At 40.3% G+C, this 128,557-nt stretch overlaps 2 protein-coding genes across 2 annotated transcripts; one reads left to right on the forward strand and one right to left on the reverse strand.

Moving 5' to 3' along the window:
• Positions 1–658: 658 nt before the first annotated feature.
• LOC306978364 (proteasome activator complex subunit 4B-like) lies at positions 659–102,967 on the forward strand (the record flags this gene model as incomplete). Its single annotated transcript, XM_079576887.1, has 47 exons — positions 659–846; positions 2,861–3,001; positions 12,574–12,690; positions 14,697–14,741; positions 14,889–15,038; positions 17,922–17,985; positions 18,721–18,795; positions 18,875–18,997; positions 19,824–19,916; positions 21,492–21,670; positions 23,963–24,049; positions 24,208–24,394; positions 25,826–25,915; positions 28,144–28,208; positions 29,958–30,108; positions 33,155–33,253; positions 35,062–35,131; positions 38,144–38,211; positions 41,105–41,308; positions 44,398–44,555; positions 46,934–47,029; positions 47,150–47,205; positions 48,760–48,816; positions 50,057–50,112; positions 51,434–51,532; positions 51,614–51,676; positions 53,992–54,087; positions 54,440–54,571; positions 56,884–57,093; positions 58,099–58,235; positions 58,621–58,674; positions 60,815–60,944; positions 61,028–61,109; positions 61,927–62,080; positions 64,443–64,509; positions 66,129–66,254; positions 66,479–66,631; positions 69,016–69,120; positions 72,903–72,994; positions 76,670–76,801; positions 80,300–80,505; positions 87,530–87,615; positions 87,794–87,922; positions 94,011–94,166; positions 98,881–99,019; positions 99,975–100,108; positions 102,772–102,967. The coding sequence occupies 47 exons, from the start codon at positions 659–661 to the stop codon at positions 102,904–102,906; spliced, it is 5,436 nt and encodes a 1,811-aa protein (XP_079433013.1). The 3' UTR covers positions 102,907–102,967.
• A 3,660-nt stretch (positions 102,968–106,627) lies between these two features.
• Positions 106,628–113,420, reverse strand: chac2 (ChaC, cation transport regulator homolog 2 (E. coli)). The gene is made up of 3 exons (XM_079577501.1): positions 113,062–113,420; positions 111,951–111,986; positions 106,628–107,207 (listed from the first exon to the last, which is right to left on the reverse strand). Exons 1-3 carry the CDS (start codon positions 113,194–113,196, stop codon positions 106,818–106,820), a joined length of 561 nt encoding a protein of 186 aa, XP_079433627.1. The 5' UTR covers positions 113,197–113,420; the 3' UTR covers positions 106,628–106,817.
• Between the last annotated feature and the right edge of the window lie 15,137 nt (positions 113,421–128,557).

Here is a 128,557-nt window from a genome sequence, read left to right on the forward strand (position 1 = left end):
CCCTCTCTCCCTTTGTCTTTTCTGTCAGCGTAGTATTTACTCTCACGAACAATTAATAAGTAAAAAAAAACGCAACATGCTACGATACCTGCAGTGGTGCTCTAGGTTTAATGCTTGAATGCCTGTTAAGCTGTCAAAGATGGGTTTGTGCCTCTCTTGGGACAGTCTGACAATAAAGATCGTATATCTATAGCCTATATCAAAAGACATATCAAGATTACAAAATGCAACAGAAGGAAAAGTATGCAATTGGATGCTGGCTATGGTGAGAACACTTAAAAAAGGACTAAACAAATACAGTGCAAGCCCTGGCACTGGCAGCTCAGTGACTTAACCTGCCTGCCGAGCCAAGCATACTGTGCCAGCTCAAGCGCTAGCAATTGGACTTCCATAAAAAGATCTCTGAAGAAGATGGTCATTGGTCAAACCTGGGCGCGAAAGGTGCAGTGACGCAGCACAGGTGACAGGTCGGAGCGGAACCGGTGAGCGCGCGCAAGGCTTAGGGTCAATTAGCTTGACATACTTTGCTTCAGTGATCGCCTGCCTTCCGCCCTGCGCACATGGGATTATGCCTGGCAACTTCCAAGAACAACCGCAGACTCGTTTGAAGGCATTCATCACTCTTAGATGCGCGCGTTCTGCCGGAAAGTGAGTCGAGATGACGGTGGATGCGGAGGGTTTTGTCGCGCAAAAGGAGATCGTCTACAATGCCCTGTTGCCTTACGCGGACCGTCTGGACGCCGAGGCCGATGTGCTCCTGGCGGAGATCAAAGCCAACCTGTCCCGGGCCGTGCTGGTCCGAGAGCTGTGGCCCGGGGCCGCCTTCTGGTGCAGGAAGCTCTTCTCGTAAGTGTTCAAGGGAAACATGCAGAAGATTTATTCAGTTTATTCATGAGCCATGGTGACCTTCACTGTAACACCATTTAATGATTTAATTAATTAACTAATTATGCGGTCCTGTTTGGCACAGTATGTTTGTGCATCGTGCTGACTGTGTGGTTGTCTACTTGCTTTGGGTTTATCTCACTCGTCCAGCTCTATATTCATTGTAAATTAGAAGTTTCATTAAATCACCATGGTACAGGTGGTAAAGCAATAACTGAGACGGTTGGTGGTTTAAACTCAGCTCCTGGTGCAGATCTCTTTCTGGAAAGACCTGGGGTGGCCAATGGCGCAGATTGGCAGCCTTGCTTCCATCAATCTACCCCCACCCCTGGGCAGCTGTGGCTTCAAAAGTACCTTACCACCACAAAGTATGGAGTGAATCACTATACCCTTAGAGACATTTGCAAACAGAAGCTCATTCAGCGCAATACAAGTGTAGGCCATTATTATCATGTTGGGAAATACTGGTCACTGACCCCATATTACAAAACTTTTAATTGGTTGATAGGTTGCTGATGTTCTAACAACCTTAGATTGAGGTTATGGGGTTCTTAAATTTGACCCCTGAAATACTGTACCGCCTTGGGAAGGCCCGATTCCACCGGAAGCAGGGGAGGACCTAGTTAGTACCTGGATGGGAGACCGCACAGGCTTCCTGTGCGAGTGGTTGCGGTGAGTTACAGTCTATGGCACAGATGTGTGTGCGCTTCTGTCAGTCCATCCCTGGGGAAACTGTGGTTATATACGTAGCTTATCACCACTGGCAATTGAGTCATTAAAAAATTGTGTAAGTAAGTAAGTAAGTAAGTAAGTAAGTAAGTAAGTAAGTAAGTAAGTAAGTAAAGTTTATTTCTAAAGCACTTCAAAATCACCAAGTGCGGTTCAAGAGAATAGGTAAAAACAAACAATAAAAATATATACGTATGTCAAATTAAAGTGACACTAGTGAAAACCCATCAACCAAAAGCTTTCTTAAATAAACATATCTTCAGATCCTTTTTAAAAGAGTCAACAGAGTCGGCCAGACGCAGAGACGGGCAGGGTGTTCAACAGTCTTGGGCAACAGACTGAAAAGACAGGTGTGAGGTGCTTTGGGTGACTTGTATCAAAAGCACTATACAAATAAGAGACCTTTCCCTTTCCCCTTCCCATCTTTCGATGCTGCTGGACCGACCCGTAAGGAGCGGTGGATGACCACAATGTAGCGCCTGGGGACCCATCTCCAGATGGTGAGCCAGGCTAATGGGCTGATTCACCTGGCAGGATGATTAACCTTTTGTGCATACTTTGGGTTGATGGAGGAAGCCAGAGCACCGAGAGGAAACCCATCCAGGCACGGGGAGGACATGCACGCTCCGAACAAACGGTCCAGGAACTTACACTGCCAACTTAGTTGTTGTCTTTGCGGGGGAGGACAGCTAAGGTTTCATGTTGAGACTAGGGGCATTCACTTGAGTTTGTGTGACTCAGAATCTCCACTGGTTCAGGAGCAGTGATTTCTGTTGCGGCCTTGCCTTTCTCAGATCAAAAACAATCAGTGAAATGTTGAAACGAGCACCATAACTGCAAAACAAGCTTCTGGTTTTGTGCACATAATCTACAAAAGAAATGTGTTGCTCTTAAGAGAAGGCTAAGAACTGTGGTCTATAATACGTATAATGAGAATGCCATAGATGCTAAAGATGCACTAACTTGAAAGCTTGTATTCATATTTTTTAAGAAAGAATTCTTGCACATATTAGAAAACGTTTAAAACAACAAGGTTGCCATATCTCAAATTGAAACAGTATTTATTTCTCATCCCTAATATGCCCAGATTAAAAGCTTTTAAAACACTAATCTTTACATAGATGTGTTATAAAGACAAAATTATGTAACTAACAGCTCTTATATTATCAATTACACTTCTTTATTTCTTAAGCTGCTTTGCAAAGAACATTTAACCCTTCCTCTTTTGACCATGTGTTTTTTTTAGGTATCTAAAGCTGTACGGCCGGCGCTTCAGCAAAGATGACCACATCCTATTTATCAAGTTACTCTACGAGTTGGTGACACTCCCGAATTTGGAGCCCTTCATGATGCAAAGCTACGCTCGCCTTCTCATCCAGCTCCTAAAGTAAGTTCATGTCAAAGCTCCCATGTTCCTAAGCTATCATCTGTACGTGGTAGTTTAAGCCTCCAATACAAAGCATTTCAGATTGAAATTGCCTTCACTAAAACACACCTCATGCTATTCACACCCTGCTTCAATGCTAAAAGTTACTGTTGAAAGCCTCCATCACACTTTGCACGGCTGCCAGCAGAGAGAGCCTTTTTTTTGTATGCTGTTATTGTGACATATTTTCCATTCATACATTTAAAGTTATTTAAAGTTTTCAAAATTGAAACACCATTGCAAAGAATAAAGCATATAAATAATAATGTATTATGGGATGTCCTTATCTTCTAAAGACATCGAACCTGTGCTTAAAGCTGCCTGAGGTGATGTTTTTTTTTATCATTCATATGCCCCAAAAGGAAGACCTAGGATTTGCCAGAGGGACTTTAAAGTTAGTTCACTGTCAACTTTCAGTGTTTGGGAAGCCCCAGGACAAAACAGCAGGAAACAGGCTTTGAATGTCATGCCTCACCTCTGCCGTCCAGCAGTGCGTGCACTAAAATTCAGGAAAATCTGCCCCCAAATATGATATGAATTGGCAACAAAAATCAGCTTTTACATGTTAAAGTACTTATTTAGTAGGGCTGGGACCATCACCTTTGTTGCGATACAATATACATCATGATACTGAGGGCCTGGTACAATATGTATGGAAATACAATATAATCTAATGCAGTTCTTGAAGCCTCTCTGCATATGCTGTAGTCAGGCTACAACCCCCCCAGTCCAAAACCGTTGGAGTTGCCCATTTCACATTGCACCAGCCCCTATGGCTCCTCCTGCAGGTAGTGGGTCCACAGAAGGACGGCCTCATGATTCTAACAGGGCCTGTTGGTCTCTCATAAGGGGCTTCTGAACCGCTCTGTGTCGGACCCGTCACCTAGGACCCGTTTGCCATGGGAGACCCTACAAGGGGCACAAAGCAACCGACAACAGAGCCCCCACGATCATTTGGGCGCTCAAACCCCTCCACCACGTTAAGGTGGCGGTTCCAGGAGGGGCCCGACAAATGTATCAATACATAAACATTATTGCTAAGGCTAATAAACTTTCATTTCAAACAAATAGAATAGAATAGAATTTTATTGTCTACCGAGGTAGAACTTCATCTTTGGCTCACCGACACATAAAAGCACAAGACTAGGGACAATGCAAACATTCCCAGTAGAAAAAATACATAAGAAAAAGAGACGTAGAAAAATAAAACAGAAACTACAATACACTGAAATGTAAGTGTTTTATGCACTTCTTTTATATTTGATGATTTTCAATGATTTTATTTGCTCAAATAAACTTATAACCTGGCCCTCTGACCAGACGAAGCTCTGGGTTAGGAACCACTGTAAAAATAAATATCATTTGTTATGATCATGGACAGCAATATTGTACCCTGAATTAATGGAATAAGAAAGCACTCGTGGAGTTACCAAAAGTTATAAACTAGTTATAAATTAGTCCAACCTTGAGTAAAATCTTCCTAAGTGCAAATGGCAGAGGCATTGTAAAAGTGCTGTTCTTTTGTTTAAACCAAGCAGTCCCAAAACTGGTATAAACAATACCAACTTAAAGTAAAAAAAACACAACAAAGACATATTGTGATGTCCCAGGCCTATTATTTAGAGAGAAGTGACAAACAAAAGACGTTTTATATGCGTGCTTCAATTTCACTTTTCGGGAGATCTCAAATATGGTGTTTTTTGCTATTGTCAAAGAAATTCATCCTTACGAGACGTTTTGGAGTGAAAATCAGAAAAGGAAACCAAACCAGGCGGCTTGAAGAAGATTTATAGATGTTGTGAAAGACGACATAAAGTGAGTCTCAGGACAGATGAGGTGTAGCAAAGAAAATGTAATGTCACAAAGATATTAAAAATTGCATGTGATTATCGGGAGCATATAGGTGTTGAAGGTGTGACTTGGTAAATCACACATTTGCGGAGAAAGTATTTAGCAAACAGTCACGGTGTGTTCTCATTACATGGTGAAACCTGCCTTTCCCTTGATTAGATTGTTCACTCTTTTTATGGTCTGGAAACCTGCCATTTCTACCGAGACTTGCTGAACAAGAAGGTTCTGTACTTGTTGGTGTTGTACTTGTAAGCGTTATCAGTCAAGTCAAACTACACAAAAATACTACGCAGCGGGGGGTGCAGGACAAAAGTCTCGTCCCTTTGTGCGAACCATCTTGGTGGGCCCAAATACACGTCTTTATTATCTGCATGATTTTAGGCAACACGCTATTGACTGCAGGCTTTTGGCAGATCCTGGCTGAAACAGTATCCTTTTGACCCCCCTCCCCCCCCCCCAGTCCATCGCCTCTGGCAAACACAGCGAAAGTCAATTATTGTTTTCACTCAATTGCAAATGTTTCTACCAAGTTATCATGCAGCATTGATGGAAAATGACTTTGCGCTATTCGGATTGGTACCAAATGCTGGATTTCATGCTAGATTTACTTTAACACAGACTGGAAATCAAATCCGGGACCCCTCTTGCTGTGCCTGAAAGTACAACTACTTTTCCACCTTGCCACCATCTACTACTATGTTTTTTTTTTTATAACATTTGCATACAGCCCCATTGGTTTTCCTAGACCACTTTCCTTTCCACAGAATACAGTTAGTAAATAACCCATAAAACGGCGCGCTGTCACTGTGGAATACACCGAAACACAACAGCCTAACACCGCGCCGCGTTTATTGCCTTTTAAGCTTGCCGGCCTATTTCGCGAGTCCCCTGTGCTTATGCTTTTTGATCCAATCTGCCACTTCTCAAAGCGACTGGAGGATACTCTGCCAGACGCGAAGCCATTTGTCTTCACTTGTTACCGCGATTTCCCACATCCATCAGAGAACAACATCGTAATGCGCTAGTCGTTTGTCGTGGCGCTTCGTTTTAAATTAAAGTGGAAAGATCTAGGGCTGAAGCTTATATTAAGTGCCAGGTCCCCAAAGCTGAGGGGATGAATTTGATACTTCGACAACATGAAGCCTGGAAGGAGCAGGAGGGGGGGGGGGGGGGGGTCTGCAGACCGGAGAGCACTGCGTATTCAAGACAGCAGATTCAGGCCCTTTGTTTTTTGAGATATTGGCGTGTGTCTATATTATGTCCTATGACGAGGCAGTAACAGAGCCCTCAAACCCCTAAACAGTTGCTTTTAACCAAATCAGCACCAAAAACATGGATATAAATGACTCTCCTAGAAATGTTTTAACTTGTCTTGTTCCAGCATCTGTATATAGAAAAAACAAATAGGCCAACAATAGAAGCAAACAATACAATCTGTAAAATAATGAACTTATAAGCTTCATAGATTTTCATTAAAGAGGGGCTATTATTCTTTTTTCAATCACATAGCAACAGTCTATAGCACACTACAATGATGAGGAAACCTTCTGTTGGTCTGTAAATGCAATAAATTAGAATAACTGCCTTGTATAAAATTGCTCTCTCAAAATGGCTGTAGTGAATGTCTTGAAATAGGCCCCTGTCTCTTTAAGAACCTCTGACCCTTTCCGACACGCCCCCTCCACACGCTGTCTGTGGCATCAGTGGGGAGGGGGTTCTGCTGAGGAGCAGTGATTGGTTACTCGGCTGGTGACGAAAGCTCGGAGGCGTCTCCAGGAGGTGGGGGCGTTCCTAGGAGGACTCAGGCAAGCCTATCCCTAAAATGGCTGCCATCAGAGTTTTTACAGATTACTCAAAAATACGTGACTGTGCCAAGGCGACACTTCAGGCATGTTTTTAATGAGGGAATGACATAATAACATGATGTAAAGCTTGAAAAAGTCGATTTTGCATAATACCCCCCCTTTAAAGGAGAATAAAAGAATCATGCAAAATCGACTTTTTACCACCACCTTAATGGAGTGCATTTTCTCCAGTTCGGCACTACCCAAATTTAAAAGCTTCTTGACTGGAGAGCTTACAACCTACTTGCCAATGTTAGAAAGCGCTTTTGTTGCTTTTTTGTTCCTTTTTTGTTGCTTTTATATCGCTTTTTAGTTGCTTGTTGTGTTTTCATTGCTTTTTTGTCACGTTTTTGTTGTGCTTTTGTCGACAGCCTTTAGGCCATTGCAATTCCTCATTTGAAAGCGAAGACCTTATAGTTTCTGAAAAAAAATATGTGTGAGATTTGTGTTTGCACAACTTACAGGTGGTGGATGTCTGGTAACTGGTTGACCATGTTTTAAAGTTGCTCCCTCATCAACAGCACTCCGCACCATGTTAGCATGCAGTTAGATACAAATGAAAACCTGTGTTTTTCGTTTAATACACACAATTGTCAGGGTGAGATGCAACCGACATGGCACTTGGTAGTGAAGAGACTTTTTCGTACACCAAAATGATTTTATAAGCACTGAGACAGTTCTGATCAAGGTGGCAAATGATAACACCAACGCAGGCAAAGTCTCAGTTTTAGTTCTGCTGGACCTGAGCGCTGCCTTTGACACAGTGGATCTTACTTCACAGATCAGAAAACTGGGTGGGAATCTCTGCTCTAAACTGGTTCAAGTCCTATCTCGAGGACAGGATGTACTTTGTTGAAATTGGTAACTGTGTCTCAGACAAAATTGCCATGACCTGTGGAGTCCCCCAAGGGTCAATCTTGGGACCCCTCTTATTCAACTTGTCCATGTTTCCATTGGGTCAGCTAATAAACAGCAATAATGTGTCTTACTGCTGCCTTACTTGCACTGTTGCCATCAACACAAAACTAATGACCAGCTAGACAAAGATAATAATGTTTTTGCAACGGGAAATCAAAACATGGATTTGGTTTAAAGCTTATATTTGGCTGCCTTTAGACCACATCTCCATGGAGACAAGCTGGAGACAAGCTGGAGACATCACCGATCCCAGTAAAGTTTTCTATGATAAAAATGCCTGTCACAAAATAAATGCCTGTATTATATTCTAATTATTAAGTGTAAAACAAAGGTGCCCAAAAGGAGATTTAAAGCAAAATTATGCAAGATATGTCCAATTATAAATGCTAGTAACATCTTTTATTGAGAAAACAGCTCATGTGAGACTTGCCATGCCATCCACGCTTGTATTCCGTTACATGATCTTCCAAACAGCAGATGGCACTGTCTTAAAAAAAAGAAGAGTCTTAATGTGGAGTCGTAAATCTACAGTCATAAATCTGCAGCCCTGCATGTGCTGTGCTCCAGTCTGCAGAGTCATAATTTTTGCCTGAACGTCCCAACAGTCCTGTTTTTTTTTTTATGCTTTCTCCGTCATTTGCCTGATTGTCTCGCCTTGTCTTCATTTTTCAAACGTCCCAGATGAGGGAGCCGAGGGTTGCTCGCCTTCAGATGGATGTGAGGGGAGCAGACAGGAGGAATGCAAAACTGGGGGAAATTGTGCCGTCATAGTTTCTACGAGGTATTCCAATATTTAAGGCATAAAAAATATGTGCAGAGTTCAAACTAAACAAGGTGAACGGAGGACAGGAGCCTGATGCGTGAGTCATCGTTTTTAAAGGTCAATTTGACTTTTTGTCCTAATGCTACCCATAACATCAGCAAAAAGCTACCTGCCTTGTTTTCATTTTGTTGCTATTATTGCATTAGCCAGAAAGCAAGTATTTTTGTTCAGTGTTGCGCTACCACACTATTCCACTCTTGCTGTATCTCTTAACTCATGAAAGAAATGTAAAAACTTTTCTGACTATAAGAGATTAAATTTATGTTCAATTCATCTGCAGATTATTTTTATGATTAACTGATAAATTGCGTGGCAGTAAAGGCGTATTTTTCCATGTAAAGCTAAAGTGGTGCCGCTTGAGGACGTGTTGATGGAGTAAACTTGGAGTGAATGTTTCTGGGAAGCTCTTGGTTTGCTCGAAGCTGCACATGAACACAAGCACTTCTTCATTTGAAAGCCAAGAACCTCCAGAGTTCAGAACTGGAAGCAGCACTGGCACTGAATGGGACTTTATCGGTGACAGGAGCTGGGATTGAGGAAGTTTATTTCCAAAGATATAGGGCCTGGCAACAGTAAGAGTGGAGCCCATTCTTCTTTCTGATTGGATAATTGTCCGGAGACACAGACAGACAATATTTTTGAAATTTACAATGTACAAAACACACACAAATTTAAAACCAAAGTAGTTTTCATCTGCATGTCATTTTTGCTCTTTTTTAGTCTTTGAGTGTGAAACCATTAATTGACTCTTGACTAAAATAGTCAACTCCTGTATTTCACTAATCGATTAGTTGACGATTACTCGGTTAGTTGTTTCAGCACAATTTTATCAGTACTTCTGAAAAACGTGTGAAACGTAAGTTAATTTGCATTTTGCCACCAAAGCAGTGGTTCTCTGATGGGTCGGGATCCAAAAGCCCAATGAGAGAGGACCCGATTATATATGTTTTTTAGTGGTAGTGCCTGTACTTTTTAAAGCAGAACAAAGTAACTCATGCCCCTAGAGGCTATAAGTGCCACTGCAGGCGCCGTAACATGTTATGGTTTTTTGCTCATTAATTGTCCGTGAGAGTAAATTAAATGCTGATCGAAAAGACAAAGGGTGAGAGGGATATTGTACATCCAATTAAACAATGGAGATATTTTTTTTTCACTCAAACTTGGCTGTAAATACTGTTTAAGTGGAGCTAGCCCACAGTTAGCTTTGCCCGTTAGCCTGTTAGCTTCTTCTTCGTGATTCCATTAGTGTGTATTGGGGCCTCCAACATGGTGCAGAAAAGCTACAAGTGTGGTTTTCTGGCCAAAGACACCAGGGAGAGATGAAAGACCCCCCAATCATCCCATCAACACTTGTATTACCCCCAGAGGGACTACGGAAAGGATTTATTAAGGTAAACAAGTTACTTTACTGCTTTAAAACAAAATTGAAACTTATCTGCTGCCCCACGTCCCAGCATGACGGATGAATATATTAACTTAATTAAGCAAGCGTTGCATTTTGTTAATCATGGTCTATTAGATTGCAATGTGATTTTGATTTATGCTCCAGCCCTAAATCTCTCACTTTCAAGTGAATCTAAAATTAAACTGTAGCAAACCTAACTGTGAGAAAATCCAAATTTACCCACTCTCACTCTATTATTCATAACCCCAAAACAGGCCACACCTGCAAATGAATCATGTCTTTGCTGTCAGTCCAGATCCACTTCAGTGCTCTCATATGAAATGCTGCTCTGTTCGCGGACAGCTCTGTGAGCCGCCTGTCATCGTCCTGCAGCCACGCTGAGAATTACTAACTCAATTTTCCATTACCATGTACACCACACTTACATTTCAAATTACAGCAACATGACATTAATATTTGCAAGCCTGATAAAATGTCTGATTAATAGTAAGGGTGAGTGGAATGGCAAAAAATTTGTATCATGATTTTAAGAGGCCGGAGGAAGAGGCCACTATCCCGCTTTAAGCAGCCACATGTGGCTTTTTAAAGCCTCTGGTGCGGTTCTTTTGAGCTTTCAACAAAGAGTAGGTGTAAATTTATGAGTGAATGGTACTATAGTGTTAGGCTACATGTGAAGCTCTCATTCATCCAGGGAGTATCCATCGTAGAAAAGCATAAATCATTGACTGGACTGTCCACACCAGACTTTTCTACGATGTTAGGCTACACATGTTCCAGAATGAAGGCAGTGACAAATGATTTGTTCAAATTTTGTATGCTTTGTATGCTTTGTTTCCGGATAAAAAATACTATTGTATCTCTTTTAAAATGAGCAAAATAAGCTCTTTTAAAGCAGTACCAAGCGGCCATTCGCGACACTGCAGGTGCTGTAGCATGTTGCGATTTTTTACTCATTAATTGTCTGTGAGAGTAAATACTACACTGACAGAAAAGACCAAGGGAGAGAGGGATGTTGCACATCCAATTACACAATGAACATATTTTTTTTCACTCAAACCTTGCTGTAAATACTTTTTAAGTGGCCCGAATCTGCAGTTAGTTTTGCCCGTTAGCCTGTTAGCTTCTTCCTCGTGATTCCGGAGGTGCAATACACATCAATCTCAACAATCATCCCATTAACACTTGTATTACCCCCAGAGAGACTTGTTTTTTTTTTTAATTAAGGTAAACAAGTTACTTAGTACTGCTTTAATATTAAATGTTGCAAACCCCTGACTTAGGCCCTAGATTGTGATTTCTTACAATTCATCTTACATTGCGTTTTATTATAGCAAACTTAAAGTTCTATACAGTAGCTTTTTGTAATGGCTCACACTTCACTCATGATTGAAAGCCTGTCCGCTTGTCTCCAGCACGAGCAGGCAAGAAAGTTTGGGAACCACTGAACTAGAAAAGTATTTTAAAAAAAACTCACAATATGACAATCTCTTCAAATTGGCCAATCGAACTTTCTGCTGAAAAGCGGGAGCGTCTGGGACACGGCTCACAGCAAATCATTTAAGCTCGTTACCGATCCAATCACAGACTCACTCAAATCCCGCATCTTTCAGAAGAAAAAGTGTTGCAGTTTCTCTTACTTGTAATTAAAAACATTAACTTGATTTGATGTGTTGATTTAGCAGAAGATGGCACTGTTTACTCTTCTGTGCGATTTTCATTTTCTTCTACTCGACATGCTTGTTTTAGTTTCGGTGAACCATGCGTTTGTCTGATTGGTTAATCATTTCCATCGGATCTGGCAGAGAAAAAACCTGGACTCAGACTACGCGTCTAGAAGCAGTGAATAAAAACACCATTTATGCTGATTTAAAGAGAGGGTGTTATGCTTTTGGCAGGTATTTGGCGATCATCTCTCATCATTCATCACTATATTGCACTTTGTTGCTTAGAAAATGCAATATTGATCTAAAACAGCTCTTACTGATAATAATAACTCAGCTGACAAACCTCCTCCCACCTCCCCGTCCTCTTGCTCCCCTTCACTTTGCAGCTGTTTCAAAGAAGAGAAATAAAATCTGTGCGCCGGGAGTGGCTGCAGTGAAGCTATGGCGAGTGCTTTTACCCTGCGATGAAAGGATTGAGCTTAGCAAGAGATCGAGCTTTTTGAGAAAAGGAGGAGCTTTCTCTTAGCTGCCACCGTGCTGCTACGTATACGCACTGGGATAGATTCAAAGATTACTCAAAGATGCGCTAACGTGGTAAAAAGTCATTCTCCATATAACCCCCCCCCCTTTTTAATTTACATCCAGTTCATTATCCACTTCTTAATTATTGCCCTGATGTTTAAATGTCCAGATGATTTAAAATGCCCACATACTGTATATTCACCCATTTGTTCAGTATATACAGTTGCGTTTTAATATTATAGGCAATAACTTTCAAACTTAAACCACACTAATGACATTTTTACAACACTCTCTGCTCATATTTAGAGCCTGGATATTAGTGGAGGGCACTGACTGTAGCAGCATTAAAATTTCACTTTGATTTTTAATTAGGAGGTTTTAAACATTGTCAGGTTCCCCCCGCAGCCATGGCAACGCTCGTTAAGTAGATGGACATTGGTTAATTAACGCTCTCGCTCTTCCTTTTTTTTTTTTTTTTCTCCCCCACCCCTTCTTTTCTTAAATAGGAAGAAGGAGCTGCTGTCCCGGGATGACCTGCAGTTGCCATGGAGACCGCTGTACGACCTTTACGAGAGGGTGGTCTACTCCAAAACGGAGCACCTAGGACTGATCTGGTTTCCCAAGTAAGACATGGCTTTTTAACGTGAAGATTAAATAAAGGTTTTTAGTGTTTGTAATAGTTTCTCAATGAGTTTTGATCCATAACAATAGCCGTGTTTTGTATAAACATGAAGCGGCCCAGTTTTCTAACCCATAATCCATCACCGGATCAGTTCTTACCAGTGCTGCGCTCAAAGTGTGTTCATCACGACGCCATAAACTTAACCTCTTAACCCCCACCTGAACCGAGCACATTTTCTCCAGTTTGGCTTTACCCAAATCTGAAAGATAGTTGGAAAAATAGCGACAAAAACGAGACTAAAAAGCCACAAGAGGACCAAAAAAATCAATAAAAAAGTGACGGAAAAGCAACAAAAGAGTGACAAAAAACAAGATGAAAATGCAACAAAAGAGTGACAAAAAGTGAGACAAATACGAGGCTAAAAACACAACAAAAGAGTGACAAAAACAAGATGAAAATGAGGATGAAAACACAACAAAAGAGTGACATAAACAAGATGAAAATGCAACATAAGAGTGACAAAATAAGACAAAAACAAGATGAAAATGCAACAAAACAGTGACAAAAACAAGATGAAAATGCAACAAAAGAGTGACAAAAAGTGAGACAAACACGAGGCTAAAAACACAACAAAAGAGTGACAAAAACAAGATGAAAACGAGGATGAAAACACAACAAAAGAGTGACAAAAACAAGATGAAAACGAGGATGAAAACACAACAAAAGAGTGACATAAACAAGATGAAAATGCAACAAAAGAGTGACAAAAAGTGAGACAAACACGAGGCTAAAAACACAACAAAAGAGTGACATAAACAAGATGAAAAACGTAGCAAAAGTGTGACAAAAAGTGAGACAAACACAAGGCTAAAAATACAACAAAAGATTGACAAAAACAAGACGAAATTGAGAATGAAAACTCAAAAAAAAAACTCAAAAATGAGACAAAACGAGGATGAAAATGCAACAAAAGTGACAAAAACGCGAGTGAAAAGTGGCAAAAATGCAATGGAAAAAAATCTCAATAAAAAAGTGACGACAACACAGCAACAAAGCAAGCATAAATATCCGTTTAGATCCGTTTTGTAGGTCTTAGCTTTCAAATGAGATGCTACACTGGGGCTGTAAGCTCCAGTTGAGAAGCCTTTACATTTATATAACGCTGAACTGGAGTAAATGCCCTCGGTTAAGGCCTGGTTTAAGAGGTTCAAACTTGTTCTACTGAATGCCATTCCCTCTGCTTCCTGTAGAAGGCGCTCCAGGACAATTTGAAATCCTGACCAGCCCAGTTTTTAACTCCTGAAATGTAAAATATCAAAAGAATGTTTTCTTATCCTCTGTTATGCATGATATAAGCTAGCTTGATTCGTTTTATGAGGCTCTCATCAAAGTTTTGCTCAATTAAAGAAGTTTGGCGAGGTTGAGTCAGCAACAAGCGCACACAAAGAGATTCGTTTGTTTGTTCAACCTCGCTAAGCAAATAAAGCCATAATTCCATGAAAAAAAAAAGTTCTATATTCTGCTATAAATCATCAAACAAATACATACTTTTCTAACTTTGTTCCATTCTTCAAAAATCATAACGGAAGTAAAGTTGGCTAATTGTATTTTCTATTACTCAACAAATAAACCCTTTTCCTAGATTTCCTCATAATTCACTGTGTTTACTCTGCGATTCATCATAAGCATAATTAGCTTTTAGTTCACTTTTCATGCTTGATTAAGACAATTACATCACTGCTGAAGCTGAACATAATCCCGTTTACTTTTGTATGTATTTATTTCTTTAGGAAGAGTTGCAGAACGTCGCATCCTTGTTTCTTTTTATTGCATTCTTCTGTTTGTTTCACATTTAGTAGTACAGCAATTAGCCTTTTTGTGCCTGTAATTAGAGAGTTCAGTCCACTATCATCGGCCATTTGTTCATCATTAAAAAAAAAATACCCAGTAAATCCCATGTAATCTCATATTTAGTAAACAGTCTCTCTTGCTCTCCTTGTTTCGCAGTTCAGTGGACCACATTCTGAAGGCTTTGGTTAAAAGCTGCCGACTGTAAGTCCCTGTGATCGTGTAATTTGTACCACGGATAATCCCCGCACTTTGATGTTTACTGAAGTTGTGTACAGCATTTTAATCAGTGGTGCATGTTTCCCCCTCGTCTGCCTGCCTGCCTGCCTGCCTGCCTCTCCCCCTCTCTAGGTATTTCCCAGCTTCTTCCACTCAAGAGATGCTGGACGAGTGGCGCCCCCTACTGTGCGTGTTCGACGTGGCCATGCAGAAGGCAATAAGCAACATGGAGCTCTTCTTGCCGACAATCACGCCCGTGGAGGAGCACTCTCAGGGCTTCCAGTAAGTCGGGCCAAGTTTAAAATACACTTCAGTGATGTGCGCCAAAGTGCTGGAGCCGCCAATGCCAAAACAAACACAAATGACTCATGAAATTTAAGTATAAAGAAAGGCTTTTGTTTATTGACATGCCGTGAAAAGGTAAAGCACTTTTGGGAACTAAAGCTTGTTCTCTTCAGCTGTAATCAATTTCTATTTTCATAAGGTGATTGACTTGGCATTTGGAACCTGGCTGTGTCTCGTCAAAATGGCAACGGCTGTTAAGAGTGTGCGGTAATCTTAAAGCGAGTGAGAGCTGTGGCACCTGAGATTTGAAATTGAGCTGCTTTTTTTAGCTTTGTCATTGCTGTCTAGACCCCTTCGAGACCTGGTGCGCAGAATGATTGGATCATATTCCACCGTTTTATATTAACCCTGTCATGCATTCAGGGATAAAACGTTTAGCCAGAGCCTTTAGTAATGACTTTGTAGGCCTTATTGTTGAGCTAGAATCTTGATCAGGAGAACTCAGCTGGAGGGATAAGTCTAATGCATATTTAGAGATGATGAGAGAAGCCGGAGCACCTAGAGGAAACACACCCAGACAAGGAGAGAACATCAAACTCTACTGTATATTTTTCAGCTTATTTATATTACACTGTTAATATGCTTCTTATTTCTTAAATTTTATTCATGGGCATATACAAATAAAGAAGCTGTGTTGGTATGTGCTAGTCTGTAGTGTAGATCAGTGGTTCTGGTTAATACTGAAAAAGCATAGAAATGGTGCTACCTGAGTCTGTTGACAGTATTTTGATTGTTTACTATCATATGCATCTTTCTTTTGGCTCATTCAATGCTTATTCAACAATTATTGGTATTTTACATTAGATATTACTCATTTGAAATTGTGCACCATAGCATATTTGTAATTATTCATATTTAATACAGTGTTTAAAAATGTTAAAATTATGTATTTTCCTCCTCCTGTATGTATGTACCAGCAATGTCCAGCAATGTGTGGAATGAGCCCAGACCTGTTCACCACAACTGCCTCTAAAATCCCGCACCGTCACTCAAAAAGTTGTTTCTTCGAGTCCGAAGTGCCGTCATGCGCGAGCTTAATATAGAAAGTGTAATTACATGTATGACCTGAGGTGGCAGTAGTGAGTATAAAATGGCCAACTTGCGTCTAGCCCCTTTCAGATGATTTGGTCACTGATTGCTTTCTTAAAAGGTGCATTATGACACTTTTTGATAAAGTTGATATTTGTGCGTAGTTGACCTTGTAGTGACCCAGTGGCTGTATGAGTGGTCAGCATGGGGCCTTTACTTGCGATCACAGTGGTCTCTACAACACTACAGGGTCAATTGTTTTGTAGGGTTTTCTGGGGGAGGGACGAACAGAAGTGAAAACCTTCCAAACGATTGATCCTGGAGCGTTTTAGAGTAAGTAAAGGCGCCATGCTGACCCCTCATACAGCCACTACAAGGTCAAATACACACAAATAAACATAAAAAGTTGCATAATGCACCTTTAAATCTCTTTTTAACCACTTCACCCCCACCGAAAATAGCGACAAAAACGAGAAGAAAAGGCAACAAAAAAAGCGTGAAAATGAACCGATGAAAGTCTGACAAAAAAGGTGACAACAAGAAAGGGACGGTAGCACAGTGGTTAGCTCTCGGACTTCACAGCTAGAAGGTCCCAGGTTCGATTCCCATCTGTGTGGAGTTTGCATGTTGTCCCCGTGTCTGCGTAGGATTCCTCCGAGTACTCCGGTTTCCCCTACAACAGAAAACATGTATAATAGGTGAATCCTCTAGCCAGGTGATTCTGGGCCCTGCCGTCGCCCAGTGCTCCTTACGGGTCGCCCCAGTGGCATCGAAGAATGGGTCAAATGCAGCAAAAAGTGACAAAAACGCAATTAGAAAGTGGCAAAAATGTGACGGCAATAAAAGATTTAGACCCTATAGGCTGTAAGCTCCATTTCAGAGAAAATGTGCTTGGTTAAGGCGGGTGGTAAGAGGTTAACCAGGAAAGCTCACTCTGAGATTCAAAATCTTTTTTACAGGGGAGTCCTCCTGGCCCCATGTTTCTAGTTTTCAGGAATCCCAGAGCGCTCGTAAGAAACCCACGCAGACACTAACTGAACCGGCTCTCCACACAGAAAGACCCAGGATATTTCAAAGATAACGGCTAAAAGTAGTTTAGTATTTAACCTATATTTCCGATTGCGTTAGACCTACTATTAATAACGTCAGACTTTTAGAATTTCTAACCTAACCAAAGTGTCCAAAGGGATGACAGACGATAAAATGTGAACTCTGCAGGGGGCCTTTACTTTGTGAAATCATTTTTCTTCCTAGAAGTGTCTAGGAAAGTCTGCTCCCCCTTCGTGGTTTGGTTCCCGGTGTCTTCCCGGTGCTGACTACATTCTTCACTATATTTGCTCTTTGAAAACCTATTTGTCTGGGTCTGTTGGACGCTGTTGGACTCATCAGCGATTTCTGTGCAGTTTCCACAATGCATCATCTTTAATGCCCCATTTTTCCATCTCTCTTTTCTGAGAGCCGGCAGGAGAGAGAAGAAGAGGCTGTTTATTCTGTGGGAATTGGAGATTTGAAGTGGGGGAATTTACTCACTGCAGACACTTGTATCAATACATGTTTGGATCAGGCATAACATTATGACCACTTCCATTTTAGAGGGCAGTCATGTGGTTGTTCAGTATATAACCTTTTAGTATGTTACATCTGTGTATTTATCATCATCCACTTAAAAACGTGACCTCAGATGGCCCACTTAATCATTTTTGTTTTGTTTTTGGGACTCTATTGACGAAGACTGACCACCAGAAGCAAAAGAATGATTGGATCTAATATCATTGGTTCTTCTTCTTTCAGATTGTGGTTTGATGAATTAATGACCCTGTGGGTGTCAGTGCAAAATCAGCCAAGTTGGGAAGGGGTAAGTGTTTGAAACTCAATGTTAAAAACATATCCTTGTGCACCCATTAATGCCAAGAGTAACAATAACAGCAGTGTAGCTTATGTGGGTATGTGTCTTTCTGTAATTGATGTAATTGAGCATAGAAGTGCAATAATAACATTTGTATGGGCTGTAATTGTTATTGTTGGGCACCAAATTGCCTTGTCTATTGGAAATGAAATGGAGACAAAATGCCACTGTTGCGAACTATAAGCATAATAACATGCAACAAAACACACAGGCAGCTTGTATGCTTTTTAACACTTAATTTTAAAGGTGTAGAAAAAAATAGTTTGGGAATTGTAACAGCAAATGTACAGTGATACTATGGAGACAAAGCGTCATGTGTTATTCAAATGAAAACCATATTCTCGACACTGTAGTGGAGATGTTTTTACGGTGTTATTGGCCGTGTCTGTCTGCCTCTGTGTTCAGATAAGGGTTAGTGATTGAGTGAGTCCTTTGCTCAACACTCTGCACTTTATCCCAGAGGAGCGAGAACACCTTACTTTAATACCTTTTCGTAGCTATATGCACCTGTAGAGGGGATCGACTTGCATCCTTTTCAGAACCCACAGGTTTTCATACCGAGTGTCGAAACCAACAATAACACATTTCTCCTGTTGCATGCTTAAAATAACCCGTTATATCTTTTTTATGTGAATTCACTCTGAATGTTTTTCTTATGAATCGCTTGTGTACTTTTTCCTGCAGCACCTTGTGAACCTGTTTGCTCGCCTGTCCAATGATAACATCGGCTATGTGGACTGGACCCCTTATATCCCCACAGTGAGTCATTACTGGGGATATCTGCGTCTGTGAATGTATTTAGACCTGCATGTCATCATCTTCCCTCTGTTTTATTTAGATTTTCACCAGGATTCTGCGCAGTCTTAATCTCCCAGTTGGTGTCAGTCACATGGTCACTCCTCGATATCTGACCAACACATATGACACCGGGCATTTAGTGCTGTGGATCACGGCTCTGCTGGTATGTTTGAGGCTTTTCTTTACATTGACAAATAAATAAATAAATAAATAACTGTTCATGTATAGCACATTTATAACAACGGTAGGTGCCCAAAGTGCTTCACATACAAGCAAAAGACACAATACCGACAAGAAAGAGGAAACCCAAGTCATTTTGTTTTGTTTAAAGGGCTAGATGCAAGTTGGCTATTTTATACTCACTACTGCCACCTCAGGTCATACATGTAACTGCAGCTGACAGTGCAGGATTTTAGAGGCAGTTGTGGTGAACAGGTCTGAGCTCATTCTACACATTAGGACATTACTGGAACATGTAGGGGGAGGAAAATACCTAATTTTAACATGTTTAAGCTCTGTATAGTCCCTTTAAATGTCTAGGGCCCAAGTGGCATCGAAGCATAAGGACCTCTCAGTCATATATTACATAAAAGTAACTCTTTGGATAAAAACTGTTGGAGACCGTTGCTATACACTGTTTAGTGCCAGATAGAGTTCACTACTTGACATGCTCCTTCTCATCAAAGCCTGAGCTGAAAGTTACTATACAAATATTGTCAATCATCAGAGAAGTGCCCAATCTTCTCTTAATGTAAATGTAGCACATACTGCACGATATAAAACTGATGCTCATATTTATCAAAACACTGAAATGTATGTGTTCACTTCAAGTCAAGTTGAATTCAAATTTAAATCTTGAGTGGCGTGGCCCTATTGTCGGCCTAAGTGCTCCCAGTGGAGAAAAAAAAAGTCTATAGAATAAGATGCTGATGAGTAAACAGACGTTTGTGTGTAGATTGCTCTTTTTAAAGTCACTGTGAACCTTTCAGGGTGGTCCGGGAAACCCCGGACAGAAAGAGTTGACCTGCCTCTTCAACAGCATCGCATCCTTCTACCATCCGTCCAATCACGGGCGCTGGCAGGTAATGCTCTTTTCCTCTCCCCCTCCTCTCTCACCCCACACCTTCATAAAGCCTGTGTGGAGTGTATTTCCAGCTGCTTGTTGTCCCATCGCTTTGATTTATAACCTGTCATTCAGCCCTTGGCCGGCCGTCTGTGCTCGAGCAGCTCAATAATGAAATGCAACTCCTCGAGAAGCCAATGATTTCACACTTTAGTTCAAGTGTGCCACGGCTTCACAATATAAATACAGTCACATTGTTTTATATTGTGTTGTAACAGCATTAAAAGTAATTACATTAATTATGACACAATTAAGGCCTTAAAAGTCATTATAAAGCATTACATTAGATTCAAGCTGGCATTAAATCTAAATTTCTAAGAAAATAAAAATGTCCCTTAGAAGCTTGTGACCCACTGATTATTGTACTGCGACCGACTTTTAGCTGAAGTTCTGACTGAAATTTTACAAAATCGTTTGCTCCTCCGTTTGATTGATTATACAGTCAGGTCCATAAATATTGGAACATCGACTCAATTCTTATGTTTTTGGCTCTATCAACCACCACAATGGATTTCAAATGAAACACCAACGATGTGCTTAAACTGCTTTTCTGACTTTCAGCTTAAATTTGAGGCTATTTACATCTAAATCGGATGAACGGTATAGGAATTACAACCGTTTTTATGTGCGCCTCCCACTTATATAGAGCCAAAAACATAGAATTGAGTCGATGTCCCAATATTTATGAGCGTGACTGTATGTTTACAAATCTTACTAAATGAAATATGCTAAGATTTTTGCATTTGTGGCATTAAAAATGTAGAGTTTAGGCATCAAATAAGCATTGAAAAGCATTCAATTTGACTTCCTGCCACCAGTAGAAACCTGCCATACTGAACTCATAACTTAGTCCTTCCATGAATGACTGAGCCTGCACAAACACTACTTTGCATAGGCAAAAGTAGAATATCCATAATTGTTGTTCAGCCATATTTCACCAGTGAGAATTAAAGAAGAACTAAGTAATTTGTTTAGCTTAATAAATCCTTTCCTTTTAATCTCTCTGAGGGTAATTCAAGCGTTAATTGGATGATCGGGGGGTCTTTCTTCTCCCCCTGGTGTCTCCTGGTGTCTGGTGGCCAGAAAACCACAATTGCAACTTTCCTGCCTCCGGGTCGGAGCGACCAATACACACTAATGGAATCATGAAGAAGAAGCTAACATGCTAACTGAGCTAAGCTAACTGCCTGTTAGCTTTGCTTGTGTTTACAGCAAAGTTTGAGTGAAAAAAATCATCTCCATTGGATGTACAATATCCCTCTCTCCCTTTGTCTTTTCTGTCAGTGAGTGTAGTATTTATTCTCACGGACAATTAATGAGTAAAAAAACGCAACATGCTACGACACCTACGACACCTGCAGTGTAGTTACTTTGTTTTGTTTTAAGTGCTTAATCTCACTAATGTTCATGAGCGAACATGTGTTTACCTTTTTTTTCTTAAAATGGCCATTTCACAGGTGCAAAACTCTGCAGGTTTCAAAACATCTTCACCTTCATCGCTGTTTTCACTATATTTTTCTGCGTCTGCTTGTAGTCTCGTCTGATGCGTCTTCTTCAGCGGTTGCCGGCGTGTGTGGTCCGGCGCGTGCACCGTGAGCGCCACGCCACCCCCTGCTGGATCACGCTGGTCCCCGAGTGTCAGAGACTTACTGACGAAGACCTGAGGCAGTTTACACAGAGTCTATCTGGAGCCGCCCTCCTGGCCATGTACAGGTAATACAGTTTAGAGAGGTTCATGCTGGCTGTCTATTCGTCTAAGTGCCTGTGAACATTTGGATTTAAATGTGCACAAAAGAAAGTTATTTTACGCGCTTTTCTATTGTGTTTGTTTTTTCAACTGGGAGGAAAAATCCACTGTTTGCTTTCCTTAAATTTTAAATCTTCAAATTATTTTTGACCCATCGAGTACATTTACATCTGAAAGACCAACCGCAAAAGCTAAAACCACTATTCGCTTGGGGGGAAAAAAGCCATTTGGAGAGGAAGTTGTTGCCAATTTTTTTAAAATACACCCCTGGCTGATCTCATGAAAAGTATTAGCACCAAACTGTTCATATTCTGGCACAAATAAAGCGCGCAGGTGCAGCAGTGGGAGGACTGTGAGAGCTTTGTTTCGCAGCAGGGCTTTAGGAGTAGGCTTATTATTACGAGGATAATGCCGAACATTTATCTGCATCATTCAGTAGCCGCCACATGGATGATTTTAACACCAGATCCCGACTGCGTATTTGGCACCTTTTTTTTCTCAGGGAGTTTTCAGCCTTATTAAACAATGTGTAATTTAGCCACTCTTTTCCACACAGTTACCCAAGATTGTAACCATTCATTTTACTGTGATTCAGAACATTGGTTGTGCACAAATGTGGTTAACTTGATTGAAAGTCATTTTATCATTCGATGTTTATCAAGAGCATTTACAATTACTTTATCATCTCATTTCAATGGTTTGTGGCTGGATTTGACGCATTTTAAAGGCAGCTGTTGTGGAGTAGTGCGGGGGTCTCGAACTCAATTGGAGCAAGAAACAAACAAACAAAACACGTTTTTGGCCACAGTCTGAAATGGAGTTTTCTTCGGCTATATGACTGTATAGAGTCTAGTTTATACATCAAAAAGTAGTGCTGTTAATAGACATTTTTAATTAATCACACTTTTGAGATTTGATTAATCTTCATTTCAATGTAGCGGTTTTCATTATTAAAACAAAGCCTGTATAAAACACTCCAATGTCATTAACAAACTAATTATTTCACAAAGCTATGTGAACTGCTATTTTAATGCATGTAATTTAATTAGTTAATCATCTCTGAATTAATGTGAGTAGAAGCGTCAACTTTGACAAGCCCGACTATAAAGACGAATATACAATTTGCATGTGGATCTTTTGAGCGGTAGCAAGAGTGTAAATAGAGATTAAAGGGATATTTCAGGATGTTTGACATAAGGCCTCATTTTCTAGTCATCCAGAGTGTTGTTGATTTCTGGAGGTATACAGTATATATATATTTTTTTTTTTTTATTCATGCAGTCCCTTATATTTTAAGAGTTTAGTGGTAGCACATGTCTATGGTAACTAGTAGCCTGCATTAAAAACAGTCTGGCCCAAGCACAGTGCACCTGAGGCAACACCAGATTACTGATATAAATGTCTGTATTGACTTTAATATATCACCATTTTGCATTTAAAATAACATATAAGCTATCTGAGCAGCATCAGCTTCCTGGTTGTAAGCTACGCAGCGGCGGAGTGATCTGCTAGGTTACCGAATCTAGTTTATTTACATGCGGCCGGCATTACTTCACGTGGAATTCACAAAGGAGCTTTCTACAAATCAGATATGGCAACGTTTGGAGGACGACCCCATGATTTTGAAGAGGTTTTTAATGCAGGCTACTAGTTACCATAGACATGCACTAGCCTAACACTAGCCTAGCACCACTAAACTTTTCAAATATAAGGAAAAATATATATCTCCAGAAAAATATATATCTCCAGAAACAACACTCTGGATAACTAGGAAATGTGGCCCTATGTCAAAAATCCCGAAATATCCCTTTAAATAGTTTGCTACAATATAGATATCAACAAGTACCAACAAGGTGTTGCTTGTTGCTACATTTGGTAAGTTGTCCCCATGGTGTTGTGGGTTGCTTGTTTCAGGAGGTGTAGCTGATTCAGTGACTCTCAAAGAAGCACATACTTCACCCACTTCAGTTTCAGGAATGTGGCTGTATCAGGAAGAACAATAAATAGGCTATATAAGCGATCAATGTGTCACAACTGAATTATCATTAATGAGATTTGTTGCTGGTTAAGCACCGCTCTCCATCCCTTCACTCTGACGTTTAACTGGAATGAAAAGCCCTGCCAAAACGTCATGGCCTAGAATTACTCCAGTTCCGTACAAGTTGCCAAAACGGCTTAATCCGATCAAATGGAGGTCATTGGTGTTGATCCATCTGTTTGTTCTGTCTGTTTGTGCGCCTCCTGCTGGTGACATGTAGCAAAACGGGCAGCACGGACGCAGCCTACGCCCTCCAAAACCTGGCCCTCCTCACACCGGAGCTCATCTTACCACCGGTCCTGGAGAAGTAAGTCATTTTGGAGACAGCTTAACAAATATATCAGTGCACAAATTTAGATTTTGAACACGTAGTAATCTGGAGTGGATTGTTTTGAATTGTTCAATCCAACCTTTCATCTTCACACCCATAACTCGACTTTGCTTTTGTATAATGTTGTGAACCAGGACATACGCAGCCATGGAGACACTGACAGAGCCCCACACGCTCACGGCCACGCTCAGCTGCATGATCGGCATGGCCCGGAGCCTCGTATCCGCCAACAACAGTTACCCAGAGGGCCGCGCTCACGTGGTCCCTCTCCTCATGGGCTCGCTGCCGGGTGTGGACCCCAACGACTTCAGCAAGTGCATGGTGCGTGAAGACGGCTTTTGGTATCAATAAATCAATAAAGGTTTATCTTATCTTATCTTATCGCTTATTTATTAGTTGTTAAACGTCTTATTCAGTAGAAGCTTGGGGGACTTCTTCTTCTTCTTGTTTTCCAGGCACAATATGTTGTATATTAAAGGGACTATACAGAGTTTAAAAATGTTAAAATTATGCATTTTCCTCCCCCTACATGTTCCAGCCATGTCGTAATGTGTAGAATGAGCTCAGACCTGTTCACCACAACTGCCTCTAAAATCCTGCACTGTCACTCAAAAAGGTGTTAATTCGGGTCCGATGTGCCGTCATGCACGAGATTAAAGGGATATTTCAGGATTTTTGACATAGGGCCTCATTTCCTTGTTATCCAGAGTGTTGCTGGTACCTGGAGATATTTTTTTTGTAATTCATGCAGTTCTTATGTTTGAAGAGTTTCGTGGCGCTAGGCTAATACAAGGTTAGCGCATTTCTATGGTATCAGCTAGCCTGCATTAAAAACAGTCTGACCCGCTCCACAGTGCACCTGAGGCAAATCACATATAACGCCAGACTAACCATATAAATGTCTGTGTCGATAGAATAATTTGAACCATTTTGCATTTAAAATACCTTATATTTGAGCAACATCTGCTCGTGTTTGTATAAGCTACGCAGCGGCGGAGTGATCTGCTAGAAAATAGTCCCTGAAAATGTGATCATTCATGTGATGCAAGGTCAGTTATATTCCAAAAAATATTTTATCGACACAGACATTTATATGGTTAGTCTGCTGTTATAAGTGATTTGAGACTGTATTTAATGCAGGCAAGCTGACATCGTAGAAATGCGCTAGCCTAGCACTAGCCTAGCGCCACGAAACTCTTCAAACATATGAACTGCATGAATTACAAAAAAAATATCTCCAGGTACCAGCAACACTCTGGATAACTAGGAATGCCCTATGTCAAAAATCCTGAAATATCCCTTTAATGTAGAAGCTGCAGTTACGCATAAGGCCTGAGGTGGCAGTAGTGAGTATAAAATCGCAAACTTGCGTCCAGCCCCTTTAAGCTGTAAAACATAGTAGTTTACACAGCCTGGGTCTTCTATCTTAGTCAACGAAGCCTATGCACTTTTAATACATTCTAATTTTCATTACAAATTGTCTGAATTATGTGCTACAGGATTGCATTGCCTACTTGTTAAATTAGTCCTTGTTAGTCCTATCAGTAAATGCGGGAATGGGAACTCTCAACACATTGGTACTGGTATTGGTTTTCCACAGAAGAAGGTTTAAATAGTGTAAGAGACAACTTGGCCATGGCACATTGATTAGTGCGTGACAGAAGGCTCCTGTTAGACTTTGTTATGCCAAGAAAAACAGTGTTTGGGGCTAGAAAATGATCTAACACAGTGAGTGTTTCTGGATGTTTGCAGATAACTTTCCAGTTCATCACCACCTTCACGACTCTGGTGCCTTTAGTCGACTGCTCCTCTGGTCCTTCCACGCACTCTGACCTCACCGAAGTAAGTCAAACTCTCACGCAACTACCCTAAAGGACTTTATGCAGCTACGCATGACACAGGTGCACCAAAAAATCCTGTTTTTATGTGTATGTATTGTAGAGAGAGTTTAGAGGATCCTACTGCTTTCTCCTCTGTTTAAATATCGTCATTGCCTGTTTTAAAACTTCTTAACACCACTTTGCCCAGAAACCACAGATGGAAATTACCACGGGGCTACAATCTAATCCAAAACATCTTCCCGCTTGATGTTATAAATGTTTCACCTTGTCACGAAATAAACAAAGCTATAACGCAGTGGCTTGTAGTCATTAATGAAGGTTAAGGTATGCTTCATTGTGCCCATAGGGGAATTTAAGACGCTGTTTCTATCCTCAATGGGAAAGCTACACCATTCAAAGTTTTACCCCAATGAAGGTATCAGTGAAATGAATTAGCGGTGAGTCACGTAGCATCGGCCTGGCCTTAAATTTATCGGCTGGAGGTCAATTGAGATTATCTGTAGAATGAAGCCATTGCTATGCCACACGACTGCCCTGTTTTATATACAGGCGCTGAAAACAATCACCACACATACTGGAGCGCAAGAAAGACTTGTCGCTTTCCCCTAATAATCCAGTTTGTTTAACACACAGGAATATATGACTTTGTAGACTTTTATTGAGTGAATGATCATACATGCGTTCCTGTAATCCAGTTATGCTTCCTCTGATGTGGCGGTGGCGATGGTGTGTTGGTTTCCCGGTGGGCCGCAGGGCTTTTGGGCCACCAAAAAAAAAAATATATATATTATAACAGACTCCCACAGAGCCTGGTCTGCTCTTTTGTCATGTAAATCTATCAAATAATGAATGATGTCAAAATAACCTTTTCGTCACACTTTTTATTCGTTGTGGCAGGGAGATACCATTTCACGTTGAACTAAGTCAGAGGGATGTTCTCTTTTTTTGGATTGGGCACCCACTGCAAAAAACATAAATCGGCGCCTATGTTAAGAAGGAAACAGAAAAGGGCCGGTGCGGAAAAAAAACGTTATCCAGGCATTACCGAAATCTAAAAGCGTCAAAATAGCACTGAAAATGAGATCTAAACGAAGATGAAGAAGCAACGAACACACAACAAAAAAGTTATGAAAAAGCAACAAGAAATGTGACAAATATCGAACAAAGATGCAATAAAATAGAGTCAAAAATGTCAAAAAGTTACACTGACCTTTGGCTGTAGGAAGCTTTTAGGTTTGGGTAAAGTCGAACTGGAGAAAATTTGCTCCGTTAAAGGGGGTTGTTAAAAAGCTAACAATGTAGAAAAAGTAGATAAATAATATATTTTTAATCTACATGATTAAAGGGACTATACGGAGTTTCAAAATGTTAAAATGAAGTATTTTCCTCCCCCTACATGTTCCAGCCATGTCCTAATGTGTAGAATGAGCCCAGACCTGTTCACCACAACTGCCTCTAAAATCCTGCACTGTCAAAAAGGTGTTGATCATGTCATGTCAAGTCATGCACGAGCTAAATATAGAAGCTGCAGTTACGCGCAAGACCTGAGGTGGCAGTAGTGAGTATAAAATGACCACTTGCATCTTGTCCCTTTAAGTGCTGACCGTGGAGATGTATCAGGCTCAGACTATGTGTGAAAAGAGAAAGTGTCATGAGCAGGAACTGATCCTACGACCTTTGACTCATAAAACTACCGCACTATGAGTTGAGCTAAAACTCCGTGGCCGTGTGGGCCGGACTAAATCATTAAACTCCCGAGCCAAAATGAGGTCCCAGCACGAAAAGGTCGGTTCAGGTGGGGGGTAAGGGGTTTTAACCTGCCTCAGCTCCTCTGCACACACTAGTTTAAGAATGAGTTTGTGAAAGCGGTTACTTCTTGTAAGATATCCAGCCCAATGAAAGACTTTGAGTGAATGTCATCCTTTTAGACAATCCATACCAGACAAACAGTCTCTTTATCTGCATGTCTTCACTAAAGCGTGTTTTTGTCAAACAATGCACTTATCTCCTGCCTATCAAGACAATGTATCACTTGAAGCAATGGGTGACACATTCCTGAATATCTGAATAACAATTTCTTATATAACTATGTCCAATTATGTCGATACCTGAGTCTATGGGAGAAGTGTTGTTATTTCATATGCCTTGTTTTTTGGAAAAGTATGGGGCATAATGAGACCATGCTACTTTGAAAATCCTCATTCCTTGTTTTAAATTCCCTCTCTGCAGATTGAGAAAGATCTTTGCTTCGCCTCGGTTGAATTTGAAGACTTCGTTCTGCAGTTTCTCGACAGGTAAAGCGCAAATAAACAAGTCGAACTGTCATTTAGTGAAACACCATGTTGTCAACGCCTTCATACGAGTCGTGTCTCTATCTGTTTGAATGTACTGGTCTGCATCGCTGCCTCTCACTGCAGACGCCTCCAGCTCCTGTTCATGATTGAAGATCTGTGTGTGCGTTTGACATTTTAGCAGCTGACAGGTGAAAATAAGCTCTGTGTACATACAGAAGCGGCAGCATAAATATGTGTTTAACACCTAGTTTAGGCATGATTTACTCCCGGGTTTAGAACTGGTCCCTAATTGAAGATCTGTGTGTCTGACATTTCCGCGGCTGACAGGTGCAACAAAGCTCTGTGTGTATACAGAAGGAACATCATATTTGTGGTTAGCACAAGCTGTAATTAAGCTCTGGTTTTGACTTGATTATTTAGATGTCCAGTGCTTGTTTAAATTGTATTGATGCCCGGTTTACAACTTTTTAACTGGCTCAGTCCTGGTTTTAAGGTTAAGGTGCTTTATTTGTCATCATACAACAACTGTCAACTATCGGCCAATCTAGTGCAGATAAAAGCCGATATTTCCAGGACTGAAAGTGATGGAGACTTCTCTTCTCTTCTTTGCATTAGAAAGAGCAAAGTCAGGGCTAAAATGGGTTCTCCGACTTCCTAGGCCTCAGGGGAACAGAGAAACATCGCAATGAAAGTTGGTTAGCTACAAGTTTGACCAAAGTTAGTTAGTTCCACTAGTTTGCATGCTGCATGTCATTTTGAAGCACAGTACCTGGAGAATTAAATCGCTGATTTTTGGCTAGCAACAGTATGCTAATGCTCATGGCAACTAATCAAAGCTGGGACAGAAACTACGATGGAATCACCTAAAGTAATAAAATAAAATTGGCCTCTGCTGGAGTGGCCAAGCAGTTGTATTTTTACAGGATAATAGACCAGACATTTGTAAATATTGGTCAAAAAGTTTGGCTGAGCTTATCGGCATCAGCCAGAAAAAATCCCCCAAAATCGGCATCAGCCTTAGAAAAAGCCATATTGACCGCCGATCGTCTCGGGTTAAGTATCTTTCCACCAACTAGAGTCAGCGATTCAAGTCTCACCTACTCTCCATGTGATGGCGGAAAAGGCATCTATCTTAAAAAGAGAGAGAAATAACTTTCTGTTTTTTTTCACAATGATAACTGGTTTGCTGTGGCAATAAATAACCCAACTAAGAACAGAAGAAACTAAAAAACTTGTTTGAAGCCAATTAATCCTAGTTAAAGGGGATGCGTGCAAAATCCACTTCTTTTGAGCTTGTAATAATATATATTATATAATTGTATAATATGGTGCTTTTTTTGCTGCATCCCTTTTGCGTTGGTCATGTCTTCTTCTACTGCTAAAGCGCCCCGATCTGTATTTCTTAGATTATGTTGCCTCACATCTGAATCTGTATCCTCTGCATTTTTTAGGCCATAAATTATCACCAGATACAGACTTCTTTCCATACACAGAAATCATTTCAAGTAGTAATTTGTAAAATATCAATACCGAAGTGCCCAAAAGCTTATAATCCACAATTATGCATGATGTGTCCACCTAAACACCTGAATAGGATTTGTTTTGCTTTAGTCCTGGACATTCAGAGCTCTCTTTACCTGGATGCAGATTGGTTTGTGCGGTTGACATTTTGCCGCTGTCAGCCATACAAAGCCGTGCGTATTTGCATGCTTTTGTGTGTAATGAGATTGCGTTGTGTGCTCGCTGCAGGTGTTTTGCGCTGATAGACAGTTCGACGCTGGAGCAGACTCGAGATGAGACCGAGACGGACACACAGACGCAGCTGGAGAGCCTGGTGGAGCTGGGCCTGTCCTCTACTGTCAGCACCATCCTCACTCAGTGCTCCATGGAAATATACAAGGTAATGCAACTAATATCGTGATTAGTAACAGAAGGACAAGTAGTGCTGCTGCAAAGGAACATTGTGTACTATAGCTGCTTACAACTATAGTTACAGGAGTACCACTGTCTTGTATTGGGCTACAGTTGTTGTATAATGACAAATGAAGCACCTTGATGTTAAAGATGCATTATGCAACTTTTTACGTGGAAAAAAAGGTTGATATTTGTGTGTATTTGACCTTGTAGTGACCCAGCAGCTGTATGAGTGGTCAGTATGGCGCATTTACTTTTGATCACAGTGGTTCCTAGGACGCTCCAGGATCAGTTGTTTGGAAGGTTTTCACGGCTTCTCTCACTAGAAACCCTACAAAAAAATGGATTTTGGACCATTGTAGAGACCACTGTGATGGAAAATAAAGGCGCCTGCTGACCACTCATACAGCCAGTGGGTCACTACAAGGTCAAACACACACAAACATAAACTTTTTTTTTTTTTGCATAAAAAGTTGCATATTGCACCTTTAACCTTATGGTTTTGTTTACAGCTAGTGACTTAGATTTTAGAAAATTACGCTACATTATTTGTCTTATTAAAGATAATGTTTCCTAATATCAAGCAAAAAATGTACTGCCTGGCCTCCCTAAAAAGGCACCGCCTGATTTGTATATTTCTTGACACAATCTGATGAAATAATTCCTGACAATTTACATAAAGGAATGTACATTGTTAAAATGGTTTAGGAAAATGAATGTAAATTAATGTCGCTTTTTTGTCACTGTGCAGCCATACTAGGATTACACATAACCAAGTGCTTGCATTATAAGCTTTAGTAGCAAGAAAAAAGAGATGATAGATGATGATAATATCAGTTAATCCTATTTTAGACAACAACGACTAACAAGTAAAGCTAATTCCTCTGTGTATCACCCATATTATGGACGTTTATATTTATCGGCTTTCTTTCTAGTTTATACAATGTCGCTAAAAAAGTACCACTCCACCGCGAACATCAGGGGAGCCTTTTCCCTCCTCCAAAACAAAAGAGCTCTCAAGTTAATTAATTCTCTGATCCTGGGGCTAGCTTTAACTCCCACCACATTTTCACTATAGTTAGTGGCATCGCTTAAAAAGTCCATTTAATTGGATGAGTGTCCTTGTCCCAGTATATGTGCGCGTAAAGAGAATGGACTATGAGAGGTTTAGGAGTTTACGCTTGAGCATATCAGCCAAAAAACACGCACATACTATGAATTATAAGCAGCGCTGATCATTCATATCCATATTTATACATTGTACAAATCATATCTTGCCCTTGTAATGAATTATTGATATGATGAACCTTGTTTTTTAGCTTAGAACAGATGTTATTTTTGTTTGTGCTATTTATTATTTAGTTGATATTCACCTTAATACTATTCTGTAGAGTGTTTTCTGAAGAAGTGGGTTGTACTTGGCAAACAACATCATCTCCTGCTTCAAGTCTGCAGTTTAGACCTGAACATGTCCTGAAATGTACATGTTTTTTGTTTTAGTTCAGCAATTTATATTTCATTGTCCGTTCAAATGTTAAAGGAGACATATCTGGCTGCTTCTTTCCTCTCTGAACATGACATTACACCCACAACAACAACAACACTTATTTGTCCAACACTGCACTCACTTCGCTGAACTCATAGACTCCCTAAAGCCAAAAATAGATTACCCAATTTGACTACATTGGATTTTCTATAAAGATTCACATACATCAGCTTCTCTTAAATGTGTGCGGTGCCTAATGGTGCATGAGCAATCCTCCGCTATATAGATGCAATACCCCAGGGTGCACTGACGCTTACAATGTCCTACTATGACCTGCTCTATCTTATGAAATATAGATATGGTTCGTTATTCGTACAGCATCAGGGGAGAAACGGTATGAATGCCTGTAAATTAAGTCAATGTCAAAATCCACAACAGTTGACAGTTGTCAAAGTTGTATTACTGGGTTGCATGCACAGTGGGTCCCAGGTTCAATTCCCAGGCTTGCTGAGGCTTTCCTATGTGAGATGTGAAGCTCTCCCTGGGTCTGCATTTTCCTCTGGGTGCCGCGGTTTCCCCGATCGGCGAACTGTCATGTCACACCTGGCTTCAGCTGTGATTAATATTGGCACACCACCCTTACCAGATGCTAATAACCCATTATTCTGGTCAAAATTTGGAAGCACAAGAGTCAAAGTAAACGAAAGGCAAAGTCATACACGGAAACATTATTATTTGCTGAAATCATATCAAATTAGGGTTACAATTAGGGTTATCAATTACTCCAGTCAGTTAGACTATTGAAACGGCCGGCTCACTGGCCTTTCTAAACGAGGTGTCAGACAACTGCAGTTTATCCAAAATGCTGCTGCTCGAGTCCTGACCAGAACCAGGAAATACGATCATATCAGTCCAGAATTTAAAATAGCTCTGCTCGTGTATAAGTCCCTTCATGGTCGGACACCAAAGTACATCTCTGATGTGTTAAAGCCATACAGTATGAACCACCTCGGGCTCTGAGATCCTCAGGGAGGGGGTCTCCTGGTGGTTCCCAGAGTCACCACCAAACACGGCGAGGCTGAAACACAACTTTACATCACATTTGTCGTTCCTAACCTCTGATCATAGCCCTAGCGCCTGATCCTAAACTTAACTGGTTAACAGATTAGGTCGCCTTCTGTGGCCAGGAAAATACATTCTGAATGTCATCAGGACTTTACTACATTTTACAAATGCTAGAAAAAATGAAATTGATTAATCTGACATGAAGTACATCACTTTTATTTGAAGACAGATATAGTGACGTACACGTTTGTCAATTAAAGAGGAGTAAGTTATTCGCTGACATATTTATAGTGGACTTGAGCCCCTGGGACACTTCAGCAAATCACAGTCCACAACGGAGTCATGTCAATAGTGCTTTGAAACGGCTTCTTCATTTGTGAGAACTATTGATCGCTGTATTGGTTTCTCAGCTAATGAACACTCCATAGCTCTTCTAATTATTTCCCTCTTTCTTTTTTTATATTTGTCTGTCGTCCGTTAGGTGGCGCTGCAGAAGATGTTTAATTTTGCCACCGCAAACATCTTCGAGACGTGCGTTTCCGGGCGGATGGTGGCCGACATGTGCCGAGCAGCTGCCAAGGTACAGCGTGTATTTGACAGCATAGAACTGATGTAACTTTTGTCACCACTTTAGAGAAATTTGTCACAGGCTTAGTGCCATTTATAGCCTAGATATCTTATTTATAATCCCAATAAGTTATACTGAAACACCACCAAAACAGGCAGGCTGTAAAAAGGTCCTGATTTTACTTGGTGCTGGTAAGCCAAGCACCAGCATCAGTAATGGCACCACTGCTTTCTAAACATGTGTTCTCCTTTAATCTCTTAACCCCCACCTGAGCCCAGCACATTTTCTCCAGTTTGGCATAATCCAGCTTAATAAAAGCTTCTTGAACAAAGCATCAAAACAGTGACATGAAAATACAACAAAAAAGAGTGAAAAATAAACAATAAACAAGTGACAAAAACGCAGTTGAAAAGACAACAAAGAAGCACCAAGAGAAAGAGAACCAAAAACATGTCGGCGGCTAAAATATGATGAAAAAATGATGAAAATGTGACAAAAACATGACAAAAATGTAGAATGAATAGACCGCTTCTGCTCACTCCTCCCCGGGAAATCATGGCGGATTTACAGACTCCTGCCCTGCTCTGATGGCGCATGTTCCTAAAAAGGGCAAAAGGGCGGGATCTTCACCACTCGGCCCTCGTAGGGCACGCAGTTCTATCGTAGCCACGCTATTAGCTCTAATGCTAATCAAAGTCCAGCCATCACTAGTATACGAGATTTCTAAAATGTTCCTTATGAAAACCAGCCTGGTTTCTTTAATCATAACTAACCCAGCGATATCACAGGAGCAATATCGAGCTGTAGAAAGTTAAAAAATTAGAAATCAGGCTTTACAGTTGCTTAGAACCAGTGTTAATTTCGTCGACTAAAATATTTAGTCTTCATTTTAGTCAAAGTGATGTTTTTGATGACTAAAATTGGACTGAAACAAAATGAAAAGGTTTTCATGAGACTAAAACTATGAAATAAAATGTCCAGATGTTTTAGTCGATTAAAATAAGACTAAATAAAAATGAAAAGGAGAGACTAAAATCATCCAAACTTCTATTGACCGTCTGAAAGAGCCTCATATCATGTAAATTCACTGCCAAAGGAACAGCTCTGAGTTTTGTTCATGTGGAGCAGCTCCATGAACCAGAGGAACAAGATTAAATATGATTATAATGAATATTATAAATGCAAAGTCGACTAAATTTGTCTTAAATTTAGTCGACTAAATTTACTTGCAATTTTAGTCGACTAAATCTCGACTAAAATGTAAATACATTTTCGTCAAAAGACTAAGACTAAAACTAAATTAAAATGTCAAAATGAACACTGCTTAGAACTTGTGTAAAGTGCAATGCTTTCTAATGGAAAACTAGCTTGTTTTGCCGCCCATATATGGAGGCACTACAGCAATGACAGCGCAACAAAAAAGTTACCATCAGTTTTCCATGTCTTAGTTTGAAATGAGGCTGGCCTATAGGCTGTAAGCGCCAGTCGAGAAGCTTTTAGATTTGAGTAAAGCCGAACTGGAGAAAATCCGCTCAGTTGAGGTGGGGGTTAAGAGGTTAATCACCCATTTGGCCAATTTCCATTCAACATTTCTAGCTTCTGCACCATTATGTCTTTTCCTCACGCACGCCTTAAACTTTGCTTACTCATTTGTTACATTAAACACAGTACGACAAAGTGCAAAAATCCACTTCCTCTCCCGCGCGTTCCTCATTATGTTCCATTATTGCAGCCGCTCGTATCATTTCAACGCGCCTTCTCTTTCATTATTTGTGCTCGCCGTCTCATCTCCTCCGTGTGTGTTTGCCTGTTGTTTGCAGTGTCATCCCGCCGAGTCGCTCCGTCTGTTCGTGCCTCACTGCTGCAGCAAAATCTTCCACATCACCGACAGTCAGTACCTCTGCTCCCGTCCTCTGTGCTTTCATGTCTGTGTGATCATAATGGCGCTAATGCAGAATAAACAGAAGCCGGGAAGTCGCGCTTGCACTGCTCAACACGACTTCACACACAAAAAACATTGTAATGAAATGTCTCATGATTGTGATGTGGTGTGGGGTGGGGCGGGGTGGGGGTGTTCTAAAAAAAAAAAAGGCGATGCAAGTTTATTTCTGGAGGATTTCATACACAAAGTAAGCCAAGTGCGTCATAGGAGAAGCAGGAAGTGTGAAAAGTTCATACAACTGCCATTAAAACAAACTAAAAAAGAATAACATGATTAAAAGTGGGATTTTTAGAGCTTTTTACCATGTTACAATGTTAAACAAACATCAGTGTTCCGATCTCTTGCTAAGCTTAATCCTCTCATTGCAAATTAAAATCACGAGTCGCTATAGCTTCTGTATTGAAACAGCTGTGCAGCAAAGGAGAGCAAGAGGAGGGGCTTATGGGAGATTGCGTGAAAACCAGGAAGTAAAGAAGAAGTTGTTTCAGCTGTTTTATATCAAAAATTGCACTTTTTAACCTCTTAGCCCCCGCCTTGACCAGGTCTGTTTTCTCCAGTTCAGATTTAGGGCTGGTGTAGCGCCTCATTTGAAAGCTAAGACCTACAAAACTCATCTGAACGGATCTTTTTCCTTGTGTTGTTGTCACTTTTGAAAAAAATGTTGTGTGTTTTGTCTCTTTTTGTGTTTTGTCGGGTTTTCAGACGCTTTTTTGACACTTTTGTTGTTTTTTGACACTTTTTTGTCACTCTTGTCGTGTTTTCTTATAGGTTTTTTTTGTTTTTTGTTGTGTTTTTGATGTTTTTTTATTGCTTTTTATATTTTTTTCATTGCTTTATTTGTGCTTTGTCACTTGTGGCTATTTGATCACTTTTTTGTCATGTTTTTTGTCTATTTTTTCTGTGTTTTGATGTTTTTATATTGTTTTTTTTGTGCTTTTTTGTCACTTTTTTTGTTGTTTATTTTTATTCTTTTATTTTAACACTTTTTTTTGGTTCTCGGTTCAGGTGGGGGTTAAGAGATTAAAGCTACATTATGCGACTTTATTATGCAGAAAAAAACCTTGATATTTGCGTGTATTTGACCTTTTAGTGACCCAGGGGTGTATGGGTGGTTTGCTTTACTTTCCATCACGGCAGCCTCTACAACACTTCAGGATCAATTGTTTTGTAGGTTGTCTGATCAGCAGTAAAAACCTACCAGAAACCCTACAAACAATTGATCCTGGAGCATCATAGAGGCCATTGTGGAAAGTAAAGGCGCATTGCAAACCACCCATACAGCCACTGGGTCACTAGAAGTTCAAATCCGCACTATTCTCTTCTAGATTGCGTGGTACATTTGTGATATACTTCTACTGAGAATGTCTTCAGTTTCCCCACATTTGCCGTTCATAGTTTTGTGTAGAATTAACGGCACCGCGGAGTCACGCTGAGCAATATTTAACAAGAATTAGGCAGACTTCAAACAACAAATTACAAAGTCAAATGAGAGCGGGATCTGGAGGTGCCGTGTTTACTATCAGAGACGTTTTTGAGCGATGGAGTCTTAATAATCTCAGTTTGAAGCCGCTTTGTAGTCCACATGAAGCAGCCATTTGCCAAATGTTTGTCCAACTGTTTGTTAATCACTCATAATCAAATCCAACACGCCCCGTTTTCAGAGGCACTTGTTGTTTTGAGGAGGAGGGACGCGCAAATGTTGAGGTTTAATTACCAAATGACCCAGCTGGTAATGGCTGTACAATTACATTTGAAAGCCTGTGATTTATGCTCCTTTTTGCCATTTGAAGAGAAGAAAAATGAATATTATCGTGGGCTATGAACAATTTGTCATTTCCTAAGTGTATTTCACCTTATACATAAAGGGAGACGCATTATGGATACCTGTTAAATTCAGAAGTACCACACAGGGCAGAAGATGTGATCCTGTAAGTTGTTCTTAACCTCTTAACCTCCGCCTTAACTGAGCGCATTATCTCCAGTGCGGCTTTACCCCAATCGAAAAGGTTCTCGACTGGAGCTTACAGCCTATAGGGCAGTGTAAAGCCTTATTTGAAAGCTAAGACCTTCAAAACTGATCATGACTTTTTTTGTCAGGTTGTCACCGGATCTGTCATGTTTTTTGCGCTTTTTTGTTGTGTTTTTGTTGTGTTTTTACCGCTGTTTTTGTCTCTTTTTTGTTGTGTTTTGTCACTGTTTTGTTGTGTTTGTGTTGTGTTTTTGTTACTGTTTTGTTGTGTTTTTGTCGAGTTTTTGTCTCTTTTTTGTCACTTTTTGTCTCTTTTTTTGTCGCGTTTTTGTCTCTTTTTTGTCGTGTTTTCATAACAATGTTTTTTACGTTTTTTATTGTGTGTATTGTTGCTTTTTTGATGTTTTTTGTTGTGTTTTTGTCGCATCACTTTAGTCTAGAAGCTTTTAGATTTGGGTAAAGCCAAACTGGAGTAAATACACTTGTTTCTGGTGGAGGTTTAGAGGTTAAACTTGTTTATTTGTTTACGTTGAGTCACACATGTCGCTCGTACTTCTTGTCATCGTGCCTTTGATTTGAATCGATGCAGTGACACTTTTGGACTCACGCTGACCCTGAGCTGACCTCTGACCTCTAGGGTTCAGCCCAGTGTGACGAGAACGTTTCTGCTGACTAATCCTTTTCAATAGTTGTTAGACATTTATCGGTAATCATTATCCTAGCCTTATTACATGACCAGAGTGACAAGTGAAAGTAAAACAGTTACCATCAAAATTAGAAATCACCAGCATTGGACTAGTTTGTCTGGTGTTAATTAAGTTAAGGGCAGATCGATACTTCAATATTGATTTCTTACTCATCGCAGTAGTATTGATCTTCATGTCTAAATAATAATGATTTCATCTTGAATTAATCTCTAATTCTTAAGTGTTTTAGTCTGTTTACTGTCTTTTTTATCTTCATTTTCACACCTCATGCCTTCTGTTTGCAGGTGAGGAGCTGCAGAGTGAAGAGGAGCTGGACAAAGAGCTGCTGTGGAACCTGCAGCTTCTGTCGGAGGTGAGATGTGGATGAAACCAGGCACTGCGAAACACAAATACTGAGACAGTAGCTCAAACTTCTGCATCGAAGTTTATCAGTTCAATTCAAATCTTGCTTAAAGCCTTAATAACCTCTTAACCCCCGCATTAACCAAGCACATTTTCTCCAGATTTCTCCAGCGTTACCCAAATCTAAAAGCTTCTTGGGGAAAAAAAGGCAATGCAGGTTTATTTCTGGAGAATTTCATACACAAAGTCAAGCAAGTGCATCTTAGAAAAAGCAGGAAATGCGAAAGTTCATACAATGCCGTTGAAACGAACCTATGGCCTGATTTTAATTTATAAATCAGCCTTTTCATTATTTCTGTTGTAAGAAAGAAATTAAGAAAAAGAAAAAAAGAAAGTGCCTGACGCGTCCACGCTGCCCCCACAGAGAAAACAAATGGACCCCCTGAGCGTCTGAACAGATGTCAGGTCTGCACTGAAAGTGGTGAAGAAGGAGCTCTTTCTAACCTACTCTGGACACATGTTCTTTTTTCTTACCTAACGATAATGTCATGGAGAAATGCGCGTTTGGCTACGAGAGGTGCCGGACTTTTTTCAACCTTCCTAAAGAAGAGGCCACTCGCCAGAAGTTGGAATTTCTTTCCGGGATTCGGCGACTCTCAGCCAAAATAGTGTTTTTCTATGAATGTCGCTTGACCAACCTTCGCCAGAATCAAAGTAGATTAACTTTTATAACCAACGCGAGTCCCATAATGTAAACACGAAGAAGAGGAAGAGGAAGGAAATGCAAACCGTTTCAGAGGAGCCAGGTTACCCAAATCTAAAAGCTTCTTGAAAACAAGTGTCAAAATGGCAATGAAAATGAGGATGACAACGCAACAAAGAAGTGACATAAAAGTGACAAAAACGCAACAAAGAAGTGACAAAAACACGACAAAAAACAACAAAAATATGACAAACAAGATAACAAAAGAGTGACAAAAATGTGCCGGAAAAGCAACAAAAAAAGTGACACAAGAAGTGACAAAAAAGAGACGAAAACGCAACAAAATGACTTCACTTTTCACTTCATCATTTTTGTAGGTCTTAGCTTTCAAATGAGGTCGCTGTTGCTCTCCAGTTGAGATGTTTTTAAATTTGGGTAAAACCAAACTGGAGAGAATGCGCTCCCTTCAGGTGTGGTTTAAGAGGTTAAAGAGGCAACCCAGTGAGAAAATCCAGATTATTATTATGTTACATATTAAAAAAGAGCCATTGCAGCACAAAACCCCCCCAAAGTGGACGTTATTTCTCCACTTATTTTACTAACGCCATTTAAATCCCCTCTTAACACAGAGCAGGAATGATGACCGTGTGTGACTTTTCCCTGCCCCGCGCCTCTTCCCGCCCATAAATATCAGAGCGCTTTGTCGTTAAGAAGAGCGTATTGATACCCTCTGTGTTTTGTTTTATTACTCCTGGGAGTGTAATGTGTGCTCGCCGCGGCCCCAGATGCCCTGATTTATGGAAGTGGCTCAATATTTAAGACGCCACTCTTCTCCTCACTGCCTCCCGCCTGTGTGTGTGTGTGTGTGTGTGTGTGTGTGTGTGTGGCTCTCGAAAGCCTCGCACACTTTACAGCCAAATGATCACAATAAGATAAGATAAGACGTCGGATCATCAGACTCCGCTAAGATATCAGATGGAAGTTGTTGTATTTGTGCAGTGTATTTTAAAACTGTTAAAGAATGTGTTGTGACTAGTCCCGTTTCTGTGAGGATTTTAACGGGTGAATAGTTAACTGCAATTGCAATAGAAATGGTTGAAATCATCCCAAAGACTGCAATTACAATATATAAGCAGCATAATATCCTTAGTGATCAAGACAACACTCCAAAAATCTATATCTAGACTAGTCTAAATGTCTCAAATTGAGCATAGTATTTTAAATTGAGCTGTTTTGACTAGTTAGAGCAGTGCTAAGTATCCTTTTCGTAGTCCTTCTGGGGGTAATGCAAGTGTTAATGGGATGATTGGGCCAGAAAGCCACTATTGCAACTGCACTGCCTACGGGTCAGAGTCACCAATACACTAATAGAATCACGAAGAAGAAGCTAACAGGCTAACGGGCAAAGCTAACTGCGGGCTAGCTCCACTTAAACAGTATTTACAGCCAAGTTTGAGTGAAAAAAAATTATCTCCATTGTGTAATTGAATGTACAATATCCCTCTGTCCCTTTGTCTTTTCTGTCAGCGTAGTATTTACTCTCACGGACAATTAATGAGTAAAAAAACGTAACATGCTACGACACCTGCATCTATCTATCTATCTATCTATCTATCTATCTATCTATCTATCTATCTATCTATCTATCTATCTATCTATCTATCTATCTATCTATCTATCTATCTATCTATCTATCTATCTATCTATCTATCTATCTATCTATCTATCTATCTATCTATCTATCTATCTCTAACTAACCCATGCTTGATATTTAGTTGTTGTAGTTAATATGATCTCAAGTCATATAATAAGACTGGGAAACCCTCTAGTTGGATGTCTACTTAAACTCTGGCTCCTCCCGAGAGTTTGAATAGGCTTCCAGCTTGTGTGTTTTCATCTTATCATTTGACTTATGAGAGAGAAGAAGTAATGGTAAAATCCTTTGGATGACTACCCCAGTCTAAACGACAGGGGCACCTCTCCAAACATGTTCCGAAATCTGCTTCTTCTATTAGTTTAGCAGCGCATGTTTCTGTATTTTTCATCGATATAAACAAAGTAATGAATACGCAGATAAACACTTCTTGATTTCATTCACCGACTACTTTTGAGCATACCCGTTCTCTTCATCACGGACCAGGCTCAAGATCTCAAAGTAGAGTATATATACGATAACACAGTATTTCTTTTCGTCTTTCAGGTCACCCGCGTGGACGGACAGCAGCTGCTGAGATTCGGCGCCGAGCTGGAGAAGGTGCTGAAGCTGTGTCTCCGCGTTCACTGCAAACGAGCGTACACTTTGACCTGCAGTTTGCTGGAACACACCCTCCGCTCGCTCTCCCTCATCTACCCCACCGAGTACCGCAGCACCTCCTGGGGCTTTGACACCGACCTCCCAATCCGGGTAAATTGCGCGGCAAAACGCAGACGCAGCATCGACCATTACACTTTTAACGGCGCTAATGACTCAACAACATTGCACAATTATCACTGACTAGCTGTTAAACGCCCTGTCTCACTTGCCTTTTTCTTTGCAGCCCTGGGAGCCATTACATACATTCCTCTGTGATCCATTTAAAAGAGGGATGCTTTGACCTCCTATTGTATTTTTGTTTACGGAATTCGAGTAAAAATGCACTTTAGATGATGACATTATGACATAAACATGCTAAACCTATAACGGCCACATTTTTCTATGCACTGATATTGCAATCGAAACGGAATAGGACACAAAATAGCAATAGAGCATCAACAGCGCGCTTTACGGCACAAACCGAATTGACTTTACAGCTTCAGCGTGCAATAATCACTACAATTTAGCCTCTAAATGCTTCCTCTCACTTTACACAGCTGCTGCATCTCCGCTGTTTGTTTACTTCCCTTTGAAAATACTCCCTTATCGCCGCTATTAGCCGACGTCCTCTTTAGGAATATCTTCGGGAGAAGAAACAACGCGGCCCCCACCCGATAAAAAACACCTTGTAAACTGCTCATTCTCCTTTGCCGTGAGTAAAAATAGGGAGGTTAAATTGTAGATATGTTCCAGTGTTTTCCCATTTTCAGGACAATTTGGAAGTTGCCGGAGTAAACACTTTTATACAGGGAGTTAAAGTTTCAAGTGGTGCTAATTATGTTGAAAGTTAAAGGGCCCGTGTAATGCAACATTTACTTTTTGGAGGTTTTTAAGGCGAGACGCGGCAGGTGGAAGCATCGACTTTTTCCACGCGGTGATCAATGTTGAGAATTTTATAGTTTTCTTAACATGTTTTATTTATTTGCTAGAAGTTTGTGTGCAGTTTGCATATTCTCCCCGTGTCTGCGTAGATTTCCTCCGGGTTCTCTGGATTCCCTACGGGGATGAATAAAGTATACCTTAACCTCCGCTTGAACTGAGCTGATTTTCTCTAGTTCAAATCTAAAAGCTTCTTGTACAAAGCGTCAAAGTGGGTTCGAAAACGAGGATGAAAACGCAGCAACAAAGTGACAAAAAAGTGACAAAAGAGCGGCAAAAAAACCCAGACAAAAGCAACAATAACACAATAAAAAAAAGTGGCAAATACACAGCTAAAAAGTGATGAAAAAGCAACACAAAAAGTGACAAAAGATCGACAAAATAATGACATGAAAGCAACAAAAGAGCAAAACACGCTAGAAAAAACACAACAAAAAATTAAAACATGTCAGGAAAGCACCAAAAATTTGACAAAAACGCAAGTTACCAATTACGACTTCAGTGCGTTCCAGGTGATTGAAGTCGTATGTAAACAAAACTGCTAATGCTACAACAGTTAGCTCACACGATGCTAACGTTATATAGACGTTTCTCCAAACCAGACATAATTAAAAACATGTGACATAACGTTATGTTGAAAGTAATGTTCACATCACTGATGACGTGGTTTTGTTAGAGTTTTATCATTAGCGGCGCTGCTCCACTGGGGGGCGCCATTACTGTCTTCATCTCATATACAAACTCGTAGCAGTCTTGAGGTTTCCAAGTTTACCAGTTAACCTTAACCTTAACCACTTAACTGCTACCTCAGCGTTAAAAAGAATTTACATCCAAATCTCAAAGTGTATTGACTGTAGAGCTTACAGCCTATATGCCAGTGGTGACACTTAATTTGAAAGCCAAGACCTTCTAGTTTCTAAAAAAATATGTGTGAGATCTGTGTGAGTGAAACACAACTTGCGTCACATTTGCCGTTCTTAATCCTAATTACTGTATATCCGGATTAGGGTTAACTAACCCTAACACTAACCCCAGCAGGTAACAGGTTAAACTTAATCTTTTAATGTCAAAGTAAAGAAGAAAGACTCACACTACGATTCCTATTTTAGGATTTTTTTCTAGACTTGCTCTGCTAAAAACCTGTTTTCTGTTCACTCTGTTCAACAACATCTCTGTTTTAGTTGCTCCTACTTTCCGCCAAACTTTCCAGATTTGAACTTGAGAATAGGAGTGAGAAATAGAAAAGAGAGAATTTTCAATATCTCATTCCTAGCCTGATTTATTGAGATTTGAACCACAAAAAAACAACATGAAATTTGACTTTACTGATATATTTTTAGATTATTCAAAAACTAAACACCATATCTTAAACCCCCTCTGAAAAGATCTTCATAACTAATATATCAACAAAATGCAACCTGGATGCAACCAAAATTTAAACCTGGCTCTATCCATTATTTACATTTAATAAAGGGCCTTATCTTTCATATATTTAATAATCTAATATCTCTAAATGATCCTTTGTTTCATCCCTGCATAATCACTCCATCCGCAAAACGCCGCTCCACTCTCTGACAGAAAGCTTGTTAATATTTTCAACTCAGAGAATATCTATTGACCGACTGCTTGTGCCGTCAAAACTCTTTCAACTCTTAAAAATGTGTTTGTGCAGTACATCTTTCTTAACTGTTTCAAACTTTGTGAATTGAAAGCGTTATTTCAGAGACAAAATATTTCTCCCGGGACCTGAGCTGGCCTGTACTTGACACCGAATATGAAAAATTATGGCCACATTATTGCCTATTTTGTAATATGTCTTGTCATGAAAGAAAACCTTTTCTGTTGGGCATTTTTCCCGGTCCCTGCAGCATTTTCCTATTGATATCGATTGGGGGAGTGAAAGCAGACTTGGTTTTTTGAATATTTGTGGTTTGGAGATAGACCGGCGGTAATATTTTTCTCTCGGGTCTCTACTAAATCTGCAGTCATTTAAGAGATGTAATGTTTTCTGCAGAGAACTATATTTTCTTTTGTCTCTAAGGGGTCGTATTGTGTTTAAAACCTGCAAACCCAAACATGTTTTAGTTTTGCCGTTCCTATCTCAGCCAATCCTCAAATGTTAATGCTTTTGGACAGGTCTAAAAGGCACCGTGAACTTAATTTATAATCAATATGTCAATTTATCTCAAAAAAATCATTCAACAGACATATTCTCATCCCCACTTCTAAATTTTGGAGTTTTTCTTGCCTGTGTTTTTTAGGATTGGGGCAGGGATGGAGACGTGTCCGCGCTGGGAGTTTGTTGGCACGTGCCCAGTGCAGAGGAGGAGAGGTTTGTCTTCCAGCTGCTGCAGAGCCTTTTGAAACCGGAGCTGCAGCGGATACAGGAGCACGTCTCGGGGGAGCAGCCCATGAGCAGGTGGGTCCTCCGGCTTCTCTCACCTGTCAGTTTGCGCACGCATCAACACGTGCACCCCAGCCTCCTTCTGCGGGACGGCTCTGCGGACGGAGGCGCGTGTATTCGATAGTCAGTGCGTCCCCTGTGGTGAATAGGCATGGAGGGTACAGGTAGTTAAAGGCATTTGTTTTCATCATAATGTGGTTTATTTCAATGGTTGTCAACTGGATTGCATTCTTCAGATCAGTGTTTCTCTAACTGTGGTGCCTGGACTCATGGTCCTGTATTGCTTTTTTTTCTCTAGAAATGCTTAATATGCCTCAAAATTAGCTATATGACTTCATATCCATATCGCAGGAAGCCATTATTATATTTAACTTCAATGTTCAGTTTCAGTCATAATTTTCCTAAATTGGTTAATTTTTGCCTTGTTTGGGCCTTGATTTTATTTTTTGACACTGTTGTTGGAAAAACAATGGAAAATGGACTCCACTTATACGGCCTCTTCTACCTTTATCAGGCCCAAAGCACTTTACAGTAAGGAACCAGTCACTCACCCACTCTCTCATTCATACATCAATGTACGCAGACACTGGAGGCAAGTAGGGTGAAGTGTCTTGCCCAAGGACACAAGGACAGTGTGCATTTGCGGGAGCTGGGATTCGAACCCACGGCCTTCCGATCACGAAACGACCCGCCACCATCGCCCAAATTGGTTATGATTTTTGTTGTTAAATATTGCAACATGTTTAGGCTGGGACAAAATATCGGATCGCAATAATTGTGCTGCAATACCAAGTATCGATACTTTATCAAGTATCGCAATACTTTCAATAATTGTGTTTGAAGGCGTTATTGTCACGCACTCCTTTGTTTTCCAGTAACAGCACTTTGTTTCATCGCGCTTTTCATTCTTAACACTTGAGTAAATGTCAAATGGCATTTGGTTAATAATCGTTGGACACGTGACACATTTTAAGGTAAACATATTACTAATCATAATCACTCCCTGTATCGCAATACGTATCGGATCGGCCCCTGAATATTGTGATACGTATCGGATTGTGACAAAAGTGAATCTTCCCAGCCCTATTAACCACTTAACTGCCACCTTTCGGTTAGGGTTAACAATTATTTACATCCAAACCTCAAAGTGTATTGACTGGAGAGCTTACAGCCTATATGCCAGTGGTGATACTTCATTTGAAAGCCAAGACCTTCTAGTTTCTAAAGATATGTGTGAGATCTGTGTGAGTCTGTGAGTGAAACACAACTTGAGTTACATCTTAACCCTAGTTATATCCTGATTAGGGCTAACTAACCCTAACCCCAGCCCCCCGATCGGGGGGGACAGCAGGTAACAGGTTAACTATTGTTAAGTATTGTTCAGCCCTATTCTTCATCAAGAACCATTTATATCATGGGTTGGTCCTTTTGCAGACCTTCTTTTAGACTTATTTTAGTCTAGCCTGGCCAACCGAGATACACAATTTCCCTATTTTATACTAAACATAAACTTGTCTTATCTTCGCGATCCAATGGGTGTGAAGAGAGTTTGTGTAGTCTGGTTTACATTTCCTTCGTGATTAGCTTTATTCCCTCCAGTCACAGAGCATCAGTCTTGAATATATGAAATAAAACAAATGAACAAAAGTCTGCAGCAGTGTGCAAGTCCTAAGCTTGAACATTTGGAGTGGGTTGAGTCGGGAGGTTAAAACAAAACTAATCAATGTGACCCATAATTTGCTGTGGCAACCTCGGCAAGGGAAATCCCTCCATCTGGGAACCACCACTAGTCTTTAACAACGTCATCACCAGGTAATGTAAATATGTATATCAACCTAAACAGACAGCCCCATTAACTCAATAAAATGGGTTTTATCTCAAGGCATTGTGTGAGATGCTCAGATCCCATGGTTCAGCAGCTGTCTCAAAGTCGTTTCGTGCAGTGTTTACTTGTTCCGTTGCAGAGCAGACCAATTAGGAGATGTCATGCTAACCAGGGCTGTTTACTCTGCCTTCTGCTGTCGGAGCACGGCATTTATTAAGTTAATAGTGGACAGCAACCCGTACGAGGCGAACGGGTTTAAATAATTAGCCGAGAGTTTGAAATAAATAAGCCTGACGCAAATCTAGAATGTACCGAGAAATAGCAGCGGGCTGGGGATTTTGTAATTTATGTTTCCTTAGAGAGGAGCAAGTGCATCAGCTCTCATTTTGCTTAGACTCAAAGAAGAGGAATACAAAGTCGGTTCTGTTACAAGACGACACACAGTTGTATTACTTTGGATCCTATGATTTCCCTCATCAACATGAAAAAAAACACAAAAAAAGGCACGAGTGTTCATCATTTCTGTTAGGATGGTTCAAACCTTTTCCTATGTGTTTCCTGGCCACAGGGAGGAGCTGTTGCAGAGCCTGGCCATAGTGCAGCACAGTTTGTTGGGAGCTGGGAGCCTTTTGAGGCCTTTGGATGGACCGCACGTCCCTGACCTGTGAGTCCGACGCACAAAAGCCTTAAAAACACACACTCTCACACATACAGATACATATACACTCACGCAGTGCTCCTACAATCTCCTCACGTCTCGCCTCGTTCCTCTCTTTGTCTACAGTGTGCCCTCAATGGTGAAGCTCGGGGAGATCAAACTGCACATAGGTGTTGACTACGGTAAGAAAAAGGGTCCGGTTATTAGAGCATACTTATCGGCAGAGGTGGGAAGTTGCCTAGGATTGTACTCAGGTCACCAAAATAATATTCTTCAAGATTTGATAAGCAGGCATTGAAGTAATTGTCAGGATATATAGTAAATATTTGGTCAAAAGGTTTCGCTGTTCAGAATAATTTGTGAAAGGAAGAGTAGCCTATTTTTGAGATGCACCGATCCAGCTTTTTTGTTACCGATACTGATTCTGGGGTTTGAGTTTCTGCCGATATCCGATATTTACATATTTTATAGTCATGTTACAGATCAATTATCCATTATAGCTATAGATAGATGACTCTTCTACACTAAATATCCTTGCATAAGCTTTAAACAAGCTTTAAGCTACATTAATATAAACAACTTAAATTAAGTGCTCTGATTATTACAAAATCAGTTCCTTCTTGAATTAAAATACAAACACTTGCCTTCAGCAGTGGTTATTGTATTGTATTAGGCTTCTTTAGGTATTTATCCATCATAGTTTCTGACCCAGCCTTGATTAGTTTTCAATAGCATTAACATGTACCTGCTAGATTTAGCATGCTATTGCTAGTTCAGCATTTTGTGTGGCAATCAAGGGTTCTTAGCTTTAAAATGATATACAGCATGCCCATATTCACTGAGATGTAGATGGTAAAAGTTGTGTTTTTGAACCAAAACTGGCATCGGTTCAGTATCGGATATTTGTAGCCGATACCCGATATCGTATTTGTTCCAGTATCGGATCCGATACCAGTAAGGACCGGTGCATGACCACTGAAGAGCCTTTCTCACTGGCCTGGAGACTAGTTGGAGTTTCCGCTGGGAAATGTCTCCAAAACGTCCCCTGGAGATAAGGCGAGTCTCCAGGTAGTCTCAGTGAAAATAAACAGGTTTGATTTCTGCGGAGACTGCATGGAGACTTTTCCAAGTATCCGACCGGCCTCAGAGGCAGGGACGCCACAGAAACGTCTCACAGGTTGAGGACAACAAATAGTGTTCGCAGTGTTGCCACAGCTGCTTGAGACCGTGCAGACTTATTTAGATGCAGACAATTTGATGACTGGGATGGGGGGGAAAAATATTGAAATTTATCAAACAAACAATTTCGAATGCACAGGCCAATTTGAGTTGTTGTGATCAAGTTTGTGTTGTCTATCTGTATTCTCTGTGTACCTGTATTGTAGCTGCCATTGTTGTCTCCGCCCCATTGAGATAGCATTGTTGGTGTCTTGCTGATTGAGCTGAGACTAGCCACATAGTAATGTATAACCTTGAAGGCTTCGCTGTGTAGCTTTAAAAAGGTAATGACAATGCATTGTATAGCCCTTTTAAAGCAGCTTTTACACCATAACTAAGCACAGATATCAAGAAAGTGTCATGTATTCATAGTCAAAGGTAATTATTGGGTTTTAACTTGGGTTAACTACTAAAGATACCTCATTAAATCCCCACCTCTGCCTACCGTAGCTTGTATTTTGAGCTTGTTTGCAGCTGCTCAGTATGCGCTCTGTGTCCCGGTGTCTCCTCCCATCCAGATGATTCACCGGAGAACTACAGAGAGTCCATCTGCCAAACGATGCAACTGCTGCTACGTGAGTCAAGATTTTAAACTCAAATCCTCGTCCCGGCGCTTCGCTCCCCTCCTCGAACGTGCTTCAAAAATGCACAATAGCCCTGTTCAGACCTGCCACTCAAAATCCGCACCCCCAGAATTGATTACAAGTGGTCTCCTCTAAGCTATTTTGTTGATATCCACGAGAGATTCAAGCTTGTTTTCACAGGCTTGTTTGTTCGGTATTAGCGAAAGCATTTTAATCCCACTCTTTTCATAATACAGTACCATTATGCAACGCAGTTTACAGATACAAATAAGAAATGCAAAGAAAGATTGGGAGGGAATACACTATATTGGTAGTTCTAAGGATTTTTAACTTTGTTCAGCTTTTAGCCATGTTATGACATTTTCCCCTTGTCAAAAACATACTTCATTTGCTTAGGTTTGAGTAATCCTGTTTACTTCAGTCATTTCTTCTTCTACTGCTGAAGTGCTCCCAGCTGTATAATCTGGGTTTTGTTCCATGATATATTTTCAAACTGCCTTTATCACAACGCCATTGATTTGTCAGTATGCCGTTGGCCAAAAATGGTGGCTTCTATCTTGTTTTATTACGTGTAATTCCCGTTTTGGCAGCAGAGGGCGCTTCAAGCAACATATGAGACCTCTCCGTACACTCACCAAGAGACAGTAATTCAAATGTTGCCCAAAAGCTGGGTTATAAGCCATAAATACACATGATCTGTGTCCACTAACACTGGAAGTGGTTCCTGAAAAGTTGAATATTTTAATGAAAGATACAAAAATATATACGTATAATAAAATTGCTCAGGAGTTTTCTTTGCCGCGGGGTGCCTCACACATCCTGTTTTTGATGAATACGAAGCAGTGTTGTTGTTTTTTTCCTTTGATGATCTAAAGGCACAAACTAATTGCATTTTAAAACTTGGAAATGTCAAATTTGCATATAATCCCTTTAGTTAGCGCGCCACCAGTATGAGTTAAAAATGCATTACAGATGGAGAAATGAGAAACTACTCAGCGACTCGGCCGATATCCATCCCGGAAACATGACATATTTTTTTTCCCGTTTCCAAACCCAAAAAGGGGGACTAGTTAAGCTTGAATAGTTAGTTGTGGTCCAAACGTTCAGCTGCAACCACAAGACAAATAAAAACGCTTAAAAAAAATAAATACATTCAGCCTGTTTGCAGTCCCTGTGTTCTACATACTGTTCATTTTACGGACAACATTAACATTTTCTCTCTTGTTTTTAGATCACATTTTGGAGCACTCCGAAGATGACACCAAGTCGCTCTTTGTCATTATTAAGGTGCTTAACCTCTACCTGCTATACATTGTTTCTCTATTATCCATATTGCTTTAGTTCGCAGTCTATTTACTGGACTTCGTTTAGACCTAGCTCTTGGTTTAGTTTGACGTCGTCGATAAGTCCTACTTTTCAACACGGGACGCAAAATCAATGGAACTGAATTGAAACTGCAATTTGAAGGGAAGCAATGGACAAATCACAAAGGCTGCTTCAATTTAGAATGATCTGTGGGAAAGACAGTATTTTGCATTGTATAGGCCTATAACAGATTCCAACTAATAGTGTTCGTTGATGTTGCAGTAATGCAGTAAAGTCATAAGTGTCTTTTCTGTTTTAGACACAGGTTATACTCAGTTTGAACGTGATTTAGTGAAGCTGAACCGAGCACATTTTCTCCTATTTCGCATTAGTCAAATCTAAAAGCTTCTTGACTGGTGAGCAACAGTGGAAAATTGAGAGTAAGATTATTTTTTTTGTCGCGTTGTTGGCACAGTTTTGTCACTTTTTCGCCAAATTTTTTTTTTTTTACTTTTTTGTCAAAATGTTGTCATTTTTGTCACTTTTTTGTCACTTTTCACCACATTTTTGTCATTTTTTTGACACTTTTTCTACACATTTTTGTCATTTTTCGCCCCATTGTTGTCATTTTTTAGTACACTTTTAGCAATTTTTTCACCACATTTTTGTCACTTTTTGTCATATTTTTGTCATTTTTTGGCACTTTTTCGCCATATTTTTGTCACTTATTTGGCACATTTTTGCCACGTTTTTCTGATTTTTTTTGTCATTTTATTGTCATTTTTCCATCACTTTTCGTCACATTTTTGTCACATTTTTGCAATTTTGACGCTTTTTTCAAGATCTGATAAAGTCAAACTGGAGAAAATGTGGTCAGTTCAGGTGGTGTCTAATAAGTTTTAGAACCACCGAACTTAAGCATGTTATAGATTGAACTTAATGCTTCTTTGAGTCGCGGTTGGTCATCAGAACCACTGTTCTAGATGTTTACAATAGCATCAGATTGAGCTTTTAGTTTAGCTGCTCATATGGCTCAACGGTTAATGCTCTTGGATCCTTTAACAAATGAAATACTTGGAAATGATGCACTGATAGAGATTTCTCCCAAACTGTTTAGCACCTACTCCCAACTTAGTTCCTGTAATATGTTCTTTTTCATTTCTATGCTGACAGCCAAACCTGGGCCTGCAACATAGTCTTTCTGTATTATTCATAAGCGACATGTCCTTATTATACTCCACCGACATCTCTGCTCCAGCCCCTGACACCTCTTTACCCATCGCCTGTCCATCTCTGTCTGCAGATCATCAGCGACCTCATGTTTTTTCGAGGCTCTCACAAAAAAGAGTTTGATTCGCGCTGGAAGAGCTTCACTCTGGTCAAAAAGTCCATGGAAAACAGGGTGAGGGGCCCCGAGACGCTGATTGGCCGTTTCAATCAGTCCGCTGTAATTTCAATACTTGTTTTTTTCCCCCCTCGGCAGCTCCTTGGCAAAAAGCGGCACATTCGGGCTCTGCTCATCGACCGGGTACTGCTGCAGCATGAGGTCAGTTTGACTTACAGGGATGATTAGCAGAAAGTGGACGTAGCAGCAGCAATAGTTGGCGATAGTGGCTCAGATGGAACGGCATACTGTCTTGTAAGTGGAAGGTTTCCATCCCAGCACAATAAGGGGGTCATTTATCAAGACAGGTGCTAAATAGCGAGTGCAAACTGGAAAATAGCATATAGATATTCGTGGGTAAGTGTTAATTTTGACCACACGTTGGAATATAGTTCAAGTCTTGGTCGTTTGATGACAATTTAATTTTAGTCAAGATTTAGTCAATTCTCTTCAATTTCAGTCTAGTTTTAGTCGACAAAAAGTGCATGTAAATTTAGTCGACTTAACTTTCCATTTATAATATTTATTATCATATTTAAATCAGTACTAAGTAACTTGTTTACCTTAATTAACCCTTTACTTGGTCCCTCTGGGGGTAATACAAGTGTTAATGGGATGATTGAGGGGTCTTTCATCTCCCCCTGGTGTCTCTGGCCAGAAAACCACACTTGCAGCTTTCCCTGCTCCAACCCGGAGCACCAATACACACTAATGGAATCACGAAGAAGAAGCTAACAGGCTAACGGGCAAAGCTAACTGCGGGCTAGCGCCACTTAAACAGTATTCACAGCCAAGTTTGAGTGAAAAAAATGATCTCTATTGTGTAATTGGATGAGCAATATCCTTCTCTCCCTTTGTCTTTTTTGTCAGTGTAGTATTTACTCTCACAGACAATTCATAAGTAAAAAACGCAACATGCTACGACACCTGCAGTGGCGCTTATGACCTCTAGGGGCACGAGTTACTGAGTACTGCTTTGATAAAGTAATTTGCTTCATGTTTGTTTCCAAAAGATTTGAGATATGGTATGATATTTTTTTCATCTAGTTGAAGAAAATAGTCTCTAAGGCTTTAAATGTCTTTTTTTTTTTTTAACTCAATTGAATTCCAACAGTGAATCGAAATTCCTTGTTAAATTATATTGCTCAACATTTTTACTGCAAAATTCTGCCCAAACAAATGTTGGGTAACATTGCACGCAATCTTTAGCTTAAAAGTTTCCAAATGTCTCCTTTCTCTTCTATGTTTGCAAAAATATATATATATAAAAGCAATAATTAAACAGCTACAGATTTGTTTACATTTGTAGGGGTAGTTGTGTTAGTAGTGTTGCAGTTGTAGCAAGAAGTTGTGTTTAAAAACATAAAGTGAAATCGATGCAATACCACAATCAGTAATATTGTTGGTTGGAACATGTATTTTGTAACACCAATAACAGCAGTAGTATTAGTTGTTGTAAAAGTAGCTGAACCAGCCATATAAACTTTGCTGAGTAGGTTCTTTTCTGGCTAGTAATGCTATTCTGCAGTAACAATCTAGCTTTCAATTAGCACACTTTATATTCACCAACTTATGAACCTCTCGCACAGTGACTCATATATTGCTTTTGGCTTGAAAATACTCACGTCATCGAGAGTGAAAGTGCAGACGTCAAAGATTCTCCTACTGACATCAAAGCACTGGAGATGTTAAAGGAATATTCAGTGATTGTCTGAGCTCTGTGCAGCTGTGGCCTTGAGAGGGCTATGTTTGCCTCCAGTGAGAAGAAGATGTACCGAAGAGTCGCTTTCTGTTACTATGTTTGTTTTTTGTTAACCTCTTAACCCCCACCTGCACTGAGCATGTTTGCTCCAGTTTGGTTATAGCCAAATCTAAAAGCTTCTGGAAAAAAGTGTCAAAATAATGACGAAAATGAAGCTAAAAAAGCATCAAAAAAGCCTCAAAATGAACTGACGGAAGTGGGGGGGAAAAGTGACAAAAAAAGCTGCAAAGGATCAGCAAAATGTGACAAAAACGTCAACAAAAATGTGACAAAAAATTACTAAAAATGTGACAAAAGTTCAACAAAAAAATTACAAAAACTCAACAAAAAGAACAGCATGAATGTGACAAAAATGTGACAAAAACTCAACAAAAAAAGCAGCAAAAATGTGACAACAAACGAGATGAAAGTGCAACAAAAATGTGGCAAAAATTAGATGGAAAAAAAGTGAAAAAACAACAACACGAGGAAAAACATCAGTTTTGTTGGTCTTAGCTTTCAAATGAGCCATTACACCATTACTCTCAAGTCCGGAAGGTTTTAGATTTGGGTAAAGCCAAACCAGGGAACATGCACTCAGTCAAGGCGGGGCTTAAGAGGTTAAATAATGGGTGTAGAACATCTGTAAATCAAGCCAATTTTCTATGTTAAACTACTTTTTCATTAGAGATGTCACAGTCAACAAAATGAACACTGTTTTTTGTCTTGTTTTTAGATGAGGAAGCTGGTGGTAGACGGTTGCGAGTACAAAGTGGTCCATCAAGACTTGCTCTGTGATCTGCTGCTCCTGTCCACAAGCACATACAGCCAGGTAAATGTTCATGTTCCCCCAAATAATGAGGATTTCCTGAGTTCCTCTCACCTCAAGAGGCTTCGTTTTCAGCCGGCTGGACATGAACAGATCTAGAAAGCATGAAAATAAAAGATAACCATGGACCAATGTTCAGTAGATTCACAAAAATGGCTTCTGTCTAACTTAGGGCTGGGCGATATGGACCAAAAGTCATATTCCGATATATTTGGTTAAAAATATCAAATTCCATGTCTCATTTAAAAATATATCGCTATATCTTAAATATCGATATATCGTCCAGCCCTAGTCACACCTCTCTAACCATCTCTTCTTTAAAATATATTTGTGTTATGTTTTTTTGCCCTCAAAGGTTCGCAGCCGAGCTCAGAGTGTTCTCATGACGGCTTTAGGGACCTACAGTTTCTCGTACAGGGACATTATTCCCCGAATCCTACAACTGCTGGTTCCTGAACACACCACGGCTTCGGAGCAACAGTTCAAGGTAGGGCTGCCTGATTATTGAAAAAAAAAAATAATCACGATTATTTTAGTCATAATTGAAATCACGATTATTCAAACGATTTGTTGCCTTTAAAAAAAAGTATTTATTTTATTTATCTATTTATTAATAAAAAAAAACTATGCTGAATATTTTCTGTTTTCTGAGCAGTCATAAAAGTACAAATAATTTCAAGTTTGCCTCGATTAAGGAGAGGTCTCTGTTTCACACCTGCCCCCTGCTGGCCAGCCCTCACACCTGCGCAAGTAAACTGAGCAGCGCGGCCTGATGACATCATCACACAGCGCTGTTTGTTTTTGTCAGGCCAAAGCATGAGCCATGGCACGTGAAATGCAAAGGGAAAATAATCCCAGCACCATGAAATAATGCAAGTCTGCTTTGCAAAAAAAATTATAAAATAAAGAATAAATAAATAAAAAAATTGTAATCGAATTTCAATTCATTGCACAGCCCTAGTTCAAGGTACTGAAGAGGCTTATGAAACTAGGTTAAGAAGCATTTCTTAATATATATTTGTTCTATGACATAAACAACTTGAAATAAAAAATCTCAGCCCAAAATGGTAATACACTATGCCACAATATTACTGCATAATGTTTACTATAACTATAATTACTACTTTTTCACACATAATTACTGCTAACAAACTCTTCTTCCAATATCGTAATTTGAGCTAACCAAAATATAGTACCGATTTGCTTAAACCAAACAGTAAATTCTCTTTAACTTCAAGACTATATCTGGTAATAAACGAGACATTCATTTATACCATAAATTTATACTTGAACAACGGTTGGAAAAATAGCCATTGGGGGGAAATGTAAAAGGAAAACTACAATTGGAAGAATCCTTTGCGAGGACAGGCAGACCTTGCTGCAGGTGCTTTTAGGACAGAAATAAAACATAAACACAAAATAAAGTAAGTTATTCTCAGAATCGCTGCATTGTTGCATGTGGTTGTCCTTGGTTAAAGGACATCGATATAACGGTTATATTGTGAGCAGAAATGGACTATTCAATAGGTTTATTCAACAAAAGCCCTAAGTAGCTATTTGGATTGGTATTTTTCTACAATAAAATGACCAGTTGAATACACATGGCATTGAAGGATGAAGTTTTGAATGTACCTCATTCCCCCAGTGTTAAAGCTCTTAGGTTAAATTGTGTGGTTAGGCCTGTTCTTATCTGGCCAGAGACTTGTATCCAATCCGAAAATGATAATGATAGAAATACTCGTCAGAGCCATGAGCTATATAAACATAAGGGACACATAGCCTCTCCCTACACTCTCACACTAGGGTCGTTTTTTCCTGGACAGTGAGTCACGTTAAAGTGAACATGTCATGCATATGGAGCTTAAAAATAGACTTCACCTCTTAACCCCAGCCATAACTGTGTGCATTTTCTCCAGTTGAGCATTAATGCCTCATTTGAAAGCTAAGACCTACAAAAGTAAGCTTCTTCCTCGTTGTGATTGTTTTGGTTTGTGTTTTCATCACGTCGGTTCATCACGACGTGGTCACATTTTTGTGGTTTGATCACAGTTACATTACACACACAGAGGGAATTAAATGCTGGTAAAACGCTACAAAAAAGCAGTGAAAACATGACCAAAAAAGTGAAAAAAGAAAAAGAAAAAAAAGGCTATTAAAACGTGACAAATGTGGGGGGAAAATGCTCAGTTAAGGGGGTTAAAGACATATTTTGGGTGCCTCAGCTTTGATATTTCAAGTGTTATCATTTGAAAATATGTCTCAATAAGAAGTAAATGCTAACAATGTAATGCAGGCGAATGAACTAGTGAAAATCTTGACTGGGGCTCCTCTTGCTGGCAGCAAAAGTATTAATTTTCTAAAAAAAAAAGAACTTTCATGTTCATGTTTCATGACGTACGCCGTGAGCAGCTCCAGCATTGCGTGATAAACACAATGTGAGAACAGAACGGCTCAAAATCAACAGTTTTTGGGTTTGAACAATGAAGCAATTGTAATCAGGAAGTACAGAACGAGGAGCTGACACCGTAGAAGAAGAAACATCTAATACAGCTTTGTCCGAGCATTACCCAAAACTGTGTGAATGTTGGGAAATACTTCTCCGCTGATATTCTCCAGTGAAGTCTTTGCATCCTTTCTTTCTGCATTCCTTTAATTGTCCATCAATAACTCGCTAATTCCTCACATGAAATTAGCGAGGGAGGAAGATTGTTGCCTGTAGGAAAGCCCAGGGCACACGTCGTGTCATATTCGGCCCTTCTTTGGTGCTAAATCTCGCTGGTTTTCTCTTTCTCTCCACAGGGCGCCCTCTACTGTCTGCTGGGTGTACAGAGCGGTCCATGCCTGGCCAGCGTTCGGGACTGGGACGGGATCGGAGAGGTTTGGCCCGCTTTGGTGCGCTGTGGTCTCTCTCCGTCCATGAACCTGGAAAAACAATCCATCGGACGACTACTGGACGATATTATCGACCGCATCCACAGACAGCATGACACCACTGGGATCTTCTTTGTTGTGAGTCCATGTGTTTATGGCTTTTAACTTCTTAGCTCCCACCTGAACCGATCACATTTACTCCAGTTCGGCTTTGTCCAAATCTTAAAGGGGCTAGATGCAAGTTTGCCATTTTATACTCACTGCTGTCATCTAAGGTCATTTGTGTTACTTCACCTTCTATATTAAGCTTGTGCATGACGGCACTTCGGACCCGAATTAAAACCTTTTTGAGTGACAGTTAATGATTTTAGAGGCAGTTGTGGTGAACAGGTCTGGGCTCATTCTACGCATTAGGACATGGCTGGAACATGTAGGGGGAGGAAAATACATTATTTTAACATTTTTAAACTCTGTATAGTCCCTTTAAATAAAGCGGCAAAAAAGCGGCAAAAACGAGGATGAAAAGTGTGACAAAAAAGTGACAAGATTGTGCCGGAAAAGCAACAGCGACACAATAAAAAAAAGTGACAAAATCGTGACAGAAATGTGATTAAAAACTGAGTTAAACACAACAAAAAAGCGTCATAAAAGCAATGAAATAAAAGATGAAAAAGCATCAAAAACGGCAAAAAAGAGTTAAAAAAGCAGCGACAACGCGACTGGTCTTGCCCTGTGTCTGCTTAGGTTTCCTCCAGGTACTTCCCCTACCACTAAAAACATGCACAATAGGCTAGGATGAATGATGATGATGAAGCTACCACCACCGAGTATGGAGTGAATGTAAATTGTCACGTACAGCGCTTTGTGACCGTGTCTGTGAAAGGCGCTATATAAATAAAGCTCTTCCTCTTCTTCAATTTTCATTAGACTGAGATGAATCTGGCAGCCCTACCACAGTATACTGCATGCAGATATTGTTCATTCCTTTTTGTATCTTACTATGCTTTATTCATTTTGCACTGAGAGGAACTCATGACTCAATCTGTCTGCACAATTGCCAGGCTTCATAAGAAAAAATCCAAATCACAAATTTCGCCGGATGGTTTTTCATATCCTGTTGTGTGTTCTTGGCCTTGTATGCAGGTCTCAGAGGAGTGTGTTGAAATTGCCAATCAAATCGCCCAGTCCAGAAAGCCTGCTCCTTCTTTTGACTCCCCCACCGTCGAGGAGCTGAAAGAGGGGCTTCAGCGGCAGCGGATCAGGAACGTCGTAAACTCCAGGTACGCCAAAGACAGGATGGTTAATTAGCAAGAAATACAAATGAATCATGCGTGTAGTTTGTTTGCACATTGCTGTCTATGTTTAAGTGGCCTCAAAAGTGTTCACATATATAAGAACGAGTAGATTATTGCAGATTTTGTCGCTCTTCTTGCTGAAAGCGCGAACACTTGCACCACTGCCAAACGTAATAGCTGTGTGATGTTGCCTCAAATCATCTGTTTCTGAATGGGCAGCAAATGCAGCATTCAGGAATTTATATTGAGGCCACTTTTTGTTCAGTGTTGTATACAGCAGCCAGTAAGGTCGCCAATACTAAAGTTTAAAAAAGAGTTGTTTTGCAGTGTTGGATCAAAGTTTAATTAAGTTGCATTTTGTGTCAAACAGGAAGTATGAAAAGCTCGTCAATGACCTATTGGACTGCCTTGAAGACGGAGACCTGTGAGTATTAGCATCTACATAACGCTCAGCCATCAGTGTGAGGTGACTAAAGCCTTTTAAGGTGAGGCCTGGACATAAACGCAGCTATTCAGCCTGACTATGCTATTATATGCCTCATTTACAACATCGGGAGTACGGGCATTAACTTTCCTGGCAAAAGTCGCTAACCTTGAAGCATTTTTTAAGGAAGTTGGGCTCGGTAAAGTAAAAGAAATGTCAGTACTTTGGTGGTGTACAGTGATGAACTTGAAGCATAAAACTGATAAACAGGCTTCACAGGCTGCTTTGTCGGATTCACATGGATGGTCTGGTTGGAAGTGCCGGAATGGAGGCTGAGTTCAGGGTTTTTGGTGGTTGGCTTATGAAATTATCACAATCTGAGCCAGAGGAAAATAGTTTGGTGAAGCTGAATCCTTCTAAACCACAAACAGCACTTCTTTGTTTTACTGTCTGCTCTGTCTCTCACTAAAACGCTAAGTTTAGGCCAGGGGTAAGCAACGTCAGGCCTGCGGGCCAAATCTGGGCCTCCAGCACAAAACCTCTAGCCCTCAAGATGATTTTGAGAAACATTATTATGCAAATAAGAGATCAAATTCCTTTTACAGTACTCTAAAAATGGAAGAAATAGTGTCAGTATTTTTAAAAATGCCGTGGCAGAATATCCCACTTGGTCCTACAGTATGTAACATAAAACACTGATTCTCAACTGGTGGGTCAGGACCCAAAAGTGGGTAGCAGAACCTTTTTCAGTGGGTCGCAAATCTATAAGAAACTTTTTTTCAATATTTTCCCTCTCAAACTGCATGGAATTTCAGATTTAAAGGCATATCTACTGCTTGTTCAAAAAAAAACTTGTGTGGGAAAACACAATATTTTGTACGATAAATGACAAATAAAGGTTTTATTTGGGTTATTTGGGCCTGTCATCCAAGGGTGACGTTGGGTCTCGACTTGGGAACCACTGATGTAAAACATTGACATTTGCAGAAAAAAGTTCTTTACTTTAAGCTACAATGTTGCTGCTTGGTGTTTTGGCGATGATGAAAATCGCCTCAATGCAAACTTGCCTACCCCGGTTTAGGCTATAATTTTGGATGGCAATTAGTAACGTGCATTAAAAAGTACCATCTCTGTTCGGAGATGTGTCCCAAATCAATAAGAAGCCTGACGGCCAACAGAAAGCCGATAGTATGAGCCTTTTGCAGTTCTTAGTACTCTTCAAGTACCTGCGCCCCTTTTGATAGCTTTCTGACGGGGAAAACTGAGGCACTTGGATGCTTTTGAAGGAACTGCTACAGCTCCTGCTCTGGGGGTAGTAGGTCTACTTTCTAGTCACACCAGGAACTCTGGGGTCATGTGGTTGCATAGAAAGAGAAGTACGTAACACAAGTATTTGTTTTGGAATCTACTAATTTTTGCCTTTCAAACAAGCTCCCTCTGAAGTACCTACTAAACATGACTATTCAGCGCCCCCTGCTGTCACAGTTCAACACATTTAGAAGCATCATGCACAGGATTATAAACAGTTCTAAAATTTGGCCGTAAGTATCAGTGGTGCATACCGCCATCGGCCAATCAAAATACCCGATAATCGTTTAGCTTATTGAAAGGACAGTGTGCAGTTAGATTAAAAAGATGGCTGCCAGATTTAGCACTAAGCTAATTTCCATCTGTAATCCCCACATCAGTCGACAGATATTTCTATATATTTCTATGACCTTTACTGTTATGATAAATGCTTAACTTTAGCCTATTTGAGAGATTTAATAAACAACATCATCAAATTAAATGACTTAAAATAAAATAAATTAAAATCCATATCGGTCGGGCCCTAGTGCGAACACGAGCAAAGGGGACTGAAGAGGGCCTGGAGTGTTTCAGGGACTGTACCCATGAACTGTTAGGTGCCAAAACTCCAATACATGTTTTTTTAGTCATCAACCTAATAATGGTTAGTGGCAACGCAATATTCATATGGTATGACAGAGCTTTATTGGAAAATGTGTGCTACAGTTCTACATTCTAAATTTAATCCTAATTCAAGTGATTGATGTCAACGATATCACCCTCTTTTCTCACATTGTGCAGCCTTACAGTAAAACACAATGTCTCTGACAAAAATAAACTGTTTTGTGTTTAGTCCTTGGAAGTTTGAGCACATGTGCGCAGACCTGCTGTGCCTCCTCCTGCGGGACGACCACCCACTGCCCCCCGACGCCGTCCTCTACTTCACCCAGGGCCTGGTGCATGACTCCATCAGCATCAGAAAGGTTCTATATCTGTCTGTATTTGTGCATTTTTGCGCTCGAGTGGGTTTTCTATTTACTTTCATCTTATCTCTTTGCCGTGATAGGTTGCCATATCCTCTGTGGCCGGGATTCTTAAACAGCTGAAGAGGCCCAGGCTGAAAATAACAGTGAAGCCTTCAGATATAAGTGAGTACACTCCATTTGTGACATTTTGTGTATTCTTTTATATTCATTTACTTTCATACTTACAGAATACCGGCTAGAATAGGTTTAAAAAGCTTCTACCTTGATACCAAATGTCAGCCCCTTTTCTGTTCATGGACCACACGATTATCTGGGATTCTGTTTAAAAATTGTTTTCACATCAGCCCTGTAATTCAATGGTTTATTTGCCGTACCTTTTGAATCTTATTTATACTCTGCCTTGAGGGTACTCCCAATTAATTAGAAAATAGTCCGCTTTTTTTTCCTTGCCGTGTTCAAAATAAACCTAAATGTTCTCCTTTTACTGCACAAAATAGTGTGAATACAAAAAATACACTGTACTGGTTTAGCTCATCAAAAATGCTAAGATTTTTGGGAATAGTACATGAGATTTTAAACCAATGAAAGTAAATGTAAAATACTGGCGTGGACTGAAAAACATGCAGATCGCGCCTATAATATATATATATTTGTTAAACTCTATTCCAGTCTGTATTGAAATATTGTGTATATTTTCAATGGATGACTCAGTATCTCTTCTCGGAAACGACAAAGAAGAACTATGTGTGACTAAGCGTATGCCTACGAAAGGAGGCTGTGACCTTATCCACAGTGAAAAACATTCCTCTTTTGCTATTACCTGAAACCTCTACATTTAACATTGCTGCAATTTATGGACTTTCTGGAGTTATGGTCTTATTCTATGTTCTCAGAAATCTTTGTAATTTCACTGACTTGACTGGGATGTTTGTGTGCATTATTTCTTGTGCAGTTGATATTCCTCCCCCTGTCTCTGCAGGTGGGATAGAGGAGCCGGCGGCCGTGTGCGTGGGGGACAGAGAGGCGAACCGCTGGCTGCAGTACGACAGCAGCAAGCTCCCCGTGACTGAGCAGCAGTGGGACACTCAGCCCTACGTGGAGAAGACCCATCTGGGATACTACTCCTGGCCAAGGTAACACTCCCAGTGAGGTCTGGGCCAGTGGAGCCTTTTTGTCATAATTAGCTGAGTTCACCAAAGCGTTGGATTGTTCACCCTCTAATGAGGAATACGTGCTGCTATTAGACTGGTTAGTTTTACTCTACTGCTAATGTGTTGAAATAGTAACACTGTTCAGGTTTTCCCTTCATCCTAAAACATGCACAGTTCACTAACGCACTAACTGTAGTCTTTACAATGAATCAATGTCCATGGTCCACTTCTCCTGACAAATCTCCCCAATGGCACTGACGGATGGATCAACTCCCGAAGAACAATTTCTTGAATTGATTAATTAATCATCTTTATCGATTAACTGTTAACCACTGGCTTAGTGTCGTTGTGCAGGACATTTTTTCCCCCAGTAATAATCATAAAACATCATTAAAAAGGCCTGGAATGTCATTAAAAACATTACATTGAATTCAAACTGGCATTAAATCTATATTTGTTGGAAAAATTATGACATCCCTCAACAATTTTCATTGTGTTCATTGAATATACCACAATGATGGTCTTAAAGGGACTATATGGTGTTTAAAAATGTTAAAATAATGTATTTTCCTCCCCCTTCATGTTCCAGCCATCTCCTAATGTGTAGAATGAGCTCAGACCTGTTCACCACAACTGCCTCTAAAATCCGGCACTGTCACTCAAAAAGTTGTTACTGCACGAGCTTAATATAGAGATTGCAGTTACACGTAAGACCTGAGGTGGCAGTAGTGAGTATACAATTATCAACTTGCATCTAGTCTTTTTAAACATGTTCAACTGCAGTTTTGGTTGATATTGACCACAAGTTTTGCTCAGAAGTTTCCTGTTTTGTCCAATTCTCTCTCATACTTTTTAATCGATTAAAGGAATAGGCCACCGTTTTTACATACTAAGATATGTTCTTACCTCACTTTAGACGTGTTAATATATCCCCGTCTGGTCTTTGTCCGTGCGCTCTGCCAGGCAAACGGAGCACATACGCAGCCTCTCCCACATGTGACATAGCTCCGAAAAAGCTCACGATAGAAGCTACCAAGCTCTTCCACGTGTTCCCTATTTAAATAAAGTTACGTGAAGTGTTTTCATGCGAAGTATATTTACACAGAAATGTAACGTGTCGATTTTATAAGCAGATAAAAAGGGGGACTATATTGTGAGGCGTAATGATACGAGGAGCAAAACGTCCGCACAGTAACTCCTAAAGACTTCCCCCGCTCACTTCCGTCAATAACCTTTAGGAGTTACTGCGCGGACGTTTTGCTCCTCGTATCATTACGCCTCACAATATAGTCCCCCTCTTTATTTGCTTATAAAATCGACACGTTACATTTCTGTGTAAATATACTTCGCATGAAAACACTTCACGTAACTTTATTTAAATAGGGAACACGTGGAAGAGCTTGGTAGCTTCTATTGTGAGCTTTTTCGGAGCTATGTGAACTGTGGGAGAGGCTGCGTATGTGCTCCGTTTGCCTGGCAGAGCGCACGGACAAAGACCAGACGGGGATATATTAACTCGACTATAGTGAGGTAAGAACATATTTTAGTATGTAAAAACGGTGGCCTATTCCTTTAAGTCCATGATGACGCTTAACTCAGTATTTCCCAACCAGGGGGTAGGGGCATTATTTAAAAAAAAATGAGTTTAGTTCGACCTATTTGTAAAAGCAATTGGCAAGATCCTGGAGGTATGGGGTACTCGGAGAAGACAAAAAAGGTTGGGAACCACAGGATTAACTGATTAATCATGAGCATCAATCCCTACCCTAAATGTATAGTCATTTGTTACAATGTTAAGACAGACATTGATAAATGTTTACTTAAGTTTAATCAGCTTTATTAGCTTTTATTTCGACCAAATGTAAAGCACATACAGAAAAACAACAACCTCTTATTACTCTTAAACCCTTGGTGCAAAAAGGCATTGATGCACTATATATGTACACAAGAGGGAGGGAATACACCACACTCCAGGATACACCGTATGGCACCGACATCATGTCGGTGCCATATTGGAAGCTTGTGTTAACACAGTATGCTCTGTATTGGCTGTGTGACTGATCCCGTTTGCTGTGTAAGTGGCGGGATGTGGCTTCCTCCTACAGCGGGGCCTGGCCTAGATAAGGTTGACTGAACGACTTCCTGTCTGCCCTAAATAAAAGAATTGATGTATGGGCGCGGGGCGGACTGGATCTTGGCACTGTCTTGACGGGGACCTGCTGACTAACTGACTTTTTAATCATGCATTTATCCTTGCTACTTATTTGAAGGCAGCGTATGTGTGCGTATTCTGTTATCTATAAATCACGGCGCTCTCTCCTCTTTTGTCTCCCGCTCCATACAGAGAAATGATGATCTATGCAGGTTGTGAAAAGGCGAAAGACGACCTGCCGTACGACGAGATGAGTGAGGTGCGGCCCGGTTACTGCTCAAGTACATTCAGACAAGAGCAGTTTATTTTTGCGTTGTACTTTTACTGAATATTACATGAGTGTACGTGTCATAGCTGTAATAAGTAGTGGTAGCGCGAGTTGTATTAGCAGTAGCTTTAACAGAAGTAAAAGTCATACAACAATATAGAGTTTGGGAATGTGATGTCATGTCGCTAAGCATTATGGGAGTTGCAGCAATTGTAAGCGATTTTTAAAATATTATTGTTGTTATTGTTCACATTAAAACACTGGGACACCACAGTGTGTTAGATGTATTTACCAGCAGTAACTCAGCAGCCAATGGAGTTCATACTGTTTTTAGCTAATGTTAGTCAATGGAAATGTATGCTAACAGCTGCAAAGATGGCGGATCTCCATGGTAGCTGTGGAATTTCCCGATCTCTATAATGGTTGCAGCTGTAGGGCACATATACATCGTGCAAAATCAAAAAATCTTGAGAGATTTTAACCATTCAGATTATAGTCTAGATGTGAGTGATCGGGCTTACGTTTGCTGAAAATTCTTCTACCCCAGATAGAGCTTAGAATCCACATGTGTCCGCCTAATTTTCAAACCCCACAAACCATCCCTGCACTCAAACTGCGTTCATCACGGCGCCATTGTGGGCAGAGAATGGCGGCTTGCATTTTGTGCCTGCTATGATTAATATGATTGTTGCCAGTGGAGGGCGCTCCAAACAAAACAAGATAATATAGTGTATAGACACATTAAAGGAATATTTCAGGATTTTTGACATTGGGCCTCATTTCCTAGTTATCCAGAGTGTTGCTGGTACCTGGATATTTTTTTTTTTGTAATTCATGCAGTTCTTATGTTTGAAGAGTTTCGTGGCGCTAGGCTAATGCAAGGCTAGCGCATTTCTATGGTATCAGCTAGCCTGCATTAAAAACAGTGTGACCCGCTCCACAGTGCATCTGAGGCAAATCACATATAACGCCAGACTAACCATATACATGTCTGTGTCGATAGAATAATTTTAACCATTTTGCGTTTAAAATACCTTATATTTGAGCAGCATCTGCTTTGTGGTTGTATAAGCTACGCAGCGGCGGAGTGATCTGCTAGAAAATAGTCCCTCAAAATGCGGTCATTCATGTGATGCAAGGTCAGTTATATTCCAAAAATTATTCTATCGACGCAGACATTTATATGGTTAGTCTGGCGTTATAAGTGATTTGCCTCAGGTGCTCTGTGGAGCGGGTCAGACTGTTTTTAAGACAGGCTAGCTGACATCGTAGAAATGCGCTAGCCTAGCATTAGCCTAGCGCCACGAAATTCTTCAAACATAAGAACTGCATGAATTACAAAAAAATCTCTCCAGGTACCAGCAACACTCTGGATAACTAGGAAATGAGGTCCTATGTCAAAAATCCTGGAATATCCCTTTAATTCAAATGATGAAAAAAAGCATGTTTGCGAGCCACTGTTATGCATGATACTGTATGTCCACTTTAGTACCTTTATATTTACCTTTACAATCCACCCATCCCTGTTGCGTTACATCCAAATAGAATCCACAATATCAAACTCTGGCATTTTTCTGCATGCTTTGTGCTTCATTTTTTTTATTCCTCAGGGGGAGAAGATCATCTACGAGTACTTCACAGACACGGAGTTCATTGACCAGCTCATCGAGTATCTCTCCCTGGAGGAGCGTAAAGGCAAAGACAGCTTCAACCCGCGACGCTTCCTTCTCTTCAAGGTAAACTTTAAATCTTAACATGGCTGTGAGACAGGCAGACCGTGGCTTTGTAACGTCTGATTACTCCTCCTGATTTTTATGGTACCTTGATTATTTTGTTGTACCCTGAGAATGGCCAAACCCTGTCTACAAACACCAAACCGGCCCATGTTACTATACAACATAACATCTCCATATGACCACAGTGTTTCTATTTTTTTCCTCTCTTTCTCTCTTGCGGACAGGGCCTTTTCCGTAACTATGGCGACGCCTTCCTCCCGTTGCTATGGCCACACCTGGAGAGTCTGGCGGCCGACCCCCACGAGAGCTCGCAGCGCTGTGTGTGTGAGATCACCGCGGGGCTGATCAGGGGCAGTAAACTATGGAGCTTCAGCAAGGTACTTCTCTAAAGCTACAGTGCGATCAGTCGGCGTAAAGCTTTGGATTGGACGATAGGGGGGATGCAAATTACATCGCAGCACGGCATCGGCAACAGGGGCCAAATGAGCTTTAGCAACAAGTTATGTTTATAATTGCCTCAGAGAAAGTCATTTTTGCAGGGATGTGTAAGTGTTAGATTAGTCAACACACACTAGCTCTTCATGTCGGAGTGATCTGAACTAAAATACAGCTTTGTCCGGTAAAATAGAAACCATCCACCTATCTTATTCTCATTATATACTGCACCAGGCCTATATGGTTACTCCTGCTGGTGTTGGGGAGTGAGGAGGAAGGCCCTTCAACACTCCTCCAGCTCATCACCGGGTGCTGCCAATGGTAAATGGCATAGAAATCAGAGAAATGCCTTTAGCTAAATGAGCCTGTTCCTGCAAATGGGCACATTTTGCTCACTGTTGAATCCTGGACCCAATTAATTGAGCGTTCCAACCCCATACGAATGAATAGGAAAGACAGGCGCAATACTAAAGTATGGCGAGGTATGTTTTGTCCTTTTCAAGGCAATTATATAATTTCTGTGGTTTCTTTATCATTAAAGGGACAATGTATTATTGTATTTTCCATCCCCTACATATTCCAGCCATGTCCTAATATGTAGAATGAGCCTAGACCTATTCACCACAACTGCCTCTAAAATCCTGCACTGTCACTCAAAAAGTTGTTAATTCGGGTCCGAAGTGCCGTCATGCACAAGCTTAAAGAGGGGGTATTATGCTTTTTTCAATCACATAGCACCAGTCTATAGCACACTACAATGATGACAAAACCTTCTGTTGGTCTGTAAATACAGTAAATTAGACTAACTGCCTTGTATAAAATTGCTCTCTCAAAATGGCTGTAGCGAATGTCTTGAAATAGGCCTCTGTCTCTTTAAGAACCTCTGACCCTTTCCGACACGCCCCTCCACACGCTGTCTGTGGCATCAGTGGGGAGGGGGTTCTGCTGAGGAGCAGTGGTTGGTTACTCGGCTGGTGACGAAAGCTCGGAGGCGTCTCCAGGAGGTGGGGGCGTTCCTAGGACGACTCAGGCAAACCTATCCCTAAAATGGCCGCATGTTTTTAATGAGGGAATGACATAACATGATGTAAAGCTTGAAAAAGTCGATTTTGCATAATACCCCCCCTTTAAAATAGAAGCTGCAGTTATGCGTAAGACCTGAGGTGGCAGTAGTGAGTATAAAATGACCATCTTGCATACAGTCCCTTTAACACCTTATAAGATGATGTTTAGTGGCCACTGAATGTCTATCTGACTCCCCTTTATAAGCTAATTTGTATTTCAAGTAAAATCTCAAAAGGTCTGAAAATGTATGAATGATTTCTAACAAGGGTTTGACCTCACCTCAGTGTGGTTGACAACAGCTGAAAACATCTGGATCGTTCATGATTTGTGATGTCGTGTGGCTAATGTTAACAGGTATAGGAAAAATACATTGAACAAGCTAACAGGCTCTGAAAAGTCTCTTGGACTAGCCTATACTTGCTAACTGGCCGCATACATTAATATCAAACGCAATTCTCCTTTTTATTTCAGTGATAAATGGTCTCAACTTATATAGCACCTTTCCACATACTGTACATTAGGAACTCAAAACACTCTACAGCAAAGAACCAGTCACCCAATCACAGTCATCAGTCATACACCAATGTACGCAGACACTGAATGCAAGGTGGGGTGAAATGTCTTGGCCAAGGACATTGTGCACTTGTGGGGGACGGGATTCGAGCCCCCGGCCTTACAATCATGGGATGATCCGCTCCCATCTGTCACCTCTCCTCATAACCAGTCACCTAGAACCTGTTTACGATGGGAGACCCTACCAAGCATGGGGTAAAATAGACAAAACCAATGCACTTTTCCTACATCAAAATTATCTAGGCTTATTTTCCAAAACTGAATTTGAAATCTTTAAAAAATTCTTTCCTTGAAGGTTGTTTAAAAAAACTTTCAGAAGTCTTTCAAGTCACGCAGCTTAACACTTACTTTTGAGGTTTAATTAGTTTCTTACTATTCACTCAAATCTCATGAAAATACTGTCTTGAAACGTGTCTGTCATTCTCCATTTGCCATTTAAAGTTTTGGCAGAAAGAACAATAGTTTACTTTGCAAAACAGGAGAAATATCCCCAGCAGGTCACAAAGTGAGATGTTCAGTTCACCATAATGCACCGCTATATCACAAAACCTGAGAAATGGGTCGTTTTGCAGTTATTTATTTCTCGCCGTGAACCGTTCGAGGCAATTCTCACAGTGTGGATCTTTCTGATAAGAAAAGTCAATATTAATAAAAACTTTCATTATTGCGTGTGTTCGTCTGTGCGCAGGTGGACAGGCTCTGGCAGCTTCTGTGCCCTCTGATCCGAACGGCTCTTTCCAACATCACAGTGGAGACCTACACGGACTGGGGAACATGCATCGCTACTGTGTGTGTAAGTCGAAGCAACGCTATAGGGATGGCTGATGTCGGTACAGTCTTGGAAAAATGTGTCATTACCATAGTCCTGACAACTAATTAAGATTTTTAATGTGATTGTGATGAACAGATTTGCAACATACATTTTAAAAGGTGTGCATTGCCTGGTGAATAAACGACCAAACTAAAGCTACAGATGCTTAATATTTCAGAACATTTTTGAAGAGGTCTAAACTACAGGGTTTGCAGATTTTCTCATGTATAATGATTTAACTTTATTTAACCAGTCCCGGTGGCAGAGGGGACTCTATTGTGCATATTTTTGTAAGAGTCTGAAGATTGGAAAGGATACTGTATTGCAGGGGTAGGCAACGTCAGGGCCGGGGGCCAAATTCGGCCCTCTAGCATAAAACCTTTGGCCCCCAAGAGAATTTTGAAGAAACATTTAGTCATAAATAAGAGACCAAATACGTGAAAAGGACTCTAAAATGTGGAAAATACTGTCAATATTTTCACATTTCCCAGCAAAACACCTGATTAGGTCATATATCATGTGCAAAACTTATATTTGGAGAAAAAATGTGCTTTACTTTGGGCTACAATAGTGAGTTTCGGCCCTTGGTGTTTTGGCATTGAAGAAAATCGGCCCTCCATGACACAAACTTGCCTACCCCTGCTGTATTGTATTGCCTGACCCAAAAAAATACTAACTGTTCTCATCTGGGGTTCAAGAAGAGAGAGATCAGCTGATGATCTGAACATCCTGAATTACCAGGTTATTCCATTAATGGATTTCTTCTTCCCTGATGCATATTCCAAGATGGCAATGCCAGGACTCACTTTGTGAAAGAGTGGTTCAAGGAGCCTGAGACATCATTTTCACACCACAGAGTCCAGATCTTAACCCCACTGAGAAGCTTTGGGATGTGCTGGAGAAGGCTTTGCACAGCGGTCACATGAACACTGGGATCTGGAGACTTATTGGGATTTTACTTTGGGCCACGATTGGGAGGTTCAGCCCCTGGACTTTGGATTAGCCCGCCACAATGCTAACTTGAGCTAACTTGCCTACCCCTGCATTAGAGCGTGTGATTTGATCATTACGGCCATTCAAATAGGAATTTAGACTTGATTGTGATTAATCATGTTGCCCAGAATGTTTTTATTAGTAGTTTAGTATTGGCAGTAGCAGAAGTACAAAAAGAAAACCTGTAGGTATTATATCACAGTAAGTTGAGTGAACTGTTATGAGTGAGTAAGATGTTCGATCATCTTTGCTGGGTTTTTTTGTGTTTTGTCTCTTATTTCTAGAAGTAGGAACCAATTTGCCTTGTTATTGGTTGACTGAGATGACTTTTCACTGCCAGGAATAGATTGAACCATGTTGTTACTGAGCTTTTCATGTGTGCCATTCTGCAGCACAAGAGGCGGTGTTTTTTTTGTTTTTTTTACCAGCGCTCGTGATAAGACAACTAATCAAATGAGCGCCGGAGCCCGTGTATCACATCCTGGCGCCTAAGCCGACATCAGAATAACCAAAAACAAAAAACCTGTGCGTCACGCTGGCCTCTCCTTCTCCCTGCAAACCCCAGCTGCGCTCTCTCACCATTAGCGCCTCAGCCATTACTCAATCATCTTAATCCGTCGGTAAAATGTCAGGAAAAAGTCCAAGGTGACATCTAAAAGAATTGCAAATGTTCTCTCAAATCCCCTCAGAGGAACGCTGCAGCGCCGGGGCAAATAAATTAGTGTTTGCTTGATAAATCGCTTCAAAACCCATTCACTTCTGTAGCGGGAACCGGTGATTGATTTGTTGTGCATTGTTTTAATTAGACTTTTCAAAGCCCTCAGATTTAATTTGCTTAGAAACGTGTTTGTGGAAAACATATAGAGATAAAAATCGGAATTCTTTTCTCGTCATAACCCTTAGTAATAGTTATGGTATTTCCACTTCTTATACAAATTGGTCAATTCGCTTTATCATGAGGGAGAATTATGTAACTCAATTACAATTAACTGCAATCACATCGAAAGGCTGCAGTTGTTCAGGAAAAATAATGCGATAAAGTCTGTCTCCGCTACAGGATTTATCATTTATGAAACCTGCAAACTCTGTAGTTCTGCTCTGCAAATATGTCCTGAAATTCATGTGATTCTTGTATTAAATCTATTCCTCAGACTTCCCTCTCATGCTCCTGGACTTTGATCCTGTGCTTGTCAGAGAAATTGCAATGTTTTATTTTTATTTTTTTGTCCAAAAATCATTAATAAAGTTCAGCAAAGAGGATTTTGCTGTAACAAAGTGAAACATAATTGGACGTTTGAGCTTCAGCTTGGTGCACTTCAGTAGCGGCTATAGCAGTAATGTGGGATTTAGAAAAGTGGTTCTCAACTGGCGGGTCGTGGATCCATTTCCAGCTTTTGCCAATTGCCAGCGAATATTTCTAACAATATCTCTACTGAGTTGTTTTGATCAGCTTTATAGGCTTAATTCACAAGCAAAGACCACGCCACAACAGAAGTGAGCTGGGGTTTAATTGTAAAAAGATGTGAAAAGAATTTAAGAAAGATGTGGAAAGAATTTATTCACAATGGACACGGGTGTGAGAGGAAAACTGGACCGAGGCTGTGGGTGGAGGCTCCATCTCAGGTGTGCACCCAGCTCTTCAGGACCCATCACTGAAGCAGAAGAATCAGCACTGAAAACTGAAACGAGGGTGGGGTCGATAGTTTCAAACAGACCGGCTTGGTTGGTATAAATAGGAAACTGGGTGACTGGAGGGGTGTTTAGGAATAGGCAGGAGGGCTTTGTCGAGGCGTGGTCCCACTCCTGAACTTAGTCAGTAAATATGAACTCGATTTAATGCCTTAAAGAGGGGGTATTATGCTTTTTCAATCACATAGCACCAGTCTATAGCACACTACAATGATGATGAAACCTTCTGTTGGTCTGTAAATGCAGTAAATTAGAATAACTGCATTGTATAAAATTGCTCTCTCAAAATGGCTGTAGCGAATGTCTTATGTCTTGAAATAGGCCTCTGTCTCTTTAAGAACCTCTGTCCCTTTCCGACACGCCCCCTCCACACTCTGTCTGTGGCATCAGTGGGGAGGGGGTTCTGCTGAGGAGCAGTGGTTGGTTACTTGGCTGGTGACAAAAGCTCAAATGGCCGCCATCAGAGTTTTCACAGATTACTCAAAAATACGTGACTGTGCCAAGGCAACACTTCAGGCATGTTTTTAATGAGGGAGTGACATAATAACATGATGTAAAAAGTCGATTTTGCATAATACCCCCCCTTTAATCAAAAAGGGAAGGTGTTAACACATTTAATTCTTATCATTGTCCCCATGCCATATGTACCAATTGAGAACCACCGAGGCCTGGGGGCAAAATCTGACTATACCAGCATGGAACCACTGGCCCCCGTGATCATTTTGGAGAAATATTATGGCTGAAAATATTGTTAATTAGTTCTAAATTTCCTAGAGGACGCCTCCGATTCCTATATCCTTCATAAGGAAGAAAATCGGCCCTAAGCTAACATGCCTGTAATTGAAGATGAAGGTTATGGTTGTGGTTTTAGCTCGTGTTTGTAATTGTGTAATGTTTTTACTTTAACTTGATCCCGTGCCCTCCACACTTCACTCTCGCACAATTTCCGCCTCATAAATTGCTCCCACGCTTGTCCTATATCCCAGGGTTTTGTCTGAGATCACAAAGGTCCTCTCTGGAATCCTTGTACCCCGTGTCTGCGCGTGACCCAGGTTTATTTTTATCCCCTCTCGGTCCCACAGGAGGGCCGCGACCCCAGGAAGCTGCACTGGCTGTTGGAGCTGCTGATGGAGAGCCCTCTGAGCGGCGAGGGCGGCTCCTTCAGGGACGCCAGGTAATTATGTCCCTCACAGGCCACCGTACCGTCGTGCTATTACACTGCAGTGGAGCGGGGGAGGGCGAAAGATGGGGTTTGATGTCGTCCTGGGTTTGGGAATGGGATCTGATCTAGCGCTTTTTAGTCTTTCCTTTTACTTCTTTCCATTCTTGTTGGAACATAATGTTTGGTTGCATGCTGAAATAATTGTGTATTCTGAAAGTCCGAGTAAGGTCTTTTGTTGCTTCTTAATAGCCTCAAAACTGCATTATTTTACCTCTTGTTGGATTGGGAGTACACCAACTCGTTTGTAGCTCTCTAAATACCCCACACATTCTGATTTAGTCTTACAGCGAATAGGGCATTCAGCCTCTTACTTCCATACGAGTGATTGATCAAAATGAATTCCGACAATTAAATAAGGTTAAAAATATGAATTGAAATGAATCACACTTTACTTTAGCGGCACAGACACTTTTTCAGTTTCCTTTTTCCTGCAAGACGTTGCTTAGGGACGAGCACCGTGTGAAGCCAAAAAGAAATGTACTGTCAAACTTGTTTATTCACAAGGTTAAGCCGACATGAACTTATTTTAAAAGATCATTCTCCAAAATAAATCAAACTGCTGTTGTCATTGAAGTGTTTGAAATGATCACATAAGCCTCACAGCTCCACTTAAAATGAGATAAAATGTAGGAAAATGCAAAGGAACATCTAAAATATACCTCAAAAAACAAATACAACCCCGAAATAAATTATGCTTAAATGCGATCGATTAATTACAAAGAACATAATTAACCCGATTACAATCTTTAATCGAGTCCCGCCACTAACAAGAATGCAATGTTTTCAATGTAAAAACAACAATGACGTAACAACTAGTACGGTTCATTATGTTTAGATTTCAACTGTTGTGGGGTTTTCGTGGAGAGAATGAAAACTATATATATATTTTTGGAAACCTTATGGTTCAAGCAATGAGAAAAACTATATTTCCATTTGCCCTTGTCATTGCTTAAAAGTGTGCAATTATACAATTTTTCCATTAGAGTAAATGGGGAGTTCTGGCCATCGCTACGGTAACGCCATGAAACATATGACAAGGGTCTCATTGACTTGAACGTCCAAATATAATGTTCTGCCAAATATTATCGCTAACGCTTTTTTACATATCAGAGCAAGTTGGCCATTTTATACTCACCACTGCCACCTCTGGTCATACGTGTAACTGCACCTTCTATATTTAGCTGGTGCATGACGACAATTCGGCAATAGTAACACCTTTTTGAGTGACAGTGCAGGATTTTAGAGGCAGTTGTGGTGAACAGGTCTGGGCTCATTCTACACATTAGGACATGGCTGGAACATGTAGGGGGAGGAAAATACATATTTTTTTCTGTATATTCCCTTTAACATTGTTTCTTCTAATTGCTTATTTAATAAAGTTTAAAAAAATGTATAGTTTCGATACCCTCCACAAAAATCCGGCGAAATTACATAGTGAATGAATAACTAATAAATCGGCCTGCCAGTTTAGAATGATGAATACCTCTTGATACCTTGGTCATATTTACAGAAGGTTTTTCATCCAGACAGAATAGAAGTGCCTGAAAGCGTAGTAACATGGTTATTATGGTCATTACTCATGGAAACAGCACACACGCCTGTATTCTACTTATTTTCATGGTAATATGATAATCCTGACCCTCACCATTTCCTGGTAAAAAGAAAGAAAAACAAGCCATATAACGCATTAGCCCCTTGTTATGCCGAGTTACCTCTCAATCTCCCTCCTATTACCATGTTTGTTCTGTAAAGGAAAGCACAACCCAATTTCCTGCGCCAGATTTACGTTATTTCTTCCCTGACTTGCAGCCGTCACATGCCCAGAAATGCGTCAACACCCGTGACATTGCCGCTTTAACCAGTTTGTCACGCAACCTGTAATGCTTTGCACATTTGAATAATGAGCCCGCCTCCCCCCCTCACAAGCATAATACAATCACAGTGTTGATCTGGAGTATTTGTGAGGGCTCCTGTTTCATCGCGGCTGCAGTCGTAACCCGAGCTGACATGTGCTGAGCGAGCATCCTTCTACAACATCCTCTCGTCCCACCTTCCCTCACACATCTCCCTCTCCTCTCGAGTGCTGAACACCGGCAGCTAGGTTGTCAGGGTTAAACGCTGTTGTAATGAATGGTGACTACAGATGTCACAATATAATTACAAGATGTAAAAAAAATATTTGTACTTGATTCTAGAAGCAACACGGTTTAAATGTCATCTGTACATGATAATAAACCATATTTGGGGAGAAAAACTACCCAGTACATAGAATGAAATACAAGCTTTATTTCTTTTTTATTGGTAGAAATACTTTTTTTTTTTAACCTCTTAAAGGAACAGGCCACCGTTTTTACATACTGAGATATGTTCTTACCTGAGCTTAGATGAGTTGATATGTACTCTTCTGGTCTTTGTGCGTGCCCGTGGAAGAGCGTGATAGCTTCCAATTTCACCCCGTTTGGAGCCATAGGAATATACTGGGAGAGGCCAAATGCTAACAACATCTTTGGTCGTTTTGCGTGACTGAGGGCACACAGTTCTTCCATACTGTGATATGTTCTTACCTGAGCTTAGACGTACCTGATAAGTACCTGTCTGGTCTGTGCGTGCCCGTGGAAGAGCGTGATAGCTTCCAATTTCACCCCGTTTGGAGCCATAGGAATACATTGGGAGAGGCTAAATGCTAACAACATCTTTGGTCGTTTTGCGTGACTGAGTGCACGCACAAAAACGCAACAGGTATGCATCAACTCGTCTAAGCTCAGGCAAGCACATATCTTAGTATGGAAAAACAGTGGCCTGTTCCTTTAAGAGGTTATTTTCTCCAGTTTGGCTTTGCCCAAATCTGAATCCTTTTTGAAAAAAGTTTCAAAACAGCGACAAAAACTATATGAAAAAGTGACAAAAATGTGTGACGAAAATGCAACAAAAAAGCCAAAAAAGAGCAACAGAAAAGATTTTTTTTTTTCAAGTGTTTTGGAGATTTGGGTAAAATGCACTTGGTGAAGGTGAGGGCTTAAGAGGTTAAACATGGTAGTCATGGTAGTCCCAGACGGGCCACTTGAAAGATGGGTTACTCTTGAGAACAATAAAGCCTACACATAGTTTAGAATCTGAATGTTTATGGCGCCAATATTTATGTTAAACTACATTGTTCCTTCTCACACTAATTGTCACACTAAAATGTATTTCACTCACAAAGACCACAATCTCAAATTAGAGAAGCAAGAAGACAATGAAGGCGTACGATGTAACGTGTACTGTTTTGGGGGTTTCGAAGGAGACAACGAGCTTCCGGGGCTTTCACTCTGCCCTAACCTTAAAGGGACTATACGGAGTTTAAAAATGTTAAAGCTAAGTATTTTCCTCCCCCTACATGTTCCAGCCATGTCCTAATGTGTAGAATGAGCTCAGACCTACTGCCTCTAAAATCTCTAAAAATAGAAGCTGCAGTTATGCGTAAGACCTGAGGTGGCAGTAGTGAGTATAAAATGGCCAACTTGCATCTAGTCTCTTTAATGATAGACAGAATGACAGATGTATTCATAGGTGTGGCCCTGCTCCCGAACTTAAGATAACACACTTCATCTCATTTATCATGTTGATTGTGATTTCTCTTTCCCGCAGCCTGCTGTACGTGCTGCAGGGGGGACTGGCCCAGCAGCAGTGGAGAGTGTCCGAGTTACTGCACCGGCTCCTGGCTTATCTCGAACCCAAACTCACCCAGGTTTACAAGGACGTGAGGGAGCGCATTGGCAGGTACAGACATCCACAGCAGTTGTAGTAGTAGTAGCCTTTATGGTGCCAAGTTTGGTCTTTGAAATACTGTTTTTGTAATCGGGGTTTCTGCTGGCTTTGTTTCAAAAATGAAGGCCTTAAATCTCATTAAAAAGCATTCAATTTGAAAAGTAAAGTTTGGGCTGAAATTGCACACAATTATTTACTCAAAAGTTTTCTGTAGTTTCCGCTCTGCTTTTGAACTTTGAAATGTCCCCACATTCACTCAGTCAGGCAGATTTCAAGTTTCTGATTAACCGACTCTATATCTGATGAAAATTGGCCTCGTATTCACAGGAAAAGATAAAAATTAGGAAATAGAAACAAGCCGAGCTCTAATGAAGCATATGATGCGAAGCGCGACATCGTAACACGGAAATATGCTAAGTAATTGACTTTTCTTTCACATATGACTGTAACTTTAACAAATGCAACATAAAACAGAATCTCAGACGTCCTCCAGAGGCTCCTGACTAAAGTTTAGGAACTTTGTGCAGCCTAGAGTGCGTTCTCTGCACAGTCCTGTCAGGACCAAGCTGCAGGCACTGAGCGCATAGGCCAGGGGCGAATCAGAAGAGGGGGCTCAGTGGGCAGGGCCCCCCATACAAACATGCTCCAGCATTAAAAATAAACAAAATCTAATTCTGTCCCAGTCAGAGCAGAACAGCACAAAATGTCAGTTTATTTAATATACATTTATTTCAATCTTGGTGAGGAGTAAAATAATTAAATCTATTACAATTATTGAAAAAGGCCAGGCAAAGACAGAAAGCTTTGCTTCTACAAAACGGCCCATTCTGATACAAGCGCTGATGTCCAACAGTAGCTACATCCACGTTGCCAGATAATAGTAAAAAACAACAACAAGGTTCACTATCCCACTATATTTATTCAAACCACAGATATTAATATTAATAATAATGTTTTTTTCTGGCCCCCAACTGATGTTTTGTCATCTGAAACTCAATGTATGTCCACAAATGAACAAAGGTAAATAATATCAGCACTAATAGTAGTATAAGAAGAAAGTAGCAGCCGCAGTAGCAGCATTGAGAGTGAAATTATCAGCGGTTGAAGTAGCTCACACTCGCTCAGGTGCAGAAACAAGGACGTGAGGGAGCGCATTGGCAGGTACCGCACTCAACACTGTCTCATCCACTTTGGTCTAATCGCGTCCAAATGGGTTAATCTCATCAGGCCAATTTCTCTGTTTACCATCTCCGAAAGAGGAGAGAGATGCGATCCTTCCGCTCACAACACCAGCCTCTCAAACCTCCAATACAACAACACAATCTGGCCTGGATTTCGGAAACTAGAGCGGCTGGCTTAAACAAGTGCGGATTTGAGTCTTTTTTTCTAACGCGTAAGTTCAGTGTGACATACGGTAGGCTTATAGTATAAACTATATTGTCAACAGCTGTATAGGGTTAGAGTTTAGTAGATGTACATATAAAGTTCTGTTTTTTGAGTTTGGAAAAATGAGATTGGCCAAAGCATATAAGCAGCCAGTGAAAGCTAGTTACTGTATATCTAACATATATTCAGCAAATAAAAGATATATCTTAAGTAGGGCTGGGTACTGTTGAACGATACCAGTCTGATATCAGAAAAAAAGTTCAGGTACTACTGGTATCGAAATCAGGTACCAAAAAAAAAAGATCCAAGACTTTATGCTGTTGGTTCAGGTACAGCACCAAATGAATGACTTGGATGTTTCAGCTCAAATAAATACATTTTTTCCCTCCCAATTTATTCCCCATTTTTGCCAATTTTTTATTTAGCTTTTCCCTATTTTTTCCAAATCTTAAAAAAATTGCCCAAAGTTTGCCCAATTTTTATATATATTTTTTTATCTATGCATCAATTGTTCCCCGTTTTCCTAATTAGTTTATTTTTTATTTCTAATATTTTCCGTACTTTTGCCACCATTTTTTTCATTAATTTCGTCACAATTTCTCCCAATTTTCTCAATTTTTCACACATTTCCTGACATTGGACATGAACCCGATATTGTAAATCTTCCACACATTGTTGTTTACTGTTTTCTGGTTCTAGGCGACAAATATTTTAGTATTGCTCAGGTATTGTTATCGAAAACCGAGTATTGTTTAAGTACTGGTATTGAAAAAAATGCAACAGTATCCAAACCTAATCTTAAGAAATGAAATATCAAACATCTTTTTATACAGATAGTGTTTTCTTAACGACGTTTCTCTACGGCTTTGGTTCCAGAGTCACGTTTCATTGTGATTGTGTGGGATTTGGTATTTGGCATCGTCGCTTCTGGTGGTTTGCCCCAGGGCATCTGTGCCGAGAGTTGTTTACCACGAGCAAGCGTCACAGCAAAGCAACTGTTGAGTGTGTAAAGAAGCACTTTCAACATCCATTAAAAGTCCCCTCGCTCACCAGGCAATTTTACTGCTCCCAATTTTCAAGATGGACATTATTTTTTGTTTATTCTCCAAAACTCCGAAATCTCCTGTCTCCATGGGGTTGCATTGTGTACAAAACTTTGCTGATCCTGATTATAAGTAACCTCTTAATCCCCGCCTTAACCAAGCACATTTTCTAATGTTCAGCTTTATGCAAATCTAAAAGCTTCTTGACTGGAGCGTTTACAGCTTATAGGCCAGGGCCAAGCCTTATTTGAAAGCTAAGGCCCAAGCTTTTTCCTTGCTTTTGTTGTCAGGTTTGCGTAATGTTTGTGGGGGTTTTGTCACGTTTTTGTTGGATTTTTGTCACATTTTTGTTGAATTGTTGTCTCGTTCTGTTAGATTTTTTTGTCACATTTTTGTTAGATTTTTGTCACATTTTTGTGGGAATTATTGTCTCATTTTGTTGGATTTTTGTTACTTTTTGTTGGTTTTTTGTCACTTTTTTTTTTTGATTTTTGTCACATTTTTGTTGGATTTTTGTCACATTTTTGGGGGGAATTATTGTCTCGTTTTGTTGGATTTTTGTCACATTTTTGTTGGATTTTTGTCACATTTTTATTGGATTTTTGTCACATTTTTGTTGGATTTTTGTCACATTTTTATTGGATTTTTGTCACATTTTTGTTGCTTCATCAGTTACATTACACATAAACACTAAATACGGTCAAACGCTGCAAAAAAGTAATTAGATTAACAAAAATGACTAAAACTTGACAACAAAAACAAGCAAGAAGCTTAGAAGAGTCTTGTTGGCCTTAGCTTTCAAATGAAGCATTACCCTGGCCTGTAGACTGTACGGTCTTTAAGATGCTTTAAGATTTGGGTAATGCTGAACTGGTTACGGTGGGGGTTAAGAGGTCAAAATGGACACTGGATTGAAGTTCTGAAATCAATCGGGATTCTTGTGTCTGTTTCAGTCTTGAAGCGTTAATGCTCCTGGACTCAATCTTGAATTTAAATCACAAAAAGCAAAACTTGTCACCCTTAAGTCATTTTTTCCAACAGCACTAATCTCCCCCTTGTACCCCCTCTGCCCCCTCTCCAGCGTGCTGACATACGTCTTCATGATAGACGTGTCTCTGCCCCACACGGCGCCCACCTCCTCGCCCCACGTGGCTCCCTTCGTGGCGCGGGTCCTGGACAGGCTCAAGCCCCTGACGTCCGAGGCAGAAATCCACAACCACGTTCAAGAGGAGAGCACCCCGGGGAGCAGCGACGAGCGCACCCAGGCTGTCAAGCTGCTCAAGACGGGTGGGTCTGCACACGCAAGCACTTCACTGCGAGCCGAGTGGAGAGACGGGGGGGAAAGGAAGGGGACCGGGAAGGGCAGTCGAGGACAATTGGTTATGCATTATTAAAGAAGGACAGATCATGCAAAATCGACTTTTTTGAGTTGTTAATTATCTTATAACTCTGTTTACTTGACAAAATGCTTCATAGTCACAGTTTTGAGTTAATCCCGTTCACTATTGTCATTTCTGATTCTGCTGAAGCGCTCCAATCTGTATTATGCGGCATCAAATAAAAACTGTCCTCAGTCTCGCAATTTTAGACGAGCCAATCGAGTATGAACTGTGAGCTGTTTCCCCATCTCGGTTTAAGCTCTAAGAATGGCGTTCGCAAATTGTTTAAATGTAGGAAATGAGCAAACAGTATGTACATGTTTGTCAGAAGGTCGTGGGAAGCAAGAGAGGAGGCCATAGAAGGAAAGAAATACAGTATTTTAGATACAGCATGCACATTTTTTTTTTTACAAATTGTTGAATAGTTCCATGTCTAGGTGCAGGTACCACGATAATTGTTACACATGTAGTATGAGTAATTACATATTCAAGTGCAAAGTTGAGTAAAGGTGTTCAACATAGGTGTACGTGCAACAGGGTACAAGGTGTAGTCTCACTTTACCCCTTGAGTTGTTCATTTCTTCTCCGAGTTCCCCATACCTCGAGGATCTTATTATTACAATATTACAATATGATTACAAAGGGACCAACCAAACTAAGATTATTCACTATTTTGTAGTGTGTTGTGTTCAAAATTAAGCTAAATTAGTCTCAAAATCAAACCTTTAACTGAAAAACATAATTAAAACTAACTTTCCTTTGAAATTAATATTGACATTGTACTCAGTTTCACTTTCTTTTTTAATCAGATATAATTCCAAGTACCCTTTAGATTACTGCCTGAGCTCATGTGCAGTTACACATTAGGTATTGTGTATCAGTTATGCACCTGTGTTACACCTAGTACACCTTTATTACACATTGTATACAGTTGTTACACTGTGTACTCCTTCAAACCTTGCACTGTAATGTTTAATTACCTGATACATGTGTAATGGCTTTCTTGTTCCCTGTAATCTAAAGTGAATTTACTATGGAAGTTTACTCTATACTCTACCAAAGCTCTCTTTTGTGTTGATATTTCTTAAAGGGACAGGCCACCGTTTTTCCATACTGAGATATGTTCTTACCTGAGCTTAGACGAGTTGATGCGTACCTGTCTGGTCTTTGTGCGTGCGCTCAGTCACACAAAAAGACCAAAGACGTTGCTAGCATTTAGCCTCTCCTCCTCTCGGGGGTGAAGTTAGAAGTGACCAAGCTCTTCCACGTTTACCCTATTTAAATACAGTTACATGATCCAGGTCTAGTCACACAAAGTTAAACATGTCGATTTTCCAAGCGGATAAAAGGGTACTATATTGTAAGGCGTAATAATACCTTAGGAGCACTTCGACGTAGTAATGTAGATCTGGGTAAAGTCAAACTGAAGAAAATGTGCTTGTTTAAGGCGGGGTTTAAAAGGTTAAACAAACACACTGTATTTCATCAATTATATAGCACAACAAAAGCTTTGGGTTGCCAGATCCTATGTCTAAAAACCAGACGTGGGAGCAAGTCACTAAATGCAAGTCTCGAGTCAAGTCCAAGTCATGGAGGTCCAAGTCCCAAGTAAGTCCAAGTCAATTGGTCATGGGGTCAAGTCAAGTCAAGTCATAGCTTTTGTCAAGTCAAGTCAAGTCTTGCTTTAGACGGCAAGTCACCTCAAGTCACAAACGCCAGCGTGTCTACTTTTCAAAATGTGTTTAATCTTGAAAATAACAAGTACTTTCTCAAGATATAGCAATTTTGAATTTAGGCTAAAATCAAACTTTTTAAAATCTCATGGATTTGGATTTAAAGTCTAATTAATATTTAATTGCCACACAATTCAAAATATATATATTATAAATGCTCCAGTCTATGTACAAAATTACTGGGACGGGGGACCCGGGGGCGACTTAAAAAAAAATGAAAGAGTCTTTCAAACATGAGCTGCTTTTCTTTGCAGTCGTCGTTCTGGAGGCCGCCCCTCTGCGCTGTAGGTACACTCCATTGTTTCAAACGTTTTCCTGTTCATAAATCTTCACCTCTTCACTGTCTTTAGAAATCTTTTAATGCATCCAAAGAAACATGTCGTATTTCCTCCTGCCTTTTCGCGCTGTATTGATTAGACGCTCCGTCGGGAAACCGAACACGCATGTGGCTAATTACCATAATGTAAACATAGATGCGCCGCTTTTACGAAAATTAATCCTGATTTCACTCAAATAAATAATAACTATAAAGTCACAGCACCTCTGCTAAAAACCCCCCCTTCCCTTTATTTGTGTTGTATTAAGAGCCATGCATGTGCTACGTAGAGAACTCTACCTTCGACTACTTTTACACGACCTGGTACTTAATGTAGTATAACTTAATGTGCGCTCGGTGTTGATTTTTTTTTATAAAAACGCCTGCAGAGAGCACAAGGACACAATCTGCTGGCTTTCCTTTTGTGATTGTGTAACTCGTTATAAATACGGACATGACGCCAACGCCGAAAAACCCTGACAATTTTCTCCAACTAATTACTAAATATTTTCATTAATCCCACAGAAAGCGGCCAAATAGAAAATCTCTCCGATCAGTATTTCACCAACGAGGCCAAATACCCAAACACTACCAGTCTAAAAATATCCGCAGCTCCCTGACTCACTGTTTGAAGAGTGGCTTCAAATATTGACATTTTCATGGGTCACAAATTAGCCATCAAATTAGTCCGGAGAGCGGCGAGGTGCATCCGCAGAATGTCTATCGCTGTTTTTAAGGCGAACATAATGGATATTGCCTCCATCCCCTATTAGTCACTTTGAATATGGGCCACGACCTGTGATTGGCAGTTTGGGCCGAGCACTGAAGCACAAAGCATCCCGTGTCACCCCTCTAGGCTCTAAGGATGTCATGTTTATTCATCTTAAAGTGCAACATTCAGGCTTAAAAAGATTCTTTTGGTACCTGAGTATTGACATGTTACAGTTTTAGATATGAAATAACATCTATGTAAAGAAAAAGGCAGGAAGGATGCAGATGCTGGGCTGGTCAGGATGGTGAATTAGTCTGGAGCGCCCTCTGCAGGCAGTAAAATCAAGCCTTTACTGTCAGCTAACGGGTCTCGCTGCCCTGATGAACTCACTTTGAACGCCAAAAGGAGATTATGGGTTTAAAAATATGGAGGACAGTTTTGTGCTTTCTCTGTAACGCAATCAAACCCAGGAAATACAGATTGCAGCAGCAGCAGAAGAAGAAAAGGTCAAAGTGAACAAGACAAACTGTATGAATGAAGCAAAATACTGCCCCGGGTTTGTTTTTAACAAGCTCAAAAAATCAATTTCACATAAGTCTCCTTTCATAATCCATACAATATTAGATTTTTTTTTAAATTAGTTTTTAATGATAATATTAGCCTCTTAACCCCCACCGGAACCAAGCACATTTTCTCAAGTTTGGCTTCACCCAAATCTAAAAGTTTCTTGAAAAATGTGTCTAAATAACGGCAAAAACAAGAAGAAAGCAAGGATGAAAACGCAAAGTGACCAAAATGATAGAAAATAATTTTGAAGGGGTTAGGGTGGGGGGAGGGATTTTATTTAATTGTCTTGTATTTGTGTATGTGTATGTTTTATATGTTTTGGCCTTCAATTGAAAATTTCAATAAACATATTTGTGGAAAAAAAAAAAAAAAGACCAAAATGAGCAACAAAAATGTGTCAAAATGTGACCAAAAAAGTTATGAAAGTGCAGCAAAAAAAAGTGACAAAAATTCAATGAGAAAAGTGGCAAAAAATGTGACAAAAAACACAAAAAAAGAGCAACAAAAAAAAGCAACAAGAATGCAACAAAAACTATTAAGTGACAAAAACGATGAAAGTGCAGCAAAAAATTGACAACAACATGGCAACAATGCAAGGAAAAAGATCCGTTTAGATCAGTTTTGTAGGTCTTAGCTTTCAAATGACGCATTACACTGGCCTACAGGTTGTACACATGGATTTGTGTAAAGCTGAACTGGAGAAAATACACTTTGTTTAGGCAGGGGGTAAGAGAAAATACTTGTAGTCAATGCCTAAAACGGTCTGTGTTTCCTTAGTTCAAACAGCATTCCTATACTGTACAGGCAAAATGGGTAAAATGCCTTGCCCAAGAACACAGAGGCAATATGTAATGCCAGCATGGGACTGAACCGGACATCTGGGAGATACTGCTGAGCTGTTTGTAAAGCCTCTTGCTTGTGTACTCAAAACCTTGTCATGGACTACATGGAAGACATATCCACAGAAAGTAATCAACCATAACATTTGCTAATGGCCCTTCTCAAATGTATTGGAATTTGTATATTTTACTTGGACAAAGTGTGGAAAAAGAGTTCTTCCCAGCAACTAGGTTCTGAATTGTACCCCCAGACTGCAATCAATCAGACCGGAGCCTATTTGTCCTATTAGAATTATAAAGTAGACCTAGTTCTATCAAAATCTCTGTAATGTTAACCCATTTTATGCGCTCATTTTACATAATCATATTTTTTACCGCTGAATTTCTTGGCAGATTCACCTCTCTCCATCTGTTCCCATGTCATTAGCATGTTTACAGCTTGTTACGGCGCTCCCATGTGACCGCGAGTCTGTACATCCGCCGATTTTCCCTTTCTACTCACCATGAACACTAGATTTAGACCTCATCTTAGGTATTAAGCTTTCCGCTTTGCTGCCTCCTCCATTACTGAGCTTACATTATATAGATAAATATGTGGCTGCAAAATTACCCATGTCATTAGACGCCAGATCATGATAGATTGTGTTTTTACTAGCAAGGTCACCAAAGCCAAGATGCACTACAAAAACAAAGCACCAAGCCTTTTTTCATGGAAGACTTATTTAGTAATATGACCTCGACTATTTTGATTGTTTTACAACTTTTCTTACTGGCTCTAAGGTAATCTATCTAACTGTCGATAGGGCAAGTGCAATTTTCTTACCCCATTAGCAAATAAGTGAACTTGAACTGCGCTCTGTATTGAAACAACATCCAGGCCTAGATTAAATTAGAACTAAACCAGGTCTAAAAAGGGTCTAGAATACACTTAAAGCCACCTCTACCCAGACCTGATTGTAATTTTAGGAGTGTAGACATCTCCAGCTCGGCTCCATGGAGATGCTGACTAAACAGACAATTATGAGAATTATATAGGTTAGGTCCGCATCTAAATTCAGTCTTTGATAACTCACTGAAAAGAAAATACAGCTTTCTTGTCCAGCCGGTCATTAGGAGCATGTGTGTTGTCTAGAATGCACTTAAAGCCACCTCTTCCCAGACCTGAGCGTAGACATCTCCAGCTCGTCTCCATGGAGATGTTGACTAAAGGCAGCTTAAGTCCGCATCTAAATCCATTCTTTGATTACCCACTGAAAAAATAAAAATAAAAATTCTTGTCTAGCCGGTCATTAGAAGCATGCTCTGTATTGCTGGCAGCAAAATGTATCGCAAGTGTGCCTTTGAATTGGACAAAAGTATGTCTAGATTGTGTAAATCATGTCAAAAACACCACCTAAATTGGATTAAAGCAGAGTTGTATTCCAATATTTGTTCAAATGAAAGTTAATTGTATTGATGCTTTTCAGTAAACAGTTTGAATATGAGAATATTTTAGCTTTATTTTGAGCATATCGCTGTACTAATTGGAACAGGCCACCGTTTTTCCATACTGACAAACTGCATGTCCTAATCCGAGCTTAGTCGAGTTGATGCGTACCTGTCTGGTCTTTACACATGCGCTCAGTATCGCAAAAAGACCAAAGTTGTTGTTAGCATTTAGCTTCTTTGACTCTCCTCTAAGGGGCCAAACGGGGGTGAAGTTAGAAGCGATCAAGCTCTTCCACGTTTTCCCTATTTAAATACTGTTACATGTCACCCTAATATCTTCACTCCTAAGGAATTCTGAAGGTATTACTGCGCGGACGTTGAAGTGCGCCTAAGGTGTTATTACGCCTTACAATATAGTTCCTCTTTTTATCCACTCCATTTTGTGCAACTATACTTGGATCGTGTAACTAGTCACCCAACTGTACTTAAATAGGGAGGAAGTGGAAGAGCTTGGCCGCTTCTAACTTCACCCCTGTTTGGATCCATAGGAATATGCTGGGAGAGGCTAAATGCTAACAACATCTTTGGTCTTTTTGCGTTCCTTTAAAATATCAGGGTTTATTTCAGGTTATTAGTGACTCAAGAAGTGTGTGAGACGAAAAAAGGCTGGGAGCCACTGCATGAAAAGATCATTCATATAGATAACGTCTTAACCTCTTAGCCCCCACCTGAACCGAGCACATTTTTTTCCAGTTTGGCTTTACCCAAATCTTAAAGCTTCTTGAAAAAAGCATCAAATTTGCAACAAAAACGATGCTTGCGTTTTCATTCTTGTTCTCGTCCGAGAACAAGAATGAAAACGCAAGCATCATAAAAACGTGACAGAACAGCGTCAAAAAATGATGAAAGGTCAAAGAAAAGAAAAAAAGAAGCAACATCGTGACAAAAAAGTGACAAAATATGGCAAAAAGCAACAAAAACAATAAAAAGCAACAGCAACAAAAATGGTCAAAAATACGTCCAAAAAGTGACAACGCAGCAACAAGGGAGGGGGAAAAAAATCTTTGATCAGTTTTGTAGGTCTTAGCTTCCAAATGAGGCTGGCCTATAGGCTGTAAGCCCCAGTCAAGGAGCTTTTAGATTTGAGTAAAGCCAAACTGTGGTCGGTGAATGCGGGGGTTAAATTGCAGATTACCCTGTACCGCCTGAAGAAGCCACAGCACCACAGTCTTAATGCCACTGATCTGGGACATTCCTTTTTTTGCAGTGCGGGTGCTTTTGTTTGTATTTTATCACTTGCTATTAAAATGTACGTTTGTTTGTTTGTTTTTCCGCAGTTCTCAAATGGTTGATGGCCAGCGCGGGGCGAACTTTCACCACCCCGGTTCAACAACAGCTGCAGCTCTTGCCTTTGCTATTCAAGGTAAACCCAAACACACACACACACACACACAGACAAATTGTGTAGGTCCCACTAGCGCAACATTATTACCCACTCCGTCTTACTTGGCCATTAAACTCAATTTCTCTCTTCATTTACTCAAAATGGTTGCGTGGCGGCGTGTTTCTTCGCCCCCCCCCGCGCTCTCCTCTCCCTCCAGATTGCGCCGGTGGAGATTGATGAGAGCTATGATGAGATGAAGCAGGATGCGCGCACGTGTCTCTCGCTCATGTCCCAGGGCCTGCTGTACCCCGAGCACATCCCGTCCGTTTTGGCTGCGCTGGAGGAGGTAACGAATGCACCGCTCACTAACGGTTCAGCCTGTATGTATGCACACGTCCCCACCTGCCCGCCTCCAAGCCACATGCAACGGTAGTATGGACTCAGAGATTAATGTCACATTCTAAAGACCCTACAGATTAAAATTCAGGGGGGGGAAAGCGAGGAAATCTATGGTAGAATCGTCATGTTTTATTGGGAATTACTTGGTCTATCCAAATGAAACAAAACAGGTGCAAAATTGACATTTTTACCATGTCTTTTTACCATGTTACAATCTTCTTCTCTCATCAAAAACATTTCTGGACTTGTGTTTCGAGCCACTTGCAACACAAATCTTTGGGTAAGATTTTTGACATAGGGCCTCATGTCCAGAGTGTTGCTGATTTCTGGAAATATTTTTTTTGGTAATTCAAGCAGTTCTTATATTTGAAGAGTTTCGTGGCGCTAGGCTAGTCTTAGGCTAGTGCATTTCTATGGTATCAGCTAGCCTGCATTATAAACAGTCTGACCCGCTCCACAGTGCACCTGAGGCAAGTCACTTATAACACCAGACTAACCATATAAATGTCTGTGTCGATAGAGTAATTTTAACCATTTTGCATTTAAAAGAACTTATATTTGAGCAGCATCAGCTTCGTGTTTGTATAAGCTACGCAGCGGCGGAGTGATCTGCTAGAAAATAGTCCCTCAAAATGCGATCATTCATGTGATGCAAGGTCAGTTATATTCCAAAAATTATTCTATTGACACAGACATTTATATGGTTAGTCTGGCGTTATAAGTGATTTGCCTCAAGTGCACTGTGGAGTGTGTAAGACTCTTTTTAATGCAGGCTAGCTGATACCATAGAAATGCACTAGCCTAGCACTAGCCTAGCGCCACGTAACTCTTCAAATATAAGAACTGCATGAATTACAAAAAAAAATATCTTCAGAAATCAGCAACACTCTGGATAACTAGGAAATGAGGCCCTATGTCAAAAATCCTGAAATATCCCTTTAACCTCTTGGACCAAGCACATTTTCTCCAGTTTGCTTTAACCCAAATCTAAAAGCTTCTTGAAGAAAAACCCATTAAAAAAAAACTGACAAAAGTGCAACAAAAAACTGACGAAAACATGACATATATATTATTATACACATTTTATGATAGATCATTTCACCATTGGAAAAAAAACCTCATAAATGTGCAAACAAACATGTGTTTTTGCAGTAATAGCATTTTTCTGTGATGAGCTGGTCATTAGGAGCATGTTTTGCACTGATGGCAACAGTACAGTCCAAAATGTTATGTATGCAGTGTCCCTTTAAGTTGAAGTTTTGGCTGAAATTTGTCTTTGCTCAAGTGTTGTCCGTTTTGTCCAGTTCTCTTTCCTCTGTTTGATGAAATGTTTGCAAATATATGAAATCAAATATGCGCTGCTTTTTGAGATTAAAATATACTTGCTTCTTCCTGTATAAACCCTGATTATTACTAAGTACCTGCAAAACGCATAAAACACCCTCTTTATCACCTTTTCTCACAGCACAACTGAACAAAAGTGACATTATTTTCTCAAGTACTATAATAAAAGTCACTGTTGCTTTTTTGACAGTACGTGTGACTAACTGGGAAGTGCGATACTTGCCATTTAAAATAACTTCATGTCATGAGATTAATATGGAGTTATGGATCCCACTCATTTTTGGTACTTCTAAAATAATTGAAGTATAGAAGTATTACATCTTTGGTCATCTCTAGACCTTCTCAAACCCGTTCTCAAATCCACGTGTTTCAGTTTTAGTTCATGTGTCAGCATTCTTCTCAAATGTTCTTGCTCTCAAACATATTTAAAATGTCCACTGTGAACTGATAAATTTAATCTACTCACCGTATGTGTCAGAAAATCAACTATCGTACGTGTATTCTTCCAAAATCGAGCAGCCCTTGTTTTTACAAATACTTCAAATCGAAAACAGCCTGTGCTACTAACATGCTCACTCGGTAACACCGTATATTCCGAGTGCCACTTCTGCAGCTCCTCCTCTCTCTAAAAGTCATGAACAATGCCTTATCTTAAGCCCCATTCGCACCGGATTTAATTCTCGTGAGGAAGAGGGGTAATTCGTATATTTCCTGCCCCACTCTCCAGTTTAATCCATTCGGGAGCTTGTACATGGGCAATTTTTCACCTCCCTCCCCAATAATAATTACGTCCACAGTAGTTCAACAATATTCTAGAGTGTTTGCTTTTTTTTCCCCCTTTTCTCTCTCTCTCTCTCTCTCTCAATTGCTTTGCCAGCTTCCCTTTCGTGCTGCGTATTCTCAAAGTCTGCTCTCAAAAGACTAAAAGCCATATTCGTAAAAATCTCATGCGTTCAGCTCGATGTAATTTATCATGTTTAACACCTGCTAAAACACAGAGCGAAAAGGGGACTCCAAATGTTTTTCTTTGGGAGAGTAAACAATGAAAGAACAAGTTGTATTGCTGTGCTGGAAGGAGTCTGACAATGATAGGCTTGAAATATAAGGACTACCTCATTGTGCTTTTATGATGCAATAGATAAACACTTGGTTGGAAACTGCTTTTTTGTCTGTTAAACATAAGAATTCACAGGCTTTAAGAGAGTAAATGTAGTGAATCAAGCTAGAAGATCCAGAAGTGTAGCCTTGTTCAAATACACCCCCCTCCCCCCAATCTGATCCAGTACTTGTGTGTGGACAAAAACAACAGCAGCCCAAAAGCATATGACTCACTTTGTTTTTTCAGACGGAACATGTATTTCTCTGTGATTATTGGAGTTTTTTGAGCCTTTTAGAGCCTCCACATTCAGAACTAGGGCCCTGTCCATACGAAGTCAAGCTGAGGACCAAACACAAAGATGTTTTATCAGTCCAGTGTATCGTCCATACGAGCCCGGCGTTTTGGGGGTTTGTAAACGAACATTTTCCAAACTAGGTCCCAGAGTGGAAAGATCTCAAAACGCCGTTTACGTGGCTCCATTGTTACAACGTCGCCGCAACTTTTACTAAAACGATGACATCACAGCTCCAGAGTGGTGTCTGTTATCCATAATCTACTGACCTTATAATGAGTTTGACTCATGGTTCTATGATGGTTTTACTCCGCTCCTCTTTGCTCCGCTGCCGTCCACAAGCCACAGGTGACAAGTAGAAAAACACGGCCGAGTCAGTCTGTGTTTTTGGACTGACAGTAAAAGTCTGGTGACCGACAGGTTTTTCTGCTTTAGTCCCGTTTCGTCTGAAGAATAAACTCGCCTCCTCACATTCCACAAAAGTTTACTGCACATGCGACATCTTGTTCTATTATCTGTGCTAGCGTCAAAGCGCCTCACACAGGCCTGGAAGATGAATTGCGCCGTTTTCACAGACCTGAGGCACACATTTACCAAGCTGGCTTCGTGCTCACAAAGAAAGTTTCTGAAAATATAAGCATTTTGTCTTCGTGCGGATATAGTCTTAGAGAGACCTTTAATACAAACTTCAGCTCAAACAAAAACAAATGCTTTCCTCCAGAGTCCTTTCACACATAATAACCTTCCATTGTCCTCGTCCAAACTCCAAAAGAACTGGCTGTAAACCTGACAATTATAAAAGACCTATGGCGATTATTAAGATTGACCGAAGTAGAGATTGCGATTTCAATTAAATTCTGATTAATTGCCCAGTCCTAGTACTGACTGTTTTCAGAACCAGTGGCCTCTTAAAACTCAGATTGAGAGGCGAGAGTGGAAGGAAAGAGAGAGACATGTGCTGGGGCTCATTGTTACACTCAGGTTTATTTAGACATGAGCAATCAGAGCAGGCAACAAACCAAAGGAATAACCATTGATACTTTTTACTGATTATTATTTACTCTCAACCTTTTTTCCCCACAAACACAGGACTGGCTCGGGTAAAAGAAAGCAAAATCTCATCCATTTTATAAGTACTCCAGTGGTACACACACAGGAAGGTGCAGAGATGAATTGGTTAATTTACTGTGCGAGCTCCTCACAGATGTGGAGGCTACACTTGAGCTCTTCCAGCAATTACGGTGCGTTCACAGTGTTCTGTATGGCAAATCCGTATTCCCTATCCTCCAATGAAATATGAAAATAATTTTCTGACTTAGGTTCGAACCAGTGACAGGCGAGTGCATGTGGAGAGCCAATCTAGTCCTAAGGAAGTACAGTAGATAAATTGCCATGTTGTATGAACCTGCAAATAGTCTTAATTCTTAGTCTTAATTAGGTTTGCACAATTAACACAATACACCCACAATATGAATGGCTCCAATCGGCATATGCTGCTTGGGTAGTAAGCAACAAATAGCATCCTGTATGCAACTTGGTTTAGTTCAGCCGTTCCTATTTCAATCTAGTCTCTCACTGTAATGAGCCGCGGATTCCTGCCTTCTGTTTTGAAATGGAAACAGAAAAAAACATATCTTTCTATATAATTAGCCTGCCCTGTCCGTGTACCAAAGCAAAGCCACTAAATGAACTATTCTTTTTGGGCACATTAGAAGAAAAAGAAGGCCATTTCCATTGTATAGTCAGCCATTAAGCCCCAAATTCTTGTGAATGTGCTCGAACATGTGCAAATTGTCCTAAGAAATGCAGAAAAACTAAGAAAATGGCTTCCGGGTAACTCGGCTGTGTAATTCTGCCCAAATGATCAAAACATAATGTGTCTCACTACTTAAGCTGTCGGAGAAAATGAACTAAATGGAAAAAGTCTGGTCTGCGGCGTTTCTTTTCTTTTCTTTTCTTTTTTTTTGTCCTGAAAAGGCCTGATTTCATTTATGCATGGGGACATTCAATTTGTGTTTTTTTCATGTGTGGAAAATCTGTTGGATCTATTTAAAAAACAAGGCGGTGAAAGCAGTAGTCATCTCTCTACTTTACAATACACAAAGTATAATTACAATATACGGTAATAATAATACAAAGTAATATTTAGGAACACTCATGGCCTCACCCCCACATGCCTTCCACCATGTAAACACAAACATGTGTGGACATCACAAATGTTTGAAGATGCAGCAACAGTTGGTGGCTAACAGTTCAGCATTATGGCAGAAGTTTACAAAAAGATCGTGAACTGATAAACATCTGACCGACCTGCTCTGATGCAGCTCAAATCCTCATGAAATGTCAGTTTGTTTGATTATCCAGTATCTACAGGGAGCCGTCAGGTCTTTTTTCTCCTCACGATTACAGCAGCACCGAGAGGCTGAGGCGTTCAAGGGTTGCGGGGGGGGGGGAAGTTCTGCACAGTAAACTAGAAGCATTATTTTGTAAATGCCAAAAAAGAGAGACTTTTAAGAAAGTTGGAGTTTAGCAAATAAATGTTAGTCTAAAAATGTTTTCTTTGCTACATGTCTTATTTCTGCTGATACACAAGGTTAGTGAGATTTCTGTATCTCATTGAATGCAATCAGAGCAGCGTGTGGCCTATGGTGTGGAGGGGGGTGAGGGGCGTGGGAAAGCCAGGTGAGGGGAGGGGGGGGGTAACTTTTAGTTGATATTAGTGCGCATTTTACCTTGTAGTGACCCAGTGGCAGTACGAGTGGTCAGCGACAACGCTCCAGGATCAATAGTTTTGTAGGTTTTCTGGTGAGAGGGTCCGTCAGCAAACAATTGATCCTGGAGCGTCCTAGAGACCACTGTAATGGAAACTAACGGCGCCATATTGACCACTCGTACAGCCGCTGGGTCACTACAAGGTCAAATACGCAAAGATATGAACTTTTTTTTTTTCTCTCACATAAGAAGTTGCATAATGCACCTTTAAAGTCATTGTTTAGTTTAATTGTGTGAAATTGTGGAACAAAGTTTGAAATATCTGTTCTGTAAATGTATTTTTTGAGTAGAACTAAATATCCTTGCAAGTATGAGCCTTAGTTGCTTAGCAGCCACACTTGTTCACTGTATCTCTCCATCAAGGTTGCACAATGTGAAGATTGCAACATTTGATATTTATCTGGTATATAATATTACTGCAGTATTTGTACAAAACCATGAAAAGGCACCACGATGATTTACATTTCAACAAAAATTGGTTGCATTCTGACCATTTGTGTCTGTCTTCTGTTTGTTTTCGCTTCACAGATGTCAGTAAACCGGTCGTGGCACGCTCGGTTCTCAGTCCTGACCTACCTCCAGATCATGGTTTTCTATAACCTGTTCATGTTGCTCAGTCTCCCCGCTGAGGTCCTCCGCATCCAGGCCCTGGTCATGCAGCTGCTCCTGGACGAACAACTAGAGGTGAGCAATGGAACTACAACATTTAAAGACACTTTGCGTAACATTTCAGCCAATAAATGGGATTAAGTATAAACAACTTCCCATTACTTTTGTGTCTGTGAAAATGACCTCCAATAACATCTGTCTTTTCTGTGAGCTGGCTAACGTTTCCTTAGACCTGATTTGTGACTTTGTTAGTAGCGGGACATCACCGGCTCGTCTCCATGGAGATGCTGCTTTTTTGCTTTGACCACAGGAAGCCAAACATGATGCTTAAATGCATTAGGTCCTCTTCCAATTGCTTTATTCGGTCAACATACAGCAGCAATAGCGTTGTTGGTGTCTTTCTGATCGTTATGAATATCGCTGGTATGTTGTTTTTTTCTTTCGAGTTACTTACTTATACGACAAATACGTCTCATATGTAGAAAGCTGTTTCAAGTGAAGTATATCCAACTGTCTTCAATAGGTCACAGATAGACCCATGAAAAACATCAACGAGAGTAACTTGAAAAATGACTTATTATATGACTTATTATATCGATAACCAATATGATTTGACAACTTCTTGGCCCTATTCTAACAACACAGTTGGCCAATAACAATAGCTTTTATCTAAGACTTCACACATGCAATCCTTGGGGCGGGTGTGTAGCAAATGACAGATAATCACAAAAATGTTAATCACAAAGAGATATTCCCACACTCTGCCTGACTTGCAAATGTAACATTATGCGTAACATTATTGCGCCAAAACCAAACTGAACTCATTTAAATTCAAGACAAGGCTTTCATATGAACAATAAGCAGTAATGTATTGTGGGGAGTTTATTCTGTCCACAAAATCAGACAGATTGCTCATTTTGGCTACTACATTTGGAGAGCAGGAGTAAAGCCGTTTTTTTAGATATTAAGCTAATGCAACTTTAATTGTCTCTCTATTTATAAACCATAATCATCGCTTCCCCCAAACCATATCCCTTTGCCATTTCATGCCAAGTTTAAAAATACTTTTGGTGCAACTTCTGATAATTCGACAACTAACAATGAGCCAGGCCGCCCATACGCTCCTCCTTTGTTTTATGAAATCTTGGCACCTAAAAATAGCAAAGCGCTCCGTCATCCGAAATGCAGCTCACCTAATCATGTTTATTTAGATGAATTGGCCCTGTCGTTATTAATTATTGATAGCGCTGCCTCCCTTGTGCTGTATGTAACACTATTTCTCCATAAAAATTGACACAGGCAGCAGCAGCAGCAGTAGCAGCCATCTTCGGTCGAATCGTTGTCTTACTTGTAGCAGTGCTTTTAAAGGCGCCTTTTAAAAGAGCCGGCTCGCATTGATTTTGGAGACGCGGGGGGAAATCAATGAGCACCTGGGCTACCAAAGCGCCGCGGCATCTGTTAATGTCTTATGTGCTGACGGACTGTACTCTGAGGGGTTATAGTAGGCTGTTTCAAAATGCCAATTCATGCTCATAATGGGTTCGCTGTAGACATGCAGAATGAGCTAATCTTACGCAATCCTGACCGAGAACCTGTAGGTCAAGGTCTGGGGTCTCCGACATGTCTCTCCCATGAGCTACATACTCAGTAAAAACAGATACTTACGCTTTGATGATATGGGTCTTTGGCAGAGTATAGCCTGGACAGCTCTTGGTCAAGATGATATTTCAACAACTAGCTATTAAAGTACTGCTACTTTTTTTCTATTGTATCCAGCTTTCTCTAGTTTGATATTTTTTTGCGATGTTTATAGTTCCACTTCCCTATTGGACACTGACAGGAAGTGACATAGATAGAGGCAAACAATTTTAAACAGTTGCCGTGTCAACCATGTTATGTCAATGGGAAATGCCATGGAACTTTACCTCTATCAATGTCACTTCCTGTCAGTATCTTAACTCCCATCTTAACGGAGCACAGCCTATAAGCCAGAGTGACGCCTCATTTGAAAGCTAAGACCCACAAAACTTATCTAAACGGATGTTTTTTCATTGCTTCTTTGTTACGTTTTTGTTCCTCTTTTGTGGGTTTTTTGTTGCGTTTTTATCTTTGTTTTAGTCACTTTTTTGTCATTTTGTCATTTTTTGTCATTTCCCCCCCCTCATTTCCCCCCCCCCCCTAAAAATCCATCCAAAATATCCATCTTAAAATGTCATAAAGCATTAAAACCTTTGATATGCACTTTAACAACACACGAGTTGCAATAAACATGAAACTCAATGAAATACAATTAGCTTTTCTAAAATGTTTCAAATATTGCAAAAAAAGGCTAATAAGTAAAAGCTGTAAATAAATGTAGTCTTTGTTGCGTTAATCTGTAATTTATTGTACAATAAGTTGAAAAGTAATTCTTGTGACAGGCCTCTTAATACTTTAGTTCAAGTGTATTTGAATAGACAAGACAAGGCAAGGCATGTTTATTTATACTGCGTATGTCATACACAAGGTAACTGTGCTCACTTTTCATGCCCAGGGACTGCGTAAAGTGTTAAAGAAAACATTTTCCGAAAGTCAACATTAGCATTATTTTCTATTCATCACATTCAAAGCTCATAGCGAAAGAATTGAAATTTATCTCTCAATCCCTCGGTTCAAACAGTAAAGAGATCAATCTAAAAGATAGATCAACCTATGAAAGTGGGGGATTGGGTTCAGTGTCCTTGAGGGGCCTTGAGTGGACCTTACTTTGTGAAAGCAGGTGGAAACAGAGGGACAGAAGGCAGGGAAGCAAATGCATTGAAGTTTACCTCATCGAACCAATTTCACCTGTCTGTATATGGTCTGTATTAACCTAATGTTTGGAAAATAGTAGCAAAAGCAGAACAATGGCATCTCCCTGGGGGCAAGCTGGTGATATCCCACTACTCCCACATAGCATATACAAGTGAGGTCTGAGATGAGGCGAGCACAGTAAAGTAAAGAGATGTGTAATAAAAAATGTACTCGCCTTCTGTTTTATTAATTGGGTAAAATAGTATGCAGTATCTATACATATATTGTAAAAAATGTAGCCCATCCTTTTCCTGTCCCTATCCTAATTCTACTTTCTCAATGACGCAACTACCACACTACTGTATAACTATAAAACATGTATCATGATAAAACCTTATGCATATTAGAGTGGCACTTGAGTCCTGCCACCCTCCTGGTAGTCTGCAGCCTTGTACTTTTGTCACAGGTACTTCTACTTACAGGAAACATATCCCCTAATGTGTTACACAATAGAAATAAGCAAAGCGAATCCTGTCCCTGTCATTTCCTGTGCTTTTCATACAGCCCTGATAGGCTTTGCAGCGACATGCTGTAACCACTTATATCTACCTGACTGCAGCAGCCGCTATAGCCTATACACAATGGCACTTTCCACTCTGTCATACTGGGTCATCTCAGCAACGGCTATGTCCTCGAAGCACCTGATGGAAAGATTGGGAGGCTTCCTGTTCATTACTTATGCGCAGTACTGTACGCCTGAATTATTTAATATGCCTGATTTAGTCATTTGATATAACATTTCCGTTTTGTCCTGGATTAGACTTGCTTTTATTCTGGTGCTGTACAGGATTAGTCCATGTTTTAATCTCAGTTTAGACATAGTTTGTTTTAATTTGAGTCTTTTATTATTATTATTCTAATTTATGTTGTGTAAAAGGCAGCACAATACATTGTGAAATTATCATTATATAGATTTGATTATATTAGATCGTTGATGCAATATCCATGTCACAAGATCACAATCGCAAACTCACTTAAGTCATCCATTTGATGGATCCATTTGCTATTTCAGCCTGAAACAAAATGCATGGCAACTTCAAAATGTGCAAAAGTTCAGATTTTTTTTCTAATTTACTTCCCTTTTAACTTTGCTTTGTTCTTGATTTAGTATTTTGAAGTCCTCTTTTGACTAAATTTGAGAAACGATCTGCGTTGAAACGTTAAAGCAGTACTAAGTAACTCATGCCCCGTGAGGCCATAAGTGCCAGGTGTCATAGCATGTTTTTTACTCATTATTTGTCTGTGAGAGTAAATACTACTGTGACAGAAAAGACAAAGGAAGAGAGGGATATTGTACATCCAATTACACAATGGAGATATTTTTTTTCACTCAAACTTGCCTGTAAATACTGTTTAAGTGGCGCTAGCCGCAGTTAGCTTTGCCCGTTAGCCTGTTAGCTTCTTCTTTGTGATTCCATTTCTGTGTATTGGTGGCTCTAACCTGTAGGCAGCGAAGTTACAAAACCAGGGGGAGATGAAAGACTCCCCAATCATCCCATTAACACTTGTATTACCCGCAGAGGGAGGACAAAAAAAAGATTTATTAAGGTAAACAAGTTACTTTGTACTGCTTTAAGTAAATCTTCACAATAATATCAACACTTTTTTCTCATTGTGCAAGTCTGTTTAACAACTTATCATGGACTAAATGCACATTTTATAAAGCCTATTAAAAGAGCCTATTACCTACCCCCAGTCTGTCAGATTGAGCCACCTCCTGGGTTGTGTCTCTATAGGAAGAATGTAGATCCTTTTTATTCATTATTTAAGCGCAATTTATGCAAGAAGCAGATCCTTGTTTGTATGGGGACCTTGCTCCAGTTAAACCCCCACTCTCTCCCCCTCTCACTGTCCCGGAATGCCCCCTTCTCCCCTCTAACCATCCCGTCTTTGTCGGATTTCATTCTTCTCACTGCATTTGCCTTGGTTTTCCCCCCGTCCCCCTCCCCGCTCCTAGGTGCGGGACATGGCCGGCACCACCCTCAGTGGTTTACTGCAGTGCCAGTTCTTCCCCCTGGACTGTAGTCTGCACACTGAGCTGCAGACGCTGAGTCAGACCCGAGTCCCCAAGGCCCGCGGAGAGCTGGCTTCCACAGGTAACAAGGCGCACACACACACTTTTGGATATAAATAAAAGGCGGTTTGTGGAAGCAGACAGTGAGACCCAACAATAGCAAGACTCTTTAGTAATATATAGGACACCGAGTCATATTTTCTTCTGGTACTTTTATCTTTTACCTTTCTAGTTTTAGTAAAGTTGTAGTTGACAAAAATATCACATAAACTTAGTTGAGCAAGCTAATAATACATTTAGTCTACTTTACATTTACCACACATTTAATCATTGCCTTTTGAAATGCAACAGAAAATCCTTATTATCTTACATGTTTGTATCGGCTCTCTGTCGTCCAGGAATTATTTATTGATATATTTTCAAATATTGTCAACTGGATTGGGATGAGTTTAGGACATTTCTCTTCCACGTTCAGAAGCTTCTTCTCGCTCTAGTGGTTCCCAGTCTTTTTTGTCATGTGGAACCCTTTGACCCTTCAGTCACTGGGTTCAGTGGTACTCTGTTTACCCCCTACTGCAAGATTTGTCGCCATTTATTTAGAAAGCAATACATTCAAGCAGTATTTGTAAGTGTAAAGACAATGTTGTGTAAGCCTAAAATACTCCCAAACCAAGCCTATACATTTTATTGTAAAACAAATAGCTTTCAAATAATGTTCACTTTCACCTTTTTCAATTTTTAAATAGTTCCTAGTGTACCCCCTGCTAACTCCTCGTGTACCCCAGGGGTCCCAGTACCCCTGGTTGGGAAACTGTGGTCTCCAAGGTGACTGGAATTCATCCAGTCCTCATCCTCAGCATTCCTTATATTGCAAAAAATATGCAGGAAAAGAAAAATTAGTGAAAGAAATTAAAAACAACAGATTATAATTGCATAATTGCAAAAAATTGCAAATATATGCCACATTTATAAATAATAACTATAATATAATAACAGTGTTTATGTGTAGAACCAACTTGGGATCGTTTTTGTTGCAGACTTGGTGCGCCGCCATGCTGGGGTGTTGGGCTTGAGCGCGTGCATCCTGTCCAGTCCCTACGACGTCCCCGACTGGATGCCTCAGATCCTGATGGAGCTGAGCGTCCACCTCAACGACCCGCAGCCCATCGAGGTACTCTCTCAACCACAGACAGAAACACAGCTCTATAGGGAGGCCTCTCACACACTAACTTACAACGGGCAGCCATGTTGAGACTGCAGGTTCTGCCAAGGAACACGTGTGAAAAGATGGGAAGACTGAAATCATTATACTGTATATGGCAAACTGACATAACTATTTTTTTTTTGTGTGGAAAAACATAAAAACTGCTCAAAATGAAATCTGAGTAAAGACTAAAGCCAAGTCTGCATGTGTGGGTTTTTTTTTTTCCAGAAGAGATTTTGTATATTGATTTGAAGCTTCAATGTCTGAGTCTAAACTGAGACATTCCACACTTCTTTGTATTATTCGGACTCATCCTACAGTCATAAGATGGCCACTGATGTGACCGCTCTAGAGTTCCTTTCGTTCTCTATGCCACGCAGCGACTACAGTCATATACAAACATCCCACTGAACACACACAGCAAGCCCAAAGAACACAATTTCCCCGTTCAATTGAGGGGAAAATTGCATCTTTTTGGGCCTCACCTCGAGCATGAAGAAGACATACAATGTAATCCATAGCGCTGGCTTTTTTGAATAATACATCACGGTGACAGAAAGCCAAAAAATGATGGTAATTTGGAGGTTCTCGCGTTGCAAAGTGAAAAGAAATGAGAGAGAAAAATACAAGTGTGTACAGTAAAAAAAAAAGGCGTATTTACAGAGGGTTCAATTACCCAGCCGATTGTAATGGAGCTGGGGAAAAACAGAAAGAGCCTTAGCAGAATAATGAAGAAAAATGAGGAGTTTAGTTTGTTTTGTAAGTGCTATTTTCATCCCAGAGAGTGTAAGGTTTTCCAATAAAGACACATAAATGTTTTCACAACAAAATATGCTAATGTATGCATGGCCATTGGACAAGCGTTCTTTATACCTGAAGCTGTTAGTCGGCAGAAATTGCTTGCTTTCAAATAAAAATGATTTTGACTTTTATCATAGTCTTGTAAGCAAAGTCCACAAGCTGAAGGTAGTAATGTAAATCTAGCTGTTTGTGCCATTTGTGTTGGTCATAGAGCCCTCAAAGTTAAAGCTTTAAAGTGCATGTGTGTTTTAATGCTTTTGTAAATATGACTCATTTAGATGGATATCACATAATTATAATTTTATTTCAGTGACGCAGCAATTTTAATGAAGAAATGTTGGGCATAAAAGTGTAATTTTTAAGCTACTGACAGGAAGTGACATAGAGGAAGCTAGCATTGACTTAACATGGTTGGCACGACAACAGTTTAAAATTGTTTACCTTCTTCTATGTCACTTCCTGTAGGTGTCCAATAAGAAAGTTAAACTGTAAACATCACAAAAATGTCCAAACTAAAGAAAGCTGGGTAAAATCTTAAGCAAAATCTTCAAACATAATCGTTTTAATTATATTTTAGCAAAAATTGTGTCTAATGCGTCATATGCAACTCATACTTATTCAAAAAAACAACAATTTGTGCATTAATCAGGAATTAATCGCATCATATATGTTCCTGTTTCTGATTGCACACATTATCTGAAAGACAAAGCACTTGTTAGCACTACGTTGCAACCCAGGGGTCTCCAACCTTTTCACACGATGAGCTACTTTTATGTAACAAAAAGGACAGAGAGCTACTTACGCATCAAAGAGGCTCGTATGTATCTAATATGTGACTTATTAAGCACACGTGGAAATGTTAAAAGCCCTGGGCGAGCGAGAGTAACATAAGCTGTTGGGCTTTTCCTATAGAATTATAAAACAGAATATTTTGTCAAATGAAATGTGCGTAAATGCTTTAAATTTGAGTGTTTTATGTCGGCCAAGTATTAATAATGAATATATATATTACAGAAAAATTAACCGTGATTAGTCATGATTAATCCAATAAAAAAAATAATCGATTGACAGCACTAGTCAGGACTACACGGAGTTCGAAAATGTTAAAATTAAGTATTTTCCTCCCCCTACTTGTTCCAGCCATGTCCTAATGTGTAGAATGAGCCCAGACCTGTTCACATCAACTGCCTCTAAAATCCTGCACAGTCACTCAAAAAGTTGCTAAGTGCCGTCATGCAATAGCTTAATATAGAACCTGCAGTTACGCATATGACCTGAGGTGGCAGTAGGGAGTATAAAATGACCAACTTGCATCTAGTCTCTTTAATGTCAGTCTCATGTGTTCTAATAGCACTACTTTAATGTCTAAGATCCCGGTTGTTGAGGAAACCACAACATTCTGTAGTTCATAAATGCAGCCTGCTTTTTGCCCAATATATTTTACTGCCAGTCAAACAAACATGTAGAAACACTGATGTTGAATCCACTAATGTAAAATCTGTTATGTTTTTTTTATTGTAAAATTCATGTAGCCTCACTCACTGATCATGTCATGTCCAGGCTCAACCGCTCCCGACTCCACTTCAGGCTTGTTCTGTGTTAAATAATTTCCTCCTTGTGCGTTTAAATTGTTCCACTTGGCATTTAGACATGAATTAATTACTTTTACAGCATTATTTATTCATTAGTGTAAACAGACGAGATCACTGCTGAGCCTGTCATCTCCATACTGCGGCGTTTTGATAACATTTGTGGCCGTGTAATTGAATAGGCTGCTTCTACGCTTTAGTATATTTTACACGCGCTTTGCTCTGTTTTTTGATGCGCAGATGACGGTGAAGAAGACGTTATCCGAGTTCAGGCGCACTCACCATGATAACTGGCAGGAGCATCGTCAGTGCTTCACGGACGACCAGCTGCTGGTGCTCACAGACCTGCTGGTGTCTCCCTGCTACTACGCCTGAACTATAACAACTGCAGCGTTACGATGATGCGCCGGAACTACCACACGACCACTTGGCATGAGAAAGACCTGTACCTTGAAATAAGGGCTGAGGATCTTTCCCGTAACCTCATGCTGACAGCGACTGTGGTGGCGGGTCTGTAGCCACAGCACTTTAAGGTTTGGAAGTGATTTTTATGAGCGTAAATCCAAGTAGTTTACAGCCCCAAAGGAGGCTACATAGACTTTATGAAGGTGTCACTGAAAATAAACTGTCTGTATTTACACTGAGTGATCATTCATACGGTGCAGAACAAACTCAGGGTCTCCTCGTGGACCTGATTCGAGTGTCATCATTTAGTTCTCACAAATATCAATATATGGTTTTACTATTATTTTACACAGGGATATTGGATTTTAAAGATCTTAAAGGTGCATTATGTAACTTTTTATGCAGGAAGGAAAAGTGAACCAGCGGCTGCATGGAGCCTTTATTTTCCATCCCATTTGCCTCTATGACTATCCAGGATCAATTGTTTTGATGGTTTCTGACAGGTTTTCCGGATGGAGACAGTTCCATGGTTAGTGAAAGCCTACCAGAAACCATAAAAACAATTGATCCTGGATAGTCATAGAGGCAAGCAGGATGGAAAATAAAGTTGCCATGGTTACCACCCATACAGCTGCTGTGTCACTGAAAGGTCAAATACGCAGTAATATCAACTTTTTTTTCTGCATAAAAAGTTACATAATACACCTTTAAACAATATACAACATATACAAATCTGGTTGATTTATTGAAGAAAGGACAATAACTATTGTGTTTAAATTACCCTATTATATTCATCTGCAAAGACATGTATAATATATTTAAAATCTGTGCATATTTACATATTATGTATGATGAAGAATATATTGTACACATATAAAACGTATTACTTACTCATATCTATATCTATACATATATGCAACAATGAAACTTGAGTAAATCATATGTTCTCATCTGTTTCTGCAGTATTTTTTCTGTTTTGTATTAAATATTCATTATTTCCAGTAGCATATTTTGATGACATACCTCTAGCCTGTGGCAGCACTGGAGAAAGTGGATTTACATTCGACTTGCATCATTTCAAAAGTTGCCAGAAAGAAAGAACTTATTTCATGCACTGTGCTTTTCAGTAAAGCTCACAACTTACTCAAATAATGTTGCACATGTTTTACTCTTCATATTAACACACGTGAATTATTGCTAATATACTACTTTCTAAACTATATTTATGTTTATAAACACCGATATGTGTGAACATGACTTGAATTTCGGACTACCTCACTTCTGTTACTATTGATCAATGGTTAAATAAATTATCTTGACTTGACTTCAGCATCTTACGCAAATTAATAAATGTTATTACGCCATTACGTTAATCATATCTAAAGCTAATAGAAATAATTGCGTATACTGACCTAACCTGCCTGTACCTCACAACCGTCTACTGTATGTTATTTGTTCTTCCTGATCACTGATTAAACAAATCCTCAGTCTTGAATCGTGTCTTCCTCTTGTCCCGGAGCCAGTCGAGGTGAAAAATATGTTCTGTGTTCTTCCCCGTCCTGCGTGGTCTGTTTCTTCCGTTAAGTGCCAAGTGCAGTGTTCGGATGCGACTACAGTATATATCAAAGCCGACAAACTCTGTGAATTGGTTTACGACAGCTTTCTCCTGACGCGCAGCTTGTTGACTTTGAAATCCTCGCGCTGCTGCCGAGAAACTCATGCATACAGGCAAAATGAGGCAGAAGTTTTAATGATCAGACGCAGAGTTTGGGTTTTGAAGTGTAATCAAATCTTAGTTTTATTTGGGTAGCTTTTTGTCTAAACTGAGCGTCTAAATGTAGTTCAAAGTAATAATAATAATTAGTCTCATATGGCGCCTTTCAAGATGCTCAAAGTTGCTTATTCCGCCACTTTATGCCAAGATCTTGTATTGATGATGGGAGAGTGTGACTACAGCGCAAAGCCTTCTCCAGCACATCCCAAAGATCTATAATGGGGTTAAGATCTGGACTCAGTGGTGGCCAATCCAAGTGTGAGAATTATGTCTCATGCACCTTGAACTAGGGCTGGGCGATATGGCCTCGATTTTATTACTCAGCTTGGATGATTACGATTTTAATTGATTTTATTTGAAATAAGCTTTAAAAAGTCTCCTGATCTTTCATAAGTAAACTGCTTAGAGTCCTGCTCATTAATATTTAATATTTAATAATTTAGCCTACTTTTCGCATTTCACAGACGTGATCACACTCTTTGTTAGTTTTGTATCCCCTTCCCTGTCTTTTATGCACTTTCAGGCCAACATTGTAAATAAGTTTGATTTTATGCCTGATAAATTACAGGAAGGAAGAAGAAAAAAAAAAGAATAAGCACCTTTCAGCGACCACACACTCTCACATACACATACACCCTAAAGTACATACATACTTTTTAGTGGTGGGGAAATCGGAGTAAACACAGGAAACCTTTGCAGACAGAGGCACGGGCACTAACCACTGCGCTGCCATGTCGCCTATTCAGGATGTTCAGGTTGTCAGCTGATCTCATTCTGTGGGCACATAGTGTTGCTCAAGCGAGACCTGACAAACTGCAGCAAACCCCAGATCACACTGATTAGTTAAACCGAGGTGGCAACTTGTTTTTTTAGTCAAGCAGTGAAGATCTGTCTGTTGCACTTCTTTCCAGTAATCCATGGAGCTGGCACTTAAACGCAACAGTCTTTATATCAGGGTAAAATAGTTCAGCAGTAACAGTTAAAACAACACATTTACTTTGAAATGAATTTATTGTAATTGAAGTGACATTGTTTTATTATTTTCCCTGAATCAAAGATGCGGATAACAGTACTTTTGTGTCCTCCCTTTACTAAATACAACTTTGGCCGTACTTGTAGACATTTCTCAATGGAAGACTCGAAAGTAAAACATTTACAATGGGTGGATGGCAAATCATGGCCAGTTGCAATACATAATAATACATTGTGCGGTCGATGCTGTCTAAATTAAAGGGAATTTCTTTGGAGCGAATTTTTACATTTTATTTAGCCATAAAATGCTTTAAATACAGACGATTAAATAAAAACAATAAATTAAGGAAAAATAAATTAATAGGTGTAATCCATAAAAACAAACAACATAGCTAACATTGTGTTGCGTTTGAGACTATGGTCATGTAGACAATATTTATACACATTTCATTAAATATATATATATATTTTTAATGTTTTTTTGTTTTTGCTGTTGTGTTTTGAAGAAGAAAGTCATTTATTTTGCCAATAACTAATCTTTAAGCAGCCCCCCTTTAGAACAAAAAACACTAAATCATTAATTTAATAATAGTTTGTATGGCCAACATATTTTTTTTATTAAATCTCGGGGAAAAAAATCTTAAAATTGTTGAACACAAAGGTGAAAGCTAATCAGCTATAAAACACAATTAGAGACAAGAAGTTATGAAAGCATTTCACCAGAATGATTGACAATTAGGAGGACCAATCGTCTTGATGATCCACCCGGAAATAGAACATCCTCCGCTATACCTTTAAGTAATTGTTATTTTCTCTTTAAAGTCTTTCCTAAAATTCAATAAAAAGAATTTACAAAAATACTTGAAAATTAATGAGAAATGGGAAATGCTGAGAAAAATCTAACAAAATTTCAGATTTTTATTGCTTTTTTGTTTTTTTATCCTCAAATCAGATGCCCCCAACTAAAATGATTCAAATTAGGGCTACCATTTTTTTTTGTTCACACTCGTATGCTTTCTTCATGTACTGTAACGTATATAAGAACTTTGACAATAACTTCAAGTCTCCTCAGTCTGTGTCCCCCTGAGTTCTGCATGACTTTTAATGTCAGTACGCACTGTTCTTGTTCCCTTTATCAGTTTGCTGGAATACGTTTGCTCTTTTGTAGCCTCTCCCTCACCAGACTCTCCAGGGAGAACAAATGTGCATCGAAATCCTCCGGTGCTATCGTCCTGACCGCGTCCGCCAGCTCGAACAGGTACTCGGTGTTTTTACCGCTGGGTCCGATGGATTCCACGATCTGACTGGCTATCTCCTCCAGGGGGGCGGGTCCGAGGTAGTTGGGGTTGTCCTGAGAGCCGATGTAGAGCAGGGTCTGGTTCGGTTTGGACTCGGTGGCCGGCGGGCGCGGGTGAAAGTCCACGCTGATCACCTGGTAACCGCCCTTTTCGCGGTAGTCGAGGTAACGCTTCACTTCCTCCTCGCGGCCCGTCGGCAGCTTGTAGGCCACGCCCCACACGCACCCCTTGGCGAAAGACAAAGAAGGAGAAGAGATTTCAAATACCGTCAGCTGGACTGGGTTGATTCAATTTGTGTGATCAAATGTCAGCCTGTGTGTGTTTATGTCCTGTATTCGACAACAAGGGCGAGAAGAAGCTGCTGAAGAGAGAAGCAAAATGTCATAAATGAATGGTGCCTTAACCTCCTAACCCCGCCTTAACCAAGCACATTTTCTCCAGTTCAGCTTTACCCAAATCTAGAACCTCGACTGGAACTTAAAGCCTATACGCCAGAGTAACGCCTCATTTGGAAGCTAAGACCTACGAAACTGATGATTTTTTCTTGCCGTCACTTTTTGTATTTTTGTTGCATTTTTGTTTGTCGCCTGTTTTGTTGCCTTTTTGTCAACGATTTTGTTGCTTTTTACCTCACTTTTTTGTCACCCATTTTCTGCTTTTTCATCACTTTTTCCCACCTGTTTTGTTGCCTATTTGTCACCCATTTTGTTGCTTTTTTCCTCACTTTTTGTCACCCATTTTTATTTGTAGGTTCAGGAGGTCAGGGTTTAAGAGGTTAAATGTCATGAAAAAGCATTTGTTTCTTGAAAATCAATAACTAATTATCTAAAACAGCGGCAGTACCACAGAGACTAGAGCCGGTCGCCTTTGGTAAGACACTCCACCCTCCTCGCCTCCAGTGTCTATATAAATGTGACCATTTAGGACATTTAATCGCAGTTTTGGCTGAAGTCGTACACAATTATTTTGCTTAAGTTTCGGTTGCGTCCAATTTGCTTTTGAGGATTCTTGTGTTTGTGGCATTACAAATATAGTACTTGAGCATTAAAATAACATTAAAAAACATTACATTTGTCTTGCTGCTGCCTATATAAACCCCAAGTTCATTATCTTCGAAAATTCTACTTATATTGGAAATTCAAGCTACACTGACAAAGCGGATCTACATTATATAGACTTGTGTGATCCTTCAATTTTGCACCTTTTAAAGACCCAAATGTCAGACAATGTACGCTCCAAAAAAAGAGCCTTAAAATCCCCATACATTCATATTTTTTTCTGCTGGTTGTGGGGTGCTGAGAGACAAGATTGCCCCCAAAAATGCTTTTTATGTAACTATTTCCAATTTGATAATATTGTGCAAACTATCCACTAGGGGATGCTGCAGCACCCTTAGCACCCTGGGTTCCCATGGCCTTGCTTGGAACCCATGGACAGCTTTTTGTTATATCTATTCAGACTTCTTTAATTCGTTTATTTCAGTGTAGAGCAAAAAATGTGAGGAAAATGAAAACACATCTTTAAATAAAAACAAAATGAAAAGACATTAATTCTGTAAGTATTAGGCTGTCTGAGGAAATATACTATGGGCCTTAGACAGAGTTGAAAAGTTACACTACTATGCTTAGACAGACAAGATACCATTTCAATATGAAGAAAACTGGCAAGTTGACTGACTGACATTTGCAACAAAATCCCGAGATAATCTTCAAATAAAAAAGATTATGCAGAGTAAATGAATGCCTTCTCCTTGAACGTGGTATTTTGACAGAGAGAAAATGGCCACACTACAAGGTCCTTTTCGTTACAGCTTGGCTCGGCTGTGTCTCATCCAACCACATTACGGCTCCTCCGACAGATGGAGGCAACAAACTTTATGATGACTCTGTGATTGCTTTTAATGCTGATTATCTCCATCAGGGCTTAAATACCGACAGTTACCATCGGGAAGCAGAGTTGACCTGGTGTGACGTTAAGATGACCGATACCCGACCCAATACACTCATCCAAGCACGGGACAGGCACCCAAAAATACACCGTCTTCGGACTTCCTGAGGATGGCTCACTGGACCAAACTTACCCTTAAAATGCTTCCAGACCCAATATTAGCCTTTTATTCCAGCCCTTGCACTTTCTTCATCCATCAGTGGCAAAAACACACTTGTGAATTCCTTACAGTACTTTTCCGCTCCACGAGACGCACTCACTATCTCTTTATCTCTCTTGTGATGACGGAGATAAATTATCCAACGCTCCAAGGTCGGACTACAATGCGCCGTCCTTTTCCTTTTGTTTTTGCTGAACAGGATCCTCTCCCGCCTCCCTCCGCTGCTCCCTGAAAAGCCTTGTGTCTCTTATAAGCCACTAAAGACGCCATTAGCCTTTTCACAATAGGCGACTACACGTAATTGTTTGTTTGAAGCGGGCGCTGGTGACAGTGGTAATGTAGTAATGTGACTCATCTCATTTTAGATTCTAGGGAGAGTGGCGAAAATGAAAGGAGGTAAAAGGGCTGCACAATTAATCACGAGTGAATCGAAATTGTAATTTTACTCGATGTCGCTATTAAACTTGTTCTGATTTCCATGTCCTTCTTGTAATAAATAAGCAGTTAATGCTCCTAGTCATGTTTAATCGCAATTGCAGTTACCATGACATTGCAGCAATATAAATAATTAATATATTCTTTAAAAAAAAAAAGATTCAATTCAAAGATTGTGAAGTTATATCATATTCTTAAGTCAAATAATAAGTGACGGGAATGAAAGCACCCGTGAAGGTCAAGCTTGAATTTGAAATTGGTTGTGACATAACTCCCTTTACAAATTTTCTTAACGTTTTGATGAGTCACTGGAAGTTTTATTTTCCGGAAGGTTAACATTGGCCATTTTTGAAATGCTCAACAATTGCACAAGGTTGATGATCTTCAAAAACATTGTGTCTAAAATGTTCTAAGAGGGCAGTCCGTTTTTTGGAACGGGGTAAGGTGAAGAATAAGATACAAGTCTAGTCAATTAATACTACTTAGACTCTTTGTTGTATTATCATTTAAACATATTGTTTAAAATAACCTCCTAAATGTCTGGTAAAGGTAATGGGTGACTTTTAACTCCAACAGTACTAGATTAAATAAATATGTCAGGGATTACCCTCAGTGGTTCTCTAACTGTGGGACAGGTACCACTAGTCGCAGCTTAAAGGGATATTTCAGGATTTTGAAATAGGGCTGGAAGTGAAAACATCTCACAAAACCGATTGGCGAGCGTTGGGTCAAATTTTGTGGGGACCGTTAGGCCACACAGAAGACAGTCCCGCTGAGAAATGCCTGTTCCAGTACAGAGCTACCTTTGCTCCTGTCTCAACCCATCTGTCTCCAGCTTCGAACGGGGATTCGAGGAAGGGCTGTACTCACTGGGGAAGGGTAATGTGTAGGCAGGTGCTGTTCGGTTGAGAGTACTGCCCTGTCTTAAAAAGGCTTGTACTTGCTGGCTGGGTAAGGTGGCTACTTGGTATTTAAATGCATTAGTAATGGGGGAAAAAAATGCAACAATCTTTAAAATACTAAAAACTCTTTCATTGTGATTGAGCTTCTGAATAATTGTCTTGACCAAGAATCATAAAGACATAGCAACATGTAAATAAATGTAATAAAATTACTGAGGGGGACAAACACCGAAACAGGATGAAACCAGGAAAATTGAGGCGACCAAAAATGGCATAATATCCTATGGTGGTATGGTAAAATGAAGCACAGCTTGCACTCAGTTGAACAGGGGTGTGTATTATGGAACTATTTTTTCATCCCTGTCCAGTGAATGTTTACATTTTATGGCCATTAAAAACATGATAACATGTAATTGTTTGGGTGACATAGTTTAAGCAGACGCTGTTTATTCATTCTTGTGATAATAATGAAGATCAGACCACATTTTATCACCAATTTAGGCAGAAATGTGAGAAATTCCAAAGCGTTCACATACATTTTCCTCCCACTGTACAAGAATTCTAAAATAAACCTTACAAAGAAACGCCTGGTTTCTTTACTTACACCAAACCCAGTGTTATCACAGGAGAAATATATAGCTATAGAAAGTTTAACATCACTGGAAACTAGGCTTAACAGTGCAAAACTAGCTTTTTCTGCTGCCACTAGATGGAAGTACTGCAGCAATGGCGGCCCCCTGGTGGTCACGAAACAGTGCTACCTGCGGCCATCGGTTATAAAACATGTTACCTTGCCGCCACGTTTTGTAATCCTTGTATATCTGCGATTGCCTAAATATGGTTTTAAGAAAAGCCAATATAAAAAACTATTTAGTCAATAGTTTATCAAATCCCGATTACAATGCTTCCTTGATTCAGAATTCTTTCACTGAAATTGGCGATTCCCAAGCCTTTTCATTCTCGACACCTAGTACATATTTTTGATAAAGTCCCCAAGTCTGAGGAGTGACTGAAGGAGTGGTGGATGGTCTGTCGTTGTGGATCTTCTTTTTTTTTGTTTACAAAAACCCTAACAAGGAAGATTTTATTCTGTTGTTCTCGTGCTAGGTCACCCTTTATCTGTAGGAGGTACTGACAGATGTTGTCCGATTCTAGATAGACCATTACAGACTGGTGGTATTTGGAATGCAAACATGGGATACACTGGGTTGATAACGCTGTCCCTGTCAAAACCTTATGCGAAGTTGTTTTAGGTCCACTGATAATCAATAATTTAGTGTCGTCTGTAAATCCACAACAGGACAAGGGAGTATAAATCAGCCTCTACCTTACCTTTACCTCCACAAAATCAGCACAGTCACGTTTTCTTCAGGGCTTAAACTTCATTCATTCGACACATGAGCTTCTCTAAACAAGGAGTGAGTAATGTGACAACTGTGAGATTAGAACGTTCTCAGATCAATGAAAACAAAGAGTAAACGGGTGGAGTGTGATGATGATTGACTAGTGACATAAAAAAGCCTCACCTCTGGGTCATCCACCAACGTCACGACTCGCCCGGGCTGAAATACAGGAACAACAATATTAGCAAACAAATCAATGTTGTTCCCATGCACGGTTATCAATCCGATCAAATACCATTACACGAGTAAAGTTTGTCGAAAAATGCTGAGCCGTTTCTTTCTCTGTGTTTATTACTTTTTAGATCTTGAAGAGCCTCCACAGTCAGTTTTTAAACTGCATTAGCGACAGTACAGTCACAGTGCTGCCATCAGTGGGTTCTTTAGATAAATACATGGTATCAGTTCTGTAATAATAAAGCTGCTCTTGCTAATACCAATACTTGTAAACATTGGCATAAATAGCAAATGAACTCTGATAAAAATGCAAACCAGCTGCCTCAGATGACATTTCTTTGCAATTGTAGACATTATCAATCCACCGAGTACTAAGCTGAATAAAGAGTAAAGTTGGTCAATTTTATTTACAAGATTAGATTACAGTTACCATGGAGATCCGCCATCTTTGCAGCTGTTAGCATACGTTTCCATTGACTAACATTAGCTAAAAACAGTATAAAAAGTGGAGAAAAAAGCCGTAGAACTCCGTTAGCTGCTGAGTTACTGCTGGTAAATACATCTAACTCCCTCTGTGGTGTCCAAGTGTTTTAATGTGAACAATAACTCCAGTATTTTAACTTTTAAAATCTCCATTAGTTTACAATTGAGGCTAATCCCATAATGTTTAGCGATATGACGCAATAAAGCTAGCTATTCAAAATAGCATGCTTTAGATTACGTTACTTTGAATTTATTCATAAATCCTTGAATAATTATAGATTTCAAATATGATTACCGGTATTATAATATTTTTTTGACTGACTGAAACCATCAAGTTCCATGATGTTTCTATAATAACCATGGTACTTTGTGAATGTCATATTTAACTGTCATGTAATTACAGTGTGAGTATTTATGATGTCCCCAGGCTACACTTTAAGTCCTAGCTGCTAACAATAACAAAGGAACAAAGACTGTGACTAGTGTGAAATATCTGGCTGAAAATAACACAATTATGACTATGACAATGAGGTGCAAGCACATTTATTGCGTCAGTAGCATTTTGATTATTACTCACTTTGCCTGGCACTCCTCTGTGATCGGTGCTTCCTTGCCAAAACCTCCGACTGAAGCCTTTAATGAAGCCGATTTCCTTCTCTTCGTATGGAAAATCAACTTTCCATATGAGGGATCCGTAACCAAAAACCCACATGGCTCTTGAGGAAAGAGAACGCAACTCCAACGGGTGCTGCTAACAACGGTATCCTATAACACTTGGACGGATTAAAAATAGAATATGTGAATAAATGTCAGCTCTAAACGCATAGCCTAAACAAAATGTGTCAGCTGTTATGAAAACACATGAGTAGATTTACATTAAGCTTGTTAAATAACGAGTTATCGGACATGTTAGCTAAAAGTACATAACTATCGAAACAACACACGAAAAAGGGAATAGCTTGTTAGCGCGTACATCCGTAATGAAGCTTTCAGTATAAAGCAAAAGGTAGTGTTGTTTCAAGGATAGAAACGAAATTTAGCATGTTCGTGTTTATATCAATTAAAGCTTCATTTAACAAGCACTGGGAAAAAATACTGCTGACTCAAAACGTAAATGCCTATACATTATTTTAACTGTGTGCTTTTAATTTGAAATATCAAAGCCATTCCGGAAGTCACAGTGGTGTCATAAACTGTTTTTTACTTTTCTGCCTACTGGGGAAAAACGGCTTAGCAGGTGTTGGGGTCACAATATGAGGGACTACATTTAAAATGTTATTTTGATCTCACAATTAGTGGAACGTAATTTACGATTTTTTTACGTTATCAGAGCGTTTATTCCACTTTTGCCTTCTTTATCAATTGGTGTAAATAGGTGTTGTTTTTGTTTGCCAGTCTTATCTTTTTTTTCTGTTAGCTATTCACAGACATGACCTTCACTTCTTTCCCAGGAAGCTCAAAGATTTTTTTTTTATAAACTTCAGTCAGGGGTGTAACATAATATCTTCTTCTGATGGTTGTTGAGAGTGTGATTCTCTATGCATTAACCTCTTACCCCCCACCTGAACTGAGCACATTTTTTTCCAGTTTGGCTTTACCCAAATCTAAATGCTTCTTGAAAAAAGTGTTAAAATAGCAACAATAATGTGACAAAACGAGGAGGAAAATGCAACAAAAGAGCGTTGAAAATGTGGGGGTATGAAAAGACATAAAAGAGCAACAAAGAAATTAGACAACGCTAGGAAAGTGATCCGTTTTGATGACTTTTGTAGATTTAGGTAAAGCTGAACTGGAGAAAATGCACTTGGTTTAGGTTGGAGGTTAAGTGGTTGACAATTATGCCCTTTTTACTCTTTACTCTTTTACTTTTACCGCATCACTCCTACTCTTTCTATTTTTGTCAGCAAATAATTGTATAGTAATTTAGATGAAAATCCTGAATTTCAGTCTTTGGGGATTTGGCCATAGTTTTCGATGGTCGCTGTCTCTCCTGGTGAGGTAATACATGCAGTAACTTATCTATTTTGTCATGGTCTGTGCTTCTATGTTATGACAAAACACATGAAATGGCCTTTGATTGGTTGTCCATGTACATGACAACGTGATCTCCTAGGTTTGGGGCCGATGTTGATCAGCACATAAGGGAACTATCTGTTAAGTTCCAAGCATTGTTAGTTAAGTTAACTTATCCCATTGTAAAATTTACTAGGAGAATAATTTTATCTTCACAGTAGGGGGTCCTGCTAATTTCCCATTACCCTCCAAGTCTGTCTTTTTTTTTTCTTCCCTGGACCAGATACAAGAGCAGTTTTCGAATGTGCCGCGTGATCAGTGATTCAGAACCAAGCTAAGTGGACAGCTCCAGTCTGTTTTGCTGTGTCTGCCTTACCATGAGCATCTGTGCAGTAGTAAACACTGTCATTTTATGTAACTGATCTAGGGAGGGTAAAAACACAGGAGGCTAATGAAATGTCTACAAAGAGAGGAGCAAAGCAAAAACCAAAGCGGAGCCAAGAGTAAAACATTATAGACCAAGCCAGAAAAATGGGTAGTGCTAACCAATACTACGCCCTACCAGAACTACATAAGCGGCTAGACAAAACATGTACTAAACAGTTAACCAGGACTAAACCAGTGACTAATAAGGATTAATTCTTGAGTCTAAATAAGGTCTGAACAATGCCTAGCGATATGATAAATAGTCCTGGCTGAGGATAGCCTAATTTATACTACCTTAGGTCTAAAATCAAACTAGATCTGGGACCGAATCTGGACTAAATCTAGTCGAAACCAACTGTTGCCAAGTCGAAACATGGAGAAAACCAAAAGGCCGGGACTAATCTAGCAGTGAACTAAGTCCAGGCTTACCCAGGGCTAAGATAAAATCAAATCCAGGGCCAAACCAGGACAAAATTGGGGCCTTCATACGAAACAAATGTAACCACTGCAGAGCAATTGAATGCGAATCATTTATGGTTAGCTCTTCCACCTGCATCAAAACACTGAGAGGTACTTTGGAGATCAGTTAAATGTCAACCCTCACAAAGGATTTGCGCGTTTTGATGGGTGGCCGTAAAGATCTGCAACACTTCAGTCAAAAAACAGCCTCCCAGTACGCTTTTAAAAACACGAGGGGACATGTATCAAGTACTGTTGCATAAGGTGCCAATTATCCGGGTCACGGTGGTGTCAGTGAAAACAAGATGACATTTTAGAGGGTACAGTACAGTGCAGAGGACAGGGGGAAAGCATTAGAAATACACGCTGCCAAATGGGCTAATACATAGTCAATGAAGGAACGCTGGTCACATTATGCCACAAACATGAACAGAATGCATACACACATGTCAGGCATCATTTGTCCACTGCTGCATGAAAGACAATCCCTCAGCAGTTTGGGAGTAACCAGGAAAACAATGTGCTCCTCCCATATAGAGGAAGAACGCCCCTGATGGGTTTTTATACCATCTTATCTGGCAACACAGAGTGATACAGGAGTGGCTAATGGGTCATCACCAGATTGTATGCAGTCTGATGATAGTTGGATAACTCTTGCTCGCACCATTTACACAGATGAGCATTTTAAGATCACTACAGACATGAAAAACACACACGACGTCAGCAACACGGACTGTGAAGACTTTAATTTCAGCTTAGTTTTTCATCGCAGCAGTTGTAGATGTGAGACAGATTATTTTTTTAGAATCATCGGCAATTTCAGTGAAAGTTTTCTGAATCGATGAAGCATTGTGATCAGGATTTGTCTAAATAGTCTTTTATATTGGCTTTTCTAGCTGTTGATGTCGCTTTGGTAGGGATACCGAGTTAAAACAATATTTTTCAGGTAGGCAATTGCAGTTGTACAAGGATTACTAAACGTGGGGCCAAGATAATTAGACTTGTTTTAAAACCGATGGCCACGGGTAGCACTGTTTTTGTGACCGCCATGCGGGGGGCCGCCACTGCTGCAGTATCTAGTGGCAGCAGAAAAAGTTAGAGAAATAGTTAGAAAGCATTGCTCTTTAAACAACTGTAAAGCCTGGTTTCCAATAGAATAATGTTGAACTTTCTACAGCTGTAGGCTATAATGTGGTCTGTTCTTCATCATTATCGTAAGAACGAATAAACAGCGTCTGCTTAAACTATATCACCCAAACAATTACATGTTATCATATTTTTAATGGCAGTAAAATGTAAACATTCATTCAACAGGCCGTGGCTAGTTTGCGAACTGCAAGCAATATTAATACATTGGAAATATGCACAGAAAAAGCGTTTTTGGGGTAAATTTTGTCCCTCAGCACCCCCTAACAAAAATATCTTGCCACGGCTCTGCCAGGAATCTCGTTCCAGCTGGTTAGTGTTGTGGGATTTCTTGGACATTCCATAATACACTGTTCAAGTGAGTGCAAGCTATACTTATGCCATTTTTGGTCGCCTCAATTTTTCTGGTTTCATCCTGATCCGGTGTTTGTCCCCCTCAGCAATTTTATCAGATTTATTTATTTATTTACATGTTGCTATGTCTTTATGATTCTTGATAAAGACATGAAACACTTATTCAGAAGCTCAATCACAATGAAAGAGTTTTTGCAACAAGTATTTTGAAGATTGTTGCATTTTTTCCCCCCATTACTATTGCATTTAAGCCAACAAGTACAAGCCTTTTTAAGATAAGGGCAGTATGCTCAACCGAACAGCACCTGCCTTCACATTACCCTTCCCCAGTGAGGACAGCCCTTCCTCGAATCCCCGTTGGAAGCTGGAGACAGATGGGTTGAGACAGGAGCGAAGGAAGCTCTGTACTGGAACAGGCATTTCTCACCGGGGACACAACTGCTTTACTACACCTCAAGCCGCATATCCACCACACAAGGTGAGGATGACACAGTGCTCCCTGGGCAGATTCAAACGCCATCCGAAGAGAAGCAGATCAGGCCTATGCAGCGCTGGGTGTGCTGCTTCCCCTACCACTATACGTTTGTGCAATAGACCAGGATGAATGAGACTGTGTTTGTGCACGCAAGCACAGAACAGCTAATGCAAATCAGACGCTGGCTACAGTCCAGCGTGTCGTGTTTAGATACACGTGTCCCATGTGGGTTCATTAACATGCACTGTCCCGACCAAATAAACAAATAATAATAATCCAGATCCCATAAACGAAGATTATGTGTGGAAAAACAACCTACTACAACCCGATTACAGTTTACTTTGAAATGACATGATGTTGTGGTCTGGCTTTATTTTTAGCAGGTCCTTAAAAGCGTTCCATGCAACATTAAACTCAATTGCTTCCTGTCCTATCACAGCCTAATCAATCTAATGTTGCAACGCAAGACTTAAGTTCTTTTTCTGAGTGAGAGCGGCTCAGGGGTAGAGTGAATATGGTCTTATCGCCGCAACTCCGACGGTTCAATCCTCACTGGCCAGTGCAGTGTTGCTGATGCATCGTGGGGCGAGACATGGTGGATGTGAGTCATTGGTGGCTGTTGGAGAATGGCAGCTCTGTTTCACCAGTGAGCCCCAAGGCCACTGTGGCTCCTACGTTACCACCTAAAGCTTTGAGCGGCTTGTCAAGGTCGTAAAGCTCAATATAAATCCAAGTCATTTATTTGACTATTTATCAAAACTAGGCATACAGTAGAGTCAGTAATGATTATTTAGGGTGTATTCAGGCCTGCACTATTTGGTCCACTTTAAACGGACCAGGGTTTGTTTCAGGGTCCAAACCTTTTATGCCGGTGTGAATACAACAAACCAATCCTGGTGCAAAGAACAGCTAGAAGAGACACACAAAAATGCGTTCGTGTTGAGCATTTTTAGCGAGAAAATGAAGGAAAGGGGGCTCAGCAGACGACCCTTCATCCTACTCCAGTGAAGCTGAGGTTAAAGGGATATTTCAGGAGTGTGTCAGACTGTTTTTAATGCAGTGTAGCTGATAACATAGAATTGCGCTAGCCTAGCACAAGCCTAGCGCCACGTAACTCTTCAAACATAAGAACTGCATGATTTACAAAAAAAACACTCTGGACAACTAGGAAATGAGGCCCTATGTCAAAAATCCTGAAACATCCCTTTAATGGTGAGTGGTTTAGTCTCTTACATTTCTTTTATTATCATAGTAAGCATCAAATCTGAATTGTCATTTCATTTGTTGTGGTCATTGCTGTCCAATGGGGGCACCGATCTTCACACATGTGTATGTATTTACAAAATATAGATCACTTGCAAAAAGTACATTCTGAATGTGAACTGCACCAAACAAACAAAAAGTCAGCTTTTTCGGTTCGGAAAAGGACCAAATGGCCCTATTGAGAATTGTATCCTATGCAAAGCACACACAGAGAACTGAAATCAAAAAATGCATTACTAGGTGTGTTAAAGATGAACAATATATATGGATTTTAGGCGAGACCAAGCGGTGGCAGCCGAGGGCGGAGACACATCCCGGCAGAACAAAATAACAGAACAGAGAGGAGCCTCAGATCACGCAGCGTCTTGCATTTGTTAGAAAGAGTTTCTGAATAAAATAGTTTTAAAAGTTTGGGAACACATTTCTGCTTCTCCCACACACCAGACAGACGCCTCATCAAAGAGCAAAGGATAGACTCTCCTCTTACTGTTTAGGATTAGAATGGATAATAAACCGCTGTTAAATGTATACAGCATATTGGACACATCCTTGGCACTTTCTGTCAAATATGAAGCATTTCTGCAGATCAAAGCAGTGTGATGGGAAAAGAGGAGGCTGCAGAGTGTCAGGGCGACAAGTTTCTGATCAAATCACAATTCAGATCCAATCATCTGTCAGTCCGCTGCCGCCGCACGTGTTTACCGCACTTCATCTCCCCTCATCCATTAGGCCTTTGTAGTTCAGAGGGAAGAGTCTGCAGGTGGTGGAAAGCAACTTTGTCCACTCATGAGAACACCAGCACAAGTCTCACAGGTTGTGGCATCTTGGATATGAACCGGGGAGAGTTCAGCCTTGTCATAGCCTCCTATAGGACTGTAGAGGCTCTGACACAGCTCTGTCCGCTCGGCTGCCCGTCGAAGAGGCCCTGTCCAGATCATTGTGGCGTAACCAAAGCACTACAGTTGCTAGACTCCTGCTCCTCCTGCATATTTTCCACATCCACAATTTAAAAAAGGAGAAAGTCCCTTCTGTTTTTAACTGTAATCTCGCTGGCACCACGGTGGGCATGTAGTTCCCATCGGCCCCAGTAAATCGTCCGCGTCTCTTAAGTCCTGCGCACACATACGGATTGTTTATATTGTGCACAGAAACACAGCTAACGATTCCCTTGTTCACCGTTTTGCTGAATTTTTGAAGAGATTTTTAATACGAAGGAACACTAGGTAGCAGACTTTTTAAGCCTATATTTGCATTGAAATAAGACTCCGTTTGTGAAATGGGAAAAGGTGGCTTAAGGGCTTATAGTGTTTGGCAAAAAAAAAAAAAGACAAGCAAAGATGTTTGAGGAAAATCGCACTGGAAGAAAGCGGGGTATTGATAGAGGAACTGTGGTAAATGCGTGAGAAAAAGGCAACGCAACAGGTAAGAGCACAGTTAGTGATTGAGCTTCATTAAGGCTATATCCATACAAAGACAAAACGCTTATATTTTCAGAAACTTTCTTTGTAGCACGAAGCCAGCTCAGTAAATGTCTGCGTCCCGCCTTAATGTAGCCATAGGCCCCGGGGCTTAAACAGAATTGTAGGCCCCCACCCCCTTCAGCGCAAACCCTACCTATAACCCTAACCCTAAATTCTACAAAAACGCTAGCCCTGCTACTCCTATGTATCCCTCTGGGCCAGGTACTCCAGGTACACACATAGGAGCGCAGCACAATCATCACATATGCTCATGCCGCAAAGTGAAGTGATTGATATGAAAATCAACTAATCGCCTTTTCTTTTTTTCCCCCTTAATTGTGATAGGCCCTTGACTATAGTAGGCCCCTGGGCTCCAGCCCCTGCTAGCCCATTGGTTAAGGTGGCTCTGACCGGACCAAAAACACAGACCGACTCGTGTTTTTCTACTTGTCACCTGTGGCTTGTGGACTGCAGTGGAGCAAAGAGGAGCGGAGTAAAACCATCATAGATCCATGAGTCAAACTCATTATAAGGTCAGTAGATCATGGATCACAGACACCACTCTGGTTCTGTGATGTCATCGTTTTAGTCAAAGTTGCGGAGACGTTGTAACAGTGGAGCCATGTAAACGGCCTTTTGAGATCTTTCCACTCTGGGAGCTAGTTTGGAAAATGTTCGTTTACAGACGGCCAAAATGCCGGGCTCGTATGTACGATACACTGGATTGATGAATATATCTGTCAGTAGCAGCGCCCTTCTTGAGCAATTGGTTTGTGCAGAAGTAGCTGGAGAACTTATGCATGTTTTAGATGGATAGGAAGAACATGCAAAGTCAATAAAGACAGAAAGGGCCCACATACTTGACTAACATTAATCCAGTATTAGTCAACGAAATGTCTAGCAGATTTAGTGGACAAATTCTATGAAGTCAATCCAAAAAGAGTGTTACAAACAGGATTATCCATTAGCAAATTTCCAAAAGACCAGTCTTGTTCCTGGCTGTTGACTTTGTATAGCTCGGAGCTTCTTTGATTGAAAAGGAAGAAATTAAATCCCGATGGTTTCATTTGGAGCTTTGACCTTTACATTAGAGTTTCCTTTATAGAAGCTGAGCAAAATATTGGGATATTTCTAGTCACTGCTTCAGTCTTCCTTGATTAGTTTGATTTAGTTTTCCTTTTAGGCGGCATCAATTAAATGAAAAACATGGCAAATATGAGTCAATCACGCTAACAGTTTCAAGGCCACCCTTAACAAGTGGAGTAATTTTGTACCTCATTACTACCCACCCCTGCATAACTTCACGCAACCTATTTTTACATATTCATTCCTCTCTCCCCGAGCGCTCCTCCTCTCTTTGTAATCCGTGTCCAACTCTCGCTCTGTTCCCAAACTCTCTCCACCTCCACTTTCCCACTGTTTATTCATCAGGGAGGTGACCAACATACTCCGTGATGCACTTTTATATCCCTTCGCTTGCATCTCTCACTGAAGCAGTCCTTATATCTATTTTGAAGTGCGCTCCTCGGACGTCATCGGTTTTGGTTGCGCCGTGCCGTGAGTGGGTTTTCTTGTAAAGTAAATGTCACTTTCTTCCCTTTCGGTCGCGCCTGATCCGGCGCCAAGCCATTGTTCTCGGTAACCCAGTTAATTTGAAGCACGGCGAGGCAGGCATTAGCATTCAAAGTGGGTATAATATGTCCTTTAAAACAGGGAAAGGGGCACGGCAGTGGTGGGGCAATAATGCACCTATGGGAGAGGTGAAGATGCTGAGGCTCTCTTCGTCCATGATAAGGATGGATTGAATTATGAGCTTATGTACAGAGGAGTTTCAGGGGAAAAGCTAAATTCTGAGCTGCACAGTATATCAACAAATCATTGTTATCGCATACTAGGGAAAGCAATATCCGTATCTCAAAGAAGCCATGATATTTCACAAAATCACTGGGGGTCACTGGGCTGTCTTACTGAGATTTATACATGTTTTGCCTCCACTGCATAAAACAAAACCGTGAAGCAAAAAAATAGATAAGTTGTAGTCATGATTTCTTCCTAATTGAGTTCCATTTTTGCCTGGTTACTGTAAAAAAAAAAAAAAGTCTTAAAGGCTCTATAATTTACTTTTTGATGACAAACAAGGAAAATTAAAATGTCGGCTGTGGTCCATGGCTCTCCTTAACATATTTTGGTTTCCTAACAATTATGCATTACATTTATACACACAGTAAGTAAGTAAGTAAGTAAGTAAGTAAGTAAGTAAGTAAGTAAGTAAGTAAGTAAGTAAGTAAGTAAGTAAGTAAGTAAGTAAGTAAGTAAGTAAGTAAGTAAGTAAGTAAGTAAGTGTTTTAATTGTCATTGTACAACCATACAACGCAATAGTGTTCTGGTGTTAGTCCTGAGCCGCTGCGACTGAGCCAGCATGTTTTTGGAGGTGGAGGAAACAGTAGCACGTGGAGGAAACCTGGCTGGCTGCCTTCAGTGCTACTTTGATCCTCTGAAACAGTGCAGAGGTGCAACAGGTACAAACCCAGGAGGTTTGTACCTGTTTCAGAGCGTGGTGTCCTGCACTGGTCGGCTCCTTCCTCTTCCTCCTGCGCAGCTCCCTCCGCTCCACAGCAGTTTTTCACCTCCCATCTTCTGGAAAGAGCTTGGCATTTAATCTGTTTTATTCTCCAGTGAACGTCCATTAGCCATAACAATAAAAGGCTTCTGTGGCTTAGCTGTGAGTCTTACCTGGATACCTCCATGTTTGTCCCTATTGTGACGCCTCCATTGTGCTGCCTCTACTGTGCTGCAGCTCTTGGAGCCTCTTCAGTGTTTCAGAAGAAGAAATGTGTAGCTCTCAAATGTTGTTCGCTCATAAGCTAGCTGTTTGTTTACTTTTAAAAAGCTGCTTTCTTCAGGACCATTAAAGACTCTCGGCAGTAATAGAAAAAATCCACAGATCCCACAAAAACACGGCAAAGATGGACAAAAGCATCCAGTTAAACAGTGTGGAGCACAGAAACCACAAATGCAGCTCGTAGAAAAAGGCACAAAAAAAAGCAGCTGTACCGAGAGAGAGGGAGTTTGCTGCTTGTTTACACATCGCCTTGGATGTGCATGACTTGCAGGGTCACTTTACATGGTCACTTTCGCAGAAATGCAAGAAAAATATAGCCTGAAATTTTACAAAAAATCTTTATAATTAGCTGCATAGTGTTTTCCCCACAAATGTCTGAATTTACAATAAAAAAAACAGTTATTGTGCCTTTAAATTTAATTAAACTACTGAAATAGTTTTGTAAAAATACTTGTCACTATCACACCGCTGTCAGATATTGCCTTTTTTTCTCTTTGTGCAAACCGTGGACAGCTTATGTTTTAAGCTGTCTTTTCCATGTGCTCTGGAAAAGACGATCCTCTTCAGATGTTAAGTGTAAATTATGAGTGCACTGTGTTCAGATGCTTTTGTGGTCATAGCGAAGTGAAACACACAGGAATATGCACACAGTAAACAATCAAATCCATGTGCAATTGATTTCATTTTTACAAGTGGAAAAAGAGATGACATTGTGGGCTTCATAACAATCAGCGAGTAAAAGGCATGAAAACGCTGCTCTCCGTCAGGTCGAAGGTCATCTCATCTCCGGAACTCGGCAATCAAAATTATTTTTCGGTTTCCCAGTGAAAAATACGAGATGAGATGGTGGCATAGATGTGTCATTTTCCACTGGACAAGTGGTCTTTACCATAATTACGAAACCACATAAAGGCATCATTATAGTCAGAGCTGGTGGACTGGAGGACGACCAAAGAAGAGATCGGTGGATGGAGTCACATTGTATCATTTCAAGTTCACTTTACCCACTTGTCCTCATTCTGCCTGCTGATTTTCCCTCTCAAACCCGTCCTCTTACCACCCGCCGTAACATTATCCAGCACAGCTTTACCCAAATCAAGAAGTTATTTGACTGGAGTCGACAGCCTCTTGGCCAGTGCCTCATCAAGACCTACAAAACTGATCTTCTTCCTCACATTCTTTTTCATCTCATTTTTACTCCTTTTCTTGTTGCTCTTTTGTTGCTTTTTTATGGCATTTAAATCACAATTTTGCCACTTTTTTGTTGAGTTTTTGTTACTTTTTTGCCTCACTTTCATCCCTTTTTTGTCACATTTTGTTATAATAATAATAATAATGCATTGGTTTTATATAGCACTTTTCTGGACACTCAAAGACGCTTTACATTGCATTATTCATTCACTCCATACCCGGTGGTGGTAAGCTACTATTGTAGCCACAGCTGCTCTGGGGTAGACTGACGGAAACGAGGCAACCAGTCTGCGCCATCGGCCCCTCCGACCACCACCAACCACTCACTCACACACTACATTCGTTAGGCTTCCTGGTGTTACCAAACGGTCTCCCATCCAAGTACCGACCAGGCCCTTCCCTGCTTAACTTCCAAGGTCTGACGGGATTGGGCATCGCAAAGGCGGCATGACCTATGATTTTGTTGCTTTTTTGTTGCTCTTAGGGAAGTTTTATTGATATCATGATTTGGGCTCAGACCCCAGCACACCGGACACTGGCGGTGATAGGATGAGACCCGGGACGGCAAGTTGGCGACGACGAGCAGAGCCGAGGAGAGGCCGGGCGGAGGAGGGGCGGAGGAGGGTCGCAGCACGTCTGGGACACGGCCGAGTGATTGACCGGGGAGCTTAAGAAGGGGATCCTGGGCGATGAGTGGCTGAAGCAGCATGAGCAGCTGCGATGATTGGCTGACGTGAAGGTGCGGCTTGAGCTGGGGCCGTAATTATGATTGGTAAAGGCGGCCTTTGCTTAGGCGATGAATGAAAGCTGCAGGCACGTCTTCAAGGTTGAATTTGCGCTGAAGCTTCATTTGTACTTATGAATTTTTTTTGTCACAGTTTTTGTTACTTGTCTATGTGCTCGGTTCAGATGGGGGTTAAGTGGTCAATGCACTCCCCTTTCCCATTTCACTTTTTTGCCATGACTCCATCACAGCAGCAGAACCAAGTTTAAAGCAGAACTAAGTAACTCATGCCCCTAGAGGCCGAAAGCGCAACTGCAGGTGTCGTAGCATGTTGCGATTTTTTTTTTACCTTATTAATTGTCCATGAGAGTAAATACTACGCTGACAGAAAAGACAAAGGGAGAGAGGGATATTGTAATTTTTTTTTTTCAGTCAAACTTGGCTGTAAATACTGTTTAAGTGGCGCTAGCCCTCAGTTAGCTTTGCCCGTTAGCCTGTTAGCTTCTTCTTCGTGATTCTATTAGTGTGTATTGGTTGCTCCGGTCCGGTAGCAGTCAAGTTGCAATTGTGGTTTTCTGGCCAGAGACACCAGGGGGAGATGAAAGACCCTCCAATCATCGCATTAACTCTTGTATTACCCCCAGAGGGACTACGAAAAGGATTTATGAAGGTAAACAAGTTACTTAGTACTGCTTTAAAGTTTTTATCATTCATTGTACATTAGAAACTTGTTTGCACATTTTCCTGTTTTTCTTTGATTGCACATTTTCCTGACTATTCGCACCTCCTGAGTATCCCTGAGAGCTGATGTAGCAAGTTCATTTCTCCATTATGAGATCACTAAAGTTTTATCTTACGATTAATACGAATGCACGAAATTCACATCAGCACACTTTGTTGTTTTTTACCTTTATGTAACAAACTCCTGGCCTTAGAGAAGAACAAATGCATGAAATATCATACAGTGAAGTACCAAATTATCTCCAATTATTCAATTACTGTGTGCACCACCACTATCTCTAAGGTCTCAAACAGATACGCTGAAGTTGTATCTCAGTCGTGAGTGAGATTATAATGCGGAGAGTGTGGTTGGATTTAAGAATTTCACCCTGAAGGAATGGGAAGCGAAATAATAGCGCAGATATGCAGTAGAAAACTGTAAAATGAACCACTGCTGTCAGGAGGCCATTTGAGTATATTAGGTTAGACTGAGGTAATGACATTATGGCTATCGACTGTGTAACTGCGGCGGCAGCAAAACATTGGCGAAACGAGGATAATTATCAAAGATGCAGGGATGCTTGTGTGAGTAAACAAAACAGTTGAAATTGCAACTTTGCACTTAAACCGACTGACAAAAACTTCCAAATGATGCGGTAAATAATAATCACTGTGTGCTCAAGCGACAATGCAAAGTTCCAAACGTAAAATGGTTTTGACGACGGTCCCCAAAGCGCTCACTTGGTTTGTCGATGACCATTAGAAGCGCTCTGACCTCCGGGAACGCGACTTCCACATATACGCTCGCATTTATATCCATGCACTTGTGTTGATCTTTGCACGTCGCCCCCTTCACTCGCCTTTCTCTCGCTCAAAAGCCACGTCTGTACCATGTCAATCTTGTTTCTTGCGCTTTTTCGATCCGCCGGTGACCCATAATACCTAGAGGTCTCGGAAAACTCTTCCTCCCGCTATTAACTTCACGCGGACCCTTTTACCGCCGGACAAAAAAAAAAAACGCCTCTTAGACTCCTGACTCACAGGAGCGCGCGGCCGATTTTCCAGCCAGGCCCGTAATAGCCGCACTATGCGAGAGAGCGGCGGAGTGGAGTGGGCCATTTTTTTTTTTGGGGTTGCCAGGTCTGAACCGTTTGATCTTCAAATCCTCACCGGGCTTCTGGGGTCTTTTCTCACAGCCGGAGTAAATGCCGTCTATATCTGTGAGCGCTGAGGGCATGTCTGTAATGTGAATGGCTTTTGTATTGCGCAGCCCTTTGAGGTGGGAATCAAGTAATATGTGCTTTATTATTGTCCTGGTGGAGGAAGGGGGAGGGGGGGTTGAGGGGGAGGGGGGGTGCAGATAGAGGCAACTCAGAGCACTCTTGTGGGTGCAAGGGCTGACTGCAAATTGAGTTGACTGTGGCGCTTCGTTACGTTACTATAGGCTGTTGTTGCTTGCTTTTTTCCCGCCCACACAAACACTTACACACTGACTTGCAGTGGCCGGTCGGACAAAAATCGGTCTTGAAAGGCTTGAGCTGATATATATTTTGGCTTAAATCCACAGGTGGACCAGTCGCAGTGGCAGTGTTGGGCAGGTTTTACATCAAGCATTTTTATCAATGCGTCGGGGGGCAAAGCTCTCGATTTACCGATCGATCTACGTTCCCACCCTCACCTATGGTCATGAGATTTGGGTAATGACCGAAAGGACAAGATTGCAAATACAAGCGAAATGAGTTTCCTTCGCAGGGTGGCTGGGCGCACTCTTCGAGATCGGGTGAGGAGCTCAGTTACCCAGGAGGAGCTCGGAGTAAAGTCACTGCTCCTTCACGTCGAAAGGAGCCAGCTGAGGTGGCTAGGGCATCTGTTCCGGATGCCTCCTGGTCGCCTCCCGCGGGAGGTGTTCCAGGCATGTCCTAGTGGGACAAGGCCTCGTGGAAGACCCAGGACACGCTGGTGGGACTATGTGTCCGAGCTGGCCTGGTGTCGCCTCGGAGTCCCCCCAGAACAGCTGGAGGATTATCGGGAAGTCTGGGCATCTCTGCTGAGACTGCTGCCCCCTGGACCCGGCCCCGGATAAAGCGGAAGAAAATGGATGGATGGATTTTTATCAATACTAAATAATAACAACACGGCAACGTCGCAAAAACATGAGGTATACGGTTACATACATAAACACAGATAACACTTTTCAAAAACAAATTGCAAATATCTGAATGACAACATGTCCTCATCACAAACTGGAGTCTTTCCTGATGAATTATAATAAAAATGTTTTACACAAGCTTCCAAGGTCTGACGGGATTGGGCATCGCAAAGGCGGTATGACCAAACAACAACTTTGAGCTTTTCCATAGAAGCCTTTTACATCTGCTCTGCAGTGGAGCTGTATGCTGTATGCACAGCTGTTTTTATTTTAACAATGTCTGAACACATATGAACATTTCTGACCAGGATTTTGTAGTGTCGTCATCATCATAGAACCGATCTGTGATGAAGTATCACAGATATTTGAAGTATCACAGATATTTGGTTTGACAGGTGCTTGTCATATATTTAGAATATCATGAAAAATTTACTCCTGTTCAGTTATTCAACTTAAAATGTGAAACTAATACTGTATATGATTATGTAGCCTGTATTTGTTATCATTATGATTATTATGGCTCACAGCTTGTAAAAACCCCAAATTAAAAATATCAGAAAATTAGAATATTTTAAAAACAGACTGTCAGTCATAATCATCAAAATTATAACAAACAAAGGCTTGACATATGTCACTTTGCATATAATGAGTATATATCATATATAAGTTTCACATTTGAAGTTGAATAACAGAAGTAAAGGCACATTTTCATCATATTCTAATTATATGACGAGCACCTGTACTGCCAACACTCAGGGTTTGTCCAGATGATGAAAAACTGGGAAACACAGGTCCTTGTCCCCTTTGGGCCGGCAGATTAAAACACTCTTTTTGGCATTATACAAAATGTA

The sequence above is a fragment of the Gobius niger genome (assembly GCF_951799975.1).
Source record: "Gobius niger genome assembly, chromosome: 19".
Lineage (NCBI taxonomy): Eukaryota > Metazoa > Chordata > Actinopteri > Gobiiformes > Gobiidae > Gobius > Gobius niger.

What these genes read in the sequence shown, in the direction of transcription:
- chac2 (XM_079577501.1), bottom strand. Translation starts at nt 113,196, where the DNA reads ATGTGGGTTTTTGGTTACGGATCCCTCATATGGAAAGTTGATTTTCCA. An exon ending in ACAGAGGAGTGCCAGGCAAA is followed by an intron (nt 111,987 to 113,061) that starts GTGAGTAATAAT and finishes CCTGTATTTCAG; the next exon opens with CCCGGGCGAGTCGTGACGTT. An exon ending in CGTTGGTGGATGACCCAGAG is followed by an intron (nt 107,208 to 111,950) that starts GTGAGGCTTTTT and finishes TCTTTCGCCAAG; the next exon opens with GGGTGCGTGTGGGGCGTGGC.